This window comes from Delphinus delphis, chromosome 2, assembly GCF_949987515.2.
Source record: "Delphinus delphis chromosome 2, mDelDel1.2, whole genome shotgun sequence".
Lineage (NCBI taxonomy): Eukaryota > Metazoa > Chordata > Mammalia > Artiodactyla > Delphinidae > Delphinus > Delphinus delphis.
Genome location: NC_082684.1, coordinates 149,688,766 through 149,808,176, shown reverse-complemented (window position 1 = coordinate 149,808,176; position 119,411 = coordinate 149,688,766). Strand labels below are relative to the sequence as shown.

Genomic DNA, 119,411 nt, shown 5'->3' with positions numbered 1-119,411 from the left:
TATCATTAAGGCTGCCTGGTACACTCGAGCAATTCACAGGAAGTAGTTTAAATGAGACACTGGATCATGGGGGACACTCCTCCCAAGGGTCATCTCAGAAGACCTGGGAAGAGCAGCATCCTCTCATCACCTCCTCAGGCTGGCACCTCTTTGCCCACCGTGGGATGTGTGTGTCTGCCTCAGGGGCTGCCTGTTTGTGAAGACCTGGGGTGAGTGGAGCTTCATACTGGTGTGTGCCCTCCTCTGAAGGCTCTTTGTGTAAAATAACCCCCAAACAGCCTCCAATCTGGAAACTTTACCATCTAGACATGAGGCCATGTAACTTTTCAATGGCTGGCAAAGTTTGCAAAGTGCCTTCCTGTGGTTTGCTGTGGTTTGAGGAAGCTGGGGGTCAGAAAAGTTGAGATCTGCTACGTTTCAGCAGTGGTGGAGTTACAGGGTTGCCCCTATCCATGAAAAGTGTCCACGGGGGGCTGTGTCTACACAATCCCAAACACCTGGATTAAAAAGTTAGCTGTCAGTCATTTAGATGTCTGCACAGTCAAAAGAATCTGTCTGAATATTTGGGAACCCCAGGTGCTTGTGGTGGAGAGAGTTGGCGACAATCCTCTGAGAATATCTCCAGGCGGGGTTCTGACCTGGGAAGAATCTGTGATGCTATAGAGGACCTGACATCTGGGATTCTGGGCTCCTTCTGTCCACAGAGGAAGTTGTTTCAAAAGGAGAAGAGCTGGATTAATAAATAGCACTGCTCCAGGATGGTAGGGCCATCAAAAAGCAGGTTTATTTTAAGAACTGAATGTGCTCAGTTTGCAGATCCAAGTTTAGAACACAATGTGCTGCAGGTAGAAGCCCATCACACTGAGCCTGAACCCCGTGACATCAGGATTACTATGCTGTACCAAAGCTTGTGTGCCACCTGAGGCTGCTTACTTGCAATTTGCTTTATAGGAATAATTTTTTAAAATGTGATCACTGCCAGGGGTTACAGTGGGACCAAAAGGATGAATATGGTTTTTCCTCTTCAGTTGGATAAAATGTCAACGTTATCTTTCCTCCCTTAGATATGTGTTTTGTTTTTTGTTTTTTCATCGTGTCCATGATCGGGATTTCCTACTGAGCTTGCGGGGAAGAGTGCTTTACCACTTGTGACCAGGTGGGGGCTCCACACGGCTTTGCAAATCCTCTGAGACAGGATATTCCTAATGCCTCAGCCCGGCTGTGGGCATTTCTGCTGCAAGATCTGAAGCCTGCGCAAAGCCATCTCTGGTGAGGATTGATGTGTGTACTTTGAAAAGTGCCAGGTTTTGTGTTCAGTGCCTACCCTCGCTGAAGGCTTAGACCCAAGGAGCACTTTTCCTTGAGGCTGATTTTGCTAAATACTGAGGCCCTATATGGTTCAATCTTCTGCAGAGCTGTTCCTAAGGACAGCTGGAACAGGGCCTTTGGGAAGGTGCTCCCCGGCTCTTTATTTACCAGAGTTCCTTTTAGCTTGCTTGCTTGCCAAGCAGACTAGGAGAAGACAGAAGAAAAAAGCATTAGCTCTAAAAAATAACAAGCTAAAACATTTATTGAGCACTTCTTCTGCTGGGTATTGTTTTAAACATTTTCTCAAATAAACTCACTTTTGTTTCTCCCAAAACCCTATGAGACAGATGCCATTATTGTTGTTTTACAGATGGGAAACAGACCTCCTGGGAGAGGGGAGGTCCATTGGTACAAGGCCTCCAAGTAACATAACTGGGAGTTGAACCCAGGCAGTGAGAGCCCAGAGCCCACATCCTAAATCCCCACACTATACTGTCTCACCCAGCCTGGGTGTGCTGCAAGTGTGTGTGTGTGTGTGTGTGCGTGAACTGATTCTCTGGCAACCCACCTGTCACAGGGCCCTCACATTAGACATTGTTTCAAGACAGGTAATGACTTAAAGTTTTAAAGAGCAGCACTTACAATTTCTGCACATGGTGAACAGTAGCTGAGCTGTTGAGATTTCTTGAAAACTGGTCTCAGAGCCCGTTGTTTGAAACATTTGTCACAGGAGCCAAATACGTTAACGAGAAAGGTCTGATCACACATCTTTTACCCAAGATGAAGCTGAAAAAGAGGGAGAGAAGAAAAAGGGATGTGTGTGTAAGTAACTTCACCTCTCTGAATCTTTGTTTGCTAGTCTGTCAAATGGGTATCTTGGAATCTACCATCACAGGGGTACCAGGGGAATTTTGAGGGACAGCACAGGAAGCGTTTAGCTCCAGGCTGGAATACAGAGCTCCACAGATGTTATGCTGCCCTGTGGGTGGCTACAATAGCAGCCGCCACCACAGCAGCGGGGGTGGGTGGGGGGGGATGAGGCTGGAGATGAGGAAAGAGCAGAGAGGAGCCTATGGCCACAGTTCAGACGAGATGAAGGCATGAACTAAAGCAATGCTCTGGGGTCTGAGGGGTTGTGGTGCCGCTGTTGGAGAGGGAGGCCAAGGGGGTAAAGGTGGGAGGGAGCAGCCATTGTCGCCGAGCCGATTTAACAGGCGTTCCAAAGAGTGGGCCATGTCAAGGGCAAAGAAGAGAACCGCTGAGTGTAAAGATATTGGGGCCCTGGTCTGAACATTTGGAAGAGCCCAAAATGAGAGGGATGTATTTGTGGGGCAGGTGGCAGTGGGGACACTGCTGAGGGGGAATGTCTACCAGAGGTCACCATGGGGCTGGGGAGAGAATGGGGAGCTCATGAGTTGGGGTGGACTCCTACAGCCAAGGGCCGGCTGGTGGAGTTCTTGAGATCTCTGAGGAACGAAGGAGTAGAGGGCAGTCTCCTAAGGATGAGAGATCAGGAGGGGACCAGCTACTGATCACCTCGAAGGGCTGGTCCCTGACCTCTCACAGCCACCCTGGGAGGGAGGAAGGACATCCGTGTTACCACAGAGGAAATGCTGAGGGATTAAATGAGATCAAGGTCAGTGACGGAGCCTGAATCTGTACGTAGTGGGACTCCACAACGTTTACCACAGAGCTAGACCATCAAGCCGCTCTGCTTTGTCCCAAAGGGCGAGTTAAAGACTGGCAAAGGGCCTGCCCACCCGAGCCTGGCCCGTGCCGGGGCCCTAGTAATGTTGCCCACCTCCTGCCCCCCACTGCCCAAACCTGCTAAGGCGGCCAGTCACGGGGTCGTGCTGAGGACTCCGAGTAATAGCATTAGGAAGGTGAGCCGTGGATTTATTCAGCAAGGGAGCGACGTCATTCAAGTGGATTATTCCAGCATTTGCACTTTCAGAAGTAGGTCAGAGAGACAAAGTACAGCAGGAAAATCAACTAGGTTAAGAGACTGTTATCATGTTCTGGGAAAGAGGAAATAATGACTGGACAGAGTAGCAGCTGCAGGAATGGAAGGCGAGAGGAACCCGAGGAAGCAAGGGCAGAAGGAATAGAAGGATGACTAGGAATTATGGGAGATCGACCCCTACAAAGAGAGAAGTAGAAAAATTGCCACACAGAAAGACAAATATCGTATGATATTACTTACATGTGGAATCTAAAAAAAAGGGGTACAAATGAATTTATTTACAAAACAGAAGTAGAGTCATGGATGTAGAAAACAAACTTATGGTTACCAGGGGATAAGGGGGGAGAAGGGATAAATTGGGAGATTGGGACTGACATATACACACTGCTATATATAAAATAGATAACTAATAAGAACCTGCTGTATAGCACAGGGAACTCTACTCAATACTCTGTAATGGCATATATGAGAAAAGAATCTAAAAAAGAGTGGATATATGTATATGTATAACTGATTCACTTTGCTGTACAGCAGAAACTAACATAATATTGTAAACCAACTATACTCCAATAAATATTAAAAAGAAAAGAAAAATTGCCAATATTCCAAATCTGGATAGAGATAATTTTTTTCTCCCAAACTGAACTTTAAATTCTTTTCAAATTATAAGAGCTGTACATGTTCATTATAAATAATTGGAAACAGAGGAAAATAAAGAAGGAAAATCAATCACCTACATGCCCTGTCCTAACAAATAACTGACCTGTGTTAGCATTTTATGTTTTCTTCTAGTATCTTCATAAGCACCTATGTGTATACATTAAAAAAATTGGAATTACATGCCATACGCAATTTTGAACTTTAGTTTTTTGCTTAATAGTGTTTTCGCCTTTGCATGTCATTGCATATTCTTGGAAAACACCAATTTTTAAATGGAGACTACAAATTTTGAGTTATATCAACCTTAAATCATATCACATGGCTAGCATCTTAGATCTGGTTGGTTGAACATGGGCAAGCTACAAACTAAAGTTGGAAGATTATAGTATTTTTAAACTATAAACATTATACATGGTTGTTGTAGAAAGTTTGGAAAAATCAGAAAGGTATAAGGAAGAAAACAATCACCTATAATCCCATTGCCCAGAGAGACTCCTTTTCACATTTCGGCATATGCAAGAATAGATTTTTAGGACCAGGGGTCATACTGATCATGTACACTGTTTATATTTTTACATCCTAGTGTTTTTCATTTATATTTATAACATGGGCTAAATTTAATTTCAGTACATTCTATTGTACTTATTGACAATAATCCGTTTTATGATGAGGGAATTTTTCAAGCTAGAGCAAATGCTTCAATGGGCATTTTAACAAGCTAAAGATAAAAATACCCCATTTTAACAAGTTTTGACATGAAGTTGTTTTGCAGTAGGAGTTCCCTAACCCTAAGGCACGCACAAAATTTCTTTGAAATGTTTCACTTAAACAGATGTTGCAAAAAATCACCAAAACCCCCACTACCCCATGATTATTTTTAAAAAGTCAGTGCCAAGATAGAAAATCAAAAGTGAAAATCCCCACTATCTGCCCTGCACTCAATTCCCTGAGTTAGATGGCTATTCTTCCAGACTTTTCTGATGCCATAGACAAAGCTTTGTTAGTTATATAAATGCGGCTGTTAGCTACTTGCTTTTTCACCTAACTTTATTGTGTTAGTGCTTACAGAGCTATCTGTTTTTTGGTAATAGCTTCAGTATTATTTTATCCTATGGAGTAATGGAGTATCATAATTTAATAAACCAACCTCCTACTGTTGGATATATAGGATATCACCAGTTTTCACTTCAAAAATAATGCTTCATTGACCCAATTAAAAATGGGCAAAAGTACCCTCAGACTTTGCTGGTGGGAATGTAAAATGGTGCATCCTCTGTGGAAGACAGCTTGGCAGTTACACAAAAAGTTAAACAGAACTGTTACCAAATGACCAAGCAAATTCACTCCTGGATATATCATACGTTCACATAAAAATGTATACACGGATATTTGTAGCAGCATTTAACACAAAAAGTGGAAACAACTAAGATATCCATCAACTGAGGTATGGATAAAGAAAATGTGGTCTCTTCATACAGTAGACTCTTCTTTGGCAATAAAAAATGATGAAGTTCTGATATGTGCTATATCATGGAAGAACCTTGAAAATTTTATGCTAAGTGAAATAAGCCAGACACAAAAGGCCACAAATTGTGATTCCATTTATACGATAAGTCCGGGACAGGCAAATCCATAGAGACAGAAAGTAGATTAGAGGTTACCAATAGGTGGGGGAGAGGGGGTTGGGAGTGACTGCTTAATGAATACAGGATTTCTTTTTTGGGGTGATGGAAATGTTCTGCAATTAGATAATGTACATTCTTGTGAATATACTAAAAACCTCTGAAATGTATGCTATAAAATAGAGAGTTTTATATTGCGTGCAATCATATCTCAACACAAGTTATTTTTTAAGTGCGCAAAAGACTTGGACACTTCACAAGTGCAGATATTCATATGGTCAATAAACAGATAAAGAGGTGCTCAACATCATTAGGCAGCAAAGAAACGCAAGTTAAAACCACACCGTGAATCCACCACTTACCCACCAGAATACCTAACAGTAAAAAAGACTGATGATGTGAAACGTGGGTGAGAATGTAAAGCACTGGACCTCCTCTGCTGGTGGGAGGATAAATGGGTACAACCACATTGGAAAACTGGTTGATAGGACCTACTATAGCTACACATACATATAATTCTATTCCTTGATATATACTCAACAGAAATGCATACTTACATCCTCAAAAAATCCCCCATGAACAAGAATGTCATAGCAGATTTATTCATAATAGCCCCAAACTGGAAAAACCCAAATGTTCATCAATATACACTAGATACATAAATTGTGATATGTTTAAGTAATAAAAAAGAATAAACTGCCGATACATATGGCAGTAAATGGATGAATCTCACAGACTTAACTAAAATTATGTAATGTTTAGTGTCAGAAACCTCTGTCTATTCCATAAGCTGCACTCCAAGGTTTACGTTAACATGTGAAATGTTACGTGGGTCAGTTTTTTCTAATATCTTTTTTGGGGGGCCACACTGAGCGGCAGGTGGGATCTTACCCCAACCAGGGATCGAACCCCGTGTCCCCTGCAGTGGGAGTGCAGTCTTAGCCACTGGACTGCCAGGGAAGTCCCATGTGGGTCAATTTTTAACAGATTAAATAATTGTAAATATGCTTAATTTTCCCCTGATGCCAATACTAAATATATTTTGAAAACAAAGCACCTATTTCAAAAGATACGCATATGTATTGTGGAAAAATTAGAACATACAGACTAACTACCATACCACCCCTCACCCATACTCTTTACCACACAGAAAGACCACAGTCAACACCTTGGTGTGCACACACCTGAACAATTTTCTGAGCATTTAAGGAAGCCTGAGTATTCTAATTTAATGTTAACACATACATACCTTCCAGGGACTCAACACATGGAACCGACCAGCAGAACGGTGAGAAGTTAGAGCTGTAGCTCCAAGTGCTAAGGCAATTACATCCCGTCTAACTAATCTCCTTACCTTGGCTTGACAGCTCAGCTGCTCCCTTCCTTCCCACCTGCAGCTCCGTGTTCACGTCTGAAGCACGCACTGCAGTTTGCATCACTCACTCACCCCTTGAACCTTCTGACCATCCATGCTGCCAGGTGCCCTCAGAACCCCCGTTGACCAGTTTCTAGGGCTCAGTTCTCTGCCCTTTGCAGGAAGCAGAGTTCAGCAGGGTTGGCCCCTGTAAATTCAGACTCCACTTTACTGAGCAACCCTGACATTCACCTGTAACTGAAGGTTATCAGCAGCTCCTGCCTCTTCACAGTCCTCACCCCACCAGCACCTCGTTGTTTTGGCCACTCTTGCTACATTCAGCTTCGTAGAGCTGATCAAGACTGTGGGGCGAGGGCTCCCCTGCCTGCTTCTCCATGCATAAACTTTTCAGGCTCTGCAGGTCCCCCCGTCTCCAAACAGGATCTACTCCTTCCCAGGACTGAACCCTCACGAGCCCTGCCGTCTCCAGTAGGACTCTGCCCCTGCAGTTCTGCTCGCCACGTCAGGATGCCCACAGGGTAGTGGAGGGAATGGCCAGCGTTACTGTCTTATAGCCCAGGATAAATGCTGTAAGACAGACAGGAGCCCTGAGTTACAGGTGCCAAAAAGGAAGGGTGATGGTCTCTTTGTGGCATAGGGGAGACCAGGAAGGGGCATGGAGAAGGCAGTCCGTGTGGACCAAAACCCAGCCAGCTCTCCACCAAGTAGCCCCTCATTCTGGCACAGTCTGGGAGCCCCATGCAGACAGAGCCTGAGCCAGGGCTGAGGGCATATTTACTTCCTCTCTAAAAAATCTTATATATGTTTTATGAGATATTATGTGATGCTTTTTTTTTTTTTGCGGTACACGGGCCTCTCACTGTTGTGGCCTCTCCCGTTGCGGAGCACAGGCTCCGGACGCGCAGGCTCAGCGGCCACGGCTCATGGGCCCAGCCGCTCCGCGGCATGTGGGATCCTCCCGGACCGGGGCACGAACCCGTGTCCCCCGCATCGGCAGGCGGACTCTCAACCACTGCGCCACCAGGGAAGCCCTTATGAGATATTATGAATCTATAAAGATTCTAGCATCTTCAAGTATGACCCTTAAAGAAAGGCATAAAACTTCTGCACTTAAAAATACTGTAATCTCCTAGCAATTAAAAGAATCTGACCCAATTCATTTGGTAATTTATTTTGATTAAAATGTCACAAAGTTCTACTTCTTATTTCTTCATATACAATGTATCTAAATGAACTAAATTCAATCATTTGTAATATGAAAAGACATTACGTACTAGTAGGGTGATGTTGCTTCATAATCATGTATTATTTCCACTCCTAAGATACATGCCCATGTTACAGAATCACAGCTATGACCTGTGACTTTGGGGTGATGCAGAAGAGGCCACAGGCCAGGAGTGCTTATCAAATGATGTTTTATTCTCTGAAAGGAAGAAAGGAGAAAACCTGGGGGGAACAAGTAATAGTTCCCACAAAACTTGGGAAACAGATTTCTCAAAAGGAGGAACTGACAAAATTCTTCAATTATTCTTATGAGATCTTAAGATTTGAATGCTGATAAGACAGAGAAAATCAACTATGTTGCCTTTTCAAACTTATTTTTTTAAGTTATTGTATGAAAGATATTAAACAATGAAAAATTATGGCAAATATGCTGGCAGATAAAGTTTAAAGAAATCTTCTGTAGGACGAGATGATTAAATAATTGTAAACTGGCGTGGAAATTAAGCTTGAATGATATATTAGTTTTCGTGGTTTTTTAGTAAATTTATTTATTGTATTTTTTAATTTTTGGCTGTGCTGGGTCTTTGTTGCTAGGCGCGGGCCTTCTCTAGTTGCAGTGAGCGGGGGCTACTCTTTGTTGCAGTGCGTGGGCTTCTCATTGTGGTGGCTTCTCTCGTTGTGGAGCACGGGCTCTAGGCGCGTGGGCTTCAGTAGTTGCGGCACGCGGGCTCAGTAGTTGTGGCTCACGGGCACTAGAGCGCAGGCTCAGTAGACGTGGCGCACAGGCTTAGTTGCTCTGCGGCATGTGGGCTCTTCCTGGACCAGGGATCGAACCCGTGTCCTCTGCATTGGCAGGCAGATTCTCAACCACTGCACCACCAGGGAAGCCCTGATATATTAGTTTTAAATGGATATATACATAAAAATACTTCTATGATTCATTTCAGATTGAATATTCTCTTGAAAATTGGAGGGGCCTGAAATAAATATTTTTTTATGCAGGAGCGTTCTTAGTAAAAAGAGTTGGTAAAACACCTCTGCCCCCATCAGGCAGGCATGGGGTGAGAGGACTCTGACAGGCCGCCATGGCCAAATGGGATTATTTGGAAGACTCAGCCCTAGAACCCATTTGTGGCTTCATAAATGTATCTGGGCTTCACACGAACTTTAGAAAACTTAGGATAAACTGTGTCCCTGGGTCTCACTCCCTCTGGGTGGACCGCTGTCACAAAATGGATCTAGACAAGAGGCACCTGGCAGAAAATACGAGACTTGCAGGAATTCTAGTAAAAGCTGGCTGAGATTCCAAAGGTAGCAGTGGCCTTTCCAACCTCAGCTGGCGTGTGTTAATTCTTACAAGATGACAGTGGCAGCACCATCACCACGCGCGAGAGAAGATGTGGCCCATTTGGGAGAATTCTTATTTTCTTCCTTAAATCACATTCCAAAGCATTTCCAGTTCCAATTAATAAGCCACATCCCTCTATCTGACCTTCATTTAGCTTTTGAAAGAAAAGCGCATTTATTCTCTTTTTTCCTGCTATAATCTATTGAGAAAGCCTAGTTTGAAACTGCTGGGGATCTGGATCATTTCCAGAGCATGTGGAGAGGGGGTAAAAGGAAATGTGACTTGAAAGAGATACTTGGTATCCAACATCAGGTGTGATGAATCCTCTCGGCTACTGAGGAGAGCCTGAAATGAAAACCAGAGGAAAAATGAGTAAGGAAACCAGGGCACTCTGCTTTATGGCTGTCTGGAAGTCAAGAGCAAGGAAAACACAACAACTCTATCTCCAGCGAAAAACTCCTTTCAAAATCATGTGAGATAACACACAAAAGGGCTTTTCAACAGCACAGCTCCAAGGTGAAATGGTTTATCCAGGTCTTCCAGATCAGCTCTCATCAATACTCAACTTGCTCTGTTTCACTTCAGAAGTTAATTTCCCACAGGATGGACTGACTATAAATCGATCTACTTTCTATTCTCACCATTCTCATGGCATAATTCTAAGACCAAACACGAGTGGAGCTCAGTATTAAATTTTTATTGCATTAATATTTCTTTTTAGTTCAGTGGTTTGCAAACCTTTTTGGTTTCCGGACCCCTTTATACTCTTAAATTACCAAGGACGCCAAACAGCTTTTGTGCATGTGGTTATAACTACTGATATCTATCATATTAGTAATTAAAACAATAATTTTAAATATTTATTAATTCATTAAAATAACAAGCCCAATACATGTTAACATATTTTTATTGAAAAACTATATTTTTGAAAACAAATCAAAAAACTAGTTTGAAGTGGTATTGTTTCATAATTTTGTAACTCTTTCAAATGTATGACTTAATATGACAGGTGGAATCTTGTATCTGCTTCTGCATTCACCTCTAGTGCTATGTTATTTTGGTTGCAATGTATGAAGAAAAGTCTGCCTCATACAGGTATGTATTTGGAAAAAGGCAGACTTTGCAGACTCCCTGAAATCATCTCAAGAATCACCCCCCCCCCCAAGGACCCTTGAACCAAACTTTGAGAACTGCTGCCCTAGTTCATTGGGCAAGAAACTTCAGGGATTAAAATAAGAAAAAATGGGCACACAGGTTCTCTCTTTCCATTCAGCCTCTGCTCCCTTGCATATACTCAAAGACTGATGAGAAACAAGACATGCTGAAGAACACAGAATGTGAGTCACGGTTTTGGTGTTTTTGTTCCCTTCCCACCCTGGGGGAAAATGGGTTCTGAAAACAGGGAATTTGACAGGGAGAATTCCTGCTGCTTTTCCTGGGTGCCTTTCCTTTGTATATTTGGTACATGTACTTTAATCCTGAATTTCTATAATGGTAATTAAACAACACTGTCTTATACTAAAAATTAAAAGGCACATCCTTAAGGATCTCACCTGTACTTTGCGAACAAAGGATGGAGTCACTCTTTTCTCGAAGTCATCTATAGGTGTGTATGAGTTAAGGATCTTTATGATCTGCAAACAGTACATAAGATGGTTTGAGGCCACAGAAGAGGACAACTCTGTCCATGAAATAATGGTTCCAGTGGTGTGGGAACAGTCGGGAACCAAAAGTGGTTCTTTCAGACTATAATCTGGCTCTAGGAACCATGTGTTATTTTTTTCCAAAAGAGAAAACAAGCTGAGAACAGCACAGAAGGCAGCAAGGACATCCTATAATTAGATGACCTTAAGAGAATTCCCCATTTCCAGCCTCCTTCCCTGCTCCCACCCCCTCTCCCCACAGATACACATATGTGAGTATACCGGGCAGGGAATGTGTCATATGCATTTTTATGTTTTTAAGGCCTAGAGTTAGTATTTAATAAATGCCGTTAGATAAGAGGGCAGCCCATGGGAGATACGTATGCTCCCCAAAGAGCACAGAGAGATGCAGATGCACCCCACAGCTGGCTAAGCCAGGAAAGGCAATGCCAATTACATGATCTGTGGGTGAAGATCAGGGAGACACTCAGCAAGCCTGGTCACCTGCACAGCAGACAGGGAGGTACAGCGTTCGTAGATCTCCTTGGCATCGCTGTCTGTGGTCTTCTTGACCTGAAGCAACCAGGCTGCCTGAGAGAGAGCTTCCAAGGTTTCCCTGGCCAAGCTGTTCTGCAAATTCTTATCTTTAAGCCATTCTTCTAAGTAGCTGATGTTGCACCTGGAGTAAACGCCAGAGGAGCAGAGAAGAGGGGTGACCTGCTTAGAACACTTTAGGGGAGGGTGCCGAATCCTCCAGTGTGTCCCAGCATGGTACCAGAGCTCACTGAGATCCTTAAGACTACAGCCCAGCAGTTTCTTTATTTGTAACAAGACGGGGGTGGGCCAGATGATCAGCTCTCACGATCCATGGTTCTAAGGATCATGATGGTCTAGGGTGAGGGGCCATAACAGCAATAAACTTTGGAGAAAATCTGAGCAAAGACAGTGACTACAATAATTTATAATCTATTAAAGGACCCTTAATAATAGGTTTGAAAATATATTAAAGGAAAAAATCATAGTGGTATTTGAAGAGAAGACTTACATTGGTATAAAAATTGTTTGATCTCTTTTCCCAAATTGGCAGAAAATTTTCAATTGGTAGAGGCTTTCTTTTAGTCCACTGGGGTTTTTATTCTTGTTTCTGTCACTGATTATCATAGGTTTATGAGTTAAGAGCCATGAGTTTTAATCCCACCTATCCATTGTGTGAGCCTGGAGAGTTACTCAACCTCTCTTGGTAAATCAGAGTGTTGAGAACACTCATACATTGCTAGTGGGAATGTAAATGGTACAGCTGCTAAGGAAAGCAGTTAGGCAGTTCCTCAAAATGTTAAACATAAAACGACCTTCTGACCTAGCAACTCCACTTCTAGGTACTTACTAAAGAGAACTGAAAACATGTCCACACAAAAAATCATACACAAATGTTCACAGCACCATTAATCATTATAGCCAAAAAGAGAAAACAACCCAAATGTCCACCAGTTGATGGATAGATAGACAAATTGTGGTCTATCCATACAATAGGATATTATTCCGCAATAAAAAGGAGTGAGGTACTGCCACATGCTACCATGGGGGGAGCTATGAAAACACTATGCTAAGGGAAAGAAGCCAGTCACAAAAGACAACATATTTATGATTCCATTTATTTTAAAAATGTCCAGAATACGCAAATCTATAGAGTAAGAAAATATATTTGTTGTTGGTTAGGTTGAGGGGGAGGGGACTCCCCAGTGGGACTTGGGTAGGGGATACGAGTGGCTGCTATTGGGTGTAAGGTTTCTTTCTGGAGTGATAAAACTGTTCTAAAATTACATTATGGTGATGGCTGCATAACTCTGTAAATATACCAAAAACCACTGAATATACACTTTAGATGAGTGAACTCTATGGAATGTAAATTATATATCAATGAAGCTGTTTAAAAAAATTGAGTGTTGAACTAGGTGATCTCTAAGGTCGGTTCCAGCTCTGACCTTCCAGATTAGCAGCTCCCCATGGGTTGTAACATTGGGACAATAATGCTGAATTACTGTATTCTATAGGGATGTAATGAGTGTGAGGTAACATCTCTTGCACTGGTTATGCCCCCTTTTTTTGCATTGTCAATTTTGTCCCACTAGTTCTTATTACAATAGATTCCTAATGGGAATCCACTGAATTTTGAGCATGTTAATCCTCCCACTCTAAACTCTGTGCTGGAGTTCTGGTTCTTGGTAAGATGGAGCGAGCACTCCATTTTGTTTCTCCCACTGAATGCAGCTATAAGACCTGGATGGAATGCCTGGAACAGCTATTTGAGGACTCTGAAAAGTAAACAGTAGCAGGTGGACTGGGAGAGAAGACCAGAATTTGAAGTATCTCCAAACTGACAATGAGTTTACCAGTATCTTTCCCTCTGCTATTCATTGGCCTGAACTCAAAGCAGCCGGAAACTCAGTAGTGGGCATGGGTGCCAACAAAGAGCTCCAGGAGGAGCCCTCTAGTTCTGGCTCGCGGTGCTGGAAAGGGGTGTCCTAATGCTCTGAGAGAGGGTGGAAATTCTGTTTTTCTTTTTTCTCCTTTTCCTTTCTTTTTCTTCATTCTCTCATGTGCAAGCCCCAAACAGTCCTATGGTTGTGGCAACAGGGTCCAGTAGGAAACTAAAACTGAGAGAGGGGAACTTTCTTCAGTTGGAGGAGTTGTGGCTCAAGAGGACGGCGTGAACTCTCCTTGCTCTTCCTCTCACCACTTGACCCCAGGTGGGGACATTTGCTGGAAGTACGCCACACAGTGAGTTAAGTGAAGCCCCAGTTTTCTGTCTGGAGGACCAAAGAGGGGATCCCCAGGTATCTGGAAAGTACCAGGGGTACTGTGGAGAGGATGAGCTTGGGAAAGTGACCCTTAAATTTATTTATGAATTCTTGGACACACCCCTGAGCCCAGGGATGGATCTGACCCTCAAGAGCACACATAAACTTTGAGGACTAAACTATAGGATGGCACACCACCCAAGTTTCAGTCTGGCCACTGTGTGTCACACACAAGACAAAACCAGGGCTTCACTGGTGGCGCAGTGGTAGAGAGTCCGCCTGCCAATGCAGGGGACAGGGGTTTGTGCCCCGGTCCGGGAAGATCCCACATGTCGCGGAGCGGCTGGGCCCGTGAGCCATGGCCACTGAGCCTGCAGGTCCGGAGACTGTGCTCCGCAATGGGAGAGGCCACAACAGTAAGAGGCCTGTGTACCGCAAAAAAAAAAAAAAAAAAAGACAAAACCAAATAGCATTACAAAGGCTTTGAAGACAGAACTGACAGAGGAACCACAACCTGCAGAGCCTGAACCCAAGTGAGCTGATTATCAGATAAAAGTATCAACATTCTCCATAGGATTTAAAGACTCAGTGTCTCATAATATAATAATAAAAAGTGTCCAGAATACAATTCAAAATTACTTGGCATACGAAAACCAGGGAAATCTTAAGTCACATTAAACAAGGCAATTAATAGTATCAACTCTGAGATGACACAGATGTTAGAATCATATGATAAAGACGTTAAAGAAGCTATCACAAAAATGCTCCAAAAAGTAAGGACAAACTATCTTGAAATACATGAAAAAATAGAAAGCTTCAGAAAAGAAACAGAAGCTGTTTCAAAAAAATGGAAATTTACAACTGAAAAATAACTGAAACAAAAGAACTCACTGAATAGGCTCAATAGCAGAATATAGATGGCAGAGAAAAGAGTCAGTGAACTTCAAGGGATCAATAAAGACTATCAATCTGAAAAGTACAAAGAACAGAACTTTAGGGATAACAAAATAATGAAAGGTCTAACATTTGTGTCATTGAAATTCCAGAAGGAAAGGAGAAAGTGTGATGCAGACAAAACATTTGAAGAAATGGCTGAAAATGCCACATTTGGTGAGATCCACAAACCTACAGAGTCAAGAAGTTCAGAGAAGCTCAAAGAGACTAAACCCAAAGAAATCCACACCCAGATGCATCATAATCAAACTGTGGTAAACTAAACACAAAGAAAAAACAACTTGGAACTCAGAGAAAAACTATGCATTATTTATAGAGAAATAATAATTCAAATGACTGTGCATTTCTCATCAGAAACCATGGAAGCCAGAAAAAGTGGAACATTTTTACACTGATGAAAGAAAGGACTGTCAACCCAGACATTGGTAGCCTATAAAAATATACTTTAGGAATGAAGGTGAAATGAAGGTATTTTCAGAGGAAAGAAAGCTAAGAGAATTTATCATCAGTGAACCTGCTCTAAAAGGACTACTAAAATAATTTCCTCAGGCAAAAGGAAAATGAAATCGAAATGAGATTTGGGGGGAAAATGAGACTTGAAATATTAGAAATGAAGGAATAACAGAAATGATAAGTACCTGGGTAAATACAATAGACCATTCTTCTATTAAGTCCTTTAAAATATGTTGGATGGTTTAAAACAAAAATTATAACATTGTCTGGCAGAGTTTTTGATGTATGTAGATATAATATATAAGACAACAAGCGAAGAGGGGAAAGGGGCCTATGTAATGGTAAGGTTTCTACATTCCACTTAATGTGATAAGATACTGATTCTAAAATGACTGAAAAAGGTAAGTATGTATACTGTAATTACTACAGCAGCCATTAAAAAAGATACAAACAGATACAGTGAAAAAATAGATAAAATTTAAAAGGGGTACCAAAAATGTTCAAAGAACCCAAAAGAAGACAGAAACCGGAAATCAGAGAAATAAAAACCAGAAGGAACAAACAAAAAATAACAAAATGGTAGACTTAAATCTGAGTATACCAATAATAACATTAAATTTAAATGGTCTAAAAACCCCAATTAAGAAGCACAGATTGTCAGACTGGATGAAAAAATAAAACAAAAAACTGGACCGAAATATATGCTGACTACAAGAAACTCACTTCAGATATGATACAGATAGGTCAAAAGTAAAAGGATGGAAAAAAATATACTATGAAAACACTGATCCAAATAAAAAGTAGACTTTCACACAAAGTAGACTTCAAAGCAGAGAAAATTACCAGGGAGGGACAAAGAGAGATCCCACATAACGACAGGAGGGCTAACTCACCAAGAAGACATAACAATTCTTAGTGTGTATGCACCTAAAAACAGAGCTTCAGAATACATAAAGCAAAACCTGACAGACTGAAAGAAGAAATAGACAACTCCATACTTATAGTTGGAGACTTCAACACTCCTCTCAATAATCAGTAGAACTAATAGACAGAAAATCAGCAAGGATATAGAAGAAATGAAAAACGCCCTCAACAAACTGGGTCTGAGCTACATTTATAGAACATTGTACCCAACAAAAGCAGAATATACATGATTTTCAACCCACTACATGGAGAAGATTCACAAAAATAGACCTGGGTCACAAAAGCAAATATTAACAAATTTAAAAATAACTGAAATCATACAAAGTTTGTTTTTTTCAATGTAAAAATATTTATAAGTTTTTCTTTTCTTTTTTTTTTTTTTTTTTTTTTAGGCCATGCCATGCAGCAAGTGGGATCTTAGCAGTTCTCCTACCAGGGATCGAACTCATACCCCCTACAATGGGAGTGTGAAGACTTAACCACTGGACTGCCAGGGAAGTCCCAAAATATTTATAAGTTTGTATTTTAAAAATAAACCTGGGAAAGTCTCGGGCAAAGTGGGATGGTTGGTAATTCTAATATCACAATCTGTGGTATATGTTAACCTGGATGTACCTTGAGATTTTTTTAAAAATTGTGGTAGAAAATGCATTACCTAAAATTACCATCTGAACTACTGTAAGTGTATTGTATAGTAGTGTTAACTATATGCACCATGTTGTATAACAGATTCCCAGAACATTTTCACTTTGTAAAACTGAAATTGTACATCCATTGAATGAACAACAACTCCCTTTTTCTCTCTCTCCTCAGCCCCAGGCAACCACCATTCTACCTTCTGTTTCTAAGAGTTTGACTGACGAAGTATGTTCTTCAAGCACAATGAAATTAAACTAAAAATCAATAATAGAAAGGTAACAAGAAAGTCTCTAAACACTTGGAAATTAAACAACACACTTCTAAATAATCCATGGGTCAGTCAAAGAGTAAGACTCGAGGGAAATTAGAAAATATTTTGAACTGAACAAAAATGAAAATATAACATATCAAAATTTGTGTGATAGAGTTAAAGTAGTGCTTAGAAAGAAATGTATAGCATTAAATGCTTATGTTAGAAAAGAAAGGTCTCAGAGCCAATAATCCAGGCTTCTACTTTAGGAACCTAGAAGAAGAGAAAAATAAATGCAAAGTAGGCAGAAGGAATGAAATCATAAAGACAGTAACAGAAATCAATTAAATTAAAAAAAAGACAAAAATCAGTGAAACCAAACTGATACACCTCTAGCAAGCCTGACCAAGGAAAAGAGAAGTCACAGATGACCCACAGAGGAGTGGAAGAGGGGATATCACTACAAATTCTGCAGAAATTAAAAGAATAACAAGGGAATATTCTGAACAGCTCTACACACATAAACTCAACTTTGATGAAGTGGACCAATTCCTTGAAAACCAAACACTACCAAAACTCATCCAAGATGCAATATATAACCTGAATATTCCTTCAACTATTAAAGAAACTGAATTCATAGTTTAAAGCCTTCTGAAAAAAGAAAAAAAAAAATCTGTGGTGGCTGCCACTCCTGAGGGACTAAAGCATGCATTTCTCATGCTGGCATTCTGCTTTGTCTTTCTAACCCATCTTTCTAGGTCCTCTCATCACTCCTGGTGCTCCTTTCAAAGGGGGCTGTTCATACCCTGCCCTCAGTTTTCCTTCACTGAGGCCTGTGTTCATTCCTCTGGTTCTGGGTCAGCTGAAATCCTACTTGTCCTTCAAGACCCAAGTCAATGCCTTTCGTACTCCCCCCAGATTCCCTCAGGCCAGCAAGCAATGTTTGTAGTTGGGCCACATTATTCTGGTTCCTAACAGAACTGTCTCCATCTCCAGGACCCCTACCTAGGTTCTTATCAAAGATCCCTGGGCAAATCAGCCACAGTGGAATTTGCAGCAAAAATGCTATTGTGGAGATGGTGAGATAAAGTTCCACATGAGATAATATTTTTACAATTCATGACTAGGCACAAAAAAGAATTACATACTAGGAAAATCTTTATATCTTCCCAGGAACCGGTCTGCCTCACCAAGCCAGATGAGACCAGAGAGCTATGACATTTGGCTTTTTCTCCTGGCAGTCAGAAAGCCCAGACCCAGTTTTCAAGCTACTCTGTCTACTGTTTATGTTTTTCTTTCTGTAGTTTTGATTTTCCACTTGTGTTCATGTTTTGTTATTGTGTTGCTTGTGTTGTCATGGTAAAGTCACTGTAAATCCTGGTGCGCCTTGTTTACGGCAGGAGCTGAGTCAATATCTGAATGAATGAATGCCTCTTAAATGCATGTGCTACTTACACAGACCAACACACTGGAAAGTCAGTACTTCTCTAACAGCACTTTCAATTGGTGAGAGGAGAAAATACTGAGCACCTATGGGGACAGATGTTCACTCAACTTGGGGACCTACTGGTGGAATGAGAGTTGTTTAGCAAAGACTGAGGTTTATGGCTCATGAGGTTTATGGCTTTACTTTAAATAGGCCTGAATCCTACCTCAGAGGGCTACAGGGCATCTGCTCAGTGCTCGGGAAATAAACAGAAGTCTTTTCTCTTTCAATGAACAGGAAAAAAAGCCCAGTCCTCCTGAATACTCCCTCATATCTGAAAACCACAACCTGGTATCATGAGAATTTGCCACAATGATTTGTAGGGATGTCCACCTCTAATGCTGAAAAGATGTAATGGATGCCCCTTGTTTATTTCTTGGCTTAATAAATTTTTGGGGTCACTTTTCATTGTATCACTGCCATCATCACCATCCCAGGTTCTCCTATCACCTATAGGTGTCAAATCCCTGCACATATTATAAAAATCTTAAATATCTATCCCATATTATATGCTTTCTAATAATGTGACAGTGTTAATTCAAACAATAGCTAATGGTCTGTGTTTCCTTGGTTTAGAGACAAAGAGAAGTCAACACACCTCAAAACTGGATGACCATGTCCGCAGGATGAACTCCCAGTGCTTGGCCTGGCATTCCAGACCCTCCCAGTCTGGGTCCAACTTACCACTCTACTGCGGACCTGTTGTTCCCGACACAAACCTCTGCTTCATCTAGACGGAGCTATTTACTCCTGCCTGAGGACGGGTCCTCACGCAGTCCTACCACTGTGCCTTTGCCCACTCATTCCCCTGCCTGAAATGTTCTCCCATTTTTAATCACTCACACACAGTTTTCAGGCTTCTTTAACTTTTCTGTCCACGATAATCTCTCCTCTCTGAAGCACTTCCCCCACCACTTGTTTGTGACTTAATTACAGTGGTTTTGAATCATCATTTAGCTTCTCAATGGCAGGGATCAAATCACCCTTTCCTCTGTTTCCTGTGTCCCCCACCAGCAGTGCTAGTCACAGAAGTGGTGGTCTATAAATACTGGTTGAGTATATGATAACCACAGAGGGCCAGAATTTAAAATACACAATTACTAGTTCTTAGTAGAAGACATTCTGCCAGACCGTCAAGGTAGCGTGGGGTAGAGTGATGGGAAGAGGGCCTGGCATCAGATAGCTGACATTTCCAAGGTTCTAAGAGTCATCTTGCACACCCTCCAGCAGTGCAGCTCTTGTGGAGGGAGGGCAGAGTGTGTGGTCTTGGACTTTAAGAACATCCTTTCTGGCCAGCCTCTCCAGGATTAGTGGTGCTTTATGGGTCTTACCTTATCTGCATCCCTTTTCTGCAAGAGCACATGTCCTTGCGCAGGAAGAGGCTGTTCAGGGTGACCGCCCCAATCAAGAAGAAGAGCTGCTTCACTGCCTGCCTCACGATCTCAGGGTCCAGGCCGTTCTGGCACATGGTACTGTAAAAGTAGCTCAGCTGCTGCAGGATGGAGGTCATCGTGTAGGCATCCGTGTCATCTATGCTGGATGACCGCTTCCGGAAGCCTGTGGGCTTCAGGCTGGAAATGCCCTGCAGACTCTCATACTCCAGCATGCCTGGCACTATGGAGAAAAACAGGAAGATTTCCTTGCACACACAGTGGGGACACCCAGAGAATATTTCCACTGCTCTCATGTGTCTGTTTCAGGAGGTGGGACATTTTCCACACGAGTTAGTGTGGATATAGCTGTGATAGAGGAAGTAAAAGAATGGAGGGTTGGGGAGCACCAAGATGTAAGGGGTGGATGGGGATGGACCGTCACCTACAGCAGGGCAACAGCTCCTCTTCTTTCAACTTCACAGGACAGAGAGCTGGTTAGCGTGACAACCCACGGTCTGGAACTACTTAAAGCCTGAAGTATTTAAATTTCAGAAAATTGAAGAAAGTATACAAGAATTTGAGTAAGGCTTTAGAATTTCAAAAATACTTGGCTAAGAACCAGGATTAGCCATATAAGTAGCAGCAGTTCTCCCAAGTCTTTCCCTTCAGGATGGATCCCCCTTACAGAAAGAAAACTATGACCTGTGTACTTTTATATATGTAATCATTTTAGCAATCAAAGAATTAAAAAGTGGACATTTACATCAGTAAATCTTCTTGTTTTAAAATTATGTTCTTTGCAATTACACATGCCGTGCACCAGATTTATTTTTTTAAGGTCTCAGTGTCATTATAAATATTTCCTGGTCATCGATTCTTTTCTTACCTATTATTGGTTGAATGTTGTTTTCCATTATAATAATGAACTGATGATATATTCGTATAGCCACATCACTAAGAATCTGTCTGTATTCTGAAAGGTCAAAATTGTTCAAACAATTCTTATTCTGACGTAGACTGTTATTCTTCATGAATTCCTAGAAGTAATTTTGAATATAAATATTAGAATAGGCCTACCGGGGGACGAGGGGAAGATGGCGGAAGAGTAAGACGCGGAGATCACCTTCCTCCCCACAGATACACCAGAAATACATCTACACGTGGAACAACTCCTACAGAACACCTACTGAACACTGGCAGAAGACCTCAGACCTCCCAAAAGACAAGAAACTCCCCACGTACCTGGGTAGGGCAAAAGAAAAAAGAATAAACAGACAAAGGATAGGGACGGGACCTGCACCAGTGGGAGGGAGCTGTGAAGGAGGAAAAGTTTCCACACACTAGGAAGCCCCTTCGCGGGCGGAGACTGTGGGTGGCGGAGAGGGGAAGCTTTGGAGCCGCGGAGGAGAGCACAGCAACAGGGGTGCGGAGGGCAAAGCGGGGAGAGATTCCCGCACAGAGGATCGGTGCCGACCAGCACTCACCAGCCCAAGAGGCTTGTCTGCTCCCCCGCCAGGGCGGGCGGGGCTGGGAGTTGAGGCTCGGGCTTCGGTCGGATCGCAGGGAGAGGACTGGGGTTGGCGGCATGAACACAGCCTGCAGGGGGTTAGTGCACCATGGCTAGCCGGGAGGGAGTCCGGGGAAAAGTCTGGACCTGCCGAAGAGGCAAGAGACTTTTTCTTCCCTCTTTGTTTCCTGGTGCTCGAGAAGAGGGGATTAAGAGCGCTGCTTAAAGGAGCTCCAGAGACTGGCGAGAGCCGCGGCTAAAAGCGCGGACCCCAGAGACGGGCATGAGACGCTAAGGCTGCTGCTGACGCCACCAAGAAGCCTGTGTGCGAGCACAGGTCACTATCCACACCCCCCTTCCGGGGAGCCTGTGCAGCCCGCCACTGCCAGGGTCCCGGGATCCAGGGACAACTTCCCCGGGAGAACGCATGACACGCCTCAGGCTGGTTCAACATCACGCCGGCCTCGGCCGCCACAGGCTCTCCCAGCATCCGTACCCCTCCCTCACCCCGGCCTGAGTGAGCCAGAGGCCCCGAATCAGCTGCTCCTCTAACCCCGTCCTGTATGAGCGAAGAACAGACACCCTCCGCCAACCTACACGCAGAGGCGGGGCCAAATCCAAAGCTGAGCCCCAGGAGCTGTGAGAATAAAGAAGAGAAAGGGAAATCTCTCCCAGCAGCCTCAGGAGCAGCGGATTAAAGCTCCACAATCAACTTGATGTACCCTGCATCTGTGGAATACATGAATAGACAACGAATCATCCCATACTGAGGAAGTGGACTTTGAGAGCAAGATTTATGATTATTTCCCCTCTTCCTCTTTTTGTGAGTGTGTATGTGTATGCTTCTGTGTGAGATTTTGTCTGTACAGCTTTGCTTCCACCTTTTTCCTAAGGTACTATCCGTCCATTATTTTTTCTTTAAAAACATTTTTTTTCTTAATAATTATTTTTTATTTTAATAACTTTATTTTATTTTATCTTACTTTATTTTATCTTCTTTCTTTCCTCCCTCCCTCCCTCCCTCCCTCCTTCCTTCCTTCCTTCCTTCCTACTTTTTCTCCCTTTTATTCTGAGCCGTGTGGATGAAAGGCTCTTGGTGCTGTAACCAGGAGTCAGTGCTGTGCCTCTGAGGTGGGAGAGCCAACTTCAGGACACTGGTCCACAAGAGACCTCCCAGCTCCACATAATATCAAACGGCGAAAATCTCCCAGAGATCTCCATCTCAACACCAACACCCAGCTTCACTCAACAACCAGCAAGCTACAGTGCAGGACACCTTATACCAAACAACTAGCAAAACAGGACACAACCCCACCCATTAGCAGAGAGGCTGCCTAAAATCATAATAAGTCTACACACACCCCAAAACACACCACTAGACGTGAACCTGCCCACCAGAAAGACAAGATCCAGCCTCATCCACCAGAACACAGGCACTAGTCCCCTCCACAAGGAAGCCTACACAACCCACTGAACCAACTTTAGCCACTGGGGACAGACACCAAAAAAAACGGGAACTACGAACCTGCAGTCTGCAAAAAGGAGACCCCAAACACAGTAACATAAGCAAAATGAGAAGACAGAAAAACACACAGCAGATGAAGGAGCAAGATAAAAACCCACCAGACCTAACAAATGAAGAGGAAATAGGCAGTCTACCTGAAAAAGAATTCAGAATAATGATAGTAAAGATGAAGCAAAATCTTGGAAATAGAATAGAGAAAATGCAAGAAACATTTAACAAGGACCTAGAAGAATTAAAGAGCAAACAAACAGAGGTGAACAACACAATAAATGAAATTAAAAATACTCTAGATGAGATCAATAGCAGAATAACTGAGGCAGAAGACCGGATAAGTGACCTGGAAGATAAAATAGTGGAAATAACTACTACAGAGCAGAATAAAGAAAAAAGAATGAAAAGAACCGAGGACAGTCTCAGAGACCTCTGGGACAACATTAAACGCACCAACATTCGAATTATAGGGGTTCCAGAAGAAGAAGGGAAAAAGAAAGGGACTGAGAAAATATTTGAAGAGATTATAGTTGAAAACTTCCCTAATATGTGAAAGGAAATAGTTAATCAAGTCCAGGAAGCACAGAGAGTCCCATACAGGATAAATCCAAGGAGAAATATGCCAAGACACATATTAATCAAACTGTCAAAAATTAAATACAAAGAAAATATATTAAAAGCAGCAAGGGAAAAACAACAAATAACACACATGGGAATCCCCATAAGGTTAACAACTGATCTTTCCGCAGAAACTCTGCAAGCCAGAAGGGAGTGGCAGGACATATTTAAAGTGATGAAGGAGAAAAACCTGCAGCCAAGATTACTCTACCCAGCAAGGATCTCATTCAGATTTGATGGAGAAATTAAAACCTTTATAGACAAGCAAAAGCTGAGAGTTCAGCACCACCAAATCATATTTACAACAACTGCTAAAGGAACTTCTCTAGGCAAGAAACACAAGAGAAGGAGAAGACCTACAATAACGAACCCAAAACAATTAAGAAAATGGGAATAAGAACATACATATCGATAATTACCTTAAATGTAAATGGACTAAATGCTCCCACCAAAAGACACAGATTGGCTGAATGGATACAAAAAGAAGACCTATATATGCTGTCTACAAGAGACCCACTACAGACCTAGAGACACATACAGAGTGAAAGTGAGGGGATGGAAAAAGATATTCCACGCAAGTGGAAACCAAAAGAAAGCTGGAGTAGCAATTCTCATATCAGACAAAATAGACTTTAAAATAAAGACTATTACAAGAGACAAAGAAGGACACTACAAAATGATCAAGGGATCGATCCAAGAAGAAGATATAACAATTGTAAGTATTTATGAACCCAACATAGGAGCACCTCAATACATAAGGCAAATACTAACAGCCATAAAAGGGGAAATCGACAGTAACACACTCATAGTAGGGGACTTTAACACCCCACTTTCATCAATGGACACATCATCCAAAATGAAAATAAATAAGGAAACACAAGCTTTAAATGATACATTAAACAAGATGGACTTAATTGATATTTATAGGACATTCCATCCAAAAACAACAGAATACACATTTTTCTCAAGTGCTCATGGAACATTCTCCAGGATAGATCATATCTTGGGTCACAAATCAAGCTTTGGTAAATTTAAGAAAATTGAAATTGTATCAAGTATCTTTTCTGACCACAACGCTATGAGACTAGATATCAATTACAGGAAATGATCTGTAAAAAATACAAACACATGGAGGCTAAACAATACACTACTTAATAACGAAGTGATCACTGAAGAAATCAAAGAGGAAATTAAAAAATACCTAGAAACAAATGAAAATGGAGACACGACAATCCAAAACCTATGGGATGCAGCAAAAGCAATTCTAAGAGAGAAGTTTATAGCAATACAATCCTACCTTAAGAAACAGGAAACATCTCGAATAAACAACCTAACCTTGCACCTAAAGCAATGAGAAAGAAGAACAAAAAAACCCCAAAGTTAGCAGAAGGAAAGAAATCATAAAGATCATATCAGAAATAAATGAAAAAGAAATGAAGGAAATGATAGCAAAGATCAATAAAACTAAAAGCTGGTTCTTTCAGAAGATAAACCAAATTGATAAACCATTAGCCAGACTCATTAAGAAAAAAAGGGAGAAGACTCAAATCAATAGAATTAGAAATGAAAAAGGAGCAGTAACAACTGACACTGCAGAAATACAAAAGATTATGAGAGATTACTACAAGCAACTCTATGCCAATAAAATGAACAACCTGGAAGAAACGGACAAATTCTTAGAAATGCACAACCTGCCAAGACTGAATCAGGAAGAAATAGAAAATATGAACAGACCAATCACAAGCACTGAAATTGAAACTGTGATTAAAAATCTTCCAACAAACAAAAGACCAGGACCATATGGCTTCACACACAAATTCTATCAAACATTTAGAGAAGAGCTAACACCTATCCTCCTCAAACTCTTCCAAAATATAGCAGAGGGAGGAACACTCCCTAACTCATTCTATGAGGCCACCATCACCTTGATACTAAAACCAGACAAGGATGTCACAAAGAAAGAAAACTGCAGGTCAATATCACTGATGAACATAGATACAAAAATCCTCAACAAAATACTAGCAAACAGAATCCAACAGCACATTAAAAGGATCATACACCATGATCAAGTGGGGTTTGCTCCAGGAATGCAAGCATTCTTCAATATATGCAAATCAATAAATGTGATACACCATTTTAACAAATTGAAGGAGAAAAACCATATGATCATCTGAATAAATGCAGAGAAAGCTTTCGACAAAATTCAACATCCATTTATGATAAAAACCCTCCAGAAAGTAGGCATAGAGGGAACTTTCCCTCAACATAATAAAGGCCATATATGACACACCCAGAGCCAACATCATTCTCAATGGTGAAAAACTGAAAGCATTTCCACTAAGATCAGGAACAAGACAAGGTTGACCACTCTCACCACTCTTATTCAACATAGTTTTGGAAGTTTTAGCCACAGCAATCAGAGAAGAAAAGGAAATAAAAGGAATCCAAATCAGAAAAGAAGAAGTAAAGCCGTCACTGTTTGCAAATGACATGATCCTATACGTAGAGAATCCTAAAGATGGTACCAGAAAACTACTAGAGCTAATCAATAAATTTGGTAAAGTAGCAGGATACAAAATTAATGCATAGAAATCTCTGGCATTCCTATAAACCAATGATGAAAAATCTGAAAGTGAAATCAAGAAAACACTCCCATTTACCATTGCAACAAGAAGAATAAAATATCTAGGTATAAACCTACCTAAGGAGACAAAAGACCTGTATGCCGAAAATTATAAGACACTGATGAAAGAAATTAAAGGTGATACAAACAGATGGAGAGATATACCATGTTCTTGGATTGGAAGAATCAACATTGTGAAAATGACTCTACTACCCAAAGCAATGTACAGATTCAATGCAATCCCTATCAAACTACCACTGGCATTTTTCACAGAACTAGAACAAAAAATTTCACAATTTGTATGGAAACACAAAAGACCCTGAATAGGCAAAGCAATCTTGAGAACGAAAAACAGAGCTAGAGGAATCAGGCTCCCTGACTTCAGACTATATTACAAAGCTACAGTAATCAAGACAGTATGGTACTGGCACAAACACAGAACTATAGATCAGGGCTTCCTTGGTGGCGCAGTGGTTGAGAGTCCACCTGCCAATGCAGGCGACATGGGTTCGTGCCCCGGTCCAGGGATAACCCACATGCCACGGAGCAGCTGGGCCTGTGAGCCATGGACACTGAGCCTGCGCATCCGGAGCCCGTGCTCCGCAATGGGAGAGGCCACAACAGTGAGAGGCCCACATACTGCAAAATAAAAAAAAAAAAGAAAAGAAAAGAAATATAGATCAATGGAAAAGGATAGAAAGCCCAGAGATAATCCCATGCACATATGGTCACCGTATCTTTGATAAAGGAGTCAGGAATGTACAGTGGAGAAAGGACAGCCTCTTCAATAAGTGGTGCTGGGAAAACTGGACAGGTACATGTAAAAGTATCAGATTAGGGCTTCCCTGGTGGCGCAGTGGTTGAGAGTCCACCTGCCAATGCAGGGGACGTGGGTTCATGTCCCAGTCCGGGAAGATTCCACATGCCACAGAGCAGCTAGGCCCGTGAGCCATGGCCACTGAACCTGCATGTCCGGAGTCTGTGCTCCGCAACGGGAGAGGCCACAACAGTGAGAGGCCCGCGTACCACACACACAAAAAAATTATGAGATTAGATCGCTCCCTAATACCATACACAAAAATAGGCTCAAAATGGATTAAAGACCTAAATGTAAGGCCAGAAACTATCAAACTCTTAGAGGAAAACATAGGCAGAACACTCTATAACATAAATCACAGCAAGATCCTTTTTGACCCACCTCCTAGAGAAATGGAAACACAAACAAAAATAAACAAATGGGACCTAATGAAACTTCAAAGCATTTGCACAGCAAAAGAAACCATAAATGAGACCAAAAGACAACCCTCACAATGGGAGAAAATATTTGCAAATGAAGCAACTGACAAAGGATTAATCTCCAAAATTTATAAGCAGCTCATGCAGCTCAATAACAAAAAAACAAACAAACCAATCCAAAAATGGGCAGAAGATGTAAACAGACATTTCTCTAAAGAAGATGTACAGACTGCCAACAAACAAATGAAAGAATGCTCAACATCATCAATCATTAGAGAAATGCAAATCAAAACTACAATGAGATATCATCTCACACTGGTCAGAATGGCCATCATCAAAAAATCTAGAAACAGTAAATGCTGGAGAGGATGTGGAGAAAAGGGAACACTCTTGCACTGCTGGTGGGAATGTGAATTGGTACAGCCACTATAGAGAACAGTATGGAGGTTCCTCAAAAAACTACATATAGAACTACAATACGACCCAGCAATCCCACTACTGGGCATATACCCTGAGAAAACCATAATTCAAAAAGAGTCATGCACCAAAATATTCATTGCAGCTCTATTTACAGTAGCCCAGAGATGGAAACAACGTAAGTGTCCATCATCAGATGAATGGATAAAGAAGATGTGGCACATATATACAATGGAATATTACTCAGCCATAAAAAGAAACGAAATTGAGCTATTTGTAATTAGGTGGATGGACCTAGAGTCTGTCATACAGAGTGAAGTAAGTCAGAAAGAGAAAGACAAATACCGTATGCTAACACATATATATGGAATTTAAGAAAAAAAATGTCATGAAGAACCTAGGGGTAAGACAGGAATAAAGACACAGACCTACTAGAGAATGGACTTGAGGATATGGGGAGGGGGAAGGGTAAGCTGTGAGAAAGTGAGAGAGTGGCATGGACATATATACACTACCAAACGTAAAATCGATAGCTAGTGGGAAGCAGCCACATAGCACAGGGAGACCAGCTCGGTGCTTTGTGACCACCTAGAGGGGTGGGATAGGGAGCGTGGGAGGGAGGGAGATGCAAGAGGGAAGAGATATGGGAACATATGTATATGTATAACTGATTCACTTTGTTATAAAGCAGAAACTAACACACCATTGTAAAGCAATTATACTCCAATAAAGATGTAAAAAAAAAAATTAGAATGTAGACATGTAGAAAATTTAAATACTATCTCTACTAATGATATTATAATAAGCTTCTACTATAACTCCTATACTTTAAAACTTAATGTCTGATTTATATCAAATGATTTCTCGATGTTTGTGGTAGCATTTATTTTCTATAACTAACTACACTTGATGCTTAAATGACATGGGTTTGAACTACATGGGTCTACTTACATGTAGATTTTTTCACTAAATATGTACTGTAGTACCACATGATCCACAGTTGATTGAGGATGGGTCAACTGTAAACATTACTGTCCTGTTTATTTCCCTGACAAATATGTGCCTCCAGAGCTACACTACATTGGAAAACAACTCCCATGGAAGCTCACAGAAAAAACTGCAAAGCACCCAAGGAAATGAACTTCTGTAAGAGGTTGGTAGGTGAATAAATGAGATTCATAACTTTATAATTAGAGTATAGACCAATCTGAAATAGTTTAAAATGTGGGTTCTGGGCTGAATATTTGTCCCCCGCTTCAAACTTATATATTGAAGCCCTAACCTCCAGGGTGGCTATATTTGGAGATGGGGTCTCTAAGGAAGTTACTAAGGTTAAATGAAGTAATAGGGTGGGGTCCTGATCTGATAGGATTAGTGTTCTTACAGAAGGAGACAGCAGAGAGCTCAATCTCTCTTTCTACCCCATGCACTGAGGAAAGGCCATGTGACTACATAGTGAGAAGGTGGCTGTCTGCAAGCCCAGAAGTGATCTCTCAACCATGCCTGCACCCTGATCTTGGGCTTCTATCCTCCAGAACTATGAGAAAATAAATTTCTGTTGTTTAGGCCACCTAGTCTGTGCTAGCAGACCAAGCAGAGTAATAAAATATGTTTACCATGTTCAAAGAGATAAAAGAAAAAAAACATTAAGAATAGGACATTATAAAAGGCAGAGGTGAAAAAGAACCATTGAAATTTTAGAAATAAAAATATAGTAATTAAAAACCACTCAGACAGGGACAAGAACATTGTATACATGGCAGAAGGGGGTAAAGAAAGGATTTTTAAAAATGGTGTTGAATAATGCCTCCCATTAAGGCCTCACAGATGCCAGTCTGTCTTAAATGGGCTGGTCTTCTCCCCTCCCCCCAATATTCCTTTTGGTTAGAGGTTGGATTTTCTTTACTTATTTCTCCTTTTATTCAATACTACCAGTAGGATTATTTTTATATTACTTTCTATCCATTGGGACAACTGGCTATCCTCATGGAAGAAGATATGAGATCATTACCTCACATGTCAACTTGGGATAAATAATCATACCAATTTTGGATAAAAGCATAATTATGAACTCTAAATTTGAATTATCAGTTTAGAAGAAAGAATAACTTCATGATCTCAGGGTAGGGAAGAATTTCTTGAAAAAGACATTAAATCAGGTATCATAAAAGAACAGGACTGATAGGTTTAAGTACATCAGAATTCAAAAATTGTGTCTGACAAAGGACTCCATAAGGAAAAGTAGAAGATAAGCCACAATCTACCCATAATATGTAAAGAACTCCTGCAAATCAATAAGAAAAATAATCACCCTTAAGGAAAATGGAGAGCAGATGTGAGTAGGCAATTTAAAAGGCAACCCAACTGACTAGTAAGCACATGAAATGATGCTTGACCTCACTAGTGATCAAGTAATTACAATTTAAGTCAACAAAGTATCATCTTATACCATGAGACTAATAAATAATAAAATGTCTGTCAATACCTACTGTTGGTAAAGGTATGAGACACTGGAACCTTTACATACTACTGGTAGGACTATAAAATGGTATAACCATTTTGCAGAGCAGTGAAAACCCTGAAAGTTATTTTTGCTATTTTAGGTCAATGAAATATTGCTCTGTGAGTACTTGGAGGTGAAGAGCTTCTTTATGATGTCAGCCCCTTGAAAGCAGAGTCAGAATGGCAAAGGATTTGCAGATTATGGAGGAACAATCAGAATCTCATAGTGAGAACAGCTATGAAGAAACAGGCATGTTGAACTAACAGCTGTATTTTAGAGTGATAATACTAAAAACTTCAGAATTTTACAACCAGAAGGAAAATGAAAAATCACAGAATCTACCTCATGAATTTTAAGTCAAGAAAACTGAGGCTTAGTACCATGCTCAAGGTCTATACTTCTTTCTAGAAGTCTTTTTGCCTGTGACTTCCATTCAGTTGGTGATGTGAAGCTGGTCTCCTGGGTAAGGGGGGAGTAAGAAAGCCAGCTGGAGCAGAAGCTGCCCCTGGAGCTGGGCATCCCAATTCCTAACTCCTATGGTGAGTTCTGGCTCATGAGGAGGTAGGAGACTTGCAGTCAGCATAGAACACAGAGTGGGCAGGCAATCCTACCTCTTCTCCACTGTACTGCTTCAGGCAATTGAGGAAATGACAAGTATTGGAAAGCCAAAAGGACAGCATCTCAAAGTCTTCTAAATGTTCCTTTAAAAAACAACAACAACAAGAAAAGACAAAGTTGGATTTTGGTGTTGGATTTGGTACATCTGAGCCAAGAACAGACATATCTTACCTGTTTGGTTAGCTGGTGGCTTTTGACCGAAAAGAATTCCTTTTTTATTCATTAAAGACTGTATTAAATTTCTACTATAAAAATAAGCTCATATTTATTTAGCACGTTGTGGTTTGCAAAGTATTTCTGTACAGGTTATATCACCTGTTATGATGCTTGAAGCAGGCACTGCAGGAATGCCTGAGAAATGTCTCAGTCCTTGCCTTCCAAAGTTCACATTCTGACTGGTAAGACAGACATGACATATATAGGACACAGTTAAACAGGCCGCCAACAGCCTACATGATGGGCATAGACTGTGCTACAAAAGCTCAAAGGATGCAGAGATGATGTGGAACGTGGACAGCTGAGCAAACCGCAGGAGAGAGGTGGGAGGATGTCCTCCTTGAAGGAAAGGGGTGGACAGACAAGAGCTCAGGATCGAGGACTCTGTTGGCAAGAACACCCCCGCTTATGGGGCAGGAAGGAGAGGAATGAGCAAAGGAAGCAGAGGTAATAAAGACCAGAGAGATAAAAGGAAAACTGGGAAAGTCCTGGGATTTGAAAGACAATGTCAGAGCGTTTCAAGGAGATGGTGCTACTGTTCAGTCCACTTAAAGAGAATAAAAATTAAGAAAATACCATTGGATTTAGCAAGAGGAATTACTTGTGATCTTTCTGTGGAGTAATGGAGGTAGAAGCCAGATTGCAAGGGGTGAAAAAAAAAGGCACGGTGGCCAAGCGGGTATGTGGACCAAGTGAGGGTTGCTTTAATGTGCTGTGCACTGGAGGGGGAGGGGTGGGAAGCCACTGAAGAAGCTGAGATGGTAGATGCTGGCAAGGAAGGATTTACACTCCTCATGCCATGTGTCTTTCAGTTTCTAAGTATTTAAACATTCCAGAGCAGCACGATGGGGCAAATACTGTGTGCCCATGACCTGGAACGTAATGCAAGTGTACCCTGAGAAAACCCAATTTATGAAAATACGGACAGGGAAAACATGAATTTATGGAAGTCTCTTCTAAGAACACAATGGTAGCTCCTGTGAAGACAGTGACTATAAAGCACCCAGGACCAAATCAATGTTAGTGTTCTACTCCTAACTCCTGATGAATAATGAATTCTTAGTATAAAATTTGGTGGGAGGGGGGATAGGGGGAAGAATTATCCATGGCCTGATGCACTCACTGTTTTTATTCTTCCCTTTTCCTAGAGTATTTAAAATAGGATTTAATTGCTCACGACTTTTCTAGAACACATATTTTACTAAAAGTGAGATAGGACTTCCCCAACTAAAAAAATTACATATATCTCAAAATCAAACATTACTTCCCATTTGGAAGGGGAATGAAGAATAATGGATCTATATTTTACTGGTCCCTTACATATAGCTTATCTTCGTTTCTGGGCTGAGAATAAAAGTACATACTGTGGTTTTATAAGGGAGAATTACATAAATGCCAAGGGAAGAGATGAGTAATTTTTCAGTCCTTCCCATTCCTTGGCATTCACACTTGTTATCTGGATAGACACCTACTCCTTGCAGCCAGCCCCTCTTTGCAGCCCCGGGGGACAGAAGTGGTGGGGTGGTGGCTACCAGGCTGTAGTCTTGCAGGTAAGGATTTGGGGTCCACTGGCAGATCCCCACCCTTAGGGCTCTCTGACCTAAGTTGTCTTTTCCTAACAGCTTGGATTCTTTTCCTGATTGGGCCTCTGACTGGTTTGAGGAATCATGTGGTTGACCAAAGACTGGAGGTGAAGGATGGGAAAAGTACAGGCAACTGGTCATTCCCACAGGTGTTCCTAAAGTAGCCATGATACCAAGGGCCATGTCAAAGGTAGTTCCTACCTTAACCACCTGCTTGATACCATTAATGGTGCTGTTCATGAGGGACTTGAGCATGTTGGCGTCATTTAGAGAATCTGCGTAGCGTACACACATGAACAGGATGTGAGCTGGCAGCCCGGGGATCATGTTCACCACCACACCGCGGGGCTTCAGGTCTGGAGCAGAGAGAGTCAGTGAGGATTACAGCTGATGATCAGCTCTCCCGATAAGGAACCTATAATGATGGGGCAGGGGTTGTCTGCTTTTCTGTACTTGATGCAGTGCCTGAATGCATAAGGGTGTCTTTTCCCTTGGAGGAGTTCAGGCTGGTGGTTTTCTTGGCAAAAATATACATGCAGGTGCCACCTGCTTCTCTTACTTCTCATTTGCAAAGTACCTTCTCTTTTCTAAGGTTGAATAAAGGACAGAATTTCTTATCTCCAAGGTAACAGAGGAACCCCAGTTCCATGCACCCTCACTTCAGCCTCTATGATGAGGATGGAATATGACCTCAGCAACCACATGCATCTGCCTTGAATAGAGAAAACAGGTACACAGCAGTCCTGCAGAGGAGGACCAGCTGGTCTTGAGGGGAGGAGAATGGCTGGAAGGCAGAGTGGGAATGAAGGGAAGATAGAAACTTTATAGAACAAGTTAAAATAAGCAAACACAGGGCTTCCCTGGTGGCGCAGTGGTTGAGAGTCCGCCTGCCGATGCAGGGGACACGGGTTCGTGCCCTGGTCCAGGAAGATCCCACATGCTGCGGAGTGGCTGGGCCCGTGAGCCATGGCCGCTGAGCCTGCGTGTCCGGAGCCTGTGCTCCACCAAGGGAGAGGCCACAACAGTGAGAGGCCCCCGTACCGCAAAAAAAAAAAAAAAAAAAAAGCAAACACAGACCTCCCCATGCCTGCATTAAGACAGGGGAACAAAGAGGCCCCACAGCTGTGCACCAGTGAGGGTGGAAAGGAAAGGGTAGGGGTGCTCAGGTCCTCTGAGGGGAGTCAATTAGCACAAGAGGAGTAAGGCTACATATGGGCTTTCTGCTTTGAGATGTTACAACCCACTGATAGGGAGGCAGCTTTTCTCCTTTTCCGTGGAAAACCACGTGGTTTTCATGGTGAAGACAGTCTAGTAAGATTGTTTCTAAGACCACCAACCCCAGCGTATGCCCACTGGGAGATTCCTGTAACTGAGGTGTGGCTGGAAAGCCTCCACCATACTGCCTGCAAATAAATTTCTCAGCAGAAGTCAGATGGAACAAAGGAACCACAATTACTTTTTCCATGGCTCCTGTGCTGAGACACAAAGATGAGGAGATGTGTCTTCTACCCTGACCATGTGATGAGACTTGGGAAGAGGTTAGGGCAGCGCTTCTCAACTGAAGGCAAGGTACCCCCAGAGGGCATCTGGCAATGTCTGGAGGCATTTCTTATTGTCGTGGCTAGGGGTTGCTACTGGCTTCTACAGAATAGAAGCCAACGACACTGCTCAATATTCTACAGTGCAAAGCCCCTCCCCACCCCAAACAAAGAATTACGTGGTCAACAGTGGTGAGGCTGAGAAGAAGCAGTGGAGGAAGAAGAGGAAATACCCCTGCCCAAGATCGTAGCAATGGCTGATGCTCAAGTTCTCAAAGATAGAGCGAAGATTCAGAGTTCCAGGTTTCACTACCAAGAATGAGGTTTTGGATGAGCTTGGCCTCGTCTTCTCTCTTGTATTCCAGCATTCCAAGGTACTCCTTGGGTCCTGAGGACAGGTGCACATCATTGGCTGTAGGCAGAGGCAAACAATCAACTAAATACACAAAAACAACTTTCACCAGCATTATCATGAGACTACTCTGTCTCTTTCCATCCCATACTGGCTGGTTTGCCCATGAACTCCTGTGGCTTTCTGATAAATGCAAACTTTATTAAATCCTGAAGAATTTCTTCTGGTAGTGATTCTTATCTGTGAGTATATCAATGAGTACAGCTGCTGGTATATATCCTCATGAGCACCTGGTATATATCCAGCACAGTGGGGATATGAAAACAATCCAAGATGATGCTCTTGCCTTCAGGACACTGACATTACAGTTAAAGAAAGGAGATTCACAAAACATGTGGTGTGCAAAACACCAAACTGCATGATCCCAAGGTGGCTGGCCTAGCTTCCTATGTGCCATCACAAGGTGCCACAAACTCAGTAGCATAAAGCACAATTTTAAAAAAATTATAATTAAAAAAGTTTCACATTTCTGGAGGTCATAGACTGAAATAGATCTTACACTGCTAAAATCAAAGTGTCAGCAGAGCTGTGTTTCTTCTGGAGGCTCTAGGGGAGAACTCATTTCTTGCCTTTTCCAGCTTCTAGAGGCTGCCCACATGATTTGGCTTGTGGCCACATCACCCTGACCTCTGCTTCTATCACCACATCTTTCTCTCTCTGCTTATATTGTCATATCACCTTCTCTCACCTTGTCATTCCTGCCTCTCTTATAAGGTCTTTTGTGATTATTGTACATTGAATCCACCTGTATAGTCCAGGCGACTCTCCCCAACTCAAGACCCTTCACTTAATCACATCTGCAAAGTCCCTTCTGCCATGTAAGGTAACATATTCACAGGCTCTGGGGATTGGGACATGGACATCTCTGGGTGGGCCACAGTCTGCCCTCTGGTCCCCAAAGATTCATGTTCATTCTGGGAGGAGGAGATGTACACAGAAGCATAGGTTAGAGAGTCAGAAAGACTTTAAAGATGCCATGCTGCTGAATTCGAAGATGGTGGAGGAAGCCCATAAGTCAGTAAAAGTGGGTGGCTTCTAGAAGAAGGAAAAGGCAAGAACAGAATCTCCCCCTAAAGCCTACAGAAGCCCTGCTGACATGTTGACTTTAACCCTGTGAAGACCATTTTGAACTTCTGACCTCTAGAACTGTAAGACTTGTGTTTTATTAAGCCACTAATTTTATGGTGATCTGTTAGGCAGCCATAGGAAATAAATACAGGGGACATAAGACTTTACGCATAGGTAGGTTGGAACTGTTGAAAAATTCTTCTTGAAGGAGGCAGCACTCCAGTTGGGCCAAGAAAAGTGAGTAGGCTCTGATGGATGACAAAGAAGATAATCCAGGTAAAGAGTTAACAGAACTCTCTCTTCTACTGCATGAGAGTCTGTCCTGTTGACTTACTAGCTCTGTTCCCTTGGAGACTGATAAAGGTAGAATGTTAACTGTTTTACTAAGCAACCTGCTTATGCTAAGAATAACCTCTGATTGCTGAACTGCATCTGGACTGGGAAGAACAATAAATGAAGCAGAAATACATGATAAGAACATCATACTTTGGGTATTCTTAAGTGTGGTCACTTGTACCTGACCATATTCCTTGGGAGCTAGTGCCACCTATGGAGTGTCCAAAAGGTACTGGCTTCCTGACAGCCATGTGAATGAGCTTGGAGACAGGCACTCCAGCCCCAGCTAAGCCTTCAGATGACTGCATCCCTGCTGATGACTTCACTGTAACTCAGAGCGAGGACCACCCAGCTAAGCCACTTATGGATTCTTGACCTTCAGAACTGTGTTTTTTTTTTTTTACATCTTCATTGGAGTATAATTGCTTTACAATGGTGTGTTAGTTTCTGCTTTATAACAAAGTGAATCAGTTATACATATACATATGTTTCCATATCTCTTCCCTCTTGCATCTCCCTCCCTATCCCACCCCTCTAGGTGGTCACAAAGCACCGAGCTGATCTCCCTGTGCTATGTGGCTGCTTCCCACTAGCTATCTATTTTACGTTTGGTAGTGTATGTATGTCCATGCCACTCTCTCACTTTGTCACAGCTTACCCTTCCCCCTCCCCATATCCTCAACTCCATTCTCTAGTAGGTCTGTGTCTTTATTCCTGTCTTACCCCTAGGTTCTTCATGACATTTTTTTCCCTTAGATTCCATATATATGTGTTAGCATACGGTATTTGTCCTTCTCTTTCTGACTTACTTCACTCTGTATGACAGACTCTAGGTCCACCCACCTCACTGCAAATAACTCAATTTCGTTTCTTTTTATGGCTGAGTAATATGCCATTGTATATATGTGCCACATCTTCTTTATCCATTCATCAGATGATGGACACTTAGGCTGAGAAACTGTTTTTTTTTTTTTTTTACATCTTTATTGGAGTATAATTGCTTTACAATGGTGTGTTAGTTTCTTCTGTATAACAAAGTGAATCAGCTATACATATACATGTAACCCCATATCTCCTCCCTCTTGCATCTCCCTCCCACCCTCCCCCATCTCACCCCTCTAGGTGGTCACAAAGCACCGAGATGATCTCCCTGTGCTACGCAGCTGCTTCCCACTAGCTATCTATTTTACATTTGGTAGTATATATAAGTCCATGCCACTCTCTCACTTCATCCCAGCTTACCCTTCCCCTTCCCCATGTCCTTAAGTCCATTCTCTACATCTGCGTCTTTATTCCTGCTAAATTTTGGGATAGTTTGTTATATGACGATAGATACATGATACAGGAAGGAAAGCTGATGTATTCCACTTTAGACACACTGGGTTGGAGGTGATAATAGAAAGGTGAAGGAGTAGTCTTAGAGGCAAAAAGGGACTGGGACTCAGGAAAAGTGAGGAATGGCAGGTGGATTTTGGAAGTCCTTATGTAGCGATGGCAGTTCCTTCATTCATTCCAACAATGGGGACACCACTGGGCAATGGGAAGGACAGACATGGTCTCTGCCCTCATGAGGGCAGACTGACCTTTATCATTAATTATTGAAGCGGAAAGATCCTCATTTTTGTTTTGGACATATTAAATGTGAGGTGAGAGCTGAATAAATAATAGTAAAGGAGCTTTTCAAAGAAAGGAATATAGTAAAAAGAACAGAGAACTGAAGATACAGCCTTAGTGATAAAGGTTGGGAGGAAGAAGCAATACTGAACAAAAGAGTAAAGGGAATTAGAAGAGAGAAGTCAGAAAAGTTCAGTGACACAGAAGCGGGTGAAGGGAGAGAGACCTTCAAGATGGTAGAGAAGTAAGACGTGATCACCTTCCTCCCCACAAATACACCAGAAATACATCTACATGTGGAACAACTCCTACAGAACACCTACTGAATGCTGGCAGAAGACCTCAGACTTTCCAAAAGATATATATATAAATTTTTTCCTTTTCCTCTTTTTGCGAGTGTGTATGTGTATGCTTCTTTGTGTGATTTTGTCTGTATAGCTTTGCTTTTTCCATTTGTCCCAGCATTCTGTCTGTCCATTTTTGTTTTTGTTTTTTTGTATAGTTTTTAGAGCTTGTTATCATTGCTGGATTTGTTTTTTTTTTTTTTTTTTTTTTTTTTGCAGTACGCGGGCCTCTCACTGTTGTGGCCTCTCCCATTGCAGAGCACAAGTTCTGGACGCGCAGGCTCAGCAGCCATGGCTCACGAGCCCAGCCGCTCCGCGCATGTGGCATCTTCCTGGACCGGGGCACGAACCCGTGTCCCCTGCATCGGCAGGCAGACTCTCAACCACTGCACCACCAGGGAAGCCCTGTATTTGTTTTTTGGTTTGGTTGCTCTCTTCTTTCTTTCTTTTTTTTTAAATTACTTTTTAATTTTAAAAAATTTTTAATAATTTAACTTTTTATTTTAATAACTTTTTTTCTTTCTTTCTTTTGTTCTCCCTTTTCTTCTGAGCCGTGTGGCTGACAGCATCTTGGTGCTCCAGCCAGGTGTAAGGCCTGTGCCTCTGAGGTGGGATAGCCGAGTTTAGGACATTGGTCCACCAGATACTTCCCGTCTCCATGTAATATCAAACGGCGAAACATCTCCGAGAGATCTCCATCTCAACGCTAAGACCCAGCTTCACTCAACAACCAGCAAGCTACAGTGCTGGACACCCTATGCCAAACAACTAGCAAGACAGGAACACAACCCCACCCAATAGCAGAGAGGCTGCCTAAAATCATAATAAGGTCTCAGGTACCCTAAAACATACCACTGGACACAGTCCTGCCCACCAGAAAGACAAGATCCAGCCTCATCCACCATAACACAGGCACCAATCCCTTCCACCAGGAAGCCTACACAACCCACTGAACCAACCTCACCCACTGGGGGCAGACATCGAAAACAACAGGAACTATGAACCTGCAGTCTGTGAAAAGGAGACCCCAAACACAGTAAATAAGTTAAGCAAAATAAGAAGACAGAGAAACACACAGCAGATGAAGGAGTAAGGTAAAAACCCACCAGACCAAACAAATGAAGAGGAAACAGGCAGTCTACCTGAAAAAGAATTCAGAGTAATGATAGTAAAGTTGATCCAAAATCTTGGAAACAGAATGGAGAAAATACAAGAAATGTTTAACAAGGACCTAGAAGAACTAAAGCAAACAATGATGAACAACACAATAAATGAAATTAACAATTCTCTAGAAGGAATCAATAGCAGAATAACTGAGGCAGAAGAATGGATAAGTGACCTGGAAGATAAAATAGTGGAAATAACTGCTGCAGAGCAGAATAAAGAATGAAAAGAACAGAGGAGAGTCTCAGAGACCTCTGGGACAACATCAAACATACCATCATTTGAATTACAGGGGTCCCAGAAGAAGAAGAGAAAAAGAAAGGGACTGAGAAAATATTTGAAGAGATTATAGTTGAAAACTTCCCTAATATGGGAAAGGAAATAGTCAATCAAGTCCAGGAAGCACAGAGAGTCCCATGCAGGACACATCCAAGGAGAAACATGCTAGGACACATATTAATCAAACTTTCAAAAATTAACATCAAAGAAAAAATATTAAAAGCAGCAAGGGAAAAACAACAAAAACATACAAGGGAATCCCCATAAGGTTAACAGCTGATCTTTCAGCAGAAACTCTGCCAGCCAGAGGGAGTGGCATGACATATTTAAAGTGATGACAGGGAAAAACCTACAACCAAGATTACTCTACCCAGCAAGGATCTCATTCAGATTCGACAGAAAAATTGAAACCTTTACAGACAAGCAAAAGCTAAGAGAATTCATCACCACCAAACCAGCTTTACAACAAATGCTAAAGGAACTTCTCTAGGCAGGAAACACAAGACAAGGAAAAGATCTAAAATAACAAACCCAAAACAATTAAGAAAATGGTAATAGGAACAAACATACTGATAACTACCTTAAATGTAAATGGATTAAATGCACCAACCAAAAGACATAGACTGGCTGAATGGATACAATAACAGGACTCATATATATGCTGTCTACAAGAGACCCACTTCAGACCTAGGGACACATACAGACTGAAAGTGAGGGGATGGAAAAAGTTATTCCATGCAAATGGAAAGCAAAAGAAAGCTGGAGTAGCAATTCTCATATCAGACAAAATAGACTTTAAAACAAAGACTATTACAAGAGACAAAGAAGGACACTATGTAACGATCAAGGGATCAATCAGAGAAGAAGACATAACAATTGTAAACATTTATGCACCCAACATAGGAGCACCTCAATACATAAGGCAACTGCTAACAGCCATAAAAGGGGAAATCGACAGTAACACAATCATAGTAGGGAACTTCAATACCCTGCTTTCACCAATGGACAGATCATCCAAAATGAAAATAAATAAGGAAACACAAGCTTTAAATGATGCATTAAACACGATGGACTTAATTGATATTTATAGGACATTCCATCCAAAAACAACAGAATACACTTTCTTCTCAAGTGCTCATAGAACATTCTCCAGGATAGATCATGTCTTGGGTCACAAATGAAGCGCCGGTAAATTTAAGAAAATTGAAATTGTATCAAGTATCTTATCCAACCATGACTATCAATTACAGGGAAAAAATCTGTAAAAAATACAAACACATGGAGGCTAAACAACAAACTACTAAATAACCAAGAGATCACTGAAGAAGTCAAAGAGGAAATCAAAAAATACCTAGAAACAAATGACAATGAAAACACAATGACCCAAAACCTATGGGATGCAGCAAAAGCAGTTCTAAGAGGGAAGTTTATAGCAATACAATCCTACCTTAAGAAACAAGAAACATCTCAAATAAACAACCCAACCTTACAACTAAAGCAATTAGAGAAAGAAGAACAAAAAAACCCCAAACCTAGCAGAAGGAAAGAAATCATAAAGATCAGATCAGAAATAAATGAAAAAGAAATGAAGGAAACAACGGCAAAGATCAATAAACTAAAAGCTGGTTTTTTGACAAGATAAACAAAATTGATAAACCATTAGCTAGACTCATCAAGGAAAAAAGGGAGAAGACTCAAATCAATAGAATTAGAAATGAAAAAGCAGAAGTAACAACTGACACTGCAAAAATACAAAGGATCATGAGGGATTACTACAAGCAACTGTATACCAATAAAATGGACAACCTGGAATAAATGGACAAATTCTTAGAAAAGCACAACCTTCTGAGACTGAACCAGGAAGAAATAGAAAATATAAACAGACCAGTCACAAACACTGAAGTTGAGACTGTGATTAAAAATCTTCCAATAACCAAAAGCCCAGGACCAGATGGCTTCACAGGTGAATTCTATCAAATATTTAGAGAAGAGCTAACACCTGTCCTTCTCAAACTCTTCCAAAATATAGCAGAGGGAGGAACACTCCCAAACTCATTCTATGAGGCCACAATCACCCTGATACTAAAACCAGACAAAGATGTCACAAAGAAAGAAAACTACAGGCCAATATCACTGATGAACATAGATGCAAAAGTTCTCAGCAAAATACTAGCAAACAGAATCCAACAGCACATTAAAAGGATCATACACCATGATCAAGTGGGGTTTATCCCAGGAATGCAAGGATTATTCAAAATATGCAAATCAATCAATACGATAAACCATATTAAAAAATTGAAGGAGAAAAACTATATGATCATCTCAATAGATGCAGAAAAACCTTTCAACAAAATTCAACACACATTTATGATAAAAACCCTCCAGAAAGCAGGCATAGAGGGAACTTACCTCAACATAATGAATGCCATATGTGACAAACCCACAGCCAACATCATTTTCAATGGTGAAAAACTGAAACCATTTCCTCTAAGATCAGGAACAAGACAAGGTTGCCCACTCTCACCACTCTTATTCAACATAGTTTTGGAAGTTTTAGCCACAGCAATCAGAAGAAAAAGAAATAAAAGGAATCCAAATCAGAAAAGAAGAAGTAAAACTGTCACTGTTTGCAGAAGACATGATACTATACATAGAGAATCCTAAAGATGCTACCAGAAAACTACTAGAGCTAATCAATGAATTTGGTAAAGTAGCAGGATACAAAATTAATGCATTAATGAAATCTCTTGCATTCCTATACACTAATGATGAAAAATCGGAAGGAGAAATTAAGGAAACACTCCCATTTACCATTGCAACAAAAATAATAAAATATCTAGGAATAAACCTACCTAAGGAGACAAAAGACCTGTATGCAGAAAATTATAAGACACTGATGAAAGAAATTAAAGATGATACAAACAGATGGAGAGATATACCATGTTCTTGGACTGGAAGAATCAACACTGTGAAAATGACTCTACTACCCAAAGCAATCTGCAGATTCAATGCAATCCCTATCAAACTACCAATGGCATTTTTCACAGAACTAGAACAACAAATCTCACAATTTGTATGGAGACACAAAAGATCCTGAATAGCCAAAGCAATCTTGAGAAAGAAAAACGGAGCTGGAGGAATCAGCCTCCCGGACTTCAGATTATACTACTTAAAGTTACAGTAATCAAGACAGTATGGTACTGGCACAAAAACAGGAATATAGGTCAATGGAACAGGATAGAAAGCCCAGAGATAAGCCCATGCACATATTGTCACCTTATTTTTGATAAAGGAGGCAAGAATACATGATGGAAAAAAGACAGCCTCTTCAATAAGTGGTGCTGGCAAAACTGGACAGCTACATGTAAAAGAATGAAATTAGGACACTCCCTAACACCATACACAAAAATAAACTCAAAATGGATTAAAGACCTAAATGTAAGGCCAGACACTATCAAACTCTTAGAGGAAAACATAGGCAGAACACTCTATGACGTAAATCACAGCAAGATCCTTTTCCACCCATCTCCTAAAGATATGGAAATAAAAACAAACAAATGGGACCTAATGAAACTTAAAAGCTTTTGCACAGCAAAGGAAACCATAAACAAGACCAAAAGACAACCCTCACAATGGGAGAAAATATTTGCAAATGCAGCAACTGACAAAGGATTAATCTCCAAAATTTACAAGCAGCTCACACAGCTCAATAACAAAAAAACAAACAACCCAATCCAAAAATGGGCAGAAGACCTAAACAGACATTTCTCCAAAGAAGATATACAGATTGCCAACAAACACATGAAAGAATGCTCAACATCATTAATCATTGGAGAAATGCAAATCAAAACTACAATGAGAGATCATCTCACACCGGTCAGAATGGCCATCATCAGAAAGTCTAGAAACAATAAATGCTGGAGAGGGTGTGGAGAAAAGGGAACATTCTTTCACTGTTGGTGGGAATGTAAATTGATACAGCCACTATGGAGATCAGTATGGAGGTACTTAAAAAACTAAAAATAGAACTACCATGTGACCCAGCAATCCCACTACTGGGCATATACCCTGAGAAAACCATAATTCAAAGAGTCATGTACCAAAATGTTCATTGCAGCTCTATTTACAATAGCCAGGACATGGAGGCAACCTAGGTGTCCATCATCGGATGAATGGATAGAGAAGATGTGGCCCACGTATACAATGGAATATTACTCAGCCATGAAAAGAAATGAAATTGAGATATTTGTAGTGAGGTGGATGGACCTAGAGTCTGTCATACAGAGTGACGTAAGTCAGAAAGGAAAAAAAATACCATATGCTAACACATATATATGGAATCTAAGAGAAAAAAAAAATGTCATGAAGAACCTAGGGGTAAGATGGGAATAAAGACACAGACCTACTAGAGAATGGACTTGAGGATATGGGGAGGGGGAAGGGTAAGCTGTGACAAAGTGAGAGAGTGGCATGGACATATATACACTACCAAACGTAAAACAGATAGCTAGTGGGAAGCAGCCGCATAGCACGGGGAGATCAGCTCGGTGGTGTGGGGGTGGGATAGGGAGGGTGGGAGGAAGGGAGATGCAAGAGGGAAGAGATATGGGAACATATGTATATGTATAACTGATTCACTTTGTTATAAAGCAGAAACTAACACACCATTGTAAAGCAATTATACTCCAATGAAGATGTTAAAAAAAAAAAAAAGTCATGTACCACAATGTTCATTGCAGCTCTATTTACAATAGCCAGGACATGGAAGCAACCTAAGTGCCCATCAGCAGATGAATGGACAAAGAAGATGTGGCACATATATACAATGGAATATTACTCAGCCATAAAAAGAAATAAAATTGAGTTATTTGTAGTGAGGTGGATGGACGTAGATTCTGTCATACAGAGTGAAGTAAGTCAGAAAGAGAAAAACAAATACCGTGTGCTAACTCATATATATGGAATCTAATAAAGAAAAAACAAATGGTTCTGAAGAACCTAGGGGCAGGAAAGGAATAAAGATGCAGATGGAGAGAATGGACTTGAGGACATGCAGAGGGGGAAGGGTAAGCTGGGACAAAGTGAGAGAGTAGCATGGACATATATACACTACCAAATGTAAAATAGATAGCTAGTGGGCAGCAGCCACATAGCACAGGGAGATCAGCTCAGTGCTTTGTGACCACCTAGAAGGGTGAGATAGGGAGGGTGGGAGGGAGACACAAGAGGGAGGGGATATGGGGATATATGTATATGTATAGCTGATTCACTTTGTTATACAGCAGAAACTAACACACCATTGTAAGGCAATTGTACTCCAATAAAGATGTGAAAAAAAAAGAAGCGGGTGAAGGAAAGAAAGGCAGAGGGTCCTTTTCCCAGGAGCTCATGAGGACACTCAGTGTGCAGTTCAGTCCATGTTTAGGACTGCTGTCCAGCTTCTTAGTTGTCTACTTCTTTTTTCTAATAGAAACTGGAATATTGATTCCATGTCACTGAGAGAGGAAATAAATTTTAAAGCCATTAAATTTGAAACTTTTTCACAGTTTCATTTTTACAAGGAGAGAGCTAACAGAGAAAGAGGTTAAAAGTAGTCATTCCAGGGTGTCCCTTACAATTGCATGAGCATATCTGGTATCATCTGAGAGGTGGTGAGCTATCTTCCTGCCTTGAAGGATCCTTCCATTAGCCCTTCACTGAGCCCCAAATCCACCAGTTGAGACCCATTCCTTTGGTTTTCAAATTCTTTGGACCACATCAGGAAATAACATGTCAACACATGTGGACCTTAGCTGAAAGTTCAAAAAATAGGAAACTGAATGTTATTTTTCCTACCTTTTTCAATTGTCTTGGTTAGAGTCTTCACTTGATCTTGTAACTTTTTAATCACTCTGTCCTTCATGTCTAACACTTCTTCAAGATCCTACAGAAATCAAAAGAAACAAGGACATGAGCTCAGAAGCATCTTAACCTATTTTTTAAAATTTATTTTTAAATTTATTTTTTTATTTTTGGCTGTGCTGGGTCTTCATTTCTGTGCGAGGGCATTCTCTAGTTGCGGCAAGCCGCGGCCACTCTTCATCGCGGTGCGCGGGCCTCTCACTATCGCAGCCTCTCTTGTTGCGGAGCACAGGCTCCAGACGCGCAGGCTCAGTAGTTGTGGCTCACGGGCCTAGCTCCTCCGCGGCATGTGGGATCTTCCCAGACCAGGGCTCGAACCTGTGTCCCCTGCATTGGCAGGCAGATTCTCAACCACTGCACCACCAACGAAGCCCCTTAACCTATTTTTTGATAATAGCTTTACTGAGCTATAATTCACATACCAAACAGTTCACCCATTTGAAGTGTACACTCAATGGTTTTTAGTATACTCAGTTGTGCAACCATCACTATCATCTAATTCCAGAACATTTTCATCACATCAGAAAGAAACATGTAACTTTTAGCTGGCACCCCTTTGTCCTCCTATTCCTTTCCAGCCCTTGGCAACCACTAATCTACCTTCTGTGTCTACATATTTGCCTGTTCTGGACATTTAATATACATGGAATCATACATGTGTGGCCTTTCATGTTTGGCATAATGTTTTCAAGGGTCATCCATGCTATAGCAGGTATCAGTACTTCACTCCTTTTCGTGGCTGAATAATATCCTATTGTACGGATAGACCACAGTTAACTTGATCTAATTTTCCCTTAATAAAGTAATGCCCATTGTAGAGAATTTAAAAATATGCATGTGTGCAAATGGGCTCTCTGGATGTCAGAAGCTGCAGGCGGAGAAACTTCAGAGATTTGGGTCCTGGCTTTGCGTCTCCTTCCTGATAAGGGGGTGGCCCAGCCTATGCTGAATTTGGCTCAAGAACCAGGAGAGTCTTGGACGCCTATAAATATTTCCTATAAAGGGCAGAGAGTGTTTAGGTTCTTCCTGAATCCCAAGGGCTTTGACACAGAAAGGATTCAGGCTTCTCTGCTCCAGCAATGCCTACCACGCAGTCAGTCACTGCAGCTTGGGTTCTCGGGTGACTCTCAGAGTCAAGGGAAGTTGTGCTGTGTCTACTCAGTGGCCACCTGTCCCCACTACAGTTCTGTGTCTCTGTTAAACACATGAGGAACTTTATCTGGCCTTACAAGTGGGGAGGTGGGTACAGTTTCTTCCTATTTCAGCTTATTTTATAATATATCTAATAATAAAAAAGTTACCCATCAATCCTGGAGAACTTGGAGGAAATCACTGTTCACATTTTGATTTATTTCATTCTTTTTTTCCCCCTAATATGGCACATATACATTGTAAAAAATTGGGTCATACTGCATGTAAAGTTTTACATCCTATGTTTCTCTCTCATTATATTGCAGATATTTCCCTCCGTCACTGATAATATACCAAACTGTCATTTTAATGGCTAAGTCATATGATACATAATCACTTAATCTACCCACTACTGTTGGACATCCTTTTATTTACTTATTTTTTCTGTGACTAATAACACTATTAGTCTCATTTGTGGGCAAAATTGCCACCTAAGATATAGAAATTATATTCTTTCGTTGCATATTCATCTATTCACTTGTAACACTGAAGCTACTGACTGGTTCAGGAATAGTGTGTTAGAATGAACACGTAGATAGGACTGGTCCCCAGCTCCATGCACTGGGGAAGAAACAGGTCCAGCCCTTCCCTGCCTGGGAGGAGAGCCATACACACGAGGTGGGGGGCTCCTGAGGAGGGGCACTGAGTGGGACCTCACTCCTCCCGCAGCATCAGAAACAAACTCACACAAATCCCACACAACTCAGGGATTGACAACACCCACATGCTCACAGCTGAGTGAAGGCTCACACAGGACAAGATGTGCAACACACATGATCACCCACCTACCCTCTCCCTCACCACTGGCTCCTGCTGAGACCCCAGGGACACACACGCAGACACAACGGCAGAAGGTGGGACAGCCTCTCACATTTAGCAGGCAGTTACTTATCCAGTGTGATTTGAGAACTTATTCTCTGAGAAAGGTGTACCCCCCCTCAAAAAAGATGGTCATCATCCAGGTGCCCTGACTGGAATGTGTTACTTCCTATTAAATGTTAAACTCTGTGGATTCCTCTTCAACGTTAAATCCTGACATGGCAAAATGTGATTTTACCCTATCATGTTTTTTTCTTGTGAGATAGGAAATGGGGGACCCTGACGACAGGGAGCAGGGCCTGTGGACATGTGCAGGCTGACCAATGCCTGGGTGAGCCCTCCCCTGGTCATGGTCTTGGAGGTTGCCAGGCCAGGAAGGGGCCTGTGAGCATCCACCTCCCAGGAAAGCACCCAGTCTGCTACTTTGGTGCTTCTCATTCTTGTGGGTTTCACACACCAATAAAATTTCAAAAGAACTGCTGGAAGCTGACAGAGTTGCCAAATATCATTTTGACAAGGGCATTGACAATCTGATGAAGATTCTCACATGTTAAAAAGTTAGTCATCGGCTTCCCTGGTGGCGCAGTGGTTGAGAGTCCGCCTGCCGATGTGGGGGACACGGGTTCGTGCCCCGGTCCGGGAAGATCCCACATGCCACGGAGAGGCTAGGCCCGTGAGCCGTGGCTGCTGAGCCTGCGCGTCCAGAGCCTGTGCTCCACAATGGGAGAGGCCACAACAGTGAGAGGTCCGCGAACCGCAAAAAAAAAAAAAAAAAAAAAAAAGTCATCTACTATCATGATCATTGCATAGAAGAACATTTTGACTCTGAAAACTGCAGGAAGGGCACACACCCCCAGAAGCAAGCAGAGGCCTTTGTTGGGGTAAGCTCTGCTCAGAGAAGGTCACACATCAGCCTATCACCCTCAAGGTGCTCTGGGCCAGGGCGTCGTCATCTCAGATGGGTGCCGTCCATGGGACAGTGCTCAGGTCCTCACCACCCGTCCTCTCTCAGCCCTCGTCAATCCCCAGGCTCCCCTGAGGCAGCTGTAACCTCAGAGACCACCTGTCCTTTGAGATAAGGAAACAGACTGCTCTGGTGGGAGGCAGATGCTGCTCATCGGATGCTTTAGGTGGCCTGACTCCCTTCAGTGATGCCTGCATATGCAGGCATCACTTATCAACAAGTGACAAAACTCCTCACCCTGTGCTCCACAGTGAGGCGAGATGCTTCCTGCCGGGAACTACTCTTGACTTCACTTTCAGTTTCAAATTGTTTCCTCAAGTGCTCGCTGGCCTCCTGCATTTCTTGAATCTTATCCATCAGCTTCTCTTTCTCTTTGGTATACATTTCATTTGGGGCTCCTATGGTTCTGAGAAAAGGATTAGGAAATTTTGGTATCAGTTTGACCGTCATGGAAGTGTCTCTCATTGTCACAGCAAGCAGTGATATTTCCAAAGATGGCAAAATACTTTGGCCACTTCATGTGTAAAGCAAGTGGTACCTGAATAGGGGAGTGCTCAAAGTGGGAGGAAGAGACTAGGGTTCGTGAGGTATAAAAGTCCACGTCTGCTCCAGTCTCCTTAACCTGATGAGAAGTTCTTGTCCCCACCTGCCTACACCCTTTGACTGCTCCCACAGGACATCCCTACCCACTTACACCCTTATGACCAAAAGCTCGATAATTGTCTCCTTTGTGAAAAGACTGGGAACAGGTACTCCAAAACCCAGCGATCAGAGAGAGAAGAAAAACCCATCCAAAGAGTTCCAAAATGGTGCTCACCACTTTCCTACTGTTTTGGGTCCTCATTTGGCCCCAATCCTACCAAAGAAGTCACATGATGAAAAATGCTCTCTGGGTGGGACATAGAGTGTCCGTTTACTGTTCTTAAAATCAAGTATCTCAAGGATTTTTAAATTGGAATGGAACACTGATGACAAATTTGACATCTATTCCTCGGATGATTTAAATAATAATATGGGAATCAATTTTAATCTGATGAGGATGACTTAGAAATGACTGTGAATAAAATTCACGGTGAAGAAGTCAGGGTAACTGACTTCTCTGAAGATTATAAAGTTTTACAAAATATTTTTACCATACAAAACTGCAATCTAATCTAAGCTATAAAAAATATTATTTGATATAAGCAATGTTTTGTGGTATGGAAAAACATTAGGATATAAAATGGTACCTTACTAATGAGTGTGAAACTCTAAAACTGTAATTCTAACTTGAGTTATGTATAAATAAGTAAATCTATATTTTATTACAAAAGCATTGAATTAAAATAGCTTCAAAAACATTTTTAGAAAAGGGAACCCTCTTGCACTGTTGGTGTGAATGTAAATTGATACAACCACTATGGAGAACAGTAATGGAGGTTCCTTAAAAAACTAAAAATAGAATTACCATATGACCCAGTAATCCCACTACTGGGCATCTACCCTGAGAAAACCATAATTCAAAAGGAGTCATGTACCACAATGTTCACTGCAGCACTATTTACAATAGCCAGGACATGGAAGCAACCTAAGTGTCCATCAACAGATGAATGGATAAAGAAGATGTGGCACATATATACAATGGAATATCACTCAGCCATACAAAGAAATGAAACTGAGTTATTTGTAGTGAGGTGGATGGAACTAGAGTCTGTCATACAGAGTGAAGTCAGTCAGAAAGAGAAAAACAAATACCGTACGCTAACGCATATATATGGAATCTAAAAAAAAAATGGTTCTGATGAACCTAGGGGCAGGACAGGAATAAAGACATAGATGTAGAGAATGGACTTGAGGACATGAGGAGGGGGAAGGGTAAGCTGGGACAAAGTGAGAGAGTAGCATTGACATATATACACTACCAAATGTAAAACAGATAGCTAGTGGGAAGCAGCCACATAGCACAGGGAGATCAGCTGGGTGCTCTGTGACCACCTAGAGGGGTGGGATAGGGTGGGTGGGAGGGAGAAGCAAGAGGGAGGAGATATGAGGATATATGTATACGTACACCTGATTCACTTTGTTATACAGCAGAAACTAACACACCCTTGTAAAGCAATTATACTCCAATAAAGATGTTATAAAAAAAACCAAAAAACAAAAAACCCCATCATTTTTTAAAAAGTATCTCAACAAGCTGGTGGCAAAACATTTTCCTCACAAGGCTCTACCAGGCCCTCTGTTGGTCAGGATGTAATTTGGGGGGTTTATCGATGAAGATTCTCTATCAACATGGATTTTAAGCCTTACCCTAAGTGGTCTGCTGAGAGAGAAACTGTTCCCTTTCACACGATCTTATGTTATCAATTTTTTCTGAAGAGATAATTCATGTGTATGGCATAATGTTCTAGGGGTATAAAAGTCTACACAGTGAAAAGTAAGTGTCCTCCCTCCCCTATGCACCAGCCACCCAGTTACCCTCCCTGCAGGCAACCAATGTCTTGTTTCATTTCTCATACACTCTCCCAGAGAAGGGTGTGTGTGTGTGTACACAAGTATTTCTTTTCCTCACACTTGAATGCTAACAAATTATATATCTTAATTAACACCTTGCTTCTTTGGTTTAATAACCTTTCTTTGGTATCACCCACAATTTCAGAAAAGAAAAGCATTACATGAACGTGAACCTGAGGTACATGCACAATGATACTTACTTTCTTTGTGTTCCTTCCTCTTCCTGATTGTGATTCAACTGATTAGACAACTCTTCTAGTTTTCCTATAATGAGAAGAACTATCAGTCCTTTGGTGGCCATGTCACTGCATTCTGATTTGGGTTTGGCCGTATTTTCATATTTTCAGTTATCGGGGTTCTAAACTGTACCCAGCTACAGATTAGGTTTTATGTGGTCTGAACAGTGTTTAAAAACTTTTCAAGCCATTATTTAAAAATTGTGATATTTCACATAAAAACCTGGATTTCTGGTTTTTCTTTAAAAATAGGAATATCAAGCAATACTGGGGCCCGAATTCTTACTTGCCAACAATCAACGGACCCTGGAAGCAGCTGCCGCCTTTAAATGCCATGAACCTTAATGTACTGTCCACCCAGCCCACTTCTCACTTTTTTTTTTTTTTTCCAGTACGTGGGCCTCTCACTGTTGTGGCCTCTCCCGTTGCGGAGCACAGGCTGCGGACGCGCAGGCTCAGCGGCCATGGCTCACAGGCCCAGCTGCTCCGCGTCATGTGGGATCTTCTCGGACCGGGGCACGAACCCGTGTCCCCTGCATCGGCAGGCGGACTCTCAACCACTGCGCCACCAGGGAAGCCCCCACTTCTCACATTTATGTCACCTGCCTGACTCCATGGAGAATCAGTTTGATGATGATTTTTTTGGTCATTTCCTGGATACAGGAAACCATTAAAAGCAGCTTCATGAGGGTTCCAGTTACCTTTCATGTTTTCAGCTTGTTCATTCAGGCGGATTTCAAGATCTTGCTTCTGTTTCTCCAGTTCTGCAATTTGCTGTTTAAAGTCTGGGATCATCTTTAGAGAAGAATTAGAAATATTAGAATACTTTCACGTATAAACTTTAAAATCTCAGAGCTGCTCAGAAGCAAACTAAACTGTCTAGGTCATTAACCCCATGGAACATACGTCTAGTATACTTGTGTAAGAGAGCTAGCCAAAGCATAGACTGGATTGATGCAATTTTTTTTTTTTTTTTTTTTAACCTCAAGACCTATATAGTCACAAGAAACACCAGCATGCTCAGGGTGAGCAGTTCTCACATAGCTACAACCTCCACATCTCCAAGGTCTCCTGGAGAGAAGGAAGTATACATCTGGGAAGGCATACGGGAATTCTCTGCTGAGTTGAGGGAGGGATGATGTGACGGAATGGCAGCCGGTCTCTTTGGTCCAGGCCCAGAGACATTATCTCCTCATCTAGAAACAGGAGAATCATCTCAAAGGGGTTCTACCGTGCCCTCTGAATTCCAGGCTGTGCACGGCTCTGTTAGCAGAGGTCTGGAATGATCCAATATGTTTCATAATCCTCTGTCTTTGTCTAGCTAATATTTGTTTAAATGTCCATCATTTCCACCCCTAGTCACGTACGGAGAGTTTTTCTATCGTGCAAGTTTATGAAAACACCCGTGCCTCTGAAGTCCAAACGAAAAATACTTGTTTGACTGTGCAATTGGATTTCACTGCAAATTCCTCATTAAAGCATCACCCAAGGAATAAACAAAGACGTGCAGGTCCTTAACTACCGTTCCATACGTCCGCTGTGCCCAGGGTCACACATGCTCACGTGTTGACACAGCACTGAGACTTCCTAATGCTTCCAGGCTATAGGGGGAGGAAGAGGGACCAGTAAAGAAGGAGAGAAGCAGCAGCCAGCGAGGCAGGATGAGAAGCCTGGGAGACCACAGTGTCCTGGAAGCCAGCAGAACAGAAAGGAGGGAGAGGGAGTCATTAACATCACCAAGTGCTGCTGAGAGACTTAGACGAGGGTGGAAAGGAACCCTCTGTGCTCAGCCCTGTGCAGGCAGATTCAGTTAGTGGGAGAGGCAGCCCACAGAATGGGGTGGCCACAGAGTAAACGGGAGGTGAGTGGAGAAATCACAGCCAGGTGGCATGGAGAAGTGTGGCCAAGTCCCCCAGAGAAATGGGGTGGTGGCTGCAAGGGGTGTGGGGTTAAGAAAGGATTGTTTTTGTTGAGAAGGTTTCTAAGGTATTTCTTCATGCCAGTAGACATGAGTGAGAAGAAAGGATGAGACAAATGGCAGTGGAGAAGAACAGGCATCACGGAAGAAGGAAGCTGTTGAAACAGTGAGATGAAGGGCATGAGCAGGGCGACTGACCTTCTGAATGCACACCCCTCTCAAGAGGTACCTTTTTACCTTAATGCTTTTTGTTACTTGCCAAGGGGTTAGGGCTAGATTTAAAATGGATAGATTTAAGAGCACACACATCACAGAATCTGGACCTATCCTATGGTAAACCCTCTTAAAATGCTTTCCAGCCTGGGGTAATTTTATAGTTTTATCTTCTGAACCAGCTATTTCACTCCTGGGAAATGTAATCTGTTTTACAGCTGAGACACTGAATTTTACTCCACTAATGCAATAACATCTCCAGAATAATGGCCACGACTGGGGCCCGCAGCTGAGACCATACCATGTTTTCTGATGTTAGCCTGGTGACTTCATGACGGATACTTTCATTGATGTCATTCTCTTCTCTAAATAATTTCTGCAGGTGGTTGATTTCCTGACTTAGATGCACCACTTTGGAGTTCAGAGCTTCAATCTCCTTTTCGTAGCAATCCTTCTGGGACTGGAGATGGCTCTCCAAAATGCTGTTAGAGGAGGTGTCAAGAAGTTAACTGCAGTCTTTATTCTGCTGATGACTCTGAGTGTGTACTTCTGCAGCAGTTATGAAAACCCACAATTAAGAGCCAGGCGCTAAGCACAGAAAGTTTACTTGTGTACACAAGGTTACAAGCTATGGAATTAGGAACATAAAATTATAAACTCCTTCTAGCTGGTTAGGAAGTGTTATGTGGTGTTAACATGCAGTTAATGATAAGAAATTTTATTTTGGACATTATTAAAATTATATTTTTACTCTAATAATTAAAAAAATACGTTCTGTGTGATGCAACAATGATAAAGATACATGTTATTATACATTTTTCAAAACCCATAGAATGTACAACACCAAGAGTAAACCCTAGGGTAAGTGATTGACTCTGGGTGATAATGATGTGTCAGCGTAGGTTCATCAGTTTTAAAAGATGTACGCTCTAGTGAGAGGTGTTGATAATGGCTGTGCATGTGTAGGGGTAGGAGGTATATGAGAAACCTCTGTACTTTCTGTTCGGTTTGCTGTGAACCTAAAACTGCTCTAAAAATACTTTACTAATTTTTAAAAAAGCAAACGCCTTAAATTTAAACATATCTATAGGGACTTCCCTGGTGGCGCAGTGGTTAAGAATCCGCCTGCCAATGCAGGGGACACGGGTTCGAGCCCTGGTCCGGGAAGTTCTCACATGCCGCAGAGCAACTAAGCCCGTACACCGCAACTACTGAGGCCACGTGCCACAACTACGGAAGCCCATGTGCCTAGAACCCGTGCTCCGTAACAAGAGAAGCCACTGCAATGAGAAGCCCGCGCACCACAATGAAGAGTAGCCCCTGCTCGCCACAACTAGAGAAAGCCTGTGCACAGCAACGAAGACCCAACACAGCCAAAAATAAATAAATAAATAAACATATTTATATATCTATAGCAACACTGGCTAACTTATTTGATATAGTCAGTTTTCATTGTACAGGTTATGGGTTTTATTACTTGGCCAGTTATCCCACAAAGAGATTGTTCTTCATTATTAAACTAATTTACTCAATCTTCAAAGAAATATTTCCAGGGATTATTAGACCATTCTACTATAAGGAATTTACTTTTGTCTATCAAATCTATGGAAGATAAACTTTTGAGTTTCCAATAGTACATTATCTCTGAAAAATCACAAAGAACCTGAGGGAAATTTCTCACCGTGTTGCTTTTTTTAGTCCTTCATAAGCAAACCAAAGTTCTCCATCCTCATTTAAATGTTCCAAATCTTCCGGAGAGAGCCTGCAACAATGAGGAGGGTAAGAAAATCATCTCTTTCATGTGTTACCTTTTTTTAAATGCTTGGTAATGCAAAAATGATTACCTGCTTCTTACATCTTCAGTGTCGTAGCTCTCAAGAAGTTGTTTGGTGATTTCCGACACCTTTTCTGAGAGAAAAAGGCACAACTGGTATAAATGACATTTTTGCCTAATTTCTCTTTTCCCATTTCCTTTTTAAGGACCCAGTTCTCTAGCCCTTCAGACTCTCCAGCTAACCATCTCATCAGCTGACTAACTTACCAGCTATCCAACCAACCAACTAACTAACCAGCCTCAGACCAATCAAAGGACACACTGCCTTAACAGCAACACCTATGATAATTTCAGCCTGCACCCCAATGGACTCAGTGACTCATATTTTCGTTACCTCTCATTTCCCGTTTCTGGGACTGCACATGTTTTTCCACTTCTATCTTCTGTGTCTGAAGTAGCTCTATCTCCTTTTCAAACTCAGAGATTGTCTGAATCCCAGCAATGATGGAACCAGGTGAAGAAAAAACAGCTATCGTGATTTACATCAGACAAAGGGAACACTATTACTGTATTATTTATCTGTGCAAGTTGTCCTAAGTGCAGTTTCTCAGTTAAAATCTTGTTAAACCATCGCTGCCCATAAGGCTTGGCCTTAAAACCTTGTTTAACTATCTAAAATACTGTGCTTCCCAGATGTACTTGGTTGTAGCAATAGAATTAGTTTCCCTACTATAAAAAGGGAAAAAATAAGTACTTACTGCAAGCTTGGGGAGGGGAGGGAGGGGGAAGGAGCTGCGAGAAATCAAGCACAGGGGATAAGTGCTCTCTCACTGTACGATGAAATCTTGGTTGCAAGGAAGTGGGCCAAGTCAAGGGTCTGGGCTCCAGGTACGTTTAGATGTGGCCCAGCGGCAGGGGCAGGGCATGCCCTGGAGGTCTGGGAGTTGGCAGTGAGGACATGACCCGGGTCCAAGAGGGGCAGCTCTGGTTGTGGGGAAGAGGCTGTATTCTGCCTCTATTCACATGTGAGCTCAGGTTTGTCTTCTGCAGCTATGGGAGCTGTTCAGAGGTGAGTAACCCTTCCTGAATATTTTCTCAGTCAGCCTAACTGTTTAAAGGTTAAAGTTCTTGTTTCCACAGGGGGTGAAAAGGGAGATCAAGTTGGCATTTACTGATCATTTTACATACACGACCTCATCCTTGTAACAGGTCTATAAGGTGAGTAGAATGACCTTTTATAGATCAGAAAACTGAAGCTGCATAAGCGTTACACGGCACGTTCAGGGTCACATGGACAGCTGACAGGGGACCCAGGACTATCTACCCTCAAGCCCGACTCTTGGTAACATTTCAGTAAATGTTCCAAGTCATATCTGTATTTATTTACAGGCTTATTATAACATGTATCATGATGACAATGGGTTTATTTTCTTTGAAAATCAGACTAATCTCCTTAATATACCACATTGGAGAGTGTGGATCATAGTTTTAGCTACCAAAAAGGAAACGAGTGACAAACACTGGTGCCGTACTCCAAGGGCAGCCACATGATTTCCCAAGATATAGACTGCAGCCAGATGACGTGACTCCCAGATTGACATCAGTCTTATGTGGCTGCTAAGAATGCAGGACTCATAGGCATATGTGATCCTTCCAGATTCCACAGTCCAATCTACTACTTTCAAATAATAGGAGACTAGGGCCCAGAGAATATTGGCAGTTCTGCTAAGAAATTCAGAGGCAATCCAGGTACGATTCCATGACACATCTTCTAAACTATGCACGGGTACTCCTTGATGATTACAGAGGATATCTGTGTAATCATAACAATTTTCTACTAACATGTGTCTCACATATCTAGTGGAAGCTTAAAAGCTTTCCAACCTTACACTAAAATGGTCTGCCTTGAAGAAGGGAGGGACAAACAGGTTTGTATTTTCCAATGGGGAAGGAATTTAGTTAAAACCTTGATCGTCCAGGCATGGACCACTGCTTGTGTAGATTATCTGATAACACTTTAAAATGGAAGATTCTGATATGGTCATTTAATTTTAATAGCGGTATTACCAGATATTCAACATGATGGATTATATAACAGGGGTTCACATCAATTTATAATTTAATATGGAAGTATTCTCTGGGTCAACATACTTGAACAACTTTATGTAAATGTAATTTTTACAAAGTTAGAAAGCTGACTTTTAAAACATAAAAAAACAGTATTGCTAAGTCAAAGGCAGCGGGGGAGTTTACACTTAGAAGAATTGGAGGAATCGGGGTCCTTTGGCTTTCTGCCCTCACATGGGTACTGTCAGCTGACCCTGCAGGGATGTGAAGTTCCTCCCACTCCTGCAGGTCAGACGAGTCAGCCAAAGAGCTTGTGGGGGGTGAGCAGCTCCTACCTTTGCCTGCTTGCTCAGCCGGGCCACCTCCCCTTTCAGGCCATCAGAGGTGACCCGCTCTCCCTCCAGCTGATGCTGCAGTTGCATCTTCTCATCTCTGAGAGCTTTCATTTCTTCTTTCAAAAACCGGATCTGCTTCTCATAGTCTTGCGTTTTCAGTTCAAAACTTTTTTCAAGAAGTCTAAGCAGCAAAAGAAAATTTTGAACCGTCTCTAAAGGCTTTACCCTGAAGTAGAACTACAGACCATTTGGAAGATAAGAGGCTCTTCCTTCCGAAAGGAAGAGCCAAGTTAAGACCTATTGTGAGGACAATGGTCTTCTGTTTAGCAGACGGCTTTCTGTCCCTTTAGGTTAAGGCAGCTTCTTCTTACACCTTCTGATCAGAGAACTGTGGCTCTACAGGGGTCACTCCGAGGACGCGCAGGAGAGGGAGGCTAAACGTAAAGACTCAATGCTTGTTGGGGGTCGTGTATCCCCCAAGCCGCCCCGGTCCCACGTGGTCCCCTAAAGGGGCCACTTCACTCAGAAAAGACCGTGGCACATTCTGCTAAGTCCTGTCCCCTGCCTCGAACCAAGGATCCTTGGAGCAGTTTGGCTTAGTCCTGAACAAGTTAATACTTAGTCCTAAACCAGTTAAATGGTTACTAAATTAATAGCCATTTAAGATGTGAAAGGGTTCAGCTCTTCAATCATCTTAGAATAAACTGCAGCAAACCCAGGTGCCCAAAAGGCCACAGAAAGCCAATTCCTTGTACGATGACTGCTCAATTGAGCCCAAGAAAAATAACCGAAGAGAGATACAGAGCCTAGACCAGCCCTACATAGCTCACAGGGGCCCAGTCGGAATTGAAGCCATCCTAGGCGCTCTGTGAGTTTAAGAAATCATCTTCCCACTTGCTGGGCTGTCAACTCAGTCCATTTTATGACTTGCTTTTATAGCACAAAGAGGAAAATCCTGAGGAAGAGAGTCATACGCCCAACAGGTTTTTGTTTCATTTCTTCTTACAGGTATTAACAAACTTTTAAACTTTGTTTTCAGACTTAAAAAAAAAAAAAAACTACAGTGCTCCTAAGAGGCCAGGAAAATACATTTGAAGAAGCAAATTGCAACCAGAAATCTTATGTAAAGAGAATCTCAGACGTGTAGCCTAAACTGACCAGAAGTATGCCCACTGACTGTGGCACCTCTGAGCCTCTCAAGGTTTGTGACAGGACCAAGTCTTCCCCAGGCAGCTGACCAGGGACCAAAAGGAGCTGCAGGTGAGGGCTGATGAGGACTGCAAAGGGGTCAAAATGACTTGGCCTCAGGCTGGCTCTCCAAGCCCCTGCTTGAAATGATCACTCCTAAGGGGCCCGAGAACACCAGCAGATGCCAATAGCTGAGCTCCTCTATCCTAGATTTTAGAGTTCACTGAAAAACAGACTTTTCAAGGTAAAGAGTTAACTATCCCTATTTAAAAACTGATGTAAGTATGGCCCAGCAATTGCAGTCCTAGGTATATATGCGAAGAAAATGAAAACACTAATTCACAAGGATACATGCACCCCAATGTTCACAGCAGCACTATTTACAATAGCCAAGATATGGAAGTGTCCTAAGTGTCCATCAACAGATGAATGGATAAAGAAGATGTGGCATATGTATACAATGGAATATTACTCAGCCATAAAAAAGAAAATTTTCCATTTGCAACAACATGGATGAAACTGGGGGGTATAATACCTTAGTGAAATAAGTCAGACAGAGAAAGACAAATACTGTGTGTTATCACTTATATGTGGAATCTAAAAAATAAAACGAATGAATGTAGCAAAACAGAAACAGACTCACAGAGAACAAACTAGTGGCTATCAGTGGGGAGAGGGAAAGTGGAGGGGCAAGAAAGGGGTAGGGGATTAAGAGGTACAAACTACTATGTATAAAATAAATAAGCTAAAAGGATATATTATATAACACAGGGAATATTAGCTAATATCTTATAACTATAAATGGAGTACAATGTATAAAAAGTTTGAATCACTATGTTGTACACATGAAACTAATATAATACTATAAATCAACGATACATCAAAAAAAACAACAACAAACAAAACAGATGTAGGATCATGAAACACTCTATGTATCTGTTAACTCTTGGAGAGTTTCAGTGACACTCCCTCCCCTAACTGCTTAGCATCCTGCCCTCTTCATCCAGACCCAGGTTCTTCTGCTAACTAACTTCACAGGGAAGCTGTATATCCTGCCACCCAGGCAGCCCTGTGCCTTTTAGCCTTGGACAGAGATAGGCAAGAATGTTCCATCTCTCCCCAACACCCTGCCATGAATCCCTACCTGGAGATCTAAAAGCCTGTGAGTTGACTTCTTAAGAGAGGGGGGCACAGACTGAAGCCTCTAGACCTTAGCAAAGGATTTGATACTGAGACAGGAAAGGCAGGGCTGGTACAGTACAAGCTCATGGGGACCTGTCTTAATTTGTGTGAGGTGGGTTACACACATTACTACCTGAGACAAGAGTCAAGTTTACAGATACAATGTGGGGGGTGAGGGGAAGGAAGGGAGGTTTATTTAAGAGGCACTAATTTTCATCCTTGGACTTGATGGAAGATGAAAAGGTGGCAGTCTCTGAACTTCTCACTGTCTTGGCAATAAAGGTCCACTGTGCCCACAACTCCAGAACCTGTGCAGTGTCTGAGAGGTGCACACTGGGCACTTAGCTCTCTCAAAGCTCAATCTCTCACTTCCTAAAAATATTCACACCCTGCTCTCCTGTACCTGTGATCTGCTACCTGCAAGCTGAGACGCAAAACAGAAAAGAGCAGAGAGGGAAAAAAGCAGTGGCTTTAAGACAAATGAGATTTCATACATTCTCTGTCGTTCTTCTTTCTGCACATCATCAAAGAGCTGCTTGGTGAGGTTGTCCATTTTTTCTGTGAAGGAGAATGAATACCTTTGAAATATGTCCGCAAAGCAATGCCTTGACTGTTTCATGGCACATTTAAGAAAGTGAGAATGTAAGAATAATCACGTGGTATTTATGATTAATGGGACTTAAGATGAGAGTATAAATGTCATTTTTTATAAGTTAGAAATAGATAAGGGGGTTTCAAAATAATAACCCTCACAAATTGGTTATGTTGGAATCTATGAATAGTTTCAGAGTACTTTTATTGGTCTGAATACCATTTGCTTTATTAAAATAGATATGTTGGCTTTGAGACAATAAATATTATTATTAAAAAAAAAACAGGGCTTCCCTGGTGGTGCAGTGGTTGAGAGTCCGCCTACCGATGCAGGGGACACGGGTTCGTGCCCCGGTCCGGGAAGATCCCACATGCCGCGGAGCGGCTGGGCCCGTGAGCCATGGCCGCTGGGCCTGCGCGTCCGGAGCCTGTGCTCCGCAACGGGAGAGGCCACAACAGTGAGAGGCCCGTGTACCGCAAAAAAAATAAAAATAAATAAATAAACAGAAACCCTTTGGGAAGAAGATGATCAATTTATGACAGGGGTTCTCAATCTCAGCACTACTGATGCTTCGGGCTAGATAATTCTTTGCTGTGGAGAGGGGGCCATCCTGCTCATTGTAGGATGTTGACTGGCATCCCCGGCTTCTACCCACTGGAGGTCAGTAGCACCTCTGCTCTAGCTGTGACACCAAAAATGTCTCCAGATTTGGCCAAATGTCCCCTGGCGGGGGGTGGGGGTGGGTGGGAACCAAAGGGCCTTGGTGGAGAATCACTCATTCATGATAACCAAGAAAATAATAAAGTGTCTGTCTTCATCTGGGGAAGAGGAAGTCTAAAAAGCAACTGTTGCATTTAAATACAATACAAGAATCCAACACAAGGTGTAGGTTAAGTGGGCACCTGACCACTGGGAAACAATCACTGGGGTTCAAGACAGTGTCTGCTTAGGAGAGCTCCACATTCCCAATGTGTGCCCTTCAGCATGGGCACAGGATTAACAGATGCAGCCCATCAAAGCCTGACAGCCCAATATGTGCTTAGCTGACACCTCGTCCTTGAGTTCTACCTCATTTCTGAGTCCTGCCCCAGAGGGGAGCCCAGGGATGAGGTGACAATAGTAATCCTCCACATGACTTTGTTTAAAAAAAAAAAAAAAGCCAACAGTTTAATAGTTTGTCTAATGCAGTGTAAAATGTCCCTGAATCAAAATGACTGCTTCAGAATGTCATGAGTCATCCAGAAAACACTAGGGAAAATGCTTAAGCTTTAATTTAGAAGATACTGTATTTGGTATAATTTCAGTGTTTAATTCATTCACAGAATTGACTTCAATTCTGGTGTCTACCATCTTGGGCTATTTGCAAATGGGCTAAAGAGGCTGTCCAAATGGGACTTTCTTCCCCAAAGCAATGAGATTTTGCCCAAGGTGGAATCTCAAAAAGGGGAAACAGCATTCGATAATATACGTGAGTCCCACGTCACAAGAGTTAAGTGGAAGTTGGTGCCTTCATAAAACTCAGTTTGCCATGTGTAGGGAGACCCACAGGATAAGCAGTTTATAAACATGGGGTATGAAAGCTTCCAGGCACTTTTTAGAAGGAGTTATAAAATTACCCACCCAAACATGTCAATGCTGTCAAATATATAATTTTCAGGACATACGTGTGGGAATTTAAAATGTTTTGTGGGAAATTCCACTTAAAGAAGTTAGAAAGAAGAACAAACACTCAAGAGGAATGGATTGTAATGAAAAAGTCCTTCCCTAATTCGAGTTCAAGGTTTACTCCCAGACCTCTAACCTCTTCCTGTCCAACACTGCCACGTACGTGGGCCCCAGCACCCACGTCATCAGCCCTTAGAGACAGGGTGCAGGGCACACAGTATGTGCAGCAGGAGGTCATGCCTATCCTGGGCATCACCGGAACACCCTGCCTGCTCTGCTGGCCAGGTCTCAGGATGTTTACTTCCTCCTCCCGACATGTGCTTCTCCTGCACTCGGACCCGAAGCCCAGGGCTTAGTGCTGCTCCAGATGCTGGCACATCCTCCAACAGCTGGGCCTAAGGTGTGTGCTAGATCCCCAGGCCTGAACCCTTGCGCCCCTGCCCCCACGCTGGAGCTTAAGGAATAGCTCCTGGACACAACAGATAATCCAGCGTGGTGATTTAAACTACCTGGTGAGGAAGCACTTGGCTCACGTTCCTGCTGCCTTTTCTGGGACTTAGCAAGGGCTTGCAATTAGAATTTGAGTCGGACAAGTACAGATGGACAGAGCTAGGCTAAGGATGGCTGCTCCACACTCCAAAGGAAAGTGTTACTGCTGGTCCCAAGGGCCTGCATCTGACAGCTCAGGGCTGATGTAGCTCAGCGCTAAGCTGGGCCCTTTGTTCAGGGCCAGGACAGTGGCAGAGGACCTGGGTACCACTTAGACTAAGTAACCTGGACAGAGCTGAAATCTGAGTGCAGATGCTTGGTAAGCCACAAACATTATCCCAACACTGCCCTGGACAATTCATCAGGATGACTACAAGGTTTAAAAAAATACAGACTCTGGGGTTTCCCTGGTGGCGCAGTGGTTGAGCGTCCGCCTGCTGATGCAGGGGACACGGGTTCGTGCCCGGGTCCAGGAAGATCCCACATGCTGCGGAGCAGCTGGGCCCGTGAGCCATGGCCGCTGAGCCTGTGCGTCCGGAGCCTGTGCTCCGCAACGGGAGAGGCCACAACAGTGAGAGGCCCGTGTACCGCAAAAAAAAAAAAAAAAACAGACTCTGAACCATACCTGCCACCACCGCCCACTACACTCCCCCACCCCGTCTTCTGATATCACAGCTCCAGGCTGATGGCCCACCCATCGGTACTTTGTAAATGGCCCAGGAGGTTCTGAGACAGGGACGGCTGTGCTCCAACAAAAGATGGAAATAAACCGGATGAATCTGTAGGGTACAGTTGCCACGATTTTAAATAAAGTTATTCTCTGTGGAGTGAAAGTTTACTCATTATGCCACAGCCTCCTGGTCCAGCCTGAAACTCAGTTCCCACCCAGTACCTATTTCCTGAATGACTGGACTTGTGAACGGGTGAATGTGTGTCGGGTCACCTTGGGCTTTACCTTTCAACTCGTCAGTCTTCTCTTGAAGCTTCAGCTGTATTTGCTCTTTTTGTATTTCCAATTCTGAATTACGCTTCTGAAGCTTTGCCAATTTCTAGCAAAGGGAAGAAAAAAATGCTTTTTTGAAAACCTCGCTTTGAGTTTTGTCCCCACTGCCTGTATATTTTTAAATTAGTATTTTTTGGTCTCGGCTCCCATCCATAGGTAACAGCCGGCACCAGCCCCTGCAAGACGCTGTGTTTAGCTCCACGTGCAAGGGCTCCATGTGACTTCGACAGACACTAGTTCCCAGCCTCGCCCGGAAATGGCTGAAATCAAGGAGAAAGAACCAAATCCAAGGTTTTCCCAAAGTCAAGGAAACTTCTCTGCCTTTTTCTTGGCCAGGGTATTTATATACTTAATATAAGAAATTTATGATATAAAGTGGATTCACACTTTGAGACTCAGGAAGGATGTGTGATCACGACCTAAGTTCTCTTGTAAAGTGTCTGCTGCGCTGGCAGATGGGGGCCCCTGGGTGCTGATGGCTGGTGACTGGCAGTGAGGGGGATGCCAGCAGTCGTGTTGGTGCAGCCAGGCATCTGGTCGTGGGGAGGGCAGAGGGATGCCCTGGGGCTCCAGGCTGCCACCACGGTGGGTGCTGTGGCACTTCAGAAGGTGCAGAACGGACGCTAATAAAGACCACCTGCTTAGAAAACAGCAGTTCACGCTTTCGCGGGGCTCTGTGATAGTCACTTGGTTAAATTATTTTATCTGACAATTTTATCTTCACAATAATTCTGTCAGTCCCTTTTTGTTATTCCCATTTTACATATGAGGAAACCAAAATTCACAGAGGGTAAGTGACTTGTCCAAGGTTGCCCAGAGAAGATTTGAGCCTGGGATATCTGGGTTTTATGTCTACTGCTCTTTTTACTACACCACAGAGATGAAAACCTGCCCATGCTTTGCACTGCTGCTCTGGGGACGATGCTTCCAGGATGCACACCAGGTGGACAAGTGACAGGAGATCAAGGTCATGCTGGAAGAGAGGGAAGCATCTGACCAAGGCTCTTTCTCAGGCCTTTCATCACTTTACAAACGTGGAAAGGAAGGAAGAGGAAACCTTATATTGTGCTTCTTGAAGCATCAGCCTCCTCTTCTGCCCCCACCCGGACTCTAGGCCTCAGATCTCTCCTCCCCTAAAATGCAGGCTCTCTTCGGTAATGGAAGCCAATGGCAAAATCTGATTTGCTCTGCGGAAGTCTACTCTGTGGGAAAATGCTGCACTGTGATCTCTTTCACGGCACGACTCACAACCTATGCCCATAGTCACTTCCAGCACAGACCTCTTCCACGGAAGCCTTGTACCTCTTCCCCTTCTCCTCATAATTCTGCCTGTGGGTGGCTGCTCTGTCCAGCTCTGATTCCAGTTTCTGAATCTTCTCCACGTCACCGGCCTGAAGAGCAGCCAGGCTGGTCAGCTTTTCCACCAGCCCATGGTTCTCTCTGTTCTAGAGGAAAGAAACATCCTATACTTAGGGGTTTATCCAAATAAAGAAGCTGTGCCATTTGCTCCTCCCAAGTTCTCATCTAAATCGGAGGTTTCTTTACACTGTCCACAGTTATCATTACAATGGCATGTATGAGCACCTTCAACCTAGTCAAGATAGGGATGCAGAGCTAGTTAGGCAAATGCCTTCCTGAGTGGGTGGCTCTTTTAGTCCAACCGTGGAGCTCCAGGACAGCCCTAATGTGGTGGGCTGAGCTGTGTCCCCTCCATCCCCCCAAATCCACATGTTGAAGTGCTAACCACCAGTACCTCAGAACGTCAGTGTATTTAGAGATTGGGTCTTTAAAGATGTAATTAAGGTAAAACGAGGTCATACAGGCGGGCCCTAATCCAGTATGACTGCTGTCCTTATGAGAACAGATTAGGACCCAGACACACACAGGGAGAAGAAGACCACGTGTAAGCCAAGGAGAAACCCCTCGGAAGAGACCAACGCTGCCAACACCTTGATCTTGGGCTTTCAGCCTCCAGCACTGTGAGAAAATAAATGTCTGTTGTTTAAGCCGCCCAGTCTGTGCTGGCTTGTTATGGCAGCCCTAAGCACATGAACACCTAGAAAGGAGCTCAGGGAGTGTGGATACTCCCACGGGCCCTGCTCCCACTTGGCCAGGGCTGTTTTTCAATGCTGTTCTCCACAAGCTATATAACATGCAGGCCTGCTGCACAACAGCACAAGGAGGGGAAACTATCAAAACCTAAAGTTTCTTGTCTGCACATTCATCCATTCACCAACGACCCCTAGGGCTAAGTTTAAAGTTTACTGTAGGAGAATCTCAGTATTATTTGAGACAGATGCAGGAGTATGTTTCATAGAACTGGACACTGCATATTCCACAGCTCTCTCCCACTGGTTGAGGGTATATGAAGTTTTTTCCTATCAATGGGAATGGTATGGGGAATCTCCCCAAACTTGGCAGGGCTGTAGCTAGACCACATGGACCTTTGGGCAAGTTAGAAAACGGCAACTTCTCTGGGCCAGTGCAGCCCTGAGGGAGCATGGCTTGGCATGCAGGTAGCATCTTTGTGCAAATTAGAAAAAGGCACCCATGCCTCAAGGCAGTACAGCTTTATACCAAGACACATGGGCTGGCAAGTGAAGCCAGACTGGATTTCAGCCCCACTTGCTCTCTTGGGCAGGTGCCCTTGTGCAGTGCACAACCCACACAACCATATGTATCAGCCCTTCACAGTGCGCTTCTGTTTCCTAGCTCAGTTGGTCCACGTAAACTGTTTGAACGTCCTAACATGGGCATAAATCTTAACAGTGTTGACAAAAAAAAAATAATAATTAATCAATATTCAATTTAAAAAAGAAATAAAGTATTTTATTCGAGCCAACCTGAGGATTATAACCCAGGAGACAATCTTTCAGAAAGCTCTGAGCACTGTTCCGCCTGTTAGAGGTCAAAGCACAGTTACATAAGTTTTTAAGACAAAGGGCTATACGTCAAAGTAATATATTGACAGTTTACGTAGTCCAACAAGACAAGTAGTGGATCACTGTGACCCTTTATAGGATTAAGGAAGGAAAGTTATCTCGTAAGCAGCTACCTTTGCTGGCACCAGGAGGAAATTGCTTTTTTGGGGAGGAGGGGGTGGGTAGGCTTTCCTGCATCTTCTAAGAGGATCTAGTTAACATATAACGGAGACGCACAACCCACGCTAAAGGGGACAAGGTTGTGGCTCAAATGGTAGAGAAAATTTTATGTTCAATTTTTCCTGTCCTGCCTTAAAATAATTTCGTCAACAGCATAGCTAGGGAACTGGCCCAGAACAAAATATATCTGTTAGAAAAAGTAAATATGAAAGATGCATTGGGAACACCTACCTGGTCTTCTAGCTTTTTCTGCAAACGCTGAACTCTGTAAGTAAGCTGAATGTTGAGCACAAATCGTCGGATATTTTGGAATCTGCGTCTGGCCAGCCACGCCCGGGCATACTTCTGAAGGATCACAGCCTTGTGTTCCTCCAGCATCTTTAAAACAAGATTTTGTGAAATGCAAACTGGGTCTCTACTGTTTTTCTCATCAACTCTTCCAATGTTGGGAGATAAAACTACCAAAATATTCCTACAGGGTAAAATATGAATTTCTTGTAATCAACCCACAGAGCACTATTACCTATCTTTTTTCAGATTCTTTTTTACATTGTAAATGACAATTATTTACATTGTAAATAATTGTAATTATTTACAATGCTGTGTTAGTTTCAAGTGTATAGCAAAGTGATTCAGTTATACCTATATATATATTCTTTTTCAGATTCTTTTTCCATTATAGGTTATTAAAAGATAGAGTATATAGTTCCCTGTGCTATACAGGAAGTTCTTGTTGTTTATCTATTTTATATGTAGTAGTGTGTATATGTTAATCCCGAACTCTTAATTTATCTATCCACCTCCTGCTATCCCCTTTGGTAACTAACCCTAAGTTTGTTTTCTGTGTCTGTGAGTCTATTTCTGTTTTATAAATAAGTTCATTTGTATCATTTTTAAAGACTCCACATATAACTGAAGTCATATGATATTTGTCTTTCTCTGACTTACTTCATTTAATATGATAATCTAGAGGCCCATCCATGTTGCTGCAAATGGCATTACTGCATTCTTTTTTATGGCTGTGTAATATTACATTGTATATATACATATATATACATACACACACACACACACACACACACACACACACACACACACACACACACACACACACACACACACACACACACACATATCCCCACATCTTCTTTATCCATTCCTCTGCTGATGGACATTTAAGTTGCTTCCAATGGCTTAGCTACTGTAAATAGCACTGCTATGAACATAGGGGTGCATGTATCTTTTCGAATTAGTTTTCTCTGGATATATGCCCAGGAGTGGGATTGAAGGATCATATGATAACTCTATTTTTAATTTTTTAAGGAACCTCCATACTGTTCTCCATAGTGGCTGCACCAATTTACATTCCCACAAACAGTGTAGGAGGGCTCCTTTTTTCTCCACATCCTCTACAGCATTTATTATTTGTAGACTTTTTAATGATGGACATTCTGACGGGTGTGAGGTGATACCTCATTGTAGTTTTGATTTGCATTTCTCTAATAATTCGCCATGTTGAGCATCTTTTCATGTGCCTACTGGCCATCTGTATGCCTTCTGTGGCGAAATGTCGATCTAGGTCTTCTGCCCATTTTTTGATTGGGCTGGTTTTTTGATATTAAGCTGTACGAGTTCTTTTGTATATTTTGGAAATCAATCCCTCATCAGTAGCATCATTTGCAAATGTTCTCCTACCTAGACTTTTGAAACAATAACCAAATCCCACCTGTGGTGGACATGTACGAACAGACATTCACATCCCAGAAAGCCGCACCTTTCGATACCTCCTCCTCGCCAGGAATCCTCGGGTGTAGGCCTGGATGGTGATGGCGGCCACGCGAATCAGTTGGTACAAACTGCGGACAAGATATGCACGACAGTACTTCTGAATGATTATGGCTGCCCATGCTTCTTTTAAGGCTGTGGCGGTAACAGCTTTCCTTGGTTTAAAAGAATGCAGAGTAAATCTGTTACCCACAGGGCATTGACACCTACTCCAGAGGGCAAGCTTGTGCAACACCTCTTAACTAAGGCATGTTCAAATGTTGTGCAAATCTACACATTAAACGCTGTAAGTGGTTTATGCTAACGTCTACTCAAGATCAGTGTCATTACCTCTCCTTTCCACCCTGATCCGAACGTGGACCTGCTCCAGGAACGAAGCACCACGTGGGAACTGCCACACTCTTCACATTCAGGCCGATCACCCCACTGTCACTCACATACCCACAGAGACCGTGACAACACAACCGTGCTTTGGCACTGCACCTGCTCATTCCTCTAGTCGTTCTTGTGGGAAATCACGCTGGAGGATCTAGATCAGGGGTTGGAAAACTACGGCCTGGGGGCCAAATCTGCAGCCTCCCACCTATTATTGTCCACTTTTGCTGGAATGCAGCTGCAACTATTAATTACAAATGGCCCATGACTGATTTCACGTTACAAAGGCAGAGTTTAACAGCTGCGTGAGAAACCACATGACCCCAGAAGCCCAAATATTTGGCCCTTACGGAAAGTTTTTCGAAGGACCTATCTGAAGGACTGGGGGTGAACACAAAGTTCTTACCTTCAATGTCTGCAGCCTCATGAAACAGAAGGACTTAGAAATGGTCAAGTGGGATAAGAAGAAAAGTAAAATAACTACTAAAATATCTGTAAGAGAGATCTTATTGAAATATCATTCTGCTTGGGAAGAGCTGAGATGTCAGCCAGCCTTAATGGAAAAGTAGGGTTTCTGTAGACATTGAAGTTTGGAAAAGGCATTTCAGACTAAGGGACCAGTGAAGGCATGAAGGCCTAACCGTGCCTGAAATATTCAGAGAAAGGGAATTTGTCTGGAATTGCTAGAATGTAAGACACATGGAGAAAATTGGTAGTCTGTGAGGTGAGAAAGATAGATGGAGACAATTTGTTATTAAAATATATATATATATATATATATATATATATATATATGAATAGAACACCTACTATGTGACAGTCACTGTGCTGGGTCTTACGGATGGATGCAGTGGGAACCAGACAAGTATGGTCCCTGTCCCCACAGAGCTTCCATGCTTATAACTGCATCCAGGCCATGGGGGGACGTGAATACCACGTTGAAACCTGAGTGCTCTTCTGTGGGAAACAGGGGCCACTGGAGGCATTCATGGCAGGAGCAGGGCAGGCCCTGCTTTAGGAAGATGGGAGAGAAAGGCAGCAGGTGGAGGGCTGTGCTGTAGAGTGAAAGGCAAACAATGATGAAGGCCTCGTCCAGGGCACGGGTGCAGGAATGAAATGAACGGGACAGACACAAGAGGCAAGTGGGGAACAGAATCCCAGGCCACGGTGATTCCCAAACGGAAAGGGAGCACGAGTTTGGGGAAGAAGCTAACTCTGGAGTTTCCTGCCCTCAAGACTGCTGCTATTAACTGACACCAGAGGCTCAGGAGGGCAAGGCTGGCTGTGTTTCTGTGTAAGATGGTTGCCTGGGAGGAGAGTGGGCTGGGGTGGGGGTAGGGTGGTGGAATGGCGAGTCCAGTTTGGGGTGTGCCGAGATGAAGGCTGTGGTGTGTCAGCCACGTGCAGAAGCCCAGATGCTGTTGGAGGTCAGGCTCAAGCTTGGGACAAGGGAGGCTGAGCCACACAGCCTGACCCTTAAACACCTGCGCCCTCAACCACCCTCAGAGCAAGCGAAGGAGGGAGGCAGGGCAGACACAGAACCACAAAATGCTGTCCAGGAGGGATGCCCGTCTTGCTGGCCAGGCCAGCATGGCCTCCTGGGAGCACTCAAGGAGGGGCGGGGTGGGCGTGGCCGGCGGAACTGCCCTCCACTCAGGCAGCCCCACCCAGGGGTTTTGTGCCTGCGGGCAGAGCCTTGCCATGGTCCCCTCAGGCATGGTTTGCCCCACCACCTGCAAGGCAGGCTGGTCACGGGTGTCTTTACTCTGAGGCTTCACTTGGACCTTGATCACCTTAGGTGTTTTCGGTTCCCAGGAACCAGCGGCCCAGCCCCTCTACCTGGTCTCACCAGGAATTCTGACCCTCTTCAGCAGCACGCTGATCAGGGCTTCCCCTCTTCAGGGTCCTGGTTGTCACCTCTGCCACGTGGGGACAGCAGGCAGTCAGCACCACCTGCCCCCGAGGACACACCCATCTCACCTGGAGGCTCACGGCCACCTCGGGGGACGCATCTGCACCTGGGTCCCAGGAGAAAGGAGGCCCCGCCCCCCGAGGGGACGGCGAAGAAAGCCAAATGATGGCACACGTCTTCTTGGTTCCAACATACCTCACGGTTTGCTGACCCCGGAAGTACTGCTGGATGATCAGGGCCGCTCGTCTCTCTCGGAGGAATTTTCTTCTCTGGAGCCAGCCACGGATGTGCTTTTGTATCACAACACAACCCTGCCTCAGTTTATCCAACCGGAGTTTCTCTAAATAAGCCACTTGCCCTGCTCTGAAGAAAATTTTGGTTTTACCAAACTGGTACTGATTAGAATCCTGGAAGAGAAAAATGACATAATCAGAAACAAAATCTTTCATATTTTCCATAGTACTTGGAAAAGATGTTGAGAGATCCAAACATGCCACCAACATTGTTATTCTGACACCTCTTTGACATAAAGCAGAAAAGCTCTGATTATGACCTAGAAGTTTATATTTTGCCTTGTTTGTTTAAAGCTTCTTTCTGGGGAAGAAACGGACTTGAGGGTGAGGCATCCGTCTGTGGGGTGGGAAGGGGTGTGTGCATTGTTGGCTGGGCTGCCGGGGAGCTCCAGCCTTTCATAGGTGGTTTCCACAGAAGAGCAGAGGCACCTGGAAAGGCTTGGTTTCTGTCTTCCTTTGGCTTCTCTTTACCAACCCCTTCCTGGCCATGATAACTGCTTCCCCACTTCTTTTCTGTCACAAGTCATGGCTTCAGCAAACCTCTAAGTCCACACTGAGGGCCACACCAGGAACCCCCGGCTCAGCGACCGTCTAGCTGACTGTGTAACATAAGCCTGGCCCGCAGAAGCTCCCTAGGCTGTGAGAGAACACAGCAGGACAGGAGGACACGGTGGCGGTGGAGGCCAGGGCTTGAATTCGGGTCCCTCAAGGTGACTCCTGCTGTCAGGAGATGATGCCCCATGAGTAGGTCTGCTCTGATCTCCTTAGCACACAGACGCGCAGGGCACGTTTCCTTTCTGCTTAGGCATTCACACAGTTACAGCCCTGAGACAGAGGCAGAGATGAGGACAGTGTCTGCGAGCCCGTGGTTCCAGGAGAGAGCAGGACTGACCTGGATGAGCCTGTGTAAAATGACTTTGCACACCTCCTTTTTATCGCTGAATGAAAGCTCCTGCTTGGTCATGAGGATCCCAAAGCGGCTGTAGAACTCGATGTACGTCCACCTGGAAAGTCAAGGCAGACCTAAGGAGCCGGGCCGGAGGAAACGCATGCTGCCTGTGGACCCCAAGGGCTTACCTGCCACTGTTCTGGGGACAATGACCCTGACCTTTGACCCACTGCCCACAAACCTCACCTGAGCACACCTGGATGGTTTTGCTCCCTGGATGCCTCCTGTTAACATTCCGCTCCGACAGCTGTCTCCCCCTCCAGCTCCCTTTCTCAGGGGCACTGAGGAGGCAGCGGGCGACCCTCACTAGTGCGGAGATGAGGGTGGGGTGTGAGGGTGGGGACGGTGGCCTCTGTCTCACATGGTGCTCGTTCATCTGGCCTTCCCACAGCACAGCGGGACACCTTATGAACATATCTGACGAAAACGCGGCAGCCCCTCCCTTGGATCTCAGCACAGACCTGAAGCTGGGCACTTTTCCCCCCGAAACAAGGAACTGACAACGTACCTAGAAGGGTAGCTCTGCGCACTAATGCGAATGGTTTCTAAAACGCCACAGGCTCGCAGCTGCTGAACAATTCTTTTGGAGTCAAACCTGAAAGAAGACGATCTGATCATGTGTTAAGCCATCGCAGTTGATAAACAGGCCCATGAACAGTGTAGCGGACCTGCCCCAACCGTGAGCTCCTGGGCAGCGGACCGGCCTGTGTAATCCCCGAGCCCAGCAGATACTTAATAAATACGTGTTGCACGTCAAACGAAGACAGCACCTCTGTGAAACAGTTCAGAAAGCTTCACTGAGGACAAGGGGAAAGGAGCAGCTGATTCTGACTGAGGGAGGCAACAGCGAGAAGCCTTGCAACCAGAGTGGAAGAAATGTCCAAGCTCACCCGTCCCAGCGCCTACTTGTTGCAGAGTTCCCTTTATAAGACACCCCACAGGTGGCCCTCTGACTTAGGCCTGACCCTCTGAGGACACACGGACACAGTCACCACCTCCAGACGGACCGCTCCCTTAGACACCTCTCAGCTTGAGTCAGCTAAGAGGCTCTCTATAACTTCCACCGTGGGTCTGGGCCTTTTCCCTGGGGCCCCAGACAACAACTCTAAGTAAGGCCTCATGGCATGTTTGAAGACAAAACTTCAGACCCCTCTACAGCATTTCTCCTGCAAACACATACAAATTCTTACCATCAGGGAAAATGTTCTGGCTTTCTCAGTTGCGTAAGCTTTAGCTGTAGAATAATTCTTTCAAATCTAACCCTTTTGCTTAATCCCGGAGATGAGACGGCTTAGCCAGAGGGGTTGTGCTAACATTATATGTAGAGGGCAGGCTTGTTTTGAATCATTTAAAAACCGAGAAGCATTATATGTAGAGGGCAGGCTTCTTTTGAATCATTTAAAAACCGAGAACATTTAAAAACCGAGAAACACGACAATCGCAAGCAAATTCTCCAACATCACGACAGCAACCGTTTCCTCGGTGTTTCTTCCCCACTCTGTTGCAGAAGAACACTTACTCAAAGGGCAATTGCTCATCATTTGGTTTGATGCATCGAACGTAGTGGGGCATGGTGGCATTGAGGGTCTCCATGAGCAAGTACAGAGAGCTGCGGAACTAGGAAACAAGGTCAGGTGACAAACATCGTGCTGAAATTTAATGCTTAGATCCGGGTTAAAAGGAAAAAAAAAAAAAGGTCCAACCTTACTGTAAAGCAATTATACTCCAATAAAGATGTTTTTTTTTAAAAAAAGGTCCAACCTTGATAAGTTACTCAAGAAGAGGAAAAGTTAACTTCATGCATAAACACCTGTTATGAAAGGTTTTAGTCGGTGACTGGGTTTATCAGCATATCCTGCTCTTGTGGACAGAGCAGTTCTCCATCCAATACTCCCAAACAGCAAAGGACTTTAGTGACTCGGGTTACTGTGCAAACATATGGTTTGCTCAGATGTGTGTAGCCTTAGAGGTCGAGGCACTATGATGATGAACTACTACTTTTCTTTGCGTTTGCATTTATATTTAACAGATTTGAAGAAACCCAGTGCCCGTGTCCAGGCCCGGAACGGTTCCCACCCATCCCTGGCTCCCTGCCCTCAGCCCCCTCGCCCTCAGAAAACTCTCTCAGTACCTTGCTCCCCACAGTGCTCCGGAAATGCTTGTTGTTTGGCTTGATGACTGGCTTTGCAGATTTAACTGTGATCGCTGAACCGAAAGGTGAAGAAGGAACCGGATTTTCTTGAAAAAAGTGGGCACAGAGATGAAACTGGGAAGAACAGAGAGGGTTTCAATGTCAAAAGTATTCACCCACAGTCCTTAGCTGGAACAATCAAGGAAATGGTCACAACAACCACGTCTAAACCAGTAGGGGGGTATAGGAACAATCTTGGCCAAATCTCAGTTCCACAGGGGGGTCGTCCTCACTCGGGATGACTGACGGTTTCTTTCCCAGGAATGGGAGCAGAAGGGAAAGCATGTGAATGTCTGTATGTGGGTATCGCTCCAAGTGTCAGAACAGGAGAAGCATTTATTCTTCCTCCCTCTGCGCCTTGGCTCACGTTGCTTCTGCACTTGGAATTTCCTCCCTCCTAACCCCATGTTCTCATCCCTGCAGATCCAAACCCTACCCATTACTCAAGGTGCTATAATAATATTTTCTAGCCCCACCCCCTTCACAATAACTTCCCTGGTGTCCCAGCGCGAATTAATCCCAACTTCCTCTGAGTTACCTTAATCTTTGATCTGTACCTCTTTTAAGACACTCACTACTTTCTACCTTGCATCACTTATTTCTTTCAATGTCTTATCTTCCCTCTTGGAGAAGATCTTGTATTTTCTTCTTTTAAATCAGACATTGAGAATCTTCTCTGGGGGAGAATTCCTGCCTGATGCATCCTGTAGCCCCTGTGGAACAAGTGAATCTGAAACTCCCAGGCCTCTGACAGCTTGTGGGCTTAGTGCAGAGACCCATCTGTGCCTCACCACGATCTGTCTCCCTCTTCCAGACTGGATCCCAGGTAAACAATTGGTGAAATATGTCAACTAATTCTGTACACAGATACAGGCTATTTCTACACTGAATTCTCTGCCATAAATCAATTTTAATAACTGAAGTTGCCATGGCCTGTGATTTACTTATGACCATTAGTGGGAAGTGCTCAGGCTCATTTGGGAAATTGTCAAAATTCTTGAGCATCTGGTGCTCTGTGATGACCTAGATGGGTGGGATGGGTGGGATGGGTGGGGAGGGAAGTCCAAGAGGGAGGGATATATATATACTTACAGCTGATTCACTTCACTGTGCAGCAGAAACTAACACAACATTGTACAGCAATTATACTGCGATAAAATAAAATTTAAAAAAAGAGAAAAAAAATACTTAAGCATCAGCAAAGGACTGGGGACCTTCTAAAAGAAGGAAAATAAATATGATAACCAAATCTTCATAAAAAATGAAGGACTGTGTATGAAATATCCTTTTTCTCAAATTTTAAGAATTTGAATTCTTAAAATTCTTAAATGGAAAGAAATGTTTAAGGAGGAAAAGAAAAAGCCAGAAGTCACTCTTACGGTGACACTTCATCATACAGAACCGTGGATTCAAGGAGCTCACATATGCAGAGCAGCACTCCATCTTGCTTTGGTTTTCCTTGAGCACTTACTTGGCACTACCTACCATTGCTTGCTTTCATGTGTAAGGTATGTTGCTCCCTCTGGGATGTGAGCTCCATGAGGGCAGGAACCCTGTCTGCCCTGTTCACTGCTGTATCCCCAGAATCTAGGACAGTGCTTGGCACATGATAAGTGCTTTATAAGTGAGTGAATGAACAAAATGTGAATTATGATTCTTTAAATGATTGTATTATCTGTCCTTCATCTCTGTCATCTACATATTTGATTTCTGATTTTGCATATAGTGGAAATGTGCACGCTTTCAGAAGCTAGAAACATATTTTAGTGCCAGTTCCAAAACAGTCATTTTTTGTATGCAGGAGCTACAATTCGCTGTTACAAGACAGTTAACACACACACACACACACACACACACAACTTCTTACTCTTTCCTGATACACATCCAGATCCACGTCAAGTACACAATGAATAACATTAACTACCTCTTAGGACTTTACAAACCTTGCTGGCTCTCAGGATTTCAACCAGCATGTCATAGACGGTGTCTCTGTTCTTCTCAAGGAAACCTTCACATTTATACTCTACCTAGGCAAAGAAAGGAATTAGTTCCAAAGAGGCAAATGCAGACAGCATCTAAGTACCACAGGTTTCTTTTCTTTTTAAAGAAAGATTAATGAAGGGGCTACAAAGGCAATGTTTTAAAAAGAGATTCAGTTTGTTTGTCACAGCAACGCCATTACAGAAAGCTTAGGAAGCTGGGAATAAGTCATCTAATGCAAAGCGCCAGGCTCTCCCGCTGCCTGGACTTCTCACTGGCCGCTGCTCACTCTACACTCACCCATTAGTTCCCACTGGCCCCAGGTGACTGTTTTTTCCCTGTAACATGTGCAGCTAATACAAGAAGACCTGGCTTAGGGCTCCCTTTGCCTTTGAAGCCACCAGGAGGAAGAGTAAAGCTCAGTGGTGTCCTTTGAGTCAAACAGAAATGTTTTCCTGAATCAGCATTAATATGGTAGAAAGGAAAGAAAAATTGACCAGCTGATCACAAAACCTTCCAGGACCACAAACCCCTTAGAGTCAGGTTTAGAGTGGGTCAGTGTTTGCCCTGATTGAACTTGGCTTAGAAAAACCCTCCATGCAGCCCTTTCTGATTCATAAGGCTTCTCAAATCCCTCAAACAACATATCCAGGGTGGCTGCTTAAACATTCAAATCTCTGGTTAATCACAAAGCTACAGTCATCAAAACAGTATTGTACTGGCATAAAGACACAGACATAAATCAACAGAGCAGAACAGAGAGCCCAGAAAAGAACCCACACTTTTATGGGCAATTAATCTACGACAAAGGAGGCAACAGTATATAGTGGGGAAAAGACAGCCTCTTCAATAAGTGGTACCAGGAAAACTAGACAGCTATACGAAAAGAATCAAACTGGACTACTCCCACGCCACGCACAAAAATAAATTTCAGGGACGTCCCTGGTGGCGCAGTGGTTAAGACTCCGTGCTCCCAACGCAGGGCGCCTGGGCTCGATCCCTGGTCAGGGAACTAGATCCCACATGCATGCTGCAACTAACAGTTCACATGCCACAACTAAGGAGCCGGCCTGCCACAACTAAGACCTGGCACAGCCAGATAAGTAAATAAATAAATATTAAAGAGTTAAATGTGACCGCCTTTTAGTGCTTGGAGTTTTTCAGATAGGCTCCTGAAGACACGCACATGAAATGAGTGATGATATATCAAGTTATCTTTTCTAGTTGCTGTCCTTTATATATAATTTCACAGTTGTGATCCCAAGGGAAAAAAAAGGATCAGACTTCATGTAAAGCACATATGGGATTTACTTCAAGAGACCCTCTCTATAGTACATGGTGTCTGTACGTTTCATTCTTGTCACCTGGCACTTCCAAGAAGCCCCTCTTAAAAGAACTAACAGTGCAGCATTTTGCGTGTACTATGGATGGGTGAGAAGAAACCATACACACTGTAGGGTCAGCTTAGGTTCTCAGTTTCATTAACCAAGGAAATAAAATTGTTTTGAGAGCGAGGCAGCTGTGCTTACATGCAGAAAATCAGCACACTTTGCCATGGTCCCCAGTGCCCCCAACAGAGGCACTCAGGTACCTGCTACCCTGTCCCTGCAAACAGTCTCCTGGGATTGGGAAGGCTCTATATTTGTTACACCTTTGCTCATTTATACTGGTGGCTCACACACCAGCCTGGAAGAATTTATGCAACAGTCCATGTGCTGTACTCACAAGGGCGTGTTTCCAGACAGGATTAAAGAGTTAAATGTAAGACCTGAAATCATAAAACTTCTAAAAGAAAACACAGGCAGTACGCTCTTTGACATCAGTCTTAGTAATACTTCTTTGTAAATGTCTCCTCAGGCAAGGGAAACGAAAGCAAAAATAAACAAATGGGACTGCATCAAACTAAAAAGCTTTTGCACAGTGAAGGAAACTATCAACAAAATGAAAAGGCCACCTACTGAATGAGAAGTTATTTGCAAATGATATACCTAATAAGGGATTAATATCCAAAATATATTAAGAACTCCTACAACTCACCTCCAAAAAGAGAAACAATCCTATTAAAAAATGGACAGAGGATTTGAATAAACATTTTTCCAAAGAAGACAGATAGCCAACAGGCACATGAAAATATGCTCAACATCATTAATCATCAGGCAAATGCAAACCAAAATCACAATGAGATATCACCTCACACCTGTCCGAATGGATAAAGTCAACAAGACCACACATAACAAGTGTTGGTGAGGGTGTGGAGAAAAGGGGACCCTCCTGCACTATTGGTGGGAATGTAAATTGGTGCAGCTACTATGGAAAATACTATAGAGTCCTCAAAAATAGAACTAACATTTGATCCAGCAATTCCACTCCTGGGTATATATCTGAAGAAAACAAAAACACGGATTCAAAAAGATACATGCACCCCTAGGTCCTCTGCAGCACTATTTACAATAGCCAAATCTCTGGACTATATATTTTAAAATGTGATATATATTCTTCATAAATAAAAAAATAAAAATTTACAAACTGTGAACAAACAGGCTTTCAGGGGTGCTGGAATATGGAGGCAGAGAGGGTGTTCAGGGACCCCAGGGCAAGGACTCTGCTTTGTCCCCTGGGTAGGAAAGTGTCCTTCCTGGTGCACAGTTCGGGTTATGAACCAGGAACGCTGGCTGTCTGGACACACGCCCTTGTGAGTACAGCACATGGACTGTTGCATAAATTCTTCCAGGCTGGTGTGTGAGCCACCAGTATAAATGAGCAAAGGTGTAACAAATATAGAGCCTTCCCAATCCCAGGAGACTGTTTGCAGGGACAGGGTAGCAGGTACCTGAGTGCCTCTGTTGGGGGCACTGGGGACCATGGCAAAGTGTGCTGATTTTCTGCATGTAAGCACAGCTGCCTCGCTCTCAAAACAATTTTATTTCCTTGGTTAATGAAACTGAGAACCTAAGCTGACCCTACAGTGTGTATGGTTTCTTCTCACCCATCCATAGTACACGCAAAATGCTGCACTGTTAGTTCTTTTAAGAGGGGCTTCTTGGAAGTGCCAGGTGACAAGAATGAAACGTACAGACACCATGTACTATAGAGAGGGTCTCTTGAAGTAAATCCCATATGCGCTTTACATGAAGTCTGATCCTTTTTTTTCCCTTGGGATCACAACTGTGAAATTATAAAGGACAGCAACTAGAAAATATAACTTGATAGATCATCACTCATTTCATGTGCATCTCTTCAGAAGCCTATCTGAAAAACTCCAAGGACAGCAACTAGAAAATATAACTTGATAGATCATCACTCATTTCATGTGCATCTCTTCAGGAGCCTATCTGAAAAACTCCAAGCACTAAAAGGCGATCACATTTAACTCTGCTCCTCTGGCCCACAGAGGTTATTATAGCTGTCTGTCTGGCTGTCCCTCCACTGCCCCCGTGGACACTCAGGCACAACCAGCAGACTGACCCACAGCAATAGCCTCTAGGACAGGCAAGCACAGGCTGTCCCCATGATCCCTAGGCGCTGGCCAAGCCACTGGAGTAACACCCAACCCGGCAATAACACAGAGGGCAGGAGTTTCCTTAAGGAAGGAAAGCAAGATGAGAAAGCATGTTTAGGGCAGGTGGTTGTGGTACATTTTCTTTTTTTTTCCTTCCATTTCCTAAGCTTTCTGTAATTTGATTAAAAAAATTTTTTTTTTACTAAACATTTTTTTCATAAGAAATTGGAGACATATAAAGAAAATAAAGATCACTTAGAAAACCCATCACCTTGAGTCAGTCTCTGTTACCAATGTAAAAATATATTATGACAGTAAGAAAGGAAAGGGTCAACAAAAAGATATTCCTTTCAATGTAGGAAACAACTATGCTGTCTTGATTATAGCAATATCACGGAGAAAATAAACTGATAAAAGATTAATGAACTCACAATAAGCCCCAAATCAGAAATGAGGTCCATTGGCAACACGTTTATCTTTAAAGCGGTACGACTGAAATGCATATATTTTGTGATAAAGACAAATTAAGAACTGTTATGCTCACACGCGCGCGCATACACACAGGTATCCTTCATCAAAGCTACGTGCTAAGCGTGATGGTTCTGACCAGCAAAGTCCCTGGCCTGCTTGCTCCTCCCAGGAGACAGCTGTGGGCCAGGGGCAGACAGCACTGCTCCAAACTCTCACTGTACCTTATCAGCAAAGTGCTGGATGATAAAGGATGTGTTTGACATTCTGGGCTTTTCAAACAAAGAGTTCTTGTTGACAAAATTATTATACAGCTTTTGAAGCCAGTTTCCATCAGTCCCATGTGGTAACTGGAAGAGAAAAGCAAACCAAATAGCAAGTAAGAAAACAGAGGGGAGGAAAAGCGCTAATTCTAAAAAACCAAGATGAGCTGCACCTCAGAGTGAACTGCTCTACATGAGAGGCTCCTGTTTCAAATGCAACTCTAGGCATAAATCTGTCTTTGATCTTATTCTTTACAGTGATATTTAAATGGACACATCAACGTTCTTTTATTTTTATTTTATTTTTAATTTCTGTTTTTTTGCGGTACGCGGGCCTCTCACTGTTGTGGCCTCTCCCGTTGCGGAGCACAGGCTCCGGACGCGCAGGCTCAGCGGCCATGGCTCACGGGCCCAGCCGCTCCGCGGCATGTGGGATCCTCCCAAACCGGGGCAAGAACCCGTGTCCCCTGCATTGTCAGAAGGACTCTCAACCACTGCGCCACCAGGGAAGCCCATCAATGCTCTTTTAGAAGAACAAAATGTTATTGATGAAAAGGAAACGGTCACATAATGACGTAAGAATGAAGGATTTTATTTCTGCAAAATTGGCAGTATTTTAACATTTCTTCCTCCCAAAATTATGTGAACATGATTTTTATTCTTGGTCGAATGGGGGAAGATTGGAACCCAAATGTAGTCCTCCCCACCCCCTGCCTCAGGAAGAAAGCTGTTCTTTTGTCTTACTGCCTAGTTAATAACTACCTCCTTGAACTAAGATCTTACCTACTTAAACTAAGCTAGATGCAAAACTTGTTCTTGATACTGGTGATTGTGAAGCTATCAATGACATTCAGCCTGAACTCTGTGAATCTAATATTCCATATAGGGAATGACTCTGTAGAGTGGGTACAAATATTCCTAGAGGTTACCTTGGCCTCTGCACCCTGCCCCCAGTAGATCAGTCCAGAATGTTTGGCCCTGATGCCTGTCTTTTAATCTTACATCACTGAAGGGGCTAAAGCGTAGGTGGCACCAGAAAGGCTAATCTCTGAGAAGAACCATGGAATTGAGAATTCTAGGGAGAAAATACCAGTAAGTCTTCAACATTACAAGCATTTGGGGCTGGGGGTGGCAAAAATAAATCTTTGGAAACGAAAAAAGATGTGTGTTTAAACGTTAAAATATAACCTTTAAACCAAAAGAATGAATACTGTCCTAGGGATTATTTTTTCCTGTGGCCTGACAAAGGACACTGCTAGGCTGACTCACTGTGAAGTTGTTCCTCCCAGAGGGTAATAATAATAGGAAAATTTCTAGAGACTCTTTTGTCAATTGCATGATGTTGAGTTTTCAGCTGCACCTCCCAGTGGGTGACTCATGGAATCAGGAAGTAAGAGAAAACTCAGTTCCTATTAGTCATTAACAACTGGTGTATAGTCACTTGTTGTTTCCATGTCCACTCTATATATACACCTAGCGACAGCTTCAAAGGGCTCCTCCCTGCTGGACATGACCTAAGAGGTCATGCATGTTACCCAAGGGTGGGCTACACCTGCTGAGGGCGGGAGGCTCACCGGACCCTCTGGGGTTCCTGCTATGGACTGCTGTCTCAGTGTTAACATCCAACCAAATAGTAACACGTCGGGAATTTACATGTACATTAAAAAAAATCCATTTTGCAATATGCTCATCGATTACTACTCAGAAGTTGAAAACAACAGTTATTTTAAAAAGTTACCAAGCATTCTTCGTCCAGTAACTCCAAAATACCCATTTTGGCTTCAATCAGGTCAATAACTGGTTGGTTGTCATAAAAATCTATCAGAGTCCAAGGAATATCTTCCTTCATATACTCTTCTTGTTCAAGTTTAAAGACATGCTGGAAATCCGGAAGTCAACATAGAAAGTAAAAGAGAACATTAGAGTGTGCTTCTGAAGAACAGGACACAAACGTTTGGAAAATGTAGATATATGACTGACTTGAATGTTTATGGAAGACCCTGAGATGCACGCCACCCTCCTTACCCACGATCAGTGCTGCTGAGGTCCTAACGTGGGTGTAGCTGTCATCTTCCAGCCCACTCGCAGGGGGTTCCCACATCCTGGGGTGTGAGGCCTGAGCCAGCCTGCCACCTTTAGCACTCAGGGTGGTCCTGGAGCTCCTTCCTGCTCAGCCACTGCTGCTGTCCAAGGCAGACCCAGCCTCTTTGGCCGGGTGGGAACCAGCCTGCCTGAGAATGTTGGCTCTGGGGCCAGTATGAGAAGCTAACAACTTGGAGAGCTTTGTACAGTACTTGTTCGGGCCATGAGGGTACCAGGGAGGCCTCCCAGAGGGCTGGCTCAGGCTCATCCTGGCTGCAGGTGGCAGAAGGGGGAAGGGCTACGAGGAGAAAGGTGCCCACAGGAGAATCCCAGTGGAAATTGCACAGAAGCCCAATAGGTGGTTGAGAACTGAACGGCGCCCGTACAGGCCAGAGAGACAGCACAACAGCGATGGGGGTGGGGGGCAATGGATGGGGCTGCAAAGGACAGCAGAGGGGAGATCACATCAGCCCCCTGTGTACCCCCAGAGAATCTCAGACCTGTGGCCTTTTCCTAGGGGCAGTGAGGATCCACGGAGTTCATGATGAGATCTAAGTTCTGGAAAGAGAACTTGGTTTGGGGGTGGGGATGGCTTTGAAGAGGGCAGGAGTGGAGGCAGAAAGCCCCGTCAGGACTCAGCCCAGGGTTCTGTGGAGGCCAGACACTGTGCAAGGAAGGTGAGCAAGAGCAACGAGGCTGGGATGAACGTGAGGCTCAGGACACTGGGTCAGCAGTGGTGCTTTAATCGCAAGAGGGAGCGTAGAAGGCAAGGAGCCAGGAAGGGAAGGTGGCAGGTTCACTTTGTCACTGCTGAACTCCCAGAGGCCACCCAGATGCAGGGGTCCAGCAGCGGCCAGACTTACGGGACTGGAGCTAGGAGAGGGCTCACTAAGGCTTTCATGTTGATATTTTAAGGTTTTACCTCTTCCAGGAGGATCTGCACATTGATATAAGACTCAACCCCACACCCCCCCAAAATAAAGTGGGGCGGGGGAGAAGGAGGATGAAGTGGAAGAGGAGGAAAAGCAGAATAAAAAAAGAGAAAAATGGAATTGCAGCCCCTGACATGCTATTTTCAGGAAGTGTCTTGCACATGTTATTCTGAGGTTGAGGTGAACGTGTATGTCGGGGACCAAGACGGCACTGGCGTCCCGGGAGGGGCAGGATCTACAGACACAGTTCGACCTCAGGTGAGTTATGCTGCACACCCACTTGGAATAAATCTTAGTTTCAGTTATTAAATGCTAAACTTCCAGGGAATCCTTGAGAATGTTAACAATACAAATTCGCAACAGGGTGAAATCTTATGCTTATACATGACTTAATTCTGGAGCAAGGACTAGCAAAGCAAAAAAACATTTGCTGGGTATGATTCAACGTTAGGTCTTCTCCTTACGAGGATATTAGGCAGATACTACTGACCTGTTTTCAAAATAAGAAAAATGAGGCTCAGAGAACCCTAGGTCCCAGAGGAAGGAGGTGGTAGAGCTGAGACTCAAACCCAGTTCAGTTTGAGCAAAAGCCCATGCTCTCCATGATGTCACACTGTCTTCTCATGAGCTGTGTGGGAGAAGCTGAATTTCAAATGACAAGCAGGAGTTCTCCAGGTGAAGATGAAGGGATGGGGAAAGGACAGGGGCAGGTGGGTTGTGGCAGAGAGAGCAGCAGGTGCAGATGCTGAGGCTCACAAAGACTGGAGCCTTCAGGAAACTAAGTGGTTTGGTCTGGCTGCGGGGCGGGTGGCCTGTGTCCAAGAATGGCAGGTGATGAACTGAAACAGAAGTGGGCAAGTGGCTCCACAAAGATGAAATAGGATGGGAAGGTGCAGTTTCAAGATACGGCCACAAGATGGTGCAGTGACCCAGCATGTGAGTGATCCAGCAAGATTTGAAGAGGGAAAGAACCAGACTGAGCCTCTCTCCATGGTCTGTCTCTCTGTCTCTCTCTCACACACTCACACACACACTCACACACTCACACACACACACACACACACACACACACGGCTGAGAGCTAGTTTCAAGAAGGCAGAAAAGTCACTTACCAGGTTAAACTGCTGTTGCAGCTTTTCATTAGCATAATTGATGCAAAACTGTTCAAAGCTGTTCGCATCAAAGGTTTCAAAACTGAAATACAGTTTAAACAAGTTAAGATATAACTTGAAGGATATATACATGCATTTATAGGTTAGCATTTTTTCACAGATTTCACAGTTTAAAAGTATTCTATGTTTTCTGCAAGTTTTAAATATGCCTCAAAGCTTCTGGTTTAAATATCCTAGCATTCAGTTTATAAGTCACCTTTTTCCAGGCTGCCCCAGGAAGGCATCTTGTGTGTACAAAACACCTACCTGAGGCAGGCATTAAAACAGGCATGGTACAATATGGCATATCATTTAATCCACACCATAACACTGTCATCAGCACTATTATCCTCACTTTATAAGACTGAGAAGTTGAAAAATTTGTCCGAGGACAAACAGTGTCAGACTGAGCTGTGAGCTGACCTGACTGTAACACTTATGTTTCCAGTGAAAAAGCAATGCTGCTTCCTGTTGTCCCACTCTTTGCTGCATGCAGAGGCAGCACGGTTTTGCCTCCCAAGGGGTGCTTTCACAGTCCTTGGAGGAAAAGGGCAAGGCCATCTAATACCCATAGCCCAGCAGACCCCTTTAGGTCCAAGGCAGACAGCCCCACCTCCTTTTTCAGACTTTCAGTGTCTGTCTCTGGAGCTGCAAACTCACAAGCTGAGAGGAGACCAGTAGATGACAGAATGGGGGGGCAGGCTGGAACTGTGCGGGGCCCATGATAACCAGGATTGCCCAACGGGCAGGTACTACTCAGCTCCAGCCAGCTGTGGCCATGGATTAATGCAGGTCAGGATGTGAGGTCACCTGATTCTCAAGAGAATCCAGAACGCTGATTTTATGTGAATCACCCCACTCTGCGATGTGGGCTGAACAAAACTGGGGCACCCAATTCACCACCTGTCCAGATGAGCGCTCCTGCCAGAAGGAGGCTGAGTACTTTAGCTGTTAGCATTAATGCTCATCTCCTCACTTAACCCAACATCGCCCTAAGTGAAGAGCTGCCCTGACCCCACTGTTACACACGAGGGTCAGAAGAGATGGTGACCATTGCAATGTGGTGCCAGACATGCAATTCGACCCCAGCTCTTGGTGCGTCTAAAGCCTTAGTTCTTTTTTTTTTTTTGCGGTACGCGGGCCTCTCACTGTTGTGGCCTCTCCCGTGGCGGAGCACAGGCTCCGGACGCGCAGGCTCCGCGGCATGTGGGATCTTCCCGGCCCGGGGCATGAACCTGTGTCCGCTGCATCGGCAGGCGGACTCTCAGCCACTGCGCCACCAGGGAAGCCCCCTAAAGGCTTAGTTCTTAATCGCTCTAATCCCGAGAGGTTCCTGCCAGCTTCAGCCATGGGTCCCCTGGGAATCTCACTTGACTGAGCCCGTTTGGCTCAGTTTAGAATTCCTGGGGAGGTTAAGAGCCCGGACTGTCCTCTGGGCAGCTGCAGGGTGACTTGGAACAGCAGCAGAACCCACAGTCCTCACAGCCCCATTCCACACGCGCCCTGGGTGGTCCAGAGGCTCTGCCAGCCTGGACCTTGCAGACAGGCCACGGCTGGGCCTGGAGGGGAGACAAAAGGGCCTCATCATGCCCTGCAGCCCGCAGCTGGGGCCAAAGGCTGGACTTCCTAGGGCAGGGGCGGAATGTCGAACATCAATGACTGTTTTCCTGTTCACATTTGAACAATCCTTATGGTTCTTAAAATATCTTCACGATTTCTTCCATTTGACCTTTGTAATAACCCTGCCAGAGAGGTCCCCTCCGAACCTGAGGTTCAGAGAGGTTCTGTGACTTTCTGGGGGCCACACAACAGGTGTGGTGCCGTGCTCACTCCCTGCGGTCTGACTCCAAGCCCCAGGCCTTTCCAACTCTGGGTCTAGAGAACATAAATACCCGACTGGCTGGGGAACCACAGGCCTCCATGTTCTTCCAAGCTGAAATCTCAACGCTCATAGCTTTGGCTTTCATCGCCTTCACAGAGGGTAACTTTTCTTTTCAGGCTGTCTTATTTCCAGGTCACCCTGAGCTCAGTTCTCTCAACAGCTGCAGGTGTGCATGCACGAGGGCTCACCTAGACATAAGCATACTGGAGAGAGGTGTGAAAGGATTCGCCCCAGACAGTAACACTCTTACTTAAAGAGGAGAGCTTACTTTTTTGGACGGATGAAATGAATTCATGGGTGGCAGTGAGCATGTTACTTTTTAAATATCCAAGGAGGAATTTAATTTTAAAATATAAATTTAAGATCTACTCTAACAAGTTCTTAAAAATTTACAATTACTCCTGTCAAAGATTTGCCCACTTAGCCAAAAATTCAACTTCCTTATGACAGTGGTCTATCAGCCTGCGGATCTGACGCCGCCCTGTCATTCTCCTGACTCACGGCTCCCTGTTCTCAGCTGCCCCCTCTCTTCTTCCTGCCCTGCTAACCTGCAGCACATCCATCTACTTATTCCCTGCCCAGAAATCATCCCAACCTCTAAGTATCTGCCTGCCCCCTCCACTAAAATTTAAGTCCCTAGAGGTCAGAAGCCATGTCTACTTTCTTTAACAATCACACCTGACATAGTTCCTGGCACATGCATATTTGTTCTTGAATGAAATAATATATTCTTAAAATAAAGGGCTACTGGGTCTTCCCTGGTGGCGCAGTGGTTGAGAGTCCGCCTGCCGATGCAGGGGACACGGGTTCGTGCCCCGGTCCAGGAAGATCCCACATGCCACGGAGCGGCTGGGCCCGTGAGCCATGGCCGCTGAGCCTGTGCGTCCAGAGCCTGTGCTCCACAACGGGAGAGGCCACAGCAGTGAGAGGCCCGCGTACCGCAAAAAATAAATAAATAAAGGGCTATTTATTTTAAAGACATTTAAAAACACAGAAAAGAACAGAAAAAATATAACAGTCACATTTCCACCACAATGAGAGAGACTATTGTTAAGCAGGGCTATTCCCGTTTAGAAGTCTGCTTAAATGATTATTGGCTGCTCAAATCCTTTTTTTTTGAACGGACAAGGTAAATAATTTACTAGACTACCCCAGCAATGTATCACTAATTTATAACTGTTGACAGATACCATTAATTGGGAGTCATATGTACAGTATTAACTTAGAATCTAAGTTAAACAAGGAACTCCCTTGAGGCACAGCCTCACGTTAAAGAGCTGTGGGAAAAGCGATTTCTCTCTGTATGCGTAAAAGTTCAGCGGCCCCTTCTGCCTGCCCTCCCAGCAGGCCAGCCAGCTCTCCCCTCCAAATGGGAAGGGCAGGGAGAGCTGCTTTTCTCGGGGTGTGGGGGGATACTCCCCAATCTCAGTGGAATACTCCGTGATGCCTTCCCTGGGACCATCTGCCCCTCCTCCCCCTGAGAAACCAGGGTGGGTCCTGGGAGAGGGAAGGGGTTGGGTGCTGAAGGCCAGTTGCTAACAAACAAAAGCCTGGGTGCTAACTCCCCTCACGCTGGCCAGGCCTCAGTCACTCTTCCTGGCTGTTCTACAAGTGTCTTTAGCACAAGTCTGACCTGGAAAAGCAGGACTGGGCAATGAAAAGAAGCAAGAAAAAAACCCCAGTGTGGGAACTTGGTCCCCCAAATGTATTAGAATTTTTGGAGGGACTTCCCTGGTGGCGCAGTGGTTAAGAAGCCACCTGCCAATGCAGGGGACAAGGGTTCGAGCCCTGGTAAGGGAAGATCCCACATGCAGCAGAGCAACTAAGGCCATGTGCCACAACTACTGAGCCTGCGCTCTAGAGCCCGCAAGCCACAGCTACTGAGCCCACATGCCACAACTACAGAAGGCTGTGCGCCTAGAGTCTGTGCTCCACAACAAGAGAAGCCACTGCAATGAGAAGCCTGTGCACCGCAACAGAAAGGGGCCCCCGCTCGCCACAACTTCGCGTGCAGCAGCGAAGACCCAACACAGCCAAAAATAAATAAATAAATAAATTTATTAAAAAAAAGAATTCTTGGAGAATGGGGCAAACACATGACCCTCATGATCCAAGAATGGAAGAAGACTTTAGGTGTGAGGAGGCTGGTTGGTAAAAGGCCTGGGTTTGAGTCTACCTCTGGCCCTGTGAATGTGGGCAAGGTGCAGGACCGCTGGGGCTGTTATTTTCACCCTATGAAATGGGAAAGGTATGTCAGGGCGCTACACCTCACAGGGCCTCTATAGGGAAACAGAAGTGGGTGAGAGCCTCATACAGTGCTGGGTTTTCCTACCAGCAGAGCAACTCTGAAAGTGTCTTCCTAAGGCTTAGTTGTTTCATCTGTAAAACGAGGGTAATTATAAGGTTGTTTGAGGAATAAGAAGGTGCACGGAGACCACTCAGCATGGCAGCTGGCATGTGGCTCTGGAAGTTGGCCATTATTGATTTAGAATTTATTTAATATACCCTAGAAAAAAGACACTGTAGCCCAGGAGACTGTATTTAACATCCATATATATGCAAAAAAAAGAGAACACCATCTTTCTTTTTTTTTTTTTTTTTTTTTGCAGTACGCGGGCGTCTCACTGTTGCGGCCTCTCCCGCTGCGGAGCACAGGCTCCGGACGCGCAGGCTAAGCAGCCATGGCTCACGGGCCCAGCCGCTCCGCGGCATGTGGGATCTTCCCGGACGGGGGCCCGAACCTGTGTCCCCTGCATCGGCAGGCGGACTCTCAACCACTGCGCCACCAGGGAAGCCCTGAACACCATCTTTCTGATCACGTGAAACACAAAAGAGCAACCAGAACAAAATGACATAAAAATAACAGGCATTCGACATTAAAATGAGGAAAGACAAGCTCATTGAAGAGACTCTTACCCATAAATGTCCAAAACACCAATAAAAGTGTGCTGCTTGCCTGAAAATTGCAAGGCTTGGTTAATTCTCTCCACAATGAAGTCAAACAGCTGAGCGTAGATCTTTTTGGCCAGCGCGTCCCTGGCGTTGATGGCCTGGGACCTGGTCATGGGTTTCACCACCGTCTCGGAGTTTGTGATGATCTTGCGATTACACAGCCACTGAGCGACTCTGACACTCTCCAGGCCCAGGAGCTCACAGAATACCTCCAGGTGACGGCCGTCCTCCTTCAAAAGCAAGACACAAGCCCCGTCAGGGCCATCCGGCCATCTAAACCGGCACTGGCCCACTCAGTCAGGCCCCTCGGCCTCTGCATGACCAGGCCTTAGGACACAGAGCCAGGTCTGGGAGTGAAGCAGGAGGACCTGCAGTGGCACTCAGCCTGCACCTGGTCCCTGGCAGGGCACCGCTGTGGTGATGCCAGGCAGCCCTGGGCTTGGTCCCACCTGGATTTTCGTTCTGGCCAAAGAATGTCAGTAGTGATTTAGGCCACAGAAGCAATCCTCTCCCCTCTCCTGTGCATGTGGACACAGCCTGGAAACCTCTCTTCCCTTTGCATCACATCCAGGCCACCTGTCAGAGCCTACACTCACCCTGTCCCTCCTTGTGTTGTTGGGATTTGCCCGGGGGGTCTGGCCCAGGAGGTACCTAGGTGTCACTGTCAGAGAGAACACGGTGGGCTCCCTGGACTAAAGTAGCTTCCCAGCCAACTTGAGGGCTGTGGTGGGGACTCTTCCTGGACGTACAAAGTGAATCTTATTTCTCTCCCAAGCCTGGGCAGGAGAGCTGCCCCACTGGCCAGCAGGCAAGGAGAGTTCTCCTCCTGTTTGTCTTCAGACAGCATGGACTAGGGGTCCTTATCACTAGGCAAGGAGATGTGATCCCATGTGACTGCACACCATCATTCCTCTCGGGAAGGGGAACTTCTGAGGCAGGCTGATCTGTAGACAGCATCTCAGCCAATCGGGAAAACCACGTGATTGCACTTAAAAAGCATCAGAAGGCTTCCCTGGTGGCGCAGTGGTTGAGAGTCCGCCTGCCAATGCAGGGCACACGGGTTCGTGCCCCGGTCTGGGAGGATCCCACATGCCGCGGAGCGGCTGGGCCCGTGGGCCATGGCCGCTAAGCCTGCGCGTCCGGGGCCTGTGCTCCGCAACAGGAGAGGCCACAGCAGTGAGAGGCCCGCGTACCGCAAAAAAACAAAAACAAAAAAATAAAAAGTAAGCTGGCTTTATCTGATTGAATTTGCCCAATATTTCAAGTTCTTGATGCAAATGACTGAAAATTACAGGACTGATAATTTTCTACAAAGATTTGACATCTTTTTTGTGGAATCTGTCTCCTAAGATTGATAGACAAAGGATTTTTAGTCTATCAATTTTAACTCCTCCTCCAAAATACTACCTTCACAACAAACTTCACAGGACAGAGTTCAAAGCAAGGGCATTTGTTGGGTGGAAATCATGGGAGTTTCAGAAGAAAAAGTGCAGCAGCCCATTTCTGGGGTAAATGAGCCAGTATCCAGAGGGAAAACCACACCTACACACATTCCAGGCCTACCATCACCTTTCTCCAAACTTCCCATTCCTTTGTGAACTGACCGACTCTGTCAGGGCTGGATATTGGTGGCGATGGGGGCGGGGCGCTTAATGTAGGAATCTGAGGAGAGGGAGGAGAATTACTTCCTGGTCATAGGGCAACAGGCCAAAAACACACCCTCCATTTCTGCTCAGCGGTCTCTCCCCTTAAACCGCAGGTCCCAGAGCTGAGAAATTACCAGGTGTACAAAATTAACAATTGTTCCCATCTGTTGTTTTGGGGACATGAAAGTAGATATTGTTATGGACTGAATGTTTGTTTCAGTCATATGAAAACTCATATGTTGAAGCCCTAACCTCCAATGTGATGGTATTTGGGGCTTTTAGGAGGTAATTAGGTTTAGATGAGGTCATGCAGATGGGGCCCCCATGATAGGATTAGTGTCCTTATAAGAAAAGAGACTAGAGCTTGCTGTCTCTCTCTCTCTGCCGTGTGAGGACACAGCAAGAAGGCAGCTGTCTGCAAGCTAGGAAGAGGGCCCTCACCAAGAGTTCAACCATGCTGGCGCCTTGATCTTGGACCTTCAGCCTCCAGGACTGTGAGAAAATAAATTTCTGTTGTTAAGCCACCCAACCTGTGGTATTTTGTTATGGCAACCAGAGATGACTAAGAAACATATGTTAATACAAAGCTTTAACGATAAGAAGATTTTGCATTTCAGAGAAACATTTTTAACTGTGTGACTGTCCTCTTTACATGGATATTGTCGAGAATAAGCAAACACATACCCCAGCAAGAATCACCACTCATATAACATTTGTTGCTAAAGAGACACACACATAAACTTATCTTGTGTCCATTAAAAAAAGAAATCCGTCACAAAACTTACATGGGAATATATTTCCATAGAGAGCACCACTGGTGTTTGAATCAGGCATGTGTCAGGAGGTAGGAGGTGTCCTTTCTACTAAAACTGTCCAGTGCCCTTAAGGCCCTGCATGATCTGCACATTTCCCTCCTGCCTACCCCCCATTTTCTGGCCTCATCTACCACCCCTCCTTTCTCTCACTCCTTTCTGCATTTACCAATCTTTTGGCTATTTTTCCAATAACACTTCCTGCCTTAGGGCCTTTGCACCTGCTGTTCCCTCTACTTCAAATGTTCTTCCTCGAAGTGTGTGTGTGAAGTGACACAATTCACTTCCTTATGGAATTAGAAAGGCTTTCTCTGAATGCCAGATACAAAAGGCACAGCCCTGCCCCACCCCTACTTTGCTTCATTTTCCTTTTTAATGGCTATCGCCAGCTGCCAGAGCCTGTAACTGTTTATTGTGTCTTCCCCTCCTCCACTTCCTTCCCCCAGATCATAAGCTTCATGAAGGCCTTCTGATCTTGTTTTGTGCACTGCTGTTTCTCCAGAGCCTATAACAGTGTCTGGCACAGAGTAGGCACTCAGGAAAAATTTGTTGAATAAAAGAAAAACAGAGAATGCATTTTCCCCTTCTCTACTGTTGCAAGGGGAAGAAGCTTTACTCTTTGAAGGTAACCCATGGAAACTCCTACCTTCCTTGTTCCAACTGGTCTCCCCAGTAGGCTCAATGTGCCTGGTGCTAAAATGCAAAAGCAGGGTAACCATGAGAGGTTTCTACTGATGATCCCCCCAACACAGGAAGGGTGAAGCAAACACATATCTTACACTGACTGCTGATCTCTCGTTGCCCACTGCTATGATCTGCACATTGCCCAGATGTAGGATGGCTGCCAGGATCTTAAAAACATCCATCTGAAAATCTTCCTTGAAACCTGAAAACAAAATTTTTCCCAAATTAGGAACACTGCATTTCTTCTCTTGCTCAGTTATTAGTAAGATAAACACCTGAATTCTCTCACGACACTCTAGTACCATCAGTGCCAAGAGCTGGGACAGGGAACAATGAGTAGACCCCGGGGAAAATCCAGTTCACTGTCTTTCCAGTTTGACGTGTGCAGACACACAATGTGAGCTGTACAACCCACCAGGTTTCCCTTTTGCTGTGGCTGCTAGGAAGTTCAACACAAAAATTAGTATCTGAGTAATGACTTCATGTCGGGTTCCTGGGAGAACCAGCTCTCATTCATTCTGTGTGCTGTGCTTTCTTGTTAATTTTTTTTTTTTCTTTTTTGCTCATAAGCTCTCTGGATGCTTTTTATGGTGGGTGCTGGAAGGATTTCATTTGCCCCTCCAGCTCTGCACCCTGCTCTCTGCCCCAGGGGACTGGCCTGTTTGGACCAAGGCAATGGGTTCTGGTGGGGTTTGACCAGTGGGGACCCTGGCAGGAGATCAGAGAGCAGGAGGAGACAGGTGCTGGGTACATCTCCCCATCTCTTTCCCTGCAAAGTTGCCTCAGGCTGGCTGTGTTGCCAACTGACAGAATGTTACTGTTCCGAGTCAGCGCTGACTTTCCCCACCCTTCCCTTCAGGCTCTGTGCCTGAACAGAAAGGGCTGCTGCTTCCAGGTCCCTACTGCTCCTCGGAGCCCCCTTAGCCCCACAGTTTGTAGTTGCTCCCTTCATAAATAAACCCTCCTCCTTTTATCCTATTTGAATGTGCCCCATGTTTCCTCGATGGGACCCCGACCAATGTATGTGGAATATCACTTGTGAATGAAAAATGTTGCCTGCCATATCATCAAACAATGGGTGCTGTGGCCATCAGACCATCAGCCACTATCGCTGCCCACAATGGTGCACCCTGAGGGGATTCCGGATGGAGAAAAGCAGGAAACGGGTCCTAGATAGCTAAGGTGCGTATCAAAGGAATGATTTCAATGAACCCAGACTCTTGTATCTTCCCATAAATAGAAAAGTGCTAAATTCCTTAATTTGAGATGTCTGGTTTTCTTTAATTAACAGTAATCTTTTGATGTTCTGACTTAAAACTCCTACATATCCTGGCTCCTCCCTTACCTCTTGGGAGCAGTCCCTCAGAGCTAGCTGAGAGGCTGTGTGCCAGGCTGAAGTCCTCAGTTTTGTCCTCCAAATAAAACATAATTCTCAACTTTTAGGTTGTGCACTTTTTTCAGTTAACAGGAGACCCTCGACTCCTCCAGCAAAAGAGCAGCAGGTCCTAAATGCCCCGTAAGAGCCATTGCAGCCACCTGCTGCTTCTGACTTGAGGACATCTGGACTATCTCAACAGCAGCTAGGTCACGTTCTTAAATAATTTCCAAACCTGGAGAGACTTCTCTCTACTAAGATCACACAAAATCAAAGTCATAAAAGATTTCAAACCTATGGGACCTAATGAAACTTAAAAGCTTTTGCACAGCAAAGGAAACCATAAACAAGATGAAAAGACAACCCTCAGAATGGGAGAAAAGATTTGCAAACAAAGCAACTGACAAAGGATTAATCTCCAAAATATACAAGCAGCTTATGCAGCTCAATATCAAAAAAAAAAAAACCCAATCAAAATATGGGTGGAAGACCTAAATAGACATTTCTCCAACGAAGACACAGAGATGGCCAACAAACACATGAAAAGATGTTCAACATCACTAATTATTAGAGAAATGCAAATCAAAACTACAATGAGGTATCACCTCACACCACTCAGAGTGGCCATCACCAAAAAATCTATGAACAATAAATGCTGGAGAGGGTGTGGAGAAAAGGGAACCCTCGTGCACTGTTGGTGGGAATGTAAATTGATACAGCCACTATGGAGAACAGTATGGAGGTTCCTTAAAAACCTAAAACTAGAACTACCATATGACCCAGCAATCCCACTACTGAGCATATACCCAGAGAGAACCATTAACTCAAAAAGACACATGCACCCCAATGTTCATTGCAGCACTATTTACAATAGCCAGGACACGGAAGCAACCTAAATGTCCATCAACAGAGGAATGGATAAAGAAGATGGGGCACATATATACAATGTAATATTACTCAGCCATACAAAGGAATGAAATTGGGTCATTTGTAGAGACGGGGATGGACCTAGAGACTGTCATACAGAGTGACGTAAGTCAGAAAGAGAAAAACAAATATCGTATATTAACACATACATGTGGAATCTGAACGAATTGGTATAGACAACCTTATCTACAAAATGGAAATAGAGACACAGACATAGAGAACAAACGTATGGATACAAGGAGGAAAGGGCGGGGGGGAGATGAATTGGGAGATTGGGATTGACACATATACACTATTGATACTATGTATAAAATACATAACTAATGAGAACCTACTGTATAGCTCAGGGAACTCTACTCAGTGCTGTGTGGTGACCTAAATGGGAAGAAAATCCCAAAAAGAGGGGATATATGTATACGTATAGCTGATTCACTTTGCTGTATAGTAGAAACTAACATAATATTGTAAAACAACTATACTCCAATAAAAATTTTAAAAAAAATTTCAAACCAAAATTACATGGAAGCCTCCAGTTCAATCTGAGTCCAGGCATCTGCAGCTGTTCCATTTCGCGCTAATGCCTACATTTGAAGGACAGACGATTCTAACAGAAATAAACCCCTGAGCATCACCATGATAAATGACAGGTAAGTGATGAAGAAAAGCAACTAAATATACAAAGTTTGGGAATCTGCTCTGGCACTCCCACTCTCTGTATGATCCATTGCTTACTTACCCCATGCTTTCCAAAGCTGACAAAAGTGAAATAACAACTGCAAAGCAATGATGTCAAAGAAAGAACTTAAGACCTCACTTAAGTAATTACTTTTAGTAAGATAAAATCACTGCAAAAGCGCCACTGGCCTGAGGTAGATTTCAGTGAGAAACATAGTGGTCAAGTTTCTTGAGCCTGAGGTCCAGGATAGGTCTGTTTCCAGAGTATTCTTTCTGTCAGAGATCTTAATGGCTAGGCAAAGATCAAAGGATGAATTAAATGAGAGTCAGCAGAAGAACAAAGGAAATGAGCTCTTGATCAAAATGCACCCCCATTCTGCTTCCTCAGTGGGTAAATTGTGGCTAGCTAAAGTACCTGTGATATTGTGTTTTAAACTAAGTAGTATATACTTGGGCTTCATCCAGTTTCTTAACACACAGAACTTCTAAAACCCGGGGAACTTCCTAACTTCTGAGAGAGATTAAGATGTCTTTTGTTAATGAGGCAATTTTGGAATGCCCCTAGGTCATGTGAGGATGGGGGCCGGTTGCCAGGGGAAACAACCCTGTGATTGAGAGTTGGAACTTTCAGTCTCGCCCCTCAAACTCCAGGGAGCAGAGAGGGGCTAGAAGTTGAACTAACTGCCAACGGCCAATGATTTAATCAACGGTGCCTATGTAATGAAGTCTCCATAAAAACCCCAAAGCACGAGGTTTGCAAGCCCCCAGGTGAACGCGTGGGGATTGTGGAGAGTGACACACTCAGACAGCATGGAAGCTCTGTGCTCCTTCCCACATAGTTGCCCCTGTATATCTGTTCCAAATGACTGTTCCTGAGTTCTATCCTTTTATAATAAATTGATGATCTAGTAAGTAAAATGTTTCTCTGAGTTCTGTGAGCTGCTCTAGCAAATTAATTGAACCCAAGGAGGTGGTTGTGGGAACCTGTGATTTACAGCCATTCGGTTACAATCACAGGTGACAACCTGATCTGAAGTGGGGTGGGCTGGGGGCGGTCCTGTGGAACTGAGCCCTCAACCTGTGGGATCTGAGGCTTTCTCCAGGTAGATAGTGTCAGAATTGAGGCGAATTGTAGGACACCCAGCTGGTGTCCAGAGAATCGCTTGGTGTGGGGACCCCCCCTCCCCTCCTCCTCCCCCCCCAGCACACACTGGAATTGGGTCTCAGAACCATTTTAGTACCTCAGAAGCAGAGCCAGAAGGGAAAGCAAATGAAGCTCTGCAGCAGGCATTATCCTTCGCACTTTCTACATATCACCTCGTCTAATGCTTACAACAACTATATAAAGTACTAGTGCTGTTCCCATTTTACAGAGGGGGAAACTAAGGCATAGAAGGGTTAGGGAACCTGCCAAAGTTACAAACACACCGGGTGTATCATGGCTAAGCAGTGTACTGCCAGTGACCACTGCAGTGTGTGAAAAGACCTGCAGAGTCATGAAGCTGCCTTAGCTCACCCCAGGGTGTATAAAAGTGATGGTTCCCTATGACCCTGCACCAGGCAAAGAAGTCTGAGCAGATCCCAGAAGTCTGCTTACTGGGCGTGTTGTGAAGTGGATTTGTGTACTGAACTAGATGACCTCACTGCTAACCTTGTCTGTTTCTCCAAACTGTCTCCAGAGCAAACCACAGCAATGGACAAATCAACCAACAAGTACGTGTTTAGCAATCACATTTAAAAAAGGTATCTGCCCGAATGTGTTATAAGCCTATGTATGATTCGTGTTGGGCAATCTGCCCTTGAGGGGGTCTCTGTCTAAGATGATAACACTGAGACACAAACAAGAGCACACAGCCAATGGGACAAGCAGTATACACGAGATATTCACATTGTTGGAGACATGCTATTGGATAGAACTTTCCTTGGGGATGAAATGTTCTTTATCTGTGCTGAACAATATGGCAGCTCTTAGCTACATATGGTTATGAGCATTTGAAACATGTCTAGTGCAACTGAGAAATGAATTTTAAAATTTATTTCATTTTAATTAATGTAAACAGTCACTTGTGGCTAGTACTTAACTGTGTTGGACAACGCAGGTTTAGAGACCATGAAATCAACACACAGCATGAGATTATTGGCTGTGGGGGTCACAGGATGATGGCAATCTCAAAGTTAGTGAATTCCATGCATGAATCTACTCCACAGCAGCAAACAGACCTCCGAAGCCTGCTCAAACTTCTTTGCCTGGCCAGGGGTCCTCAGGGGACATCCATGTTTAAACGCACTGGGGTTGAAGCTTAGCTTCATGACTCCACCCACGAACCTTTTCACAAATTGCAAGAAAACTATAAGGAACCCATCAACTATGCTCACTCTATCACCTAGGACAAGGGTCAGCAAACGTTTCCTTATTAGGCTTTGCAGGCTATAGAGTCTATGGCACAAGTACTCAACTCTGCCACCATAGCATGAAAACGGCCATAGATCCTACTTAAATGAGTGTGGCTGTGTTCCAATAAAACTTTATTTACAAAAACAGGCTGCAATCTGCCAACCTCTGGCCTAGGACATTTTTTAGTGATTCATACTTTGAGGTCATGCTTTCATTAAATGTGTACTGATCTCTCATTCTGATAGAGCACGCCACAGTTCATAAACCAAGAGACGTTACCTCTTAATCCTCACAACATCCCCAACAGCTACTGTGCTGGCTACTCTCCAGCGATGACCCCCAATGCATTACCCTCCCATTGTTCATGCCCTGTGTAGTTTTCTCCCCGTGGGTCAAGGGTCTGAGCTGGCCCTATGCCTTGCTTTTGATTATTAGCACACAGCAGCAGTGATGCTGCACTGCTTCCGAGGAGGCTGGTTCATAAAAAAACCTGCAGAGTCCACCTGAGCCTGTTGGAACTAGCTCTGGGAGAAGCTAGCCACATGTGACCGGCATGCTGTGAGGAAGGACACATGGAGGAAGAGAAATGCCCACCCAGCCCTCAGTAGTTCTAGCCATCCCAGCCCATGTGACAGAAGAAGCCCTCAGCTGATCCAGCCCTTGCCACCATCATACGAGAATCCCCAAGTAAGAAGTGCCCAGGTGAGCCCAGTCAGCCCGGCATCACAAGAGATAATAATAAATTGTCATTTTAAGAAAGATAAAGCTCTTGTTCTTAGAGGACTCATAGCCATGTCCAATGCATGCATGTGGAGCAACATTAAGAGCTGCATATTGCTCTACAAAGATTTTCTTTTGTTCAGTTTAAGTGAACTTTGCAAAATTAAATTTTGTAGCAAAAAAGAGATCTGATCTTTTTAAAATTAGAAGTTTTGTTAGAACGACTGATTAGGGTAGAAATTGAATGCTAGTTCATAAATTCCTGATGGAAAGGAAGAAGCCCAAAGTTAGACACTTTTTATTTGAAAGGTCTATCTCGAGGTTTTCACACAGTTCACATATTAGAATGAGAAGCTTCTACATGATTATTTCCTCTCTTTTAGGTATATCATTGTCCTCAAATATTCTCATTCAGATTTAGTAGGTCTGGGGTGATATCTAGATATTAGAATTTTAAAAAAAAATCTTCTCAGGTGATCTGACATTCTAGTATTCAGAACCACTGACAATAAGTCACTGTTCCTCAAAGAGTTATACTCTTAGTTAAGATCATTTATTTATTTTTTAATAAAATTAATTATTTTTATTGCTTCTTCAAGGATATTCTTTTTTCCTTTTTTTTTTTAATTGGGGTATGGTTGTTTTACAATGTTGTGTTAGTTTCTACTGTACAGTGAAGTGGAGTTCCCTGTGCTATACAGCAGGTTCTCATTAGTTATCTATTATACATATTAGTGTATATGTGTCAATCCCGATCTCCCAATTCATCCCACCCTCCCAAGAATATTCTTAAGTAAAACTTTTTTTTTTTTTGCGGTACGCGGGCCTCTCACTGTTGTGGCCTCTCCCGTTGCGGAGCACAGGCTCCAGATGCGCAGGCTCAGCGGCCATGGCTCACGGGCCTAGCTGCTCCGCAGCATGTGGGATCTTCCCAGACCGGGGCACGAACTCATGTCCCCTGCATCGGCAGGCGGACTCTCAACCACTGCACCACCAAGGAAGCCCAGTAAAACTTTTTTTTACTGTGAGCCCATGGAGGTGAAGAATACTTTGACTACTGCTATAATTTGGTGCCCCTTCCATAAGGTTTCTTTTTTTTTAAGGATTTTATTTATTTATTTTTTTGGCTGTCTCGGGTCTTAGTTGCAGCACACAGGATCTTCGTTGAGGCATCGGGGATCTTTTGTTGTGGTGAGTGGGCTCTTCATAGCGTCATGCAGGCTTCTCTCTAGTTGTGGTGTGCAGGTTTTCTCTTTTCTAGTTGTGGCACGCAGGCTCCAGGGTGTGTGGGCTCTGTAGTTGTGGAGCCCAGCTTCAGAGCATGTGGGCTCTGTAGTTTGCAGCACTCAGGCTCTCTAGTTGAGGCACATGAGCTCAGTAGTTGTGGCACACGGGCTTAGTTGCCTGGTGGAATGTGGGATTTTAGTTCCCTGACTAGGGATTGACCCTGTGTCCCCTGCATTGCAAGGTGGATTCTTTACCACTGGACCACCAGGGAAGTCCCTGCCATAGGGTTTTTAAAATTATTTATTTATTCATTCATTCATTCATTTTTATTGGAGTATAGCTGCTTTACAATGTTGTGTTAGTTTCTGCTATACAACGATGTGAATCAGCTATATGTATTACATATATCCCCTCCCTCTCACCCCCTCTTCAATCCCACCCATCTAGGTCATCATAGAGCACAGAGTTGATTTCTGTATCTTTTAAGGGAAAAGCACCTTTCTGACCGCTTGGCCTCCAAATATGGTTTTTGATTGGCTCATCCTAAAATCAGAATTTATTAGGTGTCTTCAGAACACATACATGCTGGGCATCCCAGCCTTCTTGGAGAAAATGGCCACTCCTGGGATAGGATGCTTTCACTTACCCAGCAGTGTGAAGGTCTTCTGAGTCTCTATCATGTTGGCTCTGTCATTCACGCCCTCAATGATGGTACTGCCCCCCATTCTCGTATAATTAAATTCTTCTGCACTCCCTGAAATCAAAAGTAAGGCTGTGATATCTGTGACACAGAAATTTGAACATACATGTACATCAGAAGCGAGAAGAAAAGTTCACACTTAATGTGCTGTCTTAAGCACTTTACAAATGTCTTTCCACTTATTCCTTAGAATTCTACGTTGCTGACTCAGAAGCTGAGGCTCAGAAAAGTGAAATGGCCTGCTCATGGACCCACAGCTGACCGCAGGGCAAGAATTAAAACACCGGCCTGACTCCAGAGCGCATGGTTTTTGTTCCCACACCTAATAATTTTATACAGCATTACTGAGGTTTACTGAACGTACGATTAACTGTAGAAAACTTGATAAGTTTTGATAAACATATACCGTTATAAAAACATCACTATGATCAAGATAATAACCATATATGCATCTAATATTTGAATAGTAGGGAAGCCTTCAGAAAGCTCTTCCATGTTCGCTCTTCACATTGTATTTGGCAGACAAGGCATGGATATTATCATTATACGAAATCTGAAGAAACTTAGATTCTACAAGTGCAAGTAAGTTCTCCAGGATTAGGGAGTGTGCATTCAACTCCGAGACATTAGACAATTCTGTCTACCAACATGGCACAAACGACCAAGACAGGAGAGCCGAGATACCACCGGAGTTGGGCCATTTGCACGAACCGACAAATAGCTCATTAATTATGGTTATGATTAATAATGATTTTGAGTCATCAAGGAAATTCAAATTATGATAGAGGTACTCTGTCTCAGAAGACACGGAAATATGTCATAGCTGTTAGAAAAATGACCATCCAAGAAGTTCAGATAAAAAGAAAAGTTTGGGGACTTAGATCAGTAAGTCCCAGTGGTCAGAAGGCCTTCTTCAGGTAGTTCTAGCTGGATGGACCACAATCACTCTGGAATTTTGAAAAGAACCCTGGAGTTGAAGGGGTCCCCTATTCCTGGACTCACTTTGCCCCTAACTAATCTATCTCCTTAGTTAAATGCATCAAGTCCACCCCTGGAACCCAAGGATCTTATGTTTTTGGACAGAATACTTTTTTTTTTTAAAGTGACGATATTATAAGAAGATGAAATTAACCTAGAATTTAAATTCCTACGTAAAAAAGAGACTCTTCCACACACCATGCATTACGTACCCAATTTAAGATGTTTAAATTCCGACTGCTGTGCAGATGCACAAAGTTGATAGAAAATGTGGTAATTTCGCTCATTTTCTGACTGTAAAATAAAGAAAAGCCCTGAAATTACACAAGCCCTTTACAAATGAAAATGTGAGGTTTTCAACAAGAGGGTCTTAGATGGCTAATCTGGATTGACAGTTCTGCTCTCATGGACACGGACATCTACGTGTGTTTTTGCTGTGACCCAACTTCTTGCCTCCACTGGCTCACAGAGGGAGAACTGGTGGCCCAAGATCACCTTCCAAATAACCACCACAGAGAAAATGTTATTAAACGAAACGTTCTACGAAATGGAAATAATGTAGTTAGTACCAGGTGAAATTTTAAAGAAGCTCCCTGCAATACAAGGTTTACTGTTACTTTCTTTCTGGGCCAAAATGATGAGAATTTTCTCCATTTTATGGACAGAAGCCTTTTTGTTAAACCCCGCCTCTCTAGATCTGATCCCATTCCCTTCCTGATACAAAAGCCAGTCTAACAGCTTTGGCTATTTCAAGTAGTCTTTGTGTTCTAGAAAGATAAAGTTGATTTTTAAATGCTAAGGACTTACGTGCCTAAAACTGAAAGTCATAAACTTTTCCCTCAACCATATAATTCCACTAATACTGCACCTACTCATCAATTTTCATTTTTAAGAAATAGAAAAATAAATAACCCAAACTGCAAATGAAATATAGGAAAACTGTATTCTTCAAGTCACAGAACAATGTAGGTTTTCTAATGAATATATGAATGTGAACCATACTACAAAAGTTGGGGAAAAGGAAATTTAATATTTTTATCCTTACTTGAAAGACAACTCTGGATTTCTCCAGCAGGTAAGTTCTCATGTTGGCTCCTATAATTTGATTTCTCTCATCAAAACTGATTTCTGTGTATTTCCCAAACCGACTGCTGTTGTCATTGCGGGTGGTCTTGGCATTTCCAACAGCCTACAAAACATAGTAACAACATTAAAAAAAACCTTTGCATCAATATTATTGGAGCAGTTACAGTAAAATCAGTCCTGTATGCTGGGGAAAAGTCTGATTATAGAGGGAGGCCGGGAGGCAGGGGCTCGCAGGGAATAAGACACATCCTTAGGTCTCCTCAGTCTCACCTCAAGGCTCTCCTCAGTCTTACTGGTAGACACTGAGCGGAATCAGAAAACACACGGGTTCTGATGTTTCAAGACCTTAGGTTCCTTTTTTACTATCTGTGTGATGCTAGAAAAGTTATTTCATCTTTCCAAGTCTCAATTTCTCTAGCTGTAATATGGGGAAGTATGCATCTTACAGAGTTGGGAGAATTAAATGAGATAATATACAGTGCCTCAACTCATCTATGCCTAAAATATTAGAGATGCTCAATTCAAAGTCTACATCCTTCATCCAACCTTTATTTCTGTCCTTATCCCTTACCACTTCCCTACTCGAACTTTCTACTCAACCAAAAAACCGCCTTCTTCTATCCCTCCCACACTGAGCATGATTTTTTCCTTTTACTTCTGCTACTGAATTCTGTCTCTCCTCTTGCCCACCCTGCTCTCCCTTCCTGGGCACCTTCCATCTGGAAGTACCCTTCCTATGCACACACGTCGCATTCCTGTCCAGGCCATCATGCTTTTGGACAACATGTATTTACTGGCAGGCGAAGGTAAACCAAAGTAGACATGGTCCTGCCTTCATGGAGCTTACAACAGCGGGTGAGACCAACCCTAAACAAATAACCACACGATATCATCCACTGGGCATTTAACAGGGTAGTGCTTCCTGACAACCTTTTTACTGCCATCTTGGATCATGATTTATCTTTCTATTCGAATTTAAAATATGTTATGTTAGAGGAGTCTTAAAACTTGGGGATTGGACCTTATTTTCATTACTTCCTGTATTATTTCGGCACAGTGGCTTAAACAAAATAGGTGGTCTGATAAATACTCATGGAGGATTCTGATTCAAGAAAACAGGGAGAAAGGGTCTAGGAATCTAACGTTCTTAATTATTTGCTATGCTTCCAAATAAATCCAAATCAATCCCCTTCCCAATTTGCAAGGCAGCCAGAGTTGGCCTCTGCGCCCTCTCGTGAGCTGTCAGATGCCCCTTCTTCCTTGAGGGTTGTCTCCTTACCCCTGGGTGCTATCGTTGGTTGGCCTTGCCCACATATCTGAGCCAGTCAGTGGTGTGCTGATGAATCACCCTCGGGGAGGAGAGGAGGAACAGCCTGGATATGTGACATTTGCCAATTTGCAAGGTGTAAATACTTCCACCATGACTGATTTCAAACTACCAAAGGTTTAACAATAACTTGCAAAAGAATTCCTGAATGTTTAACAATCAGCTCATGAAAGTTGGTGCTGGATTGGCTGGAGAACACCACTGGTCTTGGTGTACCAGTTGTCTCTGTGGTTGAGGAAATTTCCCCTGGGATATAAACGTAAACAGGGGACTCCTGAAATCCTGATGGTGGAATTTCTAGCCCAGCATGTAGAGGAGAGAGGCCTTGGAAGCAGCAATCTATGCCCCAATCTCCTTCAAATCCCACCGGAGAACAGACTTCCTTGCTCCCTCCCTGCCCTCACTTTGGTTTTTAAAGGAAGGGAACTCAAGTTAGCAAAGACAACATACAGGCATACCTTGAAGATATGGTGGGTTTAGTTCCAGACCACCGCAATAGAGCAAATGTCACAATAAAGCAAGTCACACGAATTTTCTGGTTTCCCAGTGCATACAAAAGTTATGTTTACACTATACTATAGTCTATTGAGAGTGAAACAGCATTATGTCTAAAAAAAACAATGTACACACCTTAATTTTAAATATTTTATTGCTAAAAAATGCTAACCACCATCTGACCCTTCAGCAAGTCAGAATCTTTTTGCTGGTGGAGGGTTTGAAATACTGCGAGAGTTACCAAAACGTGACACAGAGACAAAAGTGAGCAAATGCTGTTGGAAAAATAGACTTGTTCGATGCAGTATTGCCATAAACCTTTAACTAGTTAAAAAAGAAAAGAAAAAAAGCAATATCTGCAAAGCGAGGTATGCCTGTATACACGAACCAGCCCACTTCTCCATACATGCCTCTGCCTCTGTCCCCACTCCCCACCCCCACCAGGTACACACCTCAGTTATGGGGTTCGACGCCAGAACCTTGTCTTCCACGCGAGCATTAGTGCTGGACTTGCTGACGGTGGCGAAGTACCTCATGGCATAGCGAGCAGATACTGTCTTTCCAGCACCCGACTCCCCGCTTACAATTATTGACTGATTTTTATTATTTCTAAAGCAAATAAATAAAAGGATTTTTAAAAATATTCATTTCTTCCTATTAGGCAATATATACTCATCAAGAAAAATGCAGATAAGCCCGAAGAAGGGACTTTGTTCTATCACTTGAAAGTAACTGTTTTTAACATACCAGTGAATTTCCTTCTAATCTTTTTCTCTGTGATTCTGCTGAACACACAGCTTTGTTTCGTGTTGTGTCCCCTGTGCTGAGAGTCCCCAAGAGCAATCCCAGATCAGTGATCCACTAGCAGGACTCACAGGACTCAGCACACATTCGCACTCATGGCTAAGATTTATTACACCAGAAGGATACAAAGCAAATCAGCAAAGGGAAAAGGCATACAGGGCCAAGTCCAGAGGAGGCCAGGTGTAAACTTCCAAGAGTCCTCTCCCAGTGGAGTCACACAGGATGCACTTACTTCCTCCAGCAATGAATTACGACAACACACGGGAAACACTGTCTACCAGGGAAGCTCGATAGAGACTCAGTGTCCAGGGTTTTTACTGGGGGCCGGTCACATAGGCATCCTCTGCTATCACACACCAAAATTCCAGATGCCCAGAAGGAAAGCAGATATTCAGCAGGACCACATTGTTCACACAAACAGTTTAGGTGCAGTGAGCCACTCTTAGCAATTAGGAAATGCTGAGAATCTTCCTGAAATCCAAGTTCCCAGAGGTTTGCCACAGGTCAAACCTGCAAGCAGGTTTCTAAAGATAGCAGTCTCAAGCCTATGTCAACTCCTTTCTGTATATCCCCACTTAAATATAAAAACATTTTAAAGACATCATTTGGAGAGCAATTACTTGAAATGTGCTTGGGAACACGTGTGCTCCATAAGCCAACATGCTCTGTTACACAACTTAGAGATCTTAAAAAATGCATTAAACTTTTTGTGTCATTAGATCATGATGGCAGAACCTTATTATAGTTGCTGTCCTAGCACCACTTATGTGCCAGGTGCTTGGTGAAAACTTTACCGGGATTCTCATTTAAGCCTCACAAAAATCCTATGCCACATACTGTGTATCCATTTTACAGATGAGTAGAACAGTGACTCAGCGAGGCACAGAACACACAACCGCCCTGTGAACACAGGAGAGGACCTTAGAGAGACAGCTCCTGGCCTCAGTGAGGAAGCTAAGATGCTCAGGAGGTGAACGACACTCCCAGCGCCCCTCAGCTGCATGGAGTGGGACTGGGGTTACTAAAGCTGGGCTCTCCGGACTCCTAGTCTAGCATCAGCAAGTCCAGTAAGAACCTGCCTTAGGTTCGGTTCTGCTATTACAGTTAGACAGACCTCCAGAGGAAACTGGCTCTTCAAGCTTGAACCTGGCTCAGTCCTGCAGCTCTAACGAGCTCATGCTACTGACACCCAGGAGCAGTCCTGGCCTGTCAGGCTCTGAGCCACACAGACTCTAATCTTGCAGATGCGCTGGAGACCTGCAGGGGCCAGGGTAAATCCCAGAACCACGGGTGTTTTCGCACTGGAAAGAACCTTGCTGTGGCAGAAGCCAAGGTAACTGGCAAATTTTTTTGGAACCTCCAGGATCTTTCATTTTCTGGTACCATCGGGCTTGGCTGCCCTCTACTCATGAGCCTCCACACTACCCGCAGGGCTTAGGAAAGGGGGGAGACTTTTACATCATTCGTCACAGCACCAGAGTAGGGACGGCAGGTTCGGGTCCAGCTGGTGTCCTCTGAGCCTGGCTCGGCTCCCAGCCTCTGATGTGTTTACAAAAGAGAGGGAGTCACACACTCTGCTGTGGGCTGACAGGTGCATCGAGGCATGGAGGGCACCTGCTGAGACTGAGGACGTGGGGTTTGGGTGTCCCAGGTTACTGGCTTTTAATCAGTAATTCTCTACCCAACATTCATCCTCCCCTGCTTCTTAGGGACTAGGCCCCAATTCTTAGTGGACATGTTGCTGCGTATATGAAAGACTACATATCCCAGCCTCCCCTGTGGCTAGGCATGGTCATGTGAGTAGGACCTGACCAATGAACTATGAGGAGAAGTGCTCTGTGGGGGCTTCTGGGAGGGCTCCTTAACCAGGAGGGGCACACCCTTCCCCTGGGACACTCTGTAGCCTAGAAAAGAGAGAAAGAAGGCTGAGTACTTGCTTGGCCCTGAGGCCAAGGATCCCGCTCCAAGGATTGGGAAGCTGGAAGGCACTGATCCTTGATGACTTGGTAGAGGTGGTGTGCTAGCCTTGGACTGCCCATCAGACTTCTCTGCAGGAGAGAATCATGCATTTCTACTTTGTATAAGCCACCATTATTTTTTCCTGGTTATCAGCAGTAGAGCTTGGAATGGGTGCTCTCTGAGCATCTAGCTCACAGATGAGGATCCTGAAGCTGAGGGAGATCAGGGCTGTGCCCAGGGTTATGAAGTAAATGTAGCAGACCCAGGTCCTGTGTCTCAGGTTTTATCTGTGAAATAAGGGCATGATGGAGGTTCAACAGACTTCACAGAGGTGTTCTAAGACTCAGAGGAGACCACTGTCTGTGAAAGTTCTTTTGCAAACTGTAAGAATCTACAAAGATCCTTTTACAGATCAGGATGTTGAAGCCAAAATAGGATAGTTACGGGGAAAAGAAATTACACGTGGAGTCTAGAAATCTGAGCACAAATCCCAGCTCTGCCTTTCTCTTGCTGGGTGACCTTGGGTGGATGGCTTCGCATCTCAGTCGTCTGACTACTGCTCAGGCATCCTCATCACACGCTCTTGTGAGGGCACTCAAGATGATGTGTGAGAGTGTGTGCACAGTGCCTGGTCCACAGGAGGCTTTTCATAAAAGCTCCTTGTTTGCTAGCAAAACAATAACTTCACAGGCCATACAAAAAACAAGTGGCAAAATCAGAATAAAACCCCCAATCTCCTACAGCTAAAACCTGTGCTCATCTATCATTAGAGTCTGCTGCCACGGATGGGTAAAAATGCTTAAGCATCTCACAGTGAAGAATAAATCAATTTTCTTCCAACCAAACACACTGCAAGAAAAGCATCGGCTATTCCCAGATTGGTAGGACTGACCTGACTACCTAGAAGGGGCAAAACCAGGAAACTTGGTTTAGACAGTTATATAGCAAACAGTCATTTGCTGCTTGGTACAGTCAGTCTGCTCTACCAAGCCCCCCACCGGTCTGACTGATGGTCACTTTTAATGAGACCCGGCCAGATGTCTCCCTTCCACTGCGAAGGCCCAGCAAGCACTGGGAGAGTAAGAGGAAGCCCTGCCTGGCAGAGGGGCTACCTGGCCATCTGCTTGTATGCCTCTTCTGCCACAGCAAATATGTGCGGGTCCATATCGCCCATGTTCTGCCCGCTGTAGGCGTGGATGATGGCATCTCCATATATCGGCAGCTGCTTGTAAGGATTCATGGCCACCAGGATGATTCCTGAGGAAAGATGTCAGACGCAGTGATGGGATTCTTAGTGTCACCTCTTTCTCCAAGTTCTTTTGAGAAACCGCAGCTCTGTCACTTATTAAATCTCCTGTGTGACTTTGGGCAGGTCACTTAATGCTCCGAATCTCAGTTCCCTGCCGAGGTCACCTACATTTCTAGGCTACTCTGAAGGTTAGATGAGATGACAGATGGCAATGCCCTAAAACTGAGAGGCTCTTACAATTCTCAGTGTAAACATAATGATAATATCACTGCCCAAAATAAGTAATAAACTTATCATATCCAATGAGAAACTCACACACAAGCTTTAACCACATATATTTTTCTTGGTAGTCCAATCTTAGTTTTTGTTGAAGACTCTCCCCACCTAGATACTTCGTTTTCTAACAAACTCTAAGATCAGATGTGTTTACCTTTTAGATAGAAACCTGGGCAAATTTTTAGGTGTGATTACACGTTTTGACAGAGTCAACATTTCTAATATAAACATAATATAAAACATAATCAGGATGCTCTAGACAACGAGCATTAAGTTTCAGTGTCATTCTTGCACTCCTAGAATTGCTCTCCTTACCACTGTAGGTGTAAATGAGTTTGGATTCTGCAAAGCGGATTCTGAGATTGTGGAGCACAGCGGGCTCGTGGAGATAGCTGAGGGCCGTGAGGTCATTCTCACCCACGAGGATGTCAGGATTCCGAAGTGGAGGCAGAGATTCTGGATCAACGGAATAATCCAGCTCCTGTGGACAAAGATGAAATTAAAGTTCTGGAAGTAAAAGTTTTTTGGTGTTTCTGCTGAATCACTGTCCTCTTTCCTAACTACCCCACTTTGGAGTGACCCCTGACACTCTAAAAAAACAAATTTATGTATAGCAACAAGAAAATAATCTTCGTGGCTGACTTTTGGGAGCCAGGTGATCAAGGTATTGGCTGTGTGCCCTAGGGTGTGTCACTCACCTTCTCTGGCCCTCCCTTCTCTCATCTGTAAAAAGCCTGGCTGGACCAGATCAGGGGTCCTCAGAGCTACAGAGGCCTCAATGAGGCGTGGCAGGGAAGTTACATGGTCAGGGACCTGGGCATCCCATCCCAATGCTACCACAGGGGCTCTACTTGCATGTGGTTTAGCTGCTGGTGCCATGAAAGTTTTCATTTGGAAACAGGATTCTGTTGCTCAAATGACTCAATGATCTAAGGTCCCTTGAAGCTCTAAGGTTACCGAATCTCTGTTGGAAGTTGACTTTCGTGGTGGTGAGAAGTGTCTAAAGGAGCCTGCGTGGGATGATGGTCTCTCTGTGAGAGGGCCCCCTATACAGGTGACTCCTGTCTGCAGCCACCTGTGTTCCCAAGGGCTGCAGGGCTGCGTATTTCTATGATTCTCAGCCCTGGGCTGAGTAACTGGCCCAGGATGGCCTGTCATCTGCTAGATTTCACCAATGTATATTCCGAAAGTAGCTGCCTGAGCAGAATGAAGGCAAGGTCAGCATGCCTTGCGGGCCTTGCAGATGTCAGAGCATTAAGGGACCTTATTACCACCTGTTCTACCTTCCTTCACTTTCACTTCACAGCTTGGGGAAGTGACTTGAGCAAGGACACCCAGGAGGCTTGTTTCCCTTCCACCGCCCAAGCTGCCTTCCTTTCCATACCTGGTCCTGGACCAGCTGCACAAAGTGACCCAGCTGTCCCTTAGCAAGAGCCCACTCTGCAGGCCCTGTGCCAAGGACTCAGCACTGGTTTTTCATCTGATCCTCAAACCTGCTTTCTAAGGAGGGCATGACATCCCTAACTAAGAGTTAAGGAGACAGGTTCAGAGAAGTTAAGCTCCTTGTTAAAGGTCACACAGTTCATATGGGTCTGGCTGACTCTGAAGCCTGCATCACGATGCCTGGTCAACACTGACAGGGGTTTGGTTTGTTAGCTGGTTGGACTGTTTTCCATAAGGAGAGCAGCTCAGGGCAATCCGGGACAACTGGGCATGGATCCTCACAGCAGCTGCCTGCTCATTATCAATGCAATTATATTTATGAACCTGCCCCAAGCAGGATATTTTTAACCTACACACTTTCGAGAAGAAGATAAAGTGCTGCTCATACATAATTTATACTTACCCTGAGTTTTTCGGGGTTTTTTTGCGGCACGCGGGCCTCTCACTGTTGTGGCCTCTCCCGCTGCGGAGCACAGGCTCCAGACACACAGGCTCAGCGGCCATGGCTCACGGGCGCAGCCGCTCCGCGGCATGTGGGATCTTCCCAGATCGGGGCACGAACCCGCGTCCCCTGCATCGGCAGGTGGACTCTCAACCACTGCACCACCAGGGAAGCCCTCCATTATGTTTTAAATCAACAACCTCCTTTTCCAGTTCAGCCATTGTGTGTGTGTGTGTGTGTGTGTGTGTGTGTGTGTGTGTGTGTGTGTCTTATGTGTGTAAGAAACAGAAGGAGAGAGAGAGAAAGACAAATAGAACAGGCAGTCTTCGGGGGAGGGGAGAAAATATGAATGTGAAGAACATGAGATCGACAGCTGGAAACAGAGGTGATATTTTCTTACATAAAGCAGGCTTTGTCCTTCATGGTATAGATAAAGGGTTAAGTTAAAAAGCAACAGATGAATGGATAAAGAAGATGTGGCACATATATACAATGGAATATTACTCAGCCATAAAAAGAAACGAGATTGAGTTATTTGTAGTGAGGTGGATGGACCCAGACTCTGTCATACAGAGTGAAGTAAGTCAGAAAGAGAAAAACAAATACCATATGTTAACACATATATATGGAACCTAAAAAAGAAAAAAGTTTATTAAGAACCTAGGGGCAGGACAGGAAAAAAGATGCAGATGGAGAGAATGGACTTGAGGACACGGGGAGGGGGAAGGGTAAGCTGGGACGAAGTGAGAGAGTGGCATGGACATATATACACTACCAAATGTAAAATAGTGAGAAGAAGCCACATAGCACAGGGAGATCAGCTCGGTGCTCTGTGACCACCTAGAGGGGTGGGATAGGGAGGGTGGGAGGGAGACGCAAGAGGGAGGGGATATGGGGATATATGCATATGTACAGCTGATTCACTTTGTTATACAACAGAAACTAACACACCATTGTAAAGCAATTATACTCCAATAAAGATGTTAAAAAAAAAAAAAGGCAGCCTGGCCACCTGCCATCTTACCTGCCTCTCCCCCTCCTCCTCTGAGCAGCTCATTCAGGGCCAGGAATGTCGCCTCCAGAAGCCCTGCTCATATTACTAAAGCAGCAAACTGCCACTGCAGCTGCTGCCCTGAGATTTTTCTCCCCAAAGCCATCTGGTCCCTAATCAGAACCTTGACTGCACTGGAGATACTCAACAAATGCCCCCAAGGAGTTTATAATGGGAAGGGAAAGGCTAAATGGAAATAGCAGCTCCTCTGCCTCCCCCCTTGCATTTACACACGCCCCCAGGGATTATCTCATCTGATCTTCAGCCGCCCTGTGATATGCTGTTACTAACTCCATCTGACATGTGAGGAAGCCGAGGGGCTCACTGTCACAGACTTAGTGGGATCTGAACCCAGATAGTCTGCCACAGCCTGGGAAGGATTTGAACTCAGATAGTCTGATTCTAGAGGATGTGCTCTTAACTGCTATGTTTATCTCCCTTCCCAGGATCTGAGGAGATGACTCCAAATCCAGGACAGTCTGATTGGCAGTAATATGTCCTGTCTCTGCAGAGACCATTTCCATGCCTTGGAAATTCCAGCATTTTCATATTCATGTGAAATTCCCAGGACTAACTCTGACATCCAGATGGATCATGAATCCTTTGTCCAATTCTGCATCCAGATACTTGATTCTAAAAACCTAAGGTCAGCCTAGCTATGGATCCAGTGGGATGTCATTACAGCTATGGGGGGAAAGGACGACTCATCATGGAAACTTAAAGCGGAGATAAAATCTGTAGAAACTGGTCATCGAAAGCCATGACCAGCCTTTGAGAGGAACTCTTCACGAGCACGCTCTACCATGGGGACAACTGCCCAACCTCCTGGTCATCCTTTGCCTCTCCCTTGCCACACCGGCACCACAGAGCTTCCTCATAATGTCCTACCCAGCTGGGCTTCCTGTCCCCTTGTCCCATCTCCCATCACTCCTCCAACTGCCCTGTTACACTCCCTCCTGGAGGTCCCAATTCTTACCTCTTTCTATTCATCCTTAGACTGACTCTCCATTCTCCCACACCTCCCTCTCCCTTCCTGTTTTTGTTTTTTTTTTTTGCAGTACACAGGCCTCTCACCGTTACGGTCTCTCACGTTGCGGAGCACAGGCTCCGGACGCGCAGGCTCAGCGGCCATGGCTCACGGGCCCAGCCACTCCGCGGCATGTGGGATCTTCCCGGCCCAGGGCACGAACCCGCGTCCCCTGCATTGGCAGGCGGACTCTCAACCACTGCGCCACCAGGGAAGACCTCCCTTCCTGTTTTCTATCTCCCTTCTTCTATATCTCTTCCTCTTCCCATCTTGATGTTTTTCTCTACCAGTTTATGTCTTGGGCTCAAACTACTTCCTCTCCAAGTTTCTCATCTTCACCCAGTCTCTGTGCTGAGACCCATAAAACCAAGATGGTAATCATTTTTCAGCATTCTCCCAACATTGCTGAATCCCCAGAAAGGCAGCACAGAGCACAGATCTGTCCACTGCATCTCATTCCAGAGAGAGGCCCAGCTGATGCAGGGCATTTTATGTCTTCATTAGGGTAGTGGGGGGCGGAGGCAGGGAGGTGGGGAGGGGTACAAACACACGGGTGGATCCACAGCACCAGCTGGCCATGTTAGGTGCCCCCTCATGTGCCCTCTGCCGAAGGTGCTCCCCTCCCACACACACCCTACAGTTTCTCCTTTATACATCATGGTAGTTATGATCGAGGACCCTCACCGTTCCATCCTCCAGCAGGAGACGCAGGACTTTGGCACCAACTCTATAGTCCTTTGCTATTTCGGCAGACTTCCAAACTTCTTCAGGATCAGGAATCCAAACCCTGTTGTACTGACCAACAGAATAAGAAAGGCTTAATTTCAGCACTTTAAAAGCAAAACACAAATCGTTAGATGATTAGACTCAGGGAGATTTCTTTCTGTCCACGAACATCAGTAAATTCATTAGGAATACTTTTACCTAATTTTTGCTTGTGAGGTAATCATTAGTGTATCTGCAATGCACCAGGCCTAGCTGCTTCATTTCACAGGTAATAGAATTCCCAAAGCCTCTTAAATACATATTGAAAAAGGAAAGCCTGGGAGTGGAAAGGAAATCTGTGAGTCTCTTTATGGGAAGATCTGAGCACTGTCTACAAGAGCTGGAGCAGAGGGATGTGGTTCACCACTGATGAACTATGGGGCTCTGGGCCAGACACTTAACTTCTTGTGCTCATTTTTCTCATCTATAAAATGGGCACAACAATACCTACTCAATACTTTAAGGTTTGCTGGGAGGTTACATTGGACTGAGTAGCTGACAGCACTTTGCAAAATACTGTGGAAGTAGTGTTACAGCAGTGTTATCACAGTCTTATCACACTGGTCAGCAGCCAACGATTCCCACTGTGGGAAATGTGGAAGTCCCGAGCTCAATGTCCCACCTGGCTCAGGGCTGATGTGCAAGTCCTTAAGCAGAACTACATTGCTATGCACTGAATTATCCCCTCAAAATTCCTATGTTGAAGCCCTAACCCCCAATGTGAATACATTTGGAGATAAGGTCTTTAAGAGGCAATTAAGGTTAAGTGAGGTCATAAGGCCCCGATCCGATAAGATTAGTGTCCTTGTAAGAAGAGATACCAGGGAGCTTGCATGCACACTCTCTCTTCACCTGCATGCACAGAAGAAAGGCCATGGGAGTTCAGTGAGAAAACAGCTGTCCGCACCCAAGGGGAGAAGCCCTCACCAGACCAACCCTGCCAACACCTTGATCTTGGACTGCCCAGCCTCCAGAACTGTGAGAACATAAACGTCTGTTGTTTAAGCACCCAGTCTGTGGTATGTTGTTATGGCAGCTCAAGCGGACCAAGACACACATCTAATATTCACACTCACACACTGGGAAGGGGGCAGGCTCACTCTCCAGAAGTCACCAGTGGCACCTGAATGCAGCTTGAGATAAACACAAAGTGACTGCCATGTCTCTATACTGCAGCTGTCACAGGGCCCCGTGAGCCATTCTTCTCTCTCCTGCATGCATGCTGCAGCATCATGCACTGACCACTCTTGCTTCCACCCAGACCCCACATTTCACATTCTCCTGTGGTCATCTATTTGTTTGTTTGTTCATTCACTCTTTCGTTCATTCATTCACCCATCCATTCATCCCATCCATCCAACACCTGGGTACCACCTGGGACTTTCCTGGTGACGCAATGTTTAAGAATCCACCTGCCAGTGCAGGGGACGTGGGTTCGAGCTCTGGTCTGGGAAGATCCCACATGCCGAGGAGCAACTAAGCCCATGTGCCACAACCAGACTCAGGGAGAGTCTTTGTTGCACTGCAACAAAGAGTAGCCCCTGCTCGCTGCAACTAGAGAAAGCCCGTCCACGGCGACGAAGACCCAACGCAGCCAATAAATAAATAAATATAAATAAATAAACCTAAAAAATTAAAACAAAAAACACCTGGGCATCTCTTATGTATGCGTCTGGCACAGTGGTGGATTACCAAGAAAGAAAGGCATCTCCTCTTAATCATCATGGTCTTCCTACTAACTCAGCCAATCTTTAACCTGGAGCTGCATGTGCATTATGTGTATATTTGCAACTCTCTGCTCACATATCGGTGGTTTCTATCAATGGGGGCACCCCTACAGGATACCCTGATGTCCTGGGACATAACCAGGCCAAAAGGAACAAGAATTGGGAAGCACTCACATGGAGACATGAAGTAGCACCCAGGAAAGCTCCTGAATCCAAAGGCTTAATAGCTCGGGATCCCAGATCTAGATGAAGCCTAAGAAGCCATGCAGCGTCTAACCCTCATTTCCCAGAGAAAACTGGCCTCGGGGACTCCAAGTCCTCCAAGAGCAGAGCTGACATGAGCACCCAGTTCAGGCTGGTGCCTACAGTGGCATCCCCTTTCCACCTCCTTACATTCACAGGTCAAAGGAATATTGGTCCTCTGGCATTGTCCCTCAATGGGACAAATGGACCTTCTGAAGGTAATTGTCGAGTGTGTAAACTCTTGTAGCAGGGAATGTTTGTGCCTTTAGGAGAGAATGCTGCACTTATTTATTTATTTTATTTATTTAGGCTGCGTTGGGTCTTCGTGCAGTCTTTCTCTAGTTGCAGCGAGCAGGGGCTACTCTTCATTGCAGCGTGCAGGCTTCTCATTGAGGTGGCTTCTCTTGTTGTGGCGCACGGGCATAGTTGCTCCACAGCACGTGGGATCTTCCCGGCCCAGGGCTTGAACCCGTGTCCCCTGCATTGGCAGGCGGATTCTTAACCACTGCGCCACCAGGGAAGCCCAAGAACGCTGCATTTTGCCTAAGTGCCTGCCATCCTTCTGAGTACAGTTCCTGGGCACTGAATTGGCCCCAGGCATCATCCTGGACTCTGGGGATAGTCACAAACAAGACACTGCCCTTTGTGAATATCTGCTTCTTAACAGCTCAGAGGGCAAACATCATGACCAAATGACGACCCGGATATGAGCCAGCTGAACACGTGGCTTGTGGACTGCTGGGGCCTTTCCACTGTGAGGAAATCTTCCCTTGGGTTGAGAGATCGCACCTTTAGGAGTTTTCAGTTACAAAAAAATTCTGGGCAATAATTATGACATTTTACTTTTCTTCTTTATAGTTTTATGTACTTTCTATAATTTGCATATTTTACTTTTATAATCAGAATATGCCATCTTTAAAGGCAAATATCAAAATATATGTTCACAAAAAGACTTGTACATGAACGTTCATAGTAACTTTCTTCATAATGGCTAAAAACTAGAAACAGACTCTATGTCCACTAACATGAGAGTAAATTAAAAAAACATAAAACTGTGGTATACTCATACAATGGAATACTACTTACCAATAAGAAGAATCAACTACTGATACAAGCAAGAACATGAATGAATCTCCAAAGGCTGATTTAAAGAAGCTGTACACAAACGAGTACATTCTGTATGAGTCCTTTAAATGAAGTACTAGAACAGGTAAAACAAATACAACATGGGGAAAAGAATCAGAACAGTAGCTGCCTCTGGGGGTAGGAGGGTCTGGGGAGGGAATCTTGTGGGGCGATGGCAACATTCTATACCTTGAAGGGGTCTGGCTTACATAGGTGTTAAGCCCTTTTCCAAACCTCAGAGAACGCACACTTAAGATCTGTACCTTTCATTGTCTGGAAATTTTACAAAAAGAACTAAACAACAATGGAACTCTTAACAATACGCATACTACTATTTAGGAGGACATGTGTTGATGTATGCGATTACCCTAAAACGCTTCAAAAAATAAGATGGACTGAGGACTGAAGTATAAAAAGATGGATAGACATGAGATATAACAAATATGGTAAAATATTCATGCTAGAATCTAGGTGGTGGGAGAGATACTCACCGTAGAATTTTTTCAACTTTTTTGTATACTTTAAATATTCATAATAAGATGTTGAAGGAAATAAAGAATAAGTATAAAACAAAGTTTGGGGTGTCAGGACTAGACTAGGACAAAGTTGGTTGAGGAGCACATTTATTAAACTACTAGTTAATATAAGCTGCCTCACTTATCAAACAAAAAATATATGTATATCATTGGTTGAATATCAGTCATGACTCCCTAAGTTATTTGGGTTTGCTTTAATTCTTGACAGCTAGCTAAGAGCAGAAGTTTGCTGAAATGTGGCACGGGATGAGTGATACTTGGGAGAGACAGAGGGAGGGAAAGGGAAAGAGAGAGAAAATGGAAGAATGACCTGGCGGGCAATGACACACACTCAGAGACACGCGCCCATGCAAATAGGTGGAGAGAACCCTCACAAGCACACAGACACACACACCCAAACTCCACACACACTTGTTGCCATGGACGACTATTTTCCATGTCAGGTCTGCTCCTGAAAGTATTTATTGCGAACCTCATAAAGCTGAAATCATTAATACTTTTTTATAGGATAATATTTTTATGATAATTGGGAATATCTCATTTATCAAGAATTGGCCACTACAGAATTTTATAGCTGAAAGGGTCCCAGGAGATTGTCTACTCCAAGCTGTCAAAGTTCTTTTCAAAGCTTGCTTCAAATGAAATGGTGGTAGCCCACCATGTTCTGCAGCTGAGGTCTCTCAGGCCCTTCCATGGAAACCTGAGGCTCTGAGAAGTGATGAGAGTCACTAAGCTAACCCAAGGCCTTTGTTTTCCTGATCCCCAAACTCAAGCCCAGAGAGGTCAATAACTCACCAAATACCACACAGAGAATCTCAAAGGCCAGGACTCCACGTAACTAGAGCTTGGGACTCCTTCTTTGAACCACTTGTTAATTAAATGAGTCTGGCTCTGAAAATAATCCTGAACAGTCAACTGCAGCCATCTACTTGAGAGCGCACAGGCTGGTCTGTTTCAGCTAAAAGTAGCCTTAAATGCATTAGGACGTATGGAACCAAAAGTCTGCTTCTCTTCTGGCGTGAACACAAATGGCTTCCTCAGCCCCGGATTCTCCAGGCTGCACACACCCCGGCAGGCCTGATGCCTCTGCCGGCAAGGCTGTCGGCCATTTAGGGCCCCGCAGCTGAGACCCAGCCTGGTAAGTAAACATGCCCAAGTTTACCTGGTTCCACCTCAGTTACACCCATTCGGTCCCTCCCTTCCGCCTCACATTCCTCAACCCACAAGGCAATGCTTCAAACCGGAGAGAGAGCTAACTGCAGTGTCTGGACAAATGACATGAGGTCATAGGACCTCCCCAGGGTGGCTCCTTCCTGTGGGGCAGGAGCCTCCTGACTCAGGTCACTTGCCAAGCCCTCCGGGGGCTGCCTGCAGCAGGGCCAGGAGAGCAGCAAGGCCTGCCGCCCACGCCTGTCCTGGGAATCTTCCCCTGTGGAGGGAGATCAGGGTGCATCCACGTCCGAGAAGGCTCCGGAATGAGGCAAAGGCTTCAAGAGGAAGGGCCACATCCTCAGGAACAGGCCAAACCCACCCACCCCACATGCTCAGATACAACCAGAATGGCATCTTCTCATGTCTCCCGCCTATTTGAGGGGTCTACCGGCAACAGCCACAGAAATGGCTTGGAGACTTTACATGGCGTATGGGATGACAGGGGTTTTCTCCTAGCCACTCTCTGGACTGGAAGGGGGTCTCCACATTCTCCGTCAGCCAGGCCAGGGCAGCGACACCACGCTCCCTCTCTTCTCTTCACTCGTTCCTCCAGGCCTTCCCAGCTCCCCAGCCTCCTCCCGTGTCTCCCTAGATCCCTCCCGGCCTCTCCTCATGATGGGCTGTTTCTGGAGAGTTTCACCCATTCCCGCAGCTTCCACGACTGCCCTGGCACCTGTGCACCACTGAGGCCTCCAGCCCAGATCTCTCAGTGGGTCTAGACCACATTTCCAACTGTCTCCCAGACGTCAGCCCCTAAATGTCCTCTGACAGTCACAAATCTCAAGCTTGAGTGATCATTATGCCTGCCCCACACACAATCTTCCTCCTCAGTTCCCCTACCCGTCACATCAGAAACCTGGGACAGCGCTGGACACCCTCTCCCTCCTTCCCTTAGCCCCCAACAATCAAATGGTTATCAGGTGCTAGGACGCCTATACGTAAACAGGTCTCACCTGTCTGCCCCATCCACCCGCAATGCCATGGCCATCCATCAGCTCCCCCTATGCTGCGCCCACCAATCTTCTCTTGATGGGTACCGCAACCTGCG

The 119,411-nt window shown here is 43.9% G+C and overlaps 1 protein-coding gene across 1 annotated transcript; it reads right to left on the bottom strand.

Annotated features, from left to right (window-relative positions):
• Positions 1 to 9,564: 9,564 nt before the first annotated feature.
• On the bottom strand, positions 9,565 to 109,231 carry MYO5C (myosin VC). Its single transcript, XM_060003748.1, has 39 exons — positions 109,108 to 109,231; positions 108,380 to 108,524; positions 104,957 to 105,113; positions 102,642 to 102,785; positions 101,809 to 101,890; positions 100,565 to 100,672; positions 92,695 to 92,801; positions 89,422 to 89,687; positions 84,585 to 84,666; positions 82,197 to 82,337; positions 80,420 to 80,545; positions 76,192 to 76,275; positions 74,189 to 74,323; positions 73,577 to 73,674; positions 72,566 to 72,652; positions 72,001 to 72,112; positions 71,011 to 71,222; positions 68,518 to 68,683; positions 66,975 to 67,121; positions 64,923 to 65,087; positions 63,595 to 63,688; positions 60,388 to 60,451; positions 57,524 to 57,704; positions 55,516 to 55,609; positions 55,192 to 55,255; positions 55,029 to 55,109; positions 53,649 to 53,829; positions 51,918 to 52,011; positions 51,181 to 51,244; positions 48,725 to 48,893; positions 45,448 to 45,535; positions 34,709 to 34,807; positions 33,059 to 33,213; positions 31,052 to 31,141; positions 20,907 to 21,057; positions 19,979 to 20,261; positions 11,648 to 11,822; positions 11,054 to 11,134; positions 9,565 to 9,845 (listed from the first exon to the last, which is right to left on the bottom strand). The coding sequence occupies exons 2-39, from the start codon at positions 108,505 to 108,507 to the stop codon at positions 9,693 to 9,695; spliced, it is 4,908 nt and encodes a 1,635-aa protein (XP_059859731.1). The 5' UTR covers positions 108,508 to 108,524; positions 109,108 to 109,231; the 3' UTR covers positions 9,565 to 9,692.
• Between the last annotated feature and the right edge of the window lie 10,180 nt (positions 109,232 to 119,411).

Bases quoted from the DNA above. Each gene is read 5' to 3' on its own strand.
- MYO5C (XM_060003748.1), bottom strand. From the start codon at position 108,507: ATGAATCCTTACAAGCAGCTGCCGATATATGGAGATGCCATCATCCAC. The intron at 74,324-76,191 runs GTTTGTAAAGTC...TGTTCTTCCCAG, and splicing joins AAATCCTGAGAGCCAGCAAG to TTTCATCTCTGTGCCCACTT. The intron at 11,135-11,647 runs GTGACCAGGCTT...TACTGTTTGCAG, and splicing joins CCTCCCTGTCTGCTGTGCAG to ATCATAAAGATCCTTAACTC.